Source organism: Apteryx rowi, unplaced genomic scaffold (genome assembly GCF_003343035.1).
Source record: "Apteryx rowi isolate R43461 unplaced genomic scaffold, aptRow1 scaffold_522, whole genome shotgun sequence".
In the NCBI taxonomy this organism is placed as follows: Eukaryota; Metazoa; Chordata; class Aves; order Apterygiformes; family Apterygidae; genus Apteryx; species Apteryx rowi.
Genome location: NW_020450786.1, coordinates 229,735 through 373,913, shown reverse-complemented (window position 1 = coordinate 373,913; position 144,179 = coordinate 229,735). Strand labels below are relative to the sequence as shown.

General features: G+C 39.2%; 2 protein-coding genes across 7 annotated transcripts in view; one reads left to right on the top strand and one right to left on the bottom strand.

Annotated features, from left to right (window-relative positions):
* LOC112973082 (transmembrane protein 68-like) overlaps nt 1-7,559 on the top strand; it is a 23,806-nt gene extending 16,247 nt beyond the window's left edge. For all 6 annotated transcript variants that reach the window (XM_026080465.1, XM_026080464.1, XM_026080463.1 and 3 more), the window contains 3 exons: nt 1,331-1,391; nt 3,233-3,372; nt 5,225-7,559. In XM_026080465.1, coding sequence (XP_025936250.1) covers nt 1,331-1,391; nt 3,233-3,372; nt 5,225-5,329 — 306 coding nt within the window. In that variant the 3' untranslated portion in view covers nt 5,330-7,559. The remainder of the gene's footprint in view (nt 1-1,330; nt 1,392-3,232; nt 3,373-5,224) is intronic.
* Nucleotides 7,560-35,510: 27,951 nt separating this feature from the next.
* Nucleotides 35,511-111,498, bottom strand: XKR4 (XK related 4). Its single transcript, XM_026080493.1, has 2 exons — nt 111,303-111,498; nt 35,511-36,457 (listed from the first exon to the last, which is right to left on the bottom strand). The coding sequence occupies exons 1-2, from the start codon at nt 111,424-111,426 to the stop codon at nt 35,511-35,513; spliced, it is 1,071 nt and encodes a 356-aa protein (XP_025936278.1). The 5' UTR covers nt 111,427-111,498.
* Between the last annotated feature and the right edge of the window lie 32,681 nt (nt 111,499-144,179).

Genomic DNA, 144,179 nt, shown 5'->3' with positions numbered 1-144,179 from the left:
TTAAGATCCAAATTTACATGTGTGACACTTTGCTTAGGAGGAAAATAATGCAGTTTAAACAGGATATTTTCAACAAATTTAGATTTTATTAGGATATTGTAATAGCATGTGAAAGGCCGTACTTGGGATTCAGCTATGGTTGTTTTAGTTATTTCATTTGAATGTATGTTCAGTTCCCATTGCGCTGTTTTCCATAATTGAGGGATGCAGTAAAGTAGGAACAGTGTTGGAGGCAGGCTGAAAGCAAGGAAAATAACTTTGTGTAGGATAAAGATGAACTTTAAATCACTTTTAACCATAACCCTTCCAGGAAAGGAAAACGTGCCTAAAATATCAGTATTGGGACCTTCAGCTTCTTGAGGTTGTTTTTGTTTCAGCATTTTGTTTGCCAGAATTTTTCAATGTGTTTTGTCATATAGACAAGCTTGGTATATGCAAAAATCTCTACCTGTACCTGTATATCAAAAGTAAGATGTTCCAAAGAAGATGGTCCAGAATATAGAAATATGTTGCCATTCAGTGTAGGCAACTGCACTTCTCTTTATTCTTTATAGTTGCATTGGATTATTTGCAGACTCTTTTTTTTTAACAAATTTCTTACTACCTGTATAAAAATTTTAATTTGCTAACTCATCTCCATGCCTTTATAAAAAGTTTGAAAGAATCTGGATGTTTGAAAATCCTGTAGAGTTGTGTATTTCTGATGCTGCTGTGTAAAATGAGCATCCATTATAATTTGATATTAAGAAACCTTATATAATAGAGCCCCCACCAGGTCTTGTAAATCTTGAAAGATCTTTGTAGCTTCCAATAAAAGCTTGAACTAATCACAGTCTTCCAAATATTCTTCTGCAGAAATTAGATTCATTTGCAATGACACATTATGTGTGAAGTAATAAAATCAGCAGAGCAGAGACAAATCAGACAAGTCTAGGGTTTCAATCATGTGACTGCTTTCCTTTGAGCATAACTGCAAATTAGTCAAAAGGCTTAAGCCCTTCAGTCACAAAAGTGCAAATGCTGCTAGATGAGGGGAAGCCTAAATGCTCCATAAGTGTTAAAAATCCTGCACTGCTTGAAGTAAATAGACTTTCTGGAACAGTAACTTGCTGTCAGCTGATGTTATTCTCCAGCCTGAAACCTCATTGCTTTGGCTTTAGAACTTATGAAGCCTTGTTTTGCTCTCTGTATGTCCTTGTCTGACAAACGCTTCTGAAATTAATTTGCCCTTTGGGTTTAAGTGAGATAGATTTTTTTTTTTTTTTAAGATAGTACTATCTTCATTAAATTCTTACCTTTTTTTTTTTTCTTTTTTTTTTTTCCCTCCTAGCCCATCATTCCTATGTTTACACAAAATGTTCGAGAAGGCATTAGGACATTAGGAGGAATAAGTAAGATATTTTATTTTTTTTTGTAGTTTATTTTTTCCATGTGTGTTTAGCCTATTTCTGTAGAAGTAATCTCTGTATAAACTTGAGATTTGACACAGTCTTGTTTCTTGAGGTTTACTCTCTAGTAGAGTTAAATGAGATGGATACATGTTATTATATTTATTTATATATTGTATTTAATACCAGCAGTAGATGAAGTATTTGCTCATGTAAGTTATTCTCTGCATAGCAAAGGGTCTTCACATATGGAGTAGAAGAGCGGAGGGAAAAATGAACCAGAACAAAGGCAAATACATTTAGACTGCTGTTTGTTTTCTGCTTATATCTGCTAGGCCAACTCTAGGCTTTCTGCAGCCTGTTAAGAAGCAAGGCAAACATAAGGGTTTGCAACTGATGACTAATTTCTTTAAATGTCCTCTTAAAGCTCTGTGCTTACACCTCTACCTGTACTTAAACTTTAGGTGGTCTGAAGTACATATAATACATAGTTAGTTTACTATTTGGCACAAAACCTTGCATTTGCCTGCTGTCTTTCTCTTTCCTCACCTCTTTGGGGATTCCAGTGAGCACACTAATAGATGGGTATAAGCCTGAAAGATCCACCTCTGGGACAATTAGATGCCCACATCTCTGCTGATCTGCTAGTGTCAAACTCCTCTTTTTTTCATTCTCCAACTTGCTGTCTGGCAGAGAGGGCCAAAACAGTCTCTTCCACGCAGTGTGTTCTGCCTCAAGTGTGGCATCATCATCTTCATCAGAGGACTCTAGGGCAAAACAGTTCCCTAACTTTCTACCCTCTAATTAGGAGCTTTCTCCACTGTGTGGAGAAAGGCCAGGCATCAATGTAGACAGGCAGAAAGATTCGCATTCTTCAGGTTCTAGAAAAATAAACAGCAATTAACAGTTGCTGTGTTCAGGAGAAGTACTAGGGTTTGCAGGGCCTCAGACTAATCTGAATCTTCCCAAACTAGAAGAAATTTAAGCCAAAAATGTTTATGCTACTTGTATTCTACAGCAGAGGTACTAGAGGGATTTAACTAACATGCTATTGATCGCTGGAGGTATTACTCCAGTTTCAGTAGTTTTGGAATATTCTTTGTTCTTACAAGTTGTATACAGAAGAAATCACATCCCAGTCAGTAAGGATTTTCTTATACCAACACTCAGTTGAAGGAATTTCTTGTTTAAAATTGAGAGAGATGATATTAGCACCCATTCTGTGAGAAATGTGTTCTGGTGATGTTTGGGACAGATGCTTAGGAAGTGGCATGAGAGAGAAAGATTAGAGCGGATTGAAATAACCTGTTTTTTTTTACCTCTGTGTGTAGTGTTTCACTGCAACCAGTGTGTGGTCAGAAAGAGCAAGTTCAGCATTTTAATATGACTGTCTTTGAGGTAGATATGACTGTTCCTGATCCTTTAGACCTCAGTGGGATTGAACAGAACAGTCTTCCAGCAATGGTAGTTTCTTAAACTAACCTGTAAGATTAGTTGAACTGTAACCTGTATTGTGTAGCCTTCCATTCCAGAGAGGCAGCTACTGGATTTTTCTCCTGCTCTTTTCTTTGCAGTTACTGTTTGGAGGACAGATTTCATTCTAAAGTGAAACAAGTCTTACATTAGCATTAATACATTTTTTATTAAATGAAAGTCAAGGGTAGAATAGCACTTGAGATGACATTGCTTGAGAAGCTGGGGCAGGGGCTGGATTACCTGACAAACCAGTTTCTATTTTAAAACATACTGGTGAAAAAAAACCTTTACGGAATAATCTTATTCTCTCTCCTTCTTTCTTGTTCTCGCTCCTTCTCACTCCTTCCCTCTAAATTCTTTCATGTTAGAAATATTTAGGTCGCTATATGAGCATCTTAGATTGCCAGTAGTTCCTATGTATGGTGGATTTCCAGTCAAACTTCGTACATTTCTTGGAGAACCCATTCCATATGAACCAAATGTAACTACGGAGGAACTAACTGCAAAGGTAAGATTGTGTGTGTGTATGTTTAAATTAACATATTGACTGTTTTAATACAAAACACTGGAATATACTTGTCAGGATAGTGACTTTTGCCTTGGAGCTTGTTATAAAAGTTGATGGAATCATGATAAATTTTGGATTACTGAATTCTGAATGCTCCTCCTAAATGCTGTCTTTTATAACTGGACTTGCAGAAGTTGTAGGCCTTTTAATGTCAATGTACCCTGTATTTGCTCCAAGAAGCATCTCGCTTTAGAGCCTGAAGAAGTTCGGTCAGATAAAAATATGTCCAGTTACCTGCTCTAGGTTGGTAAAGAAAGTCAATGAGCACTTCACCCAGGGAAAGCATTCTGGTTTTTTAACCTTTTCAGAAAGATACTAATGAAGCCTTCCAAATTTAGCCAACCTGTGGTTGCAAATTGTGGAAATTCCATACAATAAAACAACTAAAGCCAAATCATTTCACAGCTTTGCACAGTCTATTCCCATTTCTATTTCCTCCAGCTTCCCACACAACAAATTTACTTGTGGATGCTCCCCTTTTTCAAGCCGAGGTGGTTTATAGAGAGGATTGTCAGGTTTTTGTGTTGCTTTAGTTTATGAATAGCTTTCACAGTGCAGAAACGCAAAGCCTGTAAGTCATGAAGCAGTCAGCAGTTGAAATATCTGTTTTTGAAAGCTTCACAAATGGTCATTTTTAGCATTGTGAAAACGTCACATGAGGGGAAAGAAATTTTTATTTTTGACCATACAGGTATCAGTTCAGTTGTCTCTCATTACCTGTTTACCCTCTGATAAGATCTATGCAAAATGACATCTTAAAATGTTTATCTGCATTATCCAATGACCTGTTTGTGGAAAAGTGAGTGTTTCTGTTGGGGTTTGCACATGGCTTCAGTCTGATAGAGCTTCTGAACTGTTGGCTTTTGGGAGAGAGTGTCTGTTTAAATGACATCCAGCCATGCTTGGAGTCTTACATTAATGCCCACTCTCACTTGCTTCTGTCTTTTTCATATAAACAGTGAGAGCTTGTACCAAAACTCACTTTTACCACCTCTCAAATGAGCATGCTGATCCCTGGTTTACAAAAAGCAAACAGGTCTCTGTTCTGTCTCTGGCCTTAAGAATTGACTTGTCTTTGCTTCTCTAGGCACGATAGGAAGGTTACTGCGTGTCCTTCCCATAGCTTTGCATATTGCCCTGGATTTGAATGTTCCCCATAGAGCTATTATATATTAAGAATGGCTGCTATTAACTTCTTGGCCTTCTATGTTTTTGAGTGAAAGTGACTGTTGCTGTCATATGCAGTATTTTAAGTGTGATCTAAGCGTGCTTTACTGGACCTGCCCCTTTAGGGGACTTGGACGCAGGGATTATTACTTTGTAAAAGCCGGATGGACTTAAGCAAGAGACGGCTGTGTTTCCAGTGCTGCTTCTGAGTGTGTGTAGAAGTCCTTGCACACTGAAGAAGTGTTACTGCTGCAAACCTGGGCATTGACAGAAATTTCTGAGTTATGCTACAGTACACAGGCACTGACATGCTTTGTGGATCTAGGTCTCTTCATTAGTTTACTGCATCTTCATTTTACTATTGCATGTCACTACTAGAGCTTGTAAACACATTGAACACAGCTGCCAGGGAGCTTGGAGGTAAAACATATAAGTTTGTTGGTTTGTTTCTTGACAGTGATCCCACAAACACATCCTGTGGGCATAAATATGAAAAATAGTATTTTAGTCCTGCAGTAGTTCTGCAGTATTTGAAAGGATGAAAAACAGCCCAGAAGTTGTTTCCATGTTCCAGCAATATAAAGATGATATTTATTTTGTCCAAAACTTCTCTTTTTCCTTACAGGCAAAAGCTGCAGTCCAGTCTCTAATAGACAAACATCAGAAAATACCTGGAAATGTATTTAGGGCTTTAATGGAACGATTTCAGACACGACAGAAAGAAGATTAAGGTGCTCTGAATAAACTACTATCTAGTTATAATGTTCTTAAAGTCATATTTGTAACTTATTAACTCTTCTAATAACAGGTTTAAAATACTGCCCTAGTGATACTGCTGTATAATTTGTGATATAAGACACTTTCCTTTGCTCTTCCCCTTGTCCAATATCAAACTCAGGAGCCCAAACTTTAAATCATTCATAATGGGGCAAAACTTAGTTCTTGACAAGTACGTTCCTACCTTGAAAGTGTTTTTGTAAAAATGACGCAGCAAGTCTTAATGTTCATGATCTCTTGTCTTATTATTAAAAAAAAAAAAAAAAAACCCAAAACTGTGGTTGCTGTTTAACCTGAATGTTAGACCCTCTGACTGGAGTCCTGCTGTCTGGAGCATCATGACTAGAACATACAGCTCTTAGGAAAACTTCCTATAGGTTGTTACTGTTGAGCTTTTGAAAAATAGACTGCTGACAGAAGCAGTGAGCCTTCAGTGCAGAACCTCCAGCTCTACCTGTAAAACCTGGAAAATACTTTCCAGTAACCTGGGAAGTTTTACTGGGTATGCTCAGAAAGAGTTTGTAGCAGTGGAAATCGATTAGAGCAAAAACCTGTAGTGAAGCAAGCAAGCTTGTTTCAGAAACCACTCCCAAGCAGTGAATCGGAACCTGATTCAGTAGTCGCTCTCCTAAGTAGAACCACGTTGAATATTTACTCCCGAGTAGAGAGTGTTGTCCCATATATGTCTTACTGAATCTGCAAATTCTCCTTTGACAGAATGAACCAAGCATTTGAACTTTTTAAAATAGAAATGAGTCCCTTTTAGTAACATGAGTTCAGAATGCTTTATTTTGAAGGAAAGAAATGAAAAATTAGTACAACTTGTAGCACTTTTTTTTTTTTTAAACAGTGGTTCTTTTGAAAAACAGGGTAGATATTCCCAAATACCCTTTAAATCTAGTGTGTATATATATAATCTGCTAAACATCCATATTCTTCAAACATAGTTTTTATGTAAGTTACTAAATTGGGTTGAGAGGAAAAGCTTATACACTTTCCTTAAATAAAAGCCATTGAATGAACAGAAGGAGTTGCAGGATTGGGCTTTTATGCACACATAGTATATTACATTTTTTTCTGAACTAAAGCCTATGCTTTTATTATCTAAATAGGAAATATCTGAAATATTTCCTCTGATTGCCAGCAAGTTTAATCTACAGTTCCTAAATTAACATCTGGGAACTCTTTAGTTGTGGGATGAGATCAAAATCCTTAAGGAAAGGCAAAAGAGATTTTTGCTTTATTATGTGGTCTTTTTTCAATAATGTTGGATTTTTTTTTTACCTTTTCTTAACAAAAAAATAAAAACCCCAAACAAATTTTTTTTTGAAAGAGCAGTTGTATTCAAGTTGTTACTCATTCCTCCAAATATTTAAGCACATGCTTTGCCTTATACTCCTTCAATTGTAAATCAATGGAGTTACATAAGTGCATGTGGATGATGCCCTATGTTAGAATAAAATCACTGTATGGGAAAGATTCTATAAAATATGACCTGCAAACCCCCCAAAGCTCACCTGTTTTATGTGGGGTGTTTTTGTTTTTTGTTTTTTAAATATCAAAAGCATTTTATGTGGTGTTGAACTAAATGTTTTAAAGCTTGGGGAAAAATTGTGTTTGGTAAAAACAAATACCCATTTCAAAGTTTTTTGTTTGTTTGTTTGTTTGTTTTAATGATTTGGGTTTTACTTGAAGACAAGATTGTGTCCTTTTAAGTTATTGGAATGTATTTCAAAAATATTGCATTAACACAGTGTATCATTAAAACTGAGAATGCCAAAATACTACATCTGAGTACAACTTAAGTATGACTTTATTTTTACTGTCCAGCTTGAGGAAAGTGTTAAATCAGTCTATATTGTGAAATTCTCAAAGGCGACTAAACCATACTTTAGTGTTGTGGTTGCATATATGTAGAAGAAAACTCAATTTAAAAGGTTCCACTAGATGTGAACAGACCTTTGTGATGTTAGATTTTGTAAAATTTATTTTACTAAATTTGAGGGCTGTGTTTGATGCAACTTTTTCCCCTTTAAGTATCAAAGACAAGTATCAAAAATCAAGTGCAGTATTGGTACTCCTTAGAGGCTCATATTAATATTTGTATAGACCTTTCATATTTATTTCTATATTTTAAAATGTATAGAAGATACTTTCCAAATAAAATTGACAACTGGAACAGGCTTCTGGGATTGTGTTGTGTTTTTGAACTAAATGAAAATATAAATGCTCTCCCCTCCTGAACTATTAGTGCTTCTGAGCAGTATGTAATTCCCTTGAGAAGCTTTTCTTGCCTAGAAGAAGCCCCAGAAGGAATGAATTAAAGGAAAAATAATTTGGACAATAGTGGAATAATGGACAGAAGTCACATAAATGGTAGGTCTGAGTTTTAACAGTTCTAGTGAGTGTCAAAGGAGGCCTTAATAGGCACTGCAATACCACTAAAGTTATATTTAAGATTCCACACAGAAAGTAAGTAGCAAAAGTGAAAAACTAAAATGTATTTATACAGATTTGGTGGGTGAATGATTATCTACCTTTGTTTCATTGAAAAAGGGGAAAGATCTGGAGAGAGACTCTTACAACTTATGGACCAGGCTTTCTTTTAGCTGATTTGGTTTATTCTTTGTTAGACAGAAATACTTAAAGGAAATTTTAGCATCATTAGACTAGATAGTGAATTATATCATTAGCCTTTGGATATGCTGAAGACGTTCCAGGCTTCTCCTTCTCTTATTTTGCCTTCTTTCATGCAAACAGCATAACCAGGACATGCATTTTTAGCTTGTTTGGAAATAGAAGTAGGCTACTGTACCAACAGGTATTTAGCTTTATCTCTCAGCAAGACCCAAACCTCCTACTGGCCAGTTTACTGTCTTGTTGTGCAATAGCAGAGCACAGTCTGAACATCTAATATTAGGATGCTTTTGCATGAAATTAACCACTGCACATGCAAGCTAGAGCAGGTAATCAGCACTGTCAACACAGTTGTGCCGTTCATTTGGTATTGGGTTTGCTGTGCAAGTGTCCCATTATGTTGCTTCATCCTATTACTCTGAAGAGAAAGATGCAGCTACAGTGACTTTTAACTCTTACTAGCCCTGCAGTGCTTAATCCCTGTTAAGCCTGTCATAGATGTTGAATACTTTTTGGATGATATTTTTGCACCAAAAAAGAAATATACCAAAGATAAATGTAGGGATGTATGGAACTGCTGCACGAGTGTAATAGCACAGAAAATACATAGTAAGCAAAATAATCCTCCAAAACATTTCTGCTGAAACTTGATCAGACAATCTGATATCACTTTTCTTAGTTCTATGCACTTCACTTTCTGTCTACTAAGGTCCTTGCCAGCAACAAAGATAAGGTGTTTCTATGGTGTAGATCAATAATGCTAATGCCTTTTCTTTTTCTCTAGTTCAGAGCTAGCCAAAATGAATCGTGGTCTCAAAGCAAATTACTTTTCTCATTGTGGGTTATTTGCAGTGTTTGCTTGTTTGCTTTTTGAATAAATCTGTTTTGTACTGGCACTGTTTGCAAAATCACCACTTACTATCTTGAGTTTTTGTCACAATATACATTGAGCACATGCCATATCTTGCTTCCTGAAGTATATTTTTAATTGTTATAATGATTTCTCCATGTCAGAAAATTGGCCAGAAATGTAATAAACTTTTGAACTGTAGGGAGATTTTTTTCTTAAACAAAAGCATATGCTTACACTTCTGCTTGCTCTGTGTGTGTGTGTGTGTGTATGCGTAGAACATTAGAAGAGGATAAGATGCAATTTAGAATTAACATCAGGCTATTTATAAGGCAGGCTCAGCTTTTTTCTCCTCACTATGGAGCTGAGTCAGTTGTTGGAGAGCAGGTCTATTCTACCAGCCCATGTGTCACAGCCATCACATGAGAGTAAGACCATCAGTCCCTAGCTTCCCTATTAGTAGCTATAACTGGAGAGAGTGTAAGTATGGATTCTTCAGATCGCCTGTGGCTCCTGTTTTCTAGCTAAAACCACTGCATACTCTGGAAAAAAGAGATGCCAAACTTCTACATAAAACACTAAAGAGTTTGTATTATGCAGAGAAGATGTTAAAAGTTAACAAAAAACTTTTAAAAAGTTAAAAGGCAAGAAAACTGAACTGTTTTTCACTTAGTTCCTGTTCATGGGAAACAAAATGTACCAAATGTTGGGGAGGGTAAAATTTTGCAGTTTCTTGTCATCTTTACAGAGAGTCTGTGGCAGATGAAATAGGATGAATCCTGTTGCAGATATGCCTGAGCTTCGTGTATTCCAGACTGAGTTTTGCTTTTCTGGTTTCCTAACCGTGTTTTCCTATGGTCAGGTCTATGCTCTCTGCCCCCTTGGACTTTTCTGCAATACCAGAGCAGCTTCAATCCTTCTTCAATTAACTCTCATCAGGGAATGGGAAGGTAGAACCCAATGAACATGTAGCAGTTCTCATTTTGATTTTTTTAAAGTCTATTGAAGATATGTAAAAACATTTCTGAGCTCCTGTTTCAACTGCTGTGATGAAGCTGCCAGCACGCCAGATGCTTCTTGAATGGTCACACTTCTCCTTACTGTGTAAAAACTACTCTCCTGGCAGATCCACTAGGGCTTTTAAAATGTCTTCCCCATCCTGAAATGGATGAATTTTCTCCTGTCCATACTGCAATGGATTAATTTTCCTAACTAGCTGGCAGTTACAGGCTTGCTTAGCTATGTTTTTTTGCCTGTACAGTTGCATATTCCAAATGGACTTTTTGGTATCTTTATTTTGTTTTATGAGAACAAGCTTGACAGAAAAGGCTGATTGCAATTTGGTTCAGTCCCTGAAGGCTTTCATAAAAATAGAAAACAAGTCCCATAAATGAAACACAGGCACACACACACACAATCTCCAAACTAGTTCTGGAGTCCTAATTCTGGACAATCTTGGGTCACATTTACAAGATTAAAGCTTCCTGACTCTTTTTTTCTCTCTGTGTACACCCAGAACCAGCAGAGAAGCAAAGCGGATATGATGGTGTTGCCGGTACCAAACATGCCATCCATGTTGTGCAATGAGGGTATGTGCGAGGGGGTGCAGTCCTCTTTGGAAAGAGCTGCAGCGCAGCCTTGTGAGCAGGTCTCAGCAGGACTGAGGGCCTCTTGGGAGCAAACAATAAGCCAGTAGACTCTAGCATAAGATGTCTAGTAGCCAGCTCCATAGTAGACTTGTTCATCAGATAGCACCTCAAGGGTTGCTATTTCCCCTCTAAAGCAAGCTAGCAGTCATGCTTCCTCCTAATTTCCTCTCTCCATCACTGATCTCACACATGTCTCCACATCCTAGGGAATTGTGGCAACCCTGTACTGAAGAGCTGGTGCTCCGTGAGCACCTGCAGACACAGTGTAACAAGGCTGCTAAGGTTGGCCTGGCAGTGCAGGCAGTGCATGAGGCTGCGCTAGGCTGGAGCAGTCTTTGCAACATGGGCAGCAGAAGAGGCAGCAGCCAGGCTGGTTCAGTCATCCTGTTTTTAGTGCATCAAGTACCCTGATAAACCTTGCGCAGCCTAGAGCTGGTGCAGCTGTGGCTCAGCAGACACAGCCTGTCCCTGGCTGCACAAGAAGTTAGGGCTGAGGAGCTAAACTGGTTAACTTCTGGTCTTCATGTGCACCCCACTACCATCTTTAGGGTCTCCGTGTGCACAGATCACACCTTGCAGGGGAAGACTACAGTTCTAACAAGGTATGAAAGCTTTATAAAAAGAGCTTCTGGTATTTTTCTGTCATACATACAGTATCTGCAACTACTGCTTCTGGGAGGAAATAAGCTTTCTGCGTAGCAGCTTGAATAGAGGAACTGATGGACATTACAGAATCACAGAATGGTTGAGGTTGGAAGGGACCTCTGCAGATCATCTAGTCCAACCCCCCCCCCCCTCCATTCTTACACTGTATAATTTATTCCACCCTTCTGGTGCAGCTTCTGGGTCAAATGTGGATCTGAAGTTCTTCTGACCACAACACCTTCAAGTTGCTTTGGCTACTCCATGCCCAGCGCTTCATTATTTAGCTGTGCAAAGCACTCCTCATCCTTGATAAGTATGTACGGTTTGACAGGCATTTAAAGTTGGAAGACTGCTTTTGCTGCTGTCTGCGGAAAGGTGATTAAGGAGAATTTAGCATGTGGGTGGTTAGGCACTCACAAGTGCCCCAAAACACACTTATAGGAGCAATGGGAATACAGAATTGACCTAAAAAGGCAAACAGAAAATCTCAGTCAATGGAGTGCATTAATCAATCTTTTCTAGTTTCTTAACTCTTAACATTTTCTGACCATTAATGGTTGCAGGAGCAGATACTGTCTAGTCTTATTATTTACACAGCACTATGTATATGTGTGTGTGTGTGTGTGTGTGTGTGTGTATGTGAGATGCCCTGTTTCTTCTGTATAAATAGGAACACGGAACCTACTTTAGCTCCTGTTGCAAGTCAAATAGCAGACCAGTATTATTCAATCTGCCTTTGGCTTTGAGAATGTCAAGATGATAGCTTTCATGCTTGCTTTGTCATTATACTTAATCATTTCTCATTAACTGGTTTCTGTGGATGTGCTGATTTCTAACTGATTGGCTCTTCAAACCATGCAACAAAACATGGGCAATACTGCGATAGCAAGGAAATAATGATTTCCGGAGCCTTAGCTCCTGATTTTAATGCAAATGCTCTCTGTAAATGTGGGAACTAAGGCTATAGGAACATTTTCATCAACTAGGAAGTTGCATACCTTTATGAATTTGCGCACCAGGTCCCACCTCTACAATGGAAAACAGCATCCATATTAGCAGTGTGCTCACATCAGTGCAATTAAGATTGAAACACTTCTTAGGTTTCAGAATAGTGACCCTGCCTCAATAGATGTTGGCAATACTGATCTTCCTGAGCTCCAGAGTAAAACACATAGAAAAAGCAGGTTTGACGAGGAAGTAAACAGATACATTCAAATATAAAGGAGCATGGCCACAGATGCAATTTTACCTGTAGAGTGGGGACTGCTTGAAAAAAGACTGAAATCATTGTACCAGGGTTGTCCTTTGAGAGAAGTTTCATTTCTTTGGCAAGCAGTCCTGTTTCGACAGTGACTGCACCTCCCTGGGCAGCGTGCCAGGCAGGAGATGGCAGAGGAGACATGCAGCTGAAGGAAAACAGAAGAGCCTATGGTATAGGCTCTTTAGGGGCAGATCTGCTTCCATCTAAGCCTGAATCAGATTTAATACTAAACTGCTGGAAACAGCCACTGATGTGCATCTGGGGAGATCAAAGTAGGCTTGGCTGAACATAGGCAGGTTGCCTGTGGGAGGAAGGCAGTGGTGATTCATCCCGGAATAAATGTGCCGCTGCTGGGGTGGGGCAAACTCAATTTTAAGAGGTGCAGCGGGTGTTGGCAGCTGCTTGAAATAAATAAATAAATAAGATCAAGAAAATGTGGCTGGTTCCAGGTAATTCACATACCGACGGCCCAGGTTTCCCTTCCTGGGATCCCGTACTGTTGTCTGGGTATGCTGGATTTACCATATGCTTCAGGAGAAAAAAATGAAGGTTTCTTTCTCCCAAGGATTCACAGTCTTACAAAAATCCATCAGATATGGAAACGTGGATTCTGCACAAGATTTTGGACTTTTTTTTCCTGTCCATTTTGCCCCTTTGTTTAGAGAGCTGTGCTGCCCCATTATAACCGTAATCATAGGAAACACTTAGCTGCCCCCGGTCAGCGCCAAGCCTGTGACACAAAAAGAGGTTAACATTTAGCAAGGCAGGCTGTCTTAAGTTTGAAAAGCTATCAAAATGCAAGATGGCTCAGTGTGGCTCAGATAGTGCGGTTACGCTCCTTTTTAAGATGAAAGGACAACTTTTCTTATATGTCTGATCCCCAGAAATCAGGCCCTAGCTAGTCAGAAATCAGCCTTGTCTGGCTGCCGCTTGGTCCCAGGCCTGCTTGTTTCACACTTAAAATACATAAGCCTGTTTCCATAACTGCCTTGGTAAGGTTTGCCTTGATTTGCATGGGCACCACCTCTCCATTCGCTTGTCTAGGGCAGGGCAATCCATGCCATGAAAAAACCTGAACATTGCATCTCCTCTGTAGGCACCTGAGGGCAAACTCAAGGATATTTGCACAGGGGAGCTTACAGTGAGAAGACAGATGATTTGCTAACATTTTGGCTCACTTCTTTTTCTTTTTTCCCCAGGCATATTGGCTGGAAGTTTGCAGCCAGTGTTTCTGATATCAGAAACATTATCGGCACGAGAATTTAGAAGCACTGCTGTCTTGGCACAAGTGGAAAACCATATCACTGAAGCAGAGGCTATTCCTCTGAATACTTCAGCTGGGCTTCTCTGAGCATTAATGTCAAATTCTGCATTCATGTCCTGACAGCTGCAGCAAGAGAAATGCTCAGGTCAGTGCCTTGCTGTTTAGTACAGCAGCAATGCAAGCTGGCACATAGGGAGCAATTTATTCATGCAGCCTGATGTGTTCTGAAAAAAACAGTATGGGAAAGTCTTCTTTGCAGCCTCTGTTTAAAACTCGGATGTGCGGGACCCGGAGAGAGCAGAGCACAGATCGTGACTCCAGCCAGTGCAGCAGCTAGTGGCATCCAGCTCCAGCACTCACCCTCCGCCTGGCTTCTGACAGGCGGCATCTCCTCCCTGGCTCTGCCCTCTCCTTCGGCACGCGCCGAGCTACGCATTTACACCTTGTTCTCTAGGCACAGATTCTTTGTGTATTTGCCCCATGACTTTAGGCAGATATAACATAAATAACAGCGAGACTCTGAGCCCAAAAGCTTGCTTGCTTTCTTCCAAATACACCAGCTAACTTAATAAGAGGTACAGCATCTCCCTAGAAATCTGTCTTACTGTATGAATTCAAATGCCATCTCTTCAGTACTTCTCTGTGCGGCCAGCAAGTAACATGAATCCAGCCTGGGCAGCAATGCCTGTGTGCTGAACGATGCCATGATGACCTTTTAAATGTGCGCTACTGTGGCAGATGAGACCATTTAAGTGGCTGGATGGCTGTATCAGGCAAATCAGAGACTGTCCTTTTGGTTCCCTGCTCCCCAACCCACATTTTAAAGTCTTACCAGGATGAGGAAAAACAAACAGTAGTTTGTCAGAGGCCTTAACTGAGCACTGAAAAAGAACCTAAGGGGCAACATTATTTGGATCCCAAAGTTTCCAAGAACATTCCTAGCTCAATTGCATATTTTATTAAAATGCCTGATTCTAGCAATTCATATGGAGGAAATCAAAGACAGAATTTTGAATAGAATAGAGTTGCAGAGCTGTAACTTTAAACATCAGACAGATCAAATATAAAAGCAAAAGCCCATCTAAAGGCTAAACTTGATTAATTACTAGCTACAGGTCATACGTAGGAGTTCATTTCACCTTAAAGAACGATATAACTGTAAGGCATGTTTATTCTTAATTACCAATAGTGTCCTGCCTACTGTCAGCTGGGAGGAAGTGGGGAGGACTGTAACCCCTGTGTATGAGTACCAGTACTTCTCACAGAAGACAAGACAACCCCTTTCCTCCTATATACAGTAACACAGAACTTAAACTACAGCCTCATTTTTCCATTACATACACAGTACACTGTATTGTGTATACTGCTCACACAGGTATGATATTTGGTGTTCATTAAGGGTTATCATTAAGATATACTATATGCTTTATGCTGTAACAGAGTTTAAGTATATGGCAATTCTTTGCATTGCTTTGGAGGCTTAAAATACTTGCTTAAAAATGGCAAGTGCTCTTAGACACTACGGCCCAGCTAAGGCAGGATCCCTTCATTTTGGCTTTTCTTGATTTGAAAATATGGGCTAGGTGGAATCACATATAAAAGCCAAGGAAATTCCAAGGCAGCACTTACGATTCTGTAATAAACCTGTAGGCAAAAAATGACACAGGATGCAGATGAAATGATAATGAACACAATGAAATGCTCAGACCAATCAAACAAGTTTATATGTGGCTTAACGTCCCTGCTTTCATCAGGCTGTTGTTAGGACGTTCCTCAGGACAACAGACCTCTGACGAAATACCACACAGGTATAATGTAACCAGAAAGCTCCTCTCCCACCACTGCACTGTCGCAGCCAGCTGGAATCAAAGTTGGCAAAAGAAGGTGACAGCATTTGAAATGCAGACTCAGACATAACAGATGGTAAAATACAGCTGAAAGCAAAACCAAATCCCCAAAGGAAAGCACAGAAACAAATATCAGAGACAAACAGGCATTTAAAATAAACAAACAGACAAAAACAAAAGCAGAAAAAGCCTTAAAGGGAGAATCTTGAAAGAGTTATAAAATCATCAGACAAGCAAAAAAAGATCATTAGGAACAAACAAATGCAGTAAGGAATGGGTGAATTGCATTATGCTGCTCGCTCAATCTGAAGGAGTCTCCAGATGTTCCTTGTTATTCTGATATGTAACTAAAAGTTATGAAATAGCTAGTTTGCTTTTGAGTTTGAAAAGGAGAAAATTAAAGCTGTCTGTATTCGAGGAGACCATGATGAAGCTAGAACAGAGCACTGATTTAAGGGGAACAGCACAATTACTTATTTGATAGAATTGTCTTCAGAGCAGATTTCAAAGTCAGCTCATTATTCAGGACAACCTCTTCTCATACAGGGAGATGCGAGTTGTGTCCCAAAGAGAAAGGGCATTGTGGATGCAGGAGTCAAAGCTGATGGGTCCAAAAGCCCCCTCTGATTACACCAGGCACCGAGGTGCTTTGGCTATTCAGTGTGAAAAAGAAGGGCCACGTCTTTCAGAGCCACTGAGCATTCCCAGCTCCTATTTGAGACAAGAAGTGCTGCAGGCCATGAGCGCTCTCCAAAATAAAGCCAATACGATCTCCAGCTAAATAACTCATGGGTTGTTTTCCCCTGTCTGCCCTTCTTGATGGTCTAAGAGAGACCAACAATCTAAGAAGAAAGAGCAGGAGCCTGGCTAAGGGATAGAAAGGCTATGAGATTTGGGTCTGCCCTTTGTTGCACAAATTCTCGGTCCTGCTTGGGGTGTCATTGCACATTGTAAAGTTGCAAGAAAATCCAGGAGGGCTATTAAAGCCATTAGAGATGCTGCCAAAGACATCAACAACTTGTGCAATAGCCTAGTGATTAAAGTACTTGCCAATAAGGCAGGACTAGAAGAAACTAAACCTCCTTGAGTCAAGGGGGTTTGAATGGACTAAATTCGAGGAAGCTGCCTCTGGCCAGGAAGTTGTTCTTGAATCATACTCAAGACAAGGCTGGGATGAGGCCAATCTTCCTTCTCCAGCTTCTTGACCTGGCTCACTGCACTGCAAATAGTAATGCTTTCAGGAGTCTGAAGGGAGAATAAAAGCAACAGAGCACCTTCTTCTGTCCCTCAGTGAGCAGAGGACTTCTTAGGTGACAGAAGAGTCCCAGGTTTCTACAGCTTCTCATTCATTTTGTATTAGCTGTGGCTAAAATGCTGAACTAGCCCTGACAGCAGAGGCCAGAAATCTCCCCTTTCCAAAGGAGCATCCTCATCACCAAGGCTCCCTCTTGCTTTTCCCCTCTTTGGTGCTGTGGGCTTCTCGCAGGGGCAGGTGGCTCCATGCCAGATAGCTGGGGCAAGGGGTGAGCCAGCTTCCCACAGAGGAGGCAGATTCGGCTCTGATGGACCAAGGAGCCTTCCCACTCCCTGGGCAAAAGGCAGCTTTTCTGGAGTCCTGCCTTGGAAACAGTGCTCAGTTCACCACCAACCAACCACAGTGGCCGGAGCACCCTACTTGTATTGGCCGAGGTGCCTGTTGGGGCAGTTTCCTGGGGCAGTCTGCTGGGCTTGTAGGGTTGTCCAGGTCCCACATGGAGACACTGAGTTTCCTCTAGGTCTCTGAGGTAGCCTGGGAGCTGCCTGCACTGCCTCTGCGCTCAGGGACCTCTGCCTTATGTGGAGGTTTCTATTGACTGTGTGTGGGACTCCATAGGATCCTGGCAGGGAAATGCCTGCTATTCAGGTGCTTGCTGAAGAAACGAGCACTGGAATAATTCTGTGGCTTGAGCATTGCATGTTATGTGGTTTCACCCATTAAGATTTCTCAAAGGTTCTAGTATATGCGTATAAAAGCCAAAATAAATTATTAAAGGACAATCCTTGTTGAAGAAAACTGAGTTCTGCTATGTTACTTGCTGTAATTTCAGACCGGCTCTATAAAACTTGTAAACTACAAATTATTATGAATTTACACAGATACAACAGAGCTGAATTGTGTTGTATGATAATACTGCCTAGAATCCTAGAATAATTAATGTTGGAAAGGACCCCTGGAAGTCATCTGGTTCAATCCCTTGCTCAAAGCAGGTCAACTTTGGTCTTGTTCAGTAATAATTTCAGAGGCATGCTTTTGCTGATTCACCAGGGCAAAAGAGTTTTAAAAAAGACTCTAGAGATATGGTAAAATGACCACAGTGTACTTTATTTAATGATTTTGGTACCTTGTGTTGCAATAAAATAAAAAAAATCTACAAAATCCAAATATATAAAATTTTCAAGTTTTCCTTTTAAGTTTTACAAGAAAAATCAAGTTGTAACCAAGGAAATTTGTTAGTATGAAGCACTACTTTCAACTTCATTTCATCACAAATTGCAACTTACTTAACAGACCAAAAGAACTATGGTACTGCAGTACATCAAATACTTCACACACTGTGTTCTTTACTATAGCACATGTAACCACTGCCATGGGAGACAGTAGTCTCTAGCCAATAAAGACACTCTTCACAATCTGAACTCTAAAGGAATGTTTGTATACATGGAATCTGAATATATATATTTACAGGAAGATTTTTTAATAACTATTTTGATTCTTCATTTCAAATAAAATACCAAATACATTTTTACAATGTTTACAAGTCAAAGCACAAGTTCTGCAGTGATTATCATTCACCTCAAGTTACTGTGCTTGTACTTGGGGGATATCTACACTGTTCCATAAACACGAATGTGATCTTCCATAACTTTATTTCTGCAATGGTGACTAAGGAGTATAAGCACAGTAACAATTATTTTAGCACAATCAGTGTATAATGCAACAGTTTACAAGAGAGAACTGAGAAACTATTGGTCCATTCTGTTCAATTTGCTATTTATCTGCCAACTGTTACTTTAGTTTTTGTCACATAAATTGTGTACAAGATAAGAGTTAAATAACACAACTTGAATAGGAAAGAGCACACATTTTTTAAGGCAAATTAATAAGCAGCTTATGGTGTTTTTTTTCTTTTTCTGGATAGTTAAACTATACCCCAACAGAAGCTAAAAATAAAATGTATGTTCTGCAACTGTTAATAATTACGTCTCGTTAAATTGATCTCCTCTATAAATTGATCAACATGGCTTTGAACCTGGTTATTCAAAATGGAAAGAACCTCCCCCCCTCCCCAAATATAGAAAGTGCATGACTTTGTATGTGCCAAAACAAAACAAAAGGCAGCTGAGGTAGTTAGATGTAAAATGTGTTTACGAAAAATAACCAAGAAACTAAACCCAGGACATATATAGTAAAAATTCACTCATCTGAAATTGATTTTATATCATGTAACAATTTAATGCCAAGCATGAATCTTTATGATTTCTAAAAAAAAAAAAAAAAAAGTTTCAGTAATAGTAACAAAGAATGGACACAGAATATACTATTGGAATTTGAATTTCAAGTATTTGAGTCTATTTGCATGTGCACTTTTTTACAGGCTTTTTATAGTGTCAGGAAGTCATTTACCTTTTATCACATTCCAGCTCCTGAAAGGCAGAAATGCAACAGGAGTGCTTGAAGTTGTGCCACTGTGTGTGCCCAGAGGCACCACCATCTCAGCTCAGGTGAACTTCTAGGCACTCCTCTTCAACAGCGGCCACCTGGGAGTCACAAAACCAGGTGTCCCATGCCTACGTCTCCTGGGGGACTATTGGATACATGGCCTCTGAGCAGGTCTGGGGTGTAGCCATGTGTTTGGATACAGGTGTGATGTACCCACGTTTGGGATCCCTCACCAAATATTCCTACAGATTCTGTATAAGCAAACCCAGAGTGATGGTGCTGCCCACTGATGGAGCTGGCTGCTGGGAAGGGTGGGCTGGGCCTGCTCAGGGGCCAAGGCAGGTGGGGAGCAGGCGTGGGCTCTAGCCCTTGATCATGGGAGCGTTTTTGTGATCTATCCAATCATGGTCTTAAATCGAATTTTAAACTCTCCTTTGGTAGGAACCAAAACCAAAGAGAGGATCAGCTTCCACCTTGGACTACAGAGTCATAACTCCTCTTGGGCTTTCCCATCTGCACCCAGCACTTTTTGCATTTCAGGCTGCATGGTAGGCTTTTCTCAACTGGAGAGATGGACCGGGTCCCCCATCCTGCAGACAGGACACTCTCCAAGAAAGTGTTGGCTTGAATCCTCTCAGGATGAGCAGGGACTTGAGCCCACACCTTTGGCCCAAAGCTCTGGCCAGGAGACTCCTGGCACAATGGCAGCCCCAGCTTTCTATTCTGAGTCCTGCTTCAAAAGAAGAGCGATGCAGTTTTCTGTACCTAAATGCACAACATATGTGTGCGAGTGCAAAAGGAGACTTCAGGATATGAATTTCACAGAGAAGCCTACTTCTAGGAGACAGACAAAATTGGAAAAGTGTTCCTCTCTTCAACAGTGACTATCTATCATACATGCCATTACTGAATGCTCTGGCTTTTCTGAATTCTGTTCTCAGATCCTACTGCTGATCCTTTAACAACATGGGTGCGTGTAACAGGGTATCGAGAATTCTGCGCCTGACATCAGGCACCCGACTCTAAGAAATCACAGCAGGGAACACCACAAATGTAAATATATTTTTTTAATGGGCCTGTGAAAACACAGCCTTTATACTTCTGAAATGCGTGTATGGTTTACATATAACCTATGAAAGAGAAAAATGTGTCTGTGTTATTTTGGGCGAGGGGGTTTCTATCAAGCAAGGAAATCCTGGAACTCATTTGTATCTGCTTAGCTGTACCTTTTTAAACACCCTGTATTTTGATCATGATTTTCAAAAGTGACATGGTTTTGAACAACTTCACTTCTGGCAACTCTGCATGAGGAGTCACTAATGTTCACAGTGTGTTGAACCTATCCACTACAGTGGCAGAGCAGAGCCACTGGTAATTGCTAATTACACTTGCACATTTTTGCCTTTAAATTTTCCTGCTCTTGACACAGAATGGAGTGAAAAGCTAGAAAACTGGGACGAGAGATTTCTCAGGGCACTGTGGTATTGCAGCTTCCCCCCTAGATTTTGTCAAGAGTTCCTGTTCAGTCGCTCAGATTTTTTGAGGGTGGTGCTGTGAGAATTTCAGTAATCACCCAGTTTCTCACAGACATCCAGGCTATACAGGTTTACGTAAACCCAAGCAAAAGGAGATATTTTAATTTTGGAGGGGAGAAAACTATTTGCCAGGTCTTCATAAAACACGAAGATGCTAAAAGGCACACCTTTTAAACTGATGCAAAAAAACGTGTTCTTCACATGGAACAACAGTAGAGGTGATCCTTTGTTTTTCCCTGACAATTTGCAAAATTGGGAACTGGATCTCTGAGGACTGCATTGTACCAGTTAATAAACTTGTTTTTGTTCTTAGCGCTAACCTCTATAGGCCTGGCATCCAGCTCAATGTTTTACCGTTCTGGCATTGCGGGTATTTAACATACGTAGGCATCCTCTTACCTCAGTGCATCATAACTTTTATTCTCCGCCTTTCCTTTTCGCAGAGGCGCACTAAAAATAATAGCTTGATAAACTCCTCAAGTCTCAGTACTCAAAAGGCAGCATCTGCCACAAGAAAAAGCAGACCCCTTCCCCGTCACCAGCTCAGCTGTGTCAGGGCAGCCACTGGAGACACTATAACGAAACAAGAGCTGTACCTGCCTGATCCTACCCTCGTGTCGGTGTCTCTCTCCCTGCCCCGTGTGACACAGCGCTAAAGACTGAGATGTGGTTTGTCAGGACTGAAATCCTAGGTCCCTTTTCATGGGCTTCAGTGGCTACAGGATGACAAATAAGTGTGGTGGAGGGCTGGGGCTGCAGGCTGAAGGTCAGCTGGTGGGGAAAGCAGGGGCACCCTTGCCCGAGCTTAAGATAAAATGCACCTCCCCAACTTGTCCACGTTCTCTCCTGCTGCCCTACAGCCCAGGGACTTAGGCTTTATTCAGGAGATATGGTTTTCCCTTGAAATAGAAATGTATAGTTTGCAGGGTACTTTTTCACAGAAAATATTACTTTTAATAAGCTGTCTGAAAATGTAAAGAGCTATTTTAATTTATTCTGGAACCCAGCCAGATATCTTGGACTCATCCAGTGACTAACAGAATTGGAAGGCCTAGAAATGCTTTAATATTGCTTCCAGTCTCGTATTCCTTCCCCAGACGTTTCCATTAACTCAGCCTAATCAGCACTGGGTGCACAATGACTGACTGCTTCACTTGACAGTAAAATTCAAGTGAGCTGTAAAACAGTTACTAAAGAGATTCCTTAAAAATAAATTTCATTTGGAGAGGCATTGTGAAATTTAAAGGCAAAACACCCAAGTGCTTACTCCTGGGGCTTATCCGAGTTAACTCAACAGAAATTCATCCATTTACTATAGTGGACATTCAGGCACGCCCTTTATGATTATAAACTGTCAATAATCAAGGCAAATCCCGGGATAACAAATGATACTGTCCAGAGGGCTGGTATAAGTACGACTTACTGAAGTCTTCACTGGACAGAATTTCTCTATCAGTCTTATGAGAATTTCTTTTTTTTTTTTCACTGTAGACTGTTCGAAAAAGCTGTGTGTGAACAGCCATTATTAAGTCTGAGTCCTACAAGATCATTTGCCTCACATGAAATTGCTTTGGAAGGTTCACCCATTTTAGTAATAGTCTAGAAACACTTTTGTACACATCCTCTCAAAGGAGAGCAAACTCAGCAGTCAATCTGAAAAACAAACTTTGAGCTCTGTGTCTCAGGAGATGAAGGGGGCAAACATGCACAAGTTAGTTAAGCTACTGCCTTATCTGAGTGTACATTTTGCGATAATGACTGGAGAATATGTTCTTTTAAATTACTACTGGGCTTATTAATAGCTTTTATAGGAAACTATTTGGAATGTCTACAGAGGAAGGACTGTTCCAATATGAATTAACTGACATGCTCCTTACAAATAGTAAATTTCATGAGAACAATATATAATAAGGAAGAACAGGTAAAGGGATTTTTTTTTTAAATAAAATAAGATTTCAGAGAGCTTCACAAACTTTTAAAGCACAGCTGTGCCCTGACAAATGGCAATCAAATCAGCGTGGGGAAGAACCATATTTACTGTGTCTCAGTGGATTCTGTTTCCAATGCACTTGCCCTACACCGAGAAGATGACTCTCCCATTTGCTAGTGCCATGAGTCAAATCCAGAATCCAAAAGACAGACTGTGTTGTTCATGTCTCAGCAGCACAAACAAAAATATTTTTAAAGTTAGTGTTTGATTAAAGGTACAGGTAAGCAAGCATGGGCAAAAGAACGGAGTCAGCTTCCCCTTTTCAGACAGCCTTACACATGGAATGGCACCCATGGGAAAATACAGTGATGCTTATTTGTTAGGATAAATTTTAGCTTGTTAAAAATACACAACTCAAAGAAGATACAGTAAAATATCTATCCCACCATATGGAACATACTATGCAGGGGACAGTTTCAGCTCTTGGGAATCAATGGGACTTGATTCAAGGGAACTGTGGTCTGGCTAAAGAACTGTAGTGCCATAGGGGGTCAGGGCTTGCTAATCCAAGATGATCTCAAGTTATTGCCTGTTCTGTGAATCTCTAAAACAAAAGATGTTTATTTATAGGTTGTTACAGACGTATAGCAAGGCTTTTGGAATTATGAAGTAAGATCAGCTGAACAGCAAAATATGATGGTTATCTTTAAAAATGTTTCTGCTTTGCAGTCAATATAATTACTTCACTGTTTCATCATTAACTTGCTTTTTCTTCTCTTACTGTGGAGATTATCTCAATAGCTAGGTATTACATAAGGGGATTGTTGAATTTTGTACTGTTACATGAGAAAAAAAAAAAAAGATATATAACCTGAGTGCCTTCTCCTTTTCTCTTCAGTGGGGATTGCATATAAAATTCATAAGCACAAGAGGAAAATGAAGCAAGAAAAAAATAAGAACAATATCTAGTAAATTTTGCAAACTTGTTTGAGTGAATCTGTGAAGAAACCAGAACTGCGATGATATGCTACACTTACAGATCATGTGTGAGGCTGTGTTTGCCTCCATAGGGATTTCTGTTGCAGTCAGGTTGCTTCTAAACAAGCACAAATTGATAGCTTATAATACGCTTGGAAGTCCATCAGCAGTTATTCCTATGATGAGCTGAGTGACAGCATACCTGAGCCTGAGCAGAAGAAATATCACAAGGGTTCACATACCCAGTAAGATTCAGAGCTGTTCCCTAAATATAATAAGACTTTTGCCACATCATCCACTGACCTCCATCCTCCTTTTTTTTTCTCCTCTGTACCTTTACAAGTGCACACACACACACCATGCATGTGGTCTTGAGCTGTTCCTGACAAAGCTGACGTGAGGACTATTTGCACTGAAGGAACATGCACATGCAAATCCACTGTTTGCCAAAGGTAACATAGAAATTGAGAGCATGAGAAAACACACAAGCACTTAACAACACCAAGCCTATAATATTCCATATACAGAAAAGCCCATTTTAAGAGTCTATTTTAAAAACTATGTTCTCGTAGAAGCCATCTGAGATTTATCCTCTGTAAAGAAAATAAAATAATCTGTTGACCTATAAGTTATTATAAAGATCTAGGATTTCTAATCTTAACAATCACTGACATAACAGCCATACAAAATCCTTGTCACCCTGGCCTTAGTTTGAGATATCTTTGTATCTTATTGCAAATGAACTACTCCTGTCAATAACAAAGAAGTTCTATTTAAGAAGTATCTTTCACTGTCTACCTGCATGTTCCAGCAGGCTTGTAACACATCTAGAATTTTCTCAGCCAACATCTTAACTAGAGAAGAGAGTAACTGCACCATAAATAGTATTTTGGCATTGAGGTTTGGGTTGTTTTTTTGCTGTTAAAAGACTCTACTCTTTCCTTTAGTCACTGAAAAAACAGGACCAGCTTTTCCACAATGTTTCACAAATGCCCCTAAATCCTGACCGAAGGAATCGCTTGTTAACCTTCACACATTTTTGATCTTTGGCTTCCTGGCTAAGGTTCCCAGTGGATATGTTTTCATTATAAAAAGTATGGACACAGTAGCCATCCTGTGTACATTTGTGTGTGTCCTGTGCAGACAGACCCGACCTGCCTGGGCTTGGCTGTGCAGCTGTGACAGCGGAGTGCTCAGCGCAGGCTGCAAAATCTGGGCGAGGAGTGGGCACAGCCAAGCCGCGAGCTCTCGCTGAGTCCCTTCTTGCTGTAGCTATGCTCCTCTGAGTACTGGAGTTAGGTTAAAGGTTACACCACCCACTAGTTCCTGCTCATTTTTATAAACTGAAAGAGTGTTAACTTATGACTTCCCTTCTTGCGAAAGGACTTAAAATAAATGTTCTGCTGACCAAAACTCTTTCTTTGTTTAGAGATCAGGTTTGGTGTGGGCACCATTAGATTTTCCCATTCTGCTTCACTTCAAATTACCTGAGATCCAGCTGTATGTTGAAAGCAATGCATAAAAAAGATTCTCCATTCATTCTTCCAGTTCTTAGTGTGGTTGCTAAATGTGGTTAAGTATTTTGTTACTTGGTCATTTCTCCAGGAGAAACTGTTCTACAGCCAGCACGCTCATCTCATAAATGAAAATAAACTGCTGTTGGGTAGAATGACTTTTTGGTTGACGTGGAAACAGCTGACCAGAAAGTTGGCCGGTTTCCCGTTGCCAATTACTAGAGCTATGCCAACCACACCAATCCACTTTTGAATGCAACTCCTTGCTCGTAAAACGAGCTCAAATGGATGAATGATTCATAAGATGAATGACGAGAGCTTAGCTAGGATGAATTTACTCATGCTGCATTTCTTGTAGATCTCTCCCTCCAGGGTGGGCACCATGCTGTACTCAGCTAAGAGAGGTTTTCCTTTTTTCCCTAACTGATTAATGTTTGCTCACAGGAGCTTGATTACTGTATTACAAGTCACAGATTTGCAGGATTAAAAATGTCTGTTGAATTAATTAGCTGCAAATCAATCTGAGTGAAGCTTGACAGGTTCCAAGCTGTTCCAATAAAATAAAAAAGGAGGAAACTACAGCAGCCACAAATACATGTCAGTATGCTGGCGCTACGTTATAAATAGTGACAGCTTCCCTCTCAGCTGATGTAGGATGATTTTTCATTGTCTTAATAGAGCTGTCTAAAGACTAGATCCTCCCCAGAGTTGTGTGGCAGTTGAGTGGATGGCTAAAGTATTCTCAGGGAAATATCTCCCATTGGCCAGGGCAGTAACCCAGAGGGGAAACTAGAGTCCCAAATAGGCTACATGCTTTGTCTTCCCTTTCAGCACAAGCGGACGTTGCAGCGCCAGCTCCATGACCGACCAGAGCGCACTCACTGCCTAGTGGAAGTGCGTGTCCCAAAATGGGAATCCGAGGAAAACGGCGGGAGTGACTGGTGGCTACTTTTGAAGTGATTTTTTTTTTCTCACACACGTGTGAAAGAAAGGAAAAATGGGGTTCTCCTTTAACTCTGGCCCTTGTCTGACCCAGTCACTGTGATTATAGATTTTAGATCTATATAACTATGAATCAGAGCCTGTTGGAAAGTTATTATATTTTTTAAATACTATCCGTAATACCACCACTCAGGTCAGGAACTCAGACACACATTTAAGCCTCAATTCAGCAAGTGTCTTCAAGAAGACTGTTAAACTGTTTGTGTGTTTATCAAATGATTTGCAGAACTGGGGCTTTAAATCTTTTGACTGCTTAAAATAATTTTTTTTAAAGTATATCTTACAATTGAAGACACAAGCCTTCGGTTAACTGGTCAGTAATCTCCTCCTCAGCTTTATAAAATTTAAAATTAATTCTTGTCAAACATCAGCTAAGATACAATTTGGGATACACTGATAATAATGCAGAAAAAGCTAAATGGATGGATTTTTAAAAAACCATTGGGATATGAATGACTAAAATGCTATATAAAATGCAACAGTAATAAAAATTTCAGAAATAGCTTCTGTGTATTCATGGTACAGCATCTAATATTTATCTTCAGTACATAGTCCATGAACTAGTAAATCTTTCCTTCTGAAAACATGTCAGGTAATTGCATGTGTTTTGGATAACAAGCACTTTTTTAGTGTGTTTCAATCAAAATTAAAGTAAGCCATGCTAATTTATCAAAGGTTGCTCCATTTATACTGCTACTGATGTTGATAACATTGATATTCAGTGAAACAAATATAACTGACATTAAATGAAACAAAGGGCTAATTGATCCCTTTGCCATTTGCATATATTTGTTTTCTTTTCCTTGACAAACCAAATGTGGTATCGTTAGATCTCAACTTGACAGGCCTTCTCAAGTATTTGCACGTAAAGAAAACTTGTTGGAACAAATCCTTACTTAGTCTGTACAAATCTTTATTTTGTCACTCTACTCTTTTACTGTAATATTTTAGATAATTAACTATAACTTCAGACATATTTCCTTCACAACTCTTCATTAAAGTACTGGCATAATATAAAGCAAAGCTGTCTCCAATAATAACTGGAATGCGTTTTCCGATAATGTGCTTTTCCTTTTGCAATTATCACTTGATTGCCCTTGATGTTGATGCTCCTGATGATACTTTTTTTAGGATTAGAATCTAAATGACCTATCAGGTTAAATCCTAGCAGAATCTCAGGACTCATTCTGGAGTACAGGAGTACATTTACTCCTGTAAATGTATACATACATATATATCTATATATATGTGTGTGTATAAAGGCATTTGATGCAACAAATCTGCTCCCAGCTGTAAGCCATGATCCTATTATTTTTGTTAGGGGGGAAAACACATATTTTCACAAAATACTCTTTATAACATGTTTCAAGCTGTGGACACTGTCCTTACTTCTTGTGTACCACATGAACTGGGCAATTTGTACACAGCTCCTGTTTGCACACACATTCTCCAGAGAAGCCATACCCGCTCCACATGCTTCACGGGACTGCATACAGACTGTTTGCCCTTTACTCAGCTGAAACATCTTTTTTCAGCAAAAGAATTGTAATTGCAAAGGGAGCGCACCACAAGCTCAGGTAACTTTGGCTATGGCTATATGATATAATTGTGGTGCACGCACACACAAAGTCTGTCTAAGCTCCAACAAGAAACCAGGTGAACGTGGCTAGAGCAGCACAGAGTGCCTTAATAAACCTTATTCAAGGCAAGGTATCGTGATTCAGGCTTTGTCACAGTGCTAACCATGTTCACACAGCTTTTGGTCAGGCTGGAAGGCTAGAAGAGTGATTCTGCAGCTGCCCAAAGTATTTAGTGTAGACATTACTCCGGCTGGAAACACGCAATGACAAGGGACATGCACGACAACTTCCAAGGCCTCAACACAAAAGGGACTGGATCCATCAAAATACTAGGAGTATGTCTATGCTGCCCAGGATAACCTTAAGTTTTAAACAAAGAGGAAGAACAACCTCAAAATAAGAGGGAGAGAGTGTGCCCTCCTCCTCAGTAGCCTGAAGCCCTGTAGCCTTCTCCTGAGAGATAGTAGCTAGTGGTCTGAACCACTGCGAGCTTAGACACAGCAGAGCCTGGCTCTCCCCTTGGTCTCTGCTTACCATAAATCTACTGTGTAAAACCCATCTGACAGCACTTGTGGGTCCAAGTCCTTCAGGCAAGACGGCATAAGGATACCTGCTTGGGGGACCCTGGCAGGTTGTGGTGGGAAATAGGTGTTGAGCTACTCTGTGCTGTGAAGACTGAGGGATTTCTGACCAAGTCCAGGAGTCAAATTTTAGGTGCTTGAACCTTTCCCATAAAAAATTCAGGAGCTCCAGGTCAGTGCAGTTGGGAGGATCACAGTATTGGGTGAGGTCCCTGACGTGTCCCAGGTGCTGTGCTTTCATCCGGCCTGGGCATGCGGTCTTCCTCCCTGTGGGCTCTTTGGTGCAGGAGGTGGGGGAGGCAGCACTGGGCTGTGACCTGGCCTTGCCCCAGTGTGGCTCTTAGCACCCAAACACAGCCTAGCTCGTGCCTTAATACCACATTAGGTATGTGGATGCTTTCCTAGATGTTCAACTAGCAGTTTCTTTATGCTGAGGAAATCACTTACTAGTGAATGCCTATTTTGCAATAGCTAATATATACTAGGTTGCTGAGTGGACACACTTATTTCACACCAGAAATGCTTTTGTGAGGTTCTGTTCAGTGCAAAAAAAAAAGGCAATTTAAGCACAGAATAAAAGTACCCACGTGGACATCTGCTACAGGGTAACTGTGTGTCCTAAAAGGATGTGGCCTTTTCTGTAGCAGAACAACTTCCACGTGTAGAAAAGCTGCTAGCATGCCTAGGGCTCCTGCATACCGTAAAGTAAGATCCAGAAGCCATTGCTTCCAATAACGTCTGAAATAAGAGGGTGAAGTGCCTGGATACAGAGGTTTGTATCTATAGTAGTCAGATTTTTGTTTCTGTGAATGTAGTATCTAGTTAAATTGACAAATCCATTATATTTTAAGCTTATCCAAGCAATTTCTGGAGACCAGACTTTTGGCTAGGCTTTAAAGCTTTTTGGTTGTTTTTAATTTACAGACTGTGCCTTACATATAGAGGTTTATTTATGATCTTTCTATTAGTTGGACACTTATCTCACAATTTCTGTAAATATCTGAATACTCGTGCAAGTCTGCTATAATTAAACAAGAACTTGTCTCTTACCTCTCTAACTGGTGCAAATCACCCCATAAATGTGCTGAAGAGGGCTTTTCCCCTGCATGTTGCATATCTGTCCTCTTTGCTCCAGGGTTCAGAGTAGGCACATGGCTTACTAATGAGTAAAAGATTCCCTGCATAACAATTAGATACTCAGCACTCAGAACAAACATAAGTACAGGGTCCAAACATATGAGTTTACAATAAATTCCTTTTAATGAATGTGCTGGTCAGCAATTGGTGTTTATAATGACCACTGGAAATGACTGTGGTCTCACAGATGTTTTTCAAAGTCTCCTTAATAGGATCAGAAAACAGCAACTCAACCAAAATGGGTATATCCATAAATGTCTGAACTTTAAAATAAATAAATAAATAAAAAGAATTGTTTCGATTCATTTGTGGTAGCACAAAACTTGCAGTATGTATTTCTGTTCGAGCCAAGTGACATTCAGGCTTTTTAATATAAAGCAGAACTCCAGCTGGTTCAGTTAGGAGCTAACAAAGTAGAGTGAAGACCTGATGCTTACAGTCTGAAGTCATGCAATTATTCACTGAAGGCTAGGAGCCTGATTTTTCTTATGTCCTTACCAGTGTATATGTGAAGAAATCCCACCAAACACCTGCAGTGAGGTCACTACTGTAAAACAAGTTTAGAAATGGGCCCAGTGGACCGCTCACGTGTTAAAAAAGCTTTGCAAGTTACTGGTAAATCATTCATACCAGTGACACTATTCCTCTAACCTTGCCTGAGCAAGGCTTTACGAGGTTATCCCCATCTCTCCTGTAATGAAATCTGCTCATATCAGATGTGAGAAATCATCCTGGAAGCAGATCACTCAGCAATTTGTTTCCAAGTGAAAATGATGACAGAATTTGTTTCAAAAAATCGCTACATATGAATTGTGGTAATGTTGTGCATTTTTTATTCCCAGATTTAAACGGATCTGTTCTCATTTTGAACTTTATCATCTGTTTTATCAGAATAAAGAGAAATGGCTTCAATGATGTAATGAAAAGACATAGTTCTATAAACAATCAAGGGAGGGTTTTGTAACATGATGTCTCTGGTGTATAAATGGCTGTTTGCCGCTTATTCCATTTGGCTTTCTGCTGAGAGCACAGGCTTCATGTGAGCCAGTCTAATTGCTACAATTAACAAAATTAAATGGCTTATTGTGTATTTAGACAATTCTTCCCATATTCTGCATTGTTATACTACAGAATAAGTAATTACAGTGTTGGGCTTGTAAATTCATGGACACGTGCTGTGATTATTTTCATCATGCACCTTTTGTAGAGACACGGCCTAAAAAAGCTCGTTCAGATGGATGCACAAATGCAATTTACTCTGCTTCCCACTCCGCACGGGAGCAGAGAGGCAGCAGTAGGACCCCAGCAATCTGCTGAAGTCTTTTCCTTGGCAATGTGAAGACAGTGCAGGAGGTGCAGAGCTGCAGAGTAAATCACAGCATCACATTTGCCCTGGATTGCATGACTTCAGGGGCTGAGCAGGAAAAGGGCAGTGGCCTTGGGAGCTGACTCTCTGGCAGAGATGAATCAAACTCAGCACAGCGCCATCTGTAAGGTCCCGAAGGAATTGTATGATCAAATCACAAAGATTTCAAAATTTGTTTTTTAGGGTTTTTAATAAACAATAGGCTAGTCGTGAATATTTGTTGGCCAACAGAAAGTAAATGAATATATTGTTTTTTATAGTGATTGGGAATACCCTTCCAAAAAAAGCAGCATTTGGACTTGGTACCACTCATGAATTACCCTTTTGGGGAGATAATAATATATTGATTAGACATATTTTAAGCAAATTTGGGGTTAATAACTATTCATCACATAACAAAAATTACAGCTCCAGTAAAATTTTAATTTTCCTCCTCTGCTTAAAGATTTACAAAGTCAGGCAGCATGAGGCCTAGCATTTAACTTCAGAAGGAATTTTTTTATCTAATCCCAATGTTATAGAAATGAATTAATAGAAAATCTGTTGTTTTGCCGATGAAAATAGTATTTAAATGTAATCAAGTCCACATAAGCCAAGCACAGAAACATTGTTCTAGCGCAAGAAGCAGATTTCAGGTGACAAGCAAAAGTAGAAATGAGTTTTTTCATTATTAAAATGCATGAAAAAAAGTATTGCACATATTTTCAAACAATTCATTTTTAAAAAAGATTATCTTATTGTAGGACAAATAACATTTCTTTGAAAATAAGACAAAAGTTTTATCTTACATTTTCTTATATATTTTCTGAATGAACATGGGTATACAGTACCTTTCCTTTACCTAATCAATCAGAGTAGTGAATATTACTTAAATTGTCTTTTCTGTAACATACAAATCCACAACCCTTAAAGTTTTAGGACTAAGTCTTTAACCAGATAAGTCATCTTTAGGTCTGCTGGCAAATTTGCTTGGTTCATTAATACAATGCTTACATGACATTTATTTCTAACAGACAAAGAGATATGATTGCTTTTCCTTACAAGATTATAATTATGAACTTCTTTTATTTTCCTGTTATTCAGGAACGGAGTCTTAAAGACCTGATTTTTTCATTATTTCAAAAGCAGAAGTTAATTTTTTTACAATTCTTTTTTTGCTATTGCTGTCTTAATTGAACTTTATTGATAGATCTTAAAACTGTCTGCAGTAAAAAGAATAGTGCATATTGATTATTAACTGTCCATAAGGCCATCATGGAATTTCAACATGGACTATGTTTAATCTTGATAAATTCTATAAAAAATTCTTACAGCTCTGTAATGTGACCGTTCATGGCAAAGCATGAGAAACTGTCCATGCAGTCATCTGAGTGTTATATTTCAATGGGCATCCTATTCTCAGTGAAAGTGTCACTGACGTTAAGAACCGAAGGTTTTGGAGAACAAATTTTGACTCAGTATAAAATGACTTCTCCCCCTTCCTCAAACACCTGGATGGATTTCTAATGTCATGCTGTGCATACATGTTACCATTTATGGCTCTGTGCACTCAGAGGTTGTATATATATTGGAACCTGCGGTAGTCCATTTAAATCTATAAACATTATTAAAAAATGTTAAAAATGATGGGAGAGTACAGAAAGTAAATGCTAGAAATTAAAACCCAAATGACAAACAACCCCTCTGCACCCTTCCTTCCAAAACCAAACAAGAGCAAATCAATAAAAATCCACTCCAAACCTTCTTCAGAAACCTTGCAATGCAAGCGCTATTTGTGGGCTGGACCACCCTTGAAATTCTGTGTTAAGCAATGTTTCACCCTCAAAATTCTGTATTAAGCTCCCTCTGACCAAGGGACTTCCAGCTGCGAGCAGCAGCAGGACGGGCTGTGAGGGACGTCGCAGAGGAGCAGCCTCACTGGTGGCAGCGATGCCACTGTCCCCACCGCCTCCCCAGGCGAAGAGGACCCAGCCGGCGGTGGGGACCCACTACAAGGCCCCCGGAGCGCTGCAGGGATCTCAATGTTCTTCCCGGTGGCATTTCCCATGGGCTACCCTGTCTTAGGTATTAAAGAAGCAGCAAATCTCTAGAGCTGTTTCCAAGATCAGCCCTTACGTCTTGGATAACCAAGGCTTCCCCTTTGCCTGGTTCGTAAAGGAAAACTGTGATTTCCTTGCGTGGCCGAGCGATCAGTGCTGGAGTGAAGGTTCTGCTGAATTTGACTGGGCAAAGGACTTGCTCCCCAAATCTGTTTTTGGCAGTTAGTACAATGGTGCATTTTTCTGACAAAATATGAGTGCTTTTTTCTGAATAATCAGCTACATCTCCATGGAACAGGGGCAAACGCTTTGTACAAAGCTTCAGGTTTGGACTATCAAAGGATTATTTTATTTAAAAAAGATTATACTGGCAGCTGGCTGCTGCTTAATTTGAAAATATCTAAGAAATCCTTCAAGGATGGGTGTTTTCTGATCTGTGTAAAGTTCTTTCTGGCTTGCAGATTCCTGTACTTTCACAGGTGTTTTGTTTTGAGGAACTCGCCCCAGCAAATAACAGATATCGAACATTTCACGAATAAAAAAGTCAACATTAAAAATGGTTAATTGAATGCATACAAATAAACATAGGCTGTGTAACCTCTGCTATTTCATAGTACAAATATTAATAACAGGAAAGACTGAAATTTACCCAGCAGCATATACAGCAGTGACTACACTGAATATACCTGACAGTGAAGATAAAAATACCAATCATCAGGTCTTCTCCATCCTGACAATGCCGTTTAAAACAGTAAGTCTTCAGTTCTGCTTCACTCTCCTAAAATGGATGGAAATTGTTATAGCAAATTGTTTCTTATGGAATCACTTGGTGTCTTTACAAGCCACTTACAATTGAAGCAGGATCCACAGTTTATGGAATATTCTAAAAGTACCCATGTAGGCTTTCATATGGCATTACACTGCAAAACAAATCCATAATGTGTGAAAATCATGTTTATATCAACCTGCAGAAGCTAGTTGATAAAATTCAAGGACCAATTCTTAAATTCTAAGCTATAAAGAGAATGAAATGTATTAAAAGATTTGAGGTTTATAAAAAGTAACCTTTTTATACCATATTTTTACTTTACAAAAATATTGAAATAATTCATGAGTTATTCACTCTGCACCAGCTTTAAAAAAAATACTATCAAATTTTGACTTGCACCTTTAATGCATCTGAAAGCACCATCAGGGGATACTTTTAACGTAAAGAAGGATACCATTGACTAGACTTAGGGAGGTATTTGAAACCCAAAAGCTTGCAGCAAAAGCACTCTATTACGAGAGATTCAACATAACTCTTAGGCGTATCTGGAAACAAGTCCTGAACAGGCTCAAGAGGATCTTCCACATAACTTGGTTATATGGTTACTTTACTGAATATACTTACTAAGAGGTGGCCGAAAGCCTTTAAAAGACATCACTTTCACCTTGGATGGGAAAAATCAGAGCTGTCCGTACACGCTGAGAACTCTACTGGTCTTTCCTGCTTCTGGTTCTTGAAGGGCTCACACCGCTCCTTTTCTGTCCCTCAGGCAACGATAGCGATCTTGCTTTTATACAATGTTTGGCACTAGAAGGGTATGGCATGTCACGGTCTCTTATCACCCCTGCATACATTCACACACTGAATCATGCATTCTGAGTCCTGAAACAGAGAGAAGTTTCAGTGTGTTCATCTCCGCATAGGTTCCTCCCAAATATATGGATGGGGTCCTCCAAAAAGTTTAGAATATGAAAACTATTCTTCCCTGTTCTTTTACATATGTATTTATTTTTTGCAAATTGAACACTGAATCATGATTATCATTTAATTTGCATCACTACATGCTAGAGCTCCTTTTTTCTTCTGAAAACCAGAAGTGAGCTGCATAGGATTTCTGTTGAAAGTAACATAAAGAACTTAAACTTCAATTTAAAAGACTCTGAAATTCCACTGAAAACAAACAGTTTCTGTTGGTACTAATGCTTATGACCTAATTAATCAGAATTTAGTTTATTTTTCATTGATAGCCTTAAAAACATGATGATGTATCTTTTTAATTAAGAACTATTCTGCAAACCTATTCTAAACTGAATGGTTTATCTGTGGGCGTGCTGAGGACTACTATGCTCCTATTTTTTCCCCCCAGAAACCAGTTTTAATAACAGCAACATTGCATGGTACAGTTTTGTTATTTTTGACAAGTTTTTTTTTTTGCCATTGAATATGCAAATATCAATCCTTCATTTCTAAAATAAAATGCACTACTGGCTAAAGTTGAAAGCTCTGATCAGAACCTTCCTAATGCTTTGATTGTGAGTACTGTGCAGTCAGAGTCTCATAGCAGCAAGGAGTCATGGGTGAGTTTCTCCAGCTGAAGTAACTGATGTGTGTGTGTGTGTGTGTGTGTGGTTATTTTTTCGAGGCTTTCAGGTGATGCTGCTGTATCAGGGTCCTGCAGACAGACTGCACACAGTGGATCAAATGATAATCATGATGATAGCCAGACTAAGAACACTACAGCTTGTTGCTCTATTTGCAGTACACAGTTTAGTTATTCTTACAGCCCTACCGTCAACCCTTAATTTGGACTGTAACGTTGGAGCTTCTTCAAGCTGTGGGTATTTTTTTGTTTATAATGTGGTTTCATATTCCAAGCGCTCCTGGATAAGGGCATCATCTTTATACTGTAGCCGTGGAGGAGCAGGGGAACATTCAAAAGCTAGGATTGCCTTCCTCAGGCTCCTGTCCAACACGTGTCTCTCCCAGGCTGGGTACCTGTTCCTGAACAGATCAATTTTAATGACAGACTCCTCAATCCTTGGTGGCCGGGAGGAAGGTGTGGAAGGTGCGGTGGGTCTCACCTGAAACACAGGCACGCACCCGTCCCTCTCTGCGAATTTTTGATCCCGCTCGCTCGTGACACTCCGATTGTTAGAGATGGACCTTAGCGTGTTCGTTGCCACTTCTGGGGGGAGAGCGAAGGCAGCGGCAGGGTCCTCACAAGCACAGCTTGGCGACTGCCCGAACCGCGGTCCGTTGGGGTGAAAGAAGGCATAGTACATCAGCATAAAAACAATGCCTGTTAAAAAGCTGCTGAACACTACACACAGTGCTGGTATGGCAAATGCATCAGAGATTGGTGGGGCCTTGTACAGATACCACAGAGCACTCAAAGCGGTATTTTCCAAAAGGATCACAAAATAATAAATGAAAAGCCTACAGCGTGTCCTTCCTTCCTTGACATTGAACCAGCTAAAGATATAGATTATCCCCACAACCATGTCGAAAACTATCTCCTCCCATTTAGTGATGCAAAACTCTGTCTCGCAGTGGACGATCCAGAAGGTCATGATGCACCAGTGGAGCACGATGAAGATCCCAAAGTACAGCTGGAAAACCGAGGCAAACAGGGCAAAAGTAATGACCCTTGCTGCAATTGTGAAGAAATGCCAGCAAAACTGGATTATAACAGCCATATAACTGATGGGTTTCTTGTCATCACGGGAGTCACGGAGGGCCTTTTGGTAGGAAGCCAAAGCCCAAGCCAGGGATACGAGAGATGCTGCAGCAGTAAGACCTAGGAGAAAACAGAAGATGCACTTAAGATATAATTAGGACACCAGCATGTGGTTGAAACTGGTGAGATCCTCGTTGCTTTAAATGCACTCTTCACAACTCGCATAAGAAAATCTATTCATTCTCCTTTAGTTCAGCCAACACTGAGGACCAGACCCCCTATTGCTGAGACTTCATTGCTCTTACAAACACGTTAGCATTTGTTAGTTACACATGAACAAGAGTGCGCAACAAACTACATTCTGAAACACTTCTCTAGCAAATTTATATTTGAAATGAATTCATTAATTCACAACACCGAGCAAGTCAGGAGTAGGTCTCTTTGCCAACTGTGTGATTTAACAGGATCTACTGCAGTTATTATTTTAAAGAATATAAATTTTCAGCTTTTGATAAGTCTTTAAAAAGCTTGATATAAAGCAATTAAGTCTAATTAGAATGTCAGCATCTTTTACACATACAGTACATTAAATCAATTTAAATGTGAGAGTATATCTACATCTTAAAATACAACCCTATGAATATGTGTTATGGCTAGTGAAGTTAATAGTCTGACAGATTTGACACAGAACAGAGTTAACTGAAAGTTTCGAGGTGGAGGAATTTTCTGTTGGAAGCCACAGCTTCTGTGAGCCCAAATGCTTCATAGATATTTTGTCAAAATTAACAAAACAAATGCAGAAAGATTTTAATTTTTATTATATTAATGTAACTCTTGATATTTCAAAGGTTAAACTGCAACACTCATACTGAAGGAGAAATGTTGCCCATTTCAATAATTTCACCATTTTTAAGAGAATATTTAGTATGTAGAAATTGTCAAAACTGTATTTTCTTCCAGCTGGGGATTAAATTAATTTTAGTAATGTTGGAATTTTCTACAGAATTAAAATTCTGAGTTTAGATGTTCCTAAAGTAAGGCATAACAAATTAATATTCATATAACCATTGTCTCTCCATTTATCCCAGAATTGCTCATTTGTAAGGCACTGAACTATAGTATTTCTGGAAAACCTGTCAAATATTTTCTACAAAAAATTCAATATAACTTCACTTTCAGGGTATTTTCAAACATTGTAAAAATAGTCGTAAAAATTGTTCACATTCACCTGAAAATACAAAAACAGTAAAAATACTTTTTACAAAAGCTTTTTTTTATACTAATTCTGGGCGTGTATTTTTCTTTTTCTCAAAGAGATTTTGATTGTTATGGGTAGATAAACTTAAAAAAAAAGCTGATTTGCAGTTAAATGTAATTTTTAAACTAATATATTACTTCCTTTTCCTAACCAAAAAAATACCTTACATTCCCATTTAAGCAGTGATACAGCTGAACATAGTTATTCACATGCTTAGCACTTACACATCATTTTCTTGGAAATGAATTATATTTCTTATTTATTAGATGATTAATTTTTACTTGTGATTTGTATCAAGCTTCTCTGGATAGAAATGGGAATTCAACTGAATTGGAGAAAACCAGCATTTTAAATGCATTTATTATTTAAATAAAATTTCAATGAATATGATGGATGCAAAGGAAAAATGTATCAAACTTATTTTCTATTTAAAAGTTATTTATTAACCAAAGCAAATATTGCATACAGTTAATGAATGAATTCATAACTTTCAGCATGCCATACTGTGAATTTATTCACAGGTCATAAAAAGATAATGACATTTCAGCTTATTCAGTTTCTAAACATTTCCTTAACCTTGAATTTACTGGTTATTGAACCAAATTAAACTGATATGAAGAAATATTTCTTTTGTCTGCTGTTTAAAGCTGTTTAATCATTTCAGCAAACTTTGATTCTGGATTCACAGACAGTAGTTTTCTTCCCAGTCCAATGGTTTTCTTTAGAATCTAACCATCAAGAGTATATTAGTTAAATATTATGAATATTTAAGTTTAATGCAAACTGTATCAATACACAGTAGTTAGTTCAAGCCTAAATATATGTTGTCGAACATTCACTTTTGAAAGAATAAAGAATATATACCTTAAAACAGGCAAGTGCAGGGTATGGAAATAATACTTGATTCTGAAAGAAACAATCTATTTAAACAATCCACCTGGCTTAACACATTAAGATTTTGCTCAGTAAGTACAGAAGGGTTCACCGTTCTCGGAAGGGACTGATTGTGTTTGCCAGCACCTCTCCCGCAGTCACTGGCAGGGTGTTAATTATGTTGTGAGCTCCTGCGAATTTGACGAGTCTTTTTTTTTAGAGAAAAATACCAGAAAAGCAATTGGCAGAAATATGGGACAGGCTTATAATTCCAGAGGGAATTTCTGAATAAAACATCACCACTTTTCTTTCCATTCAGCTGCCTGGATGCCAAAACACTAACATTACTGCTGGAATCCTCCTTTGCGGAGAGACCAAACAACCAGCAAGGCAGACAGGAAGGAGGCACGGTATAAATTTGTGTTTTCATTTCTGACAAGCATATTTGCTTTTCACTCTGGGCTGCCTTTCAGTGACCATTATCTCTAGAGATGACACTACCAGCTGAAAATGTAAGTTCTTGTGTTCTTGCAGGAATGGTTTAAGTGTTTCTGACAAAACAGAGTTCATTTCCCTTTTTGGAAAGCTAGATGAATAGGATACTGGATAAGAGAACCTTCCAATATAAATGAGCATGCTGAACAAGAGCTCAAAAATAGCATTATTAGCATGGGAAAGAATAATGTGAGAGAAAAGCCCATATGTTTCTCTGCAAATGTAACTTTAATGACCTCACAAACTCCCCGGAGGTATGGGTAGATATCATCAGTTTTACATTAAGAACTGTAAAATCTTTCATTAATGCACACAGAATGTACCAAATAAAATGTTAAAATTCATAGGAATTTCCAATGTGCTAATATGAATTCCTTCATAGTCATTTTCTGTGACAGAAGGGAGCAGGTACAATAGCAAGTTAATTCTGTTATTTAAATAGTCATTAACAGGGAAGCATCCCTTGCTCTTATGGAACAAACTGCGGGGTACAGGAATACAGGAGGGGAAAGGAGGCAAAGGAGTGTACAAACGGAAAGAACTACTACCACTACTACTACTATTAGGTACCTGTTCTTGTGCTATTAGCAGTGATGTTAGAGATACAGAATTAAGATGAAACTAAATGCTTCATGGGGACCATCCATTTTTCTTTATTGATGAGGCCAAGCACTAAACAATTATTAAAAGGATAATTAATAATAAGAACAATAATGTACAATTCATGCAAATGGCAGCTTGCTGATAAAGAAATGTCGTAGTATAAATAATTCACAGGGAAAGGTTAGACACAAACAGAATTATTGGAGAACCAAATGGATAATTCATTAATTAGAACATACTGACACATTTGCTGAGTAGAAGTCTCTTTATATTTCAAAAGAAGAGCTAAAATAGATTTCTATCAAAACAAAACTTTAAAGACATGAAAATGGTATCAGGAAAAAAGGATAAGATTTTCTTTAGTGTTAATGAAAAACAAAAAATTTGTAGCATTGCAGTGGGTTTAAGTTCAGCAGAAGGAAGGCTTATTTGCCCTTCAGAAGTGAACAGACAACCTGCAAGCCCATCTAGGAAACCACCATGCTTAAAGAGCAAGCACTAGGTTTTTCTGCCCTCGCTGCTTCAGCCTCCTGACTGTCCAGGGGCTACAGCAGCTTTCTGGAGTCTTGTTTTCTCGTTTCTCTTTATATAAGAGAGATTCTTGCATTTTATACAGCATGACATATTTGTACTGGTACTGAAAATCTAATAAAGATTAAACTGGAATGAGCTACAGCTCGTTAAAGACAAGAAAAAGCTAATAATGTCTTTTACAGGAAAAAGCAAGCAACATATATAAGGGAAAAGAGGATGTATATAGGGATGGATCAATTTACAAATGTAACATTATTTCAGAAAAGCAAGCTCAAATAGCTACAGGAATGCTAATGAAGTTCTCCAAAACAGTATTTGTGAGAAATCAGCCTGAAATGTTTCACCCGTGAGTAATCCAAATAAAGTTGTTCACAGCAGATACAGGTTTTCCATATTACATCCCGGCTTGACAATTCGCAACTTAATTGTATCCTGCTGACACCTCTGCCTTTGCATTTTGATTCCCGCCCGCATGCCCAATTTATTTAACTTTGGGAAAAGCAATTCAACTTCTAAGCAGCATATGTGACTCCATAGTCTGTATTTTTCCTCTGCTCGCACAATATAATCTTTAGACTTGGGTATAACCAAAAAAATCTGGGTCTCATTCTCACACCAGTCTGATCTTACTCCTTTGTATTTAAGTGAGTAAAGACATATTCAGGTCTATAAGCTACTCTTTTGTAATCACATCAGTCCATAAAGCCTTTATGGAACAAGTTCAAAACACCTCAGGCCAACTGAAAACCCTGCAAATGGGTGAAATGATAGGAGAAAATCCTCCTCGACATTCAACCTATTTAAAAAATCAAACTCTTGCCAAGGCTTCTCCCCCTGCTTCATCTTCCTGTTTCAAACTCATACTCATCTCACCATTTCCAGGAGTAAATTCATGCTAGAAACAGGAATATCAAAGTCAACAGGACATCTGGGTACAACCATTTTGGCTGGGATCTGGAACTATGAAACAAGTCTGAAGGCAGCCTATTTTTATGAGCTTTTTACCCAGCTAGAGAAGTGAAAATGTATGCATCCAAGCTTTAAGATGCTTCTCTGAACCAAAGTCAAGCAAAGAATCTATAATATTCATCAGTCCTCTTAAGGCCCTAATCCTGCAGAAAATATGCCATTTTCTCCTCTTCTCTGCTCCCCTTCAGTTTCCCAAAATGAATTTGCTACATTTACAGAGCCTTTGCCATGCTACTGTGAGAGCAGCCATGAGCTTGAGGCCCACATGGAGGCCTTGAAGGCAGACTGAGAACAGCCTATGGGTGCTACACCACCCTTTTTACTCCCATATACTAGTATGGCAATGGTGTACTAGAGGGTATGTTGTGCTACCACATGTGGTTTAGCACACAGGTGCTCTGCATGCTCCAGGGCCCTTCCTGGCCATACCTGGACCATGCCCCAGGTTCTCGGTGCCTATTTTGTGCTCACAGGTCTTGTTCCCTGCCCAAGACTGGAAGACAAAACCCGTGTCCTATTGTTTGAAGGGTTAAAATACAAACTCTTGTCCTCACCTGGGTTATTTTTCCCCTGGTCACTGATGATGTAGCCTGCCAGGATAAGCTGTAGCACTGTATTGAACTATCCATATTGGAATCCCTCCTTACAGCCTTAAGAGTTGGTGCTGCAGTCCTACTTGAGAAGATTGCTATAAATTAGCACTTCCAATCTCCAGCCAGCATTTCTATAGCAGATCCTTTCCCTCTCAGGGCTTCATAGTTAGGGATATTTCTTGTACAAGGATCCTTCCTGATACTTTGCTGGCACTTTTTTTCAGCAGAAGGAAACACCACTATCTTAACATCTGCAGCCAGGCCCAACCCCTAAAATATGCTGGACACATATCTTAATATATCATTTTGTACTCCAGAGCTTGTCTCGTTATCACAAAGAGGTTCCAGGGCCATAAGCATGTTGGCAAGCCACCACATGTTCTTCAAGTCTCCAGTGAACAATAATGCTTATTCTACCGGTGTATGTGAGTCCATACTCACTGCTATCCCCCCTGTGAACACATAGTCAAAGGCGTTCTGTGTCACTGAAACAAGCTGCTTGCTATTCAAAGGGGACTTGTTTCTTCTTTCTTAGGTGCCACTGGATTTGATTGCACCAAGATAAAAAAGGCAACTTACTGAAATATTTCGTTTCTGCAGTTTTGCTTAGACTGTTGGCTACTCATAAACATGGGAATGAAAATCTCTGAGCATGAGTCTCTAGCTGTCCACATTTCCAGTGTTTGTCTCAGTTTTTTTGGCATTCACAGCTGGGGGTATTCAAGGTAATACAGACTGTTTCATCAGCTCATCCTCCAATATATGGTTTAGCTTTCTCCCACCACATACTGGGGTGGAGTAATGTGGTGTGGGGGATGACAGGAACACTTCCTCATTGAAATGTAAATTAGATTATGCCTCATATTGCCTCTCCTAAATGCTACATAATGCTTAGAGAACATGCTAGCATACATAAGAACAGCTTTTCCCATGATTCCTTTTAGCTGCTTTCTACAGATTTTTCTGGCCAGAGAACTTCCAGCTCTTTCATTAATTTGGCTCTCTACAACGACTTACCTTTGCCCTGGAAGTTTAGAAACATCATATATCCATTAAACCAGTTGCTTTCAACCTTACTTGTTTTATAGACTCACAAATTATATTCCAGAGGTGGTTTGGACTCTGTATAGAGGGTCTAAGTCAACTGACAGCAGATTCGCTTATCGCAGCTACCTTTAGCAGATTCTTAGGATCTGAACCAGATACTTACCTAATGATTTGGCTCTCACTGCACTCAAGGTCATGCCTGACTTACCAAATCTAACTGTTAGACATATATTGAAACACTTCTGCTGAGCAGCAATCCTGACCATAACTTTAAACAGGCCCAAAGGTACTGCTGAATGATGGTGATAATTTTATTTCAAGCTAACATAAAGAATAGTTTGTCTCTATCTCGCCCCCAAAGCCCTCACTACTTTATACAAATTTAGTCTTTTACCCAAATTTTGTTGCTGGTATCTCAGGAGTTCTCTTAGAAACTTTGGATAAAATCTACTCCCAATAAATCAGTGCAAGACATATTGGTCACAAGTCAACTTAGCATCCAGGGATCATGAGGACCATGAAAGCTGGACCTCTTCTGTCGTTCAAGAGACCATAGTCAATAATTCAGGCCTCTCTTTCTTCATAGGCAGCTATTGATAAGAGGAGTTTGGCCAGAACAACCAAAAACTCTGCTATCTTCTCATCAGTCTGTAAAAGTAATTGATTCTTTAAGACATTTGAGCAGGAAAGTTGCATTGCCAGAATATGCTAGCAAAAGTCAGTTACTAGTTGACCAAGCAACTTGAGTGATCCCTTTTCCTCTCTCAAGAGTACGTTTTCCTAATATTTGTTAGTTTCTAGTTTTACTAAAGATTTATTATATTTATAAGTTATGATTCAGGAGCTGTTATTAGCCACTAATGAAGTTCAGTCCTTCCCAGGCACTGACAGCTGTCAGGTACTGATGCGATTTAGTGCAGTCTGTACATTGCCAGGCTTGGCAAGGTAGCATGAGGTAAAATGGCCTGCTAGGAAGCTAAACTTAGACTTCTTACTTCCACATCTAGACTCCTTCTTGCCTGTTAGTTAATCTGCTGTCTTTGTATTCCACTGAAGTATGTACAACATAAACATACCTACTGACTCCAGGATTATTTCTATGATTAGCATATTTCTTCTTAGGTAAAAAGTGCTTTTGACATCTTAAGGTTGCTGCAGCTAGTTTATAGGAATTAAGGGATTATCCAGAGTCTGCAGAAACCCCAAGCAGAACAAAACCCCTGCCATTACCACTTGAGGAGAGACAACATCATGATAACACAGCACTAAGCTAAAGGCATGGCACCATCTATGGGAGAAGGCTCCACCTGCACGGCTCAGTACGATATACTGCACAGCTAGACATTTTCCATGAAGTCAGTGGCAGAAGCCATAACACTTCTCCTGGCTATCAAACATATGAAAGAGAAAACAATCTGGTCTACTAACAAAATAAAAATTCTTGTTAAAGCATAACTTTTGAAGGAATGTCTTTTTTGTAGATCAGCATTTCTGTTTGCCTTTATTTTTCTCTTCAGCTTTTATATCTTTTTGGTTAGGTAAGTTCTGGATGAAGTTGCTTATGGGGTGTTCCACTGATTAGAAGGAATTAACCACATAGATTTTTGCTCTATGGTTGCTAACAAAATCAACTGGAACTTTTTTCTTGGAAACATTTTGGAAAAATATTCTTCAAGTGAGAAAAAAAAAAAAAAGATTTACACAGTCAGTGTCATTTAGATGTTACCAGTATTTTATGAAAAACAAAAGGTTTTTTTCTTCAGGAATATAAAAATATTTTAAAAACCAAAATGACATTATATGTAGTCTACTTCACTGTATGTCCATGATCGGAAAGAAAATTAGTATTAGCTTTTAATGCTTGTTTTCTTTGCAAAGTCACTGTAGTTATCTTTGTCAAGGCCTATATGCATTTTTCTTCTAGTTTGTAGAACAGGGGCCTGCCAGATCCTGCACGCTGGCTCATGGGTCATTGTAGGCATGGACTGACCCCTTGGATCAAGAGATGTCAGGAAAGTAAAACTTCAAAACAATAATTCTCAAAGCAGCAATAAAAAATATAGAACAAAAATCAGTTAAAGTGAAAATATGGTGATGCTAGAAACAGCATTGACTTTCCAATCAATTCTACATAAAACTGTTATCTTGCTGCAATATATTTTTGCATGCACAAAACATACATGCAGTCATAAAAAGTGACATTCAGGCTTCAGGGGCCAGACTGTACCTGTTCCTTGCAGGACTATTCAAGGAAAAAATTTTTTTGCTTGCACAGGAATATGAGGAAACATACCCTGAACTTTTGTGAACCCTCCATCCTCTGCACCATCTCCTGGTATCTGCCAAAACCCTAACAGAACATTCCCTATGTTACCATGTCATTTCCAAGAAGTTAGTTAGATGAGTTGCTGATGTGGGGGCAGAATGCACCCAGGAGGACTGGAAAGTTACTATGATAACATTTTTTCTATGTCTGTAGAGAAAGGTATAAATTCTGGAAAAAGAAAGTATTCACCAACATGTTTTTTGTTTTAATTTACATAGTTACAACAGACTTGCTATCTTCTCACATATTTCTTCTCAGTGAAATGTGCAAAATTTGACATTTCAGCAACCTGTGTTTCATAGAAATATACACTTTTAAGTCAGGTAGAATGATTATAATCAGTTAGCGTACAACATAGGCCACTGAGTTTTGCCTTGTGAACACTGAGTGAATCCCATACTTGTGTTAAACCAGGTGCATAATCATTCAAGATTTTCAAATAATGAAAAAAACATCCTATCCTTCCAAGGGATATTTACTCTCACTTTAAAAACTCACTTTTTTTTCAGTCTGACTTTGACTACTTTTGATTTTCAGACATTAATTTGGCTGAAGTTCTGTAGAGTTCAAATAACTTCAGTGTAACATTTCAAGGACCTTCAGGGTTTTAAAAGCTGTGGTTTCCAGGACATCTATTTGTTCACTTAGAAGTTCTCATTTCCTTTGAAATAGGCAGAATAGTTTCAGAGCAGCCTTAGAGATATGTTTTTCTTTTTTTTGGAGGATATCTCCTCCCCTCCTCAAGATACAACGATAGTATCTAGATCAATGTCTAATGGACAAAACCGACTGCTGTCAGTAGAACTCAATGACTAGTGGCATTTCCAAGTAATTGTTTTTTAATGAATAGAACATTTTTGTGTCCAGTTATGAAAGGACTATAGACTGCAAGAGGAGGAGAAATGGACTCTGAAAGTCCCTTCAAACACACATATGTGTACATATGAACATATTTTTAAAATGAAGTCCTAAAGTATTATTCCTGTCAGCTCTAAGAGTCCTAATCATCTGTCTGGCTAAATGAATATACATAGAAATGTCAAGAGCATGGAAAAAGCAAGTTTAAAACAGATTTTGAGTACTGGAAGATAAATGTCATAATCCTGAAATGAGTTAGTAAAAGATATATGTTCTTTCTATTAACCAAACTTTCTGCTGTTTTTTCAACCAGCCTCCCAGAAGCAAAACAGCTTGAAATGACCTTACTGGCTGCAATATGATGGAGCAGCCAGAAATAGCTTCCTGCTGATCCAAATTGTCTGTCTCTTCTAAGTACTTTTTTCAAGAGATAGTGAATATCAATAAAATACATCTAACACTATCACACTGGCACTAGGAACATCTATTGAGGTTTTGGGAAAGGAAGGGCTAAATCAATATTTCAAATATAGCGGAGATTTTTTCTTCAGATATTATACTAGCTATGGCCAATACCCAACACAGAGAGGACAAGAAGCCAAGACATGCTCTGGAGTGAAAAATACACCAAATACCTCACACTAAGTCTTATTACAAATCAGCAGCATGGGACCAGGTCACTGGCAATGAAACACTGGCTCCATGCAGAAAAATAGCACAAAACCATTACCCCCCCTTAAATCTCCTTAAGCCATAAATTTAGGATTGGCTTTCAGTGGTTCATAGGCTTGTATTGGCTTTCTGAAAGGGGATAAATTTCACCCTCATTAAGTAACTGATGTTTCTCCCACTTGCACATTAAAGTCAGTCTGAACTTAGACCCTTATCTGACACAATTTGTCTAAGAAATACTACATCTATATCATTTTTCTGTGTTTGCTTTTTTAAGTTTCTTTAAGCTTTTCAGCTCTGAAGAGATGCTAAGGATAATGTCTGATATGGTGCTTTGGGACAAAAGGCAGTTAGTATCCCTCAGAAAAGGAAATTGATTTAGCATTTGTGCAATTCCTCTTAGCAGAGGGAAAACTGAAACCGCTGGCATTGTCTGGTACATGATGCTATTTAAGTTTCCCCTGTATCAAACTGAAACATTGCAGTTCTAAATCTTCTTCCTGTTTATTTCACTTCGAAAGATTTCAAATACATTTTCTCAATAATTCATTAAATAGCCTTATTTTTTTGTTAGCGGAAAACCGGTCACTAACCTCTCCTCCTCCCTCTCAAAACAGAATCTGTGTTTTCACCTACTGTGCTGTTGATATAGATTGAAGCAACATCCTACTGATTTGAAGATTATTCAGTGTATTATGGGAAGCCTGGAGATTAATTCTGGTTCTAGCTTACTCCCACCTTGGGATTACTTTAGGTGTCACATTTATACCTTTGTCTTCTATATTAGTTATAAAGCTATTAATTATGAAGCTCTACAACTCTATTTGTACCTATTTCTAATCTAGAATATCTAGTATACGTCCACATAATATACATTGGGAAATATTATGTATTGGTGTACATTTTATATGTACATTACATTTAGATTTATATACTATATATAGACAGATAAGCAGGCACATTTTGAAGACTGCAAGCAAAATCATGACTCAACATCTCCACTGATAAGCTTTTTCAATATTTATCTATGCTTTGTTCCAAAAAATGGCGCTTCATTTCAAGCTTAAATTAATCTAGTTTCAATTTCTGTCTCTTGTCTGGAAAATTAAAAGTTTCCCAGGTCCCTGCTATCAAACATATTTTTCATGTGCAAGTACACATAGATAGTGACTGAGGGTTTTTTTTTAACCTTTTTTCCAATAGTCGGAGTTGACCAGTCCCTTAAAGCCTTATATCCAAATGCTTGCTCTGCGGCCTCTGGGACCATTTTGTTCCCCTCCTTTGAATTTCTTTCAGTAGCTCCATCCTCCAGGAGGTGTGAGCCACTGAACTGGGCACAGGCTTTTAACAGAGTCTTATTGGTGTTCACAGAGGTATGCTCACTTCAATATGTCTACTGGGTATGTTCCTTCTCTTACCTCCATGGATCAAAATAAGGCTGGAAGCCACAAACTGACACTAAAAACTCACGAAAAAGCTGTTATCTCTGCTGACTGCTTTGCCATCTTCTGATTTGCTGCTTTTAAAGACAGTAATTCTCCCATCCTCTTTGTAGAGTCTGTTTCTGATTTCCAAATACATTTTTCTGTATTAAAACATACTTAGGTGGATGGCATAATTCTGATCAAATGATTCAGATCAATGTGTGGTGAGGTAATCACCTCCCTTGACCTGCTGGCAACACTCTTCTTGATGCAACCCAGGATACCATTGGCCTTCTTAGCCACAAGGGCACATTGCTGCCTCATGCTTAACTTGGTGTCCAACAGGGTGGATGTCAAGAGGATGGAGCCAGACTCTTTTCAGTTGTGCCCAGTAACAGGACGCGAGGCAACGGGCACAAACTGAAACACAGACAGTTCCATCTGAACATAAGGAAAAACTTCTTCACTGTGAGGGTGACAGAGCACTGGAACAGGTTGCCCAGAGAGGTTGTAGAGTCTCCTTCTCTGGAGATATTCAAAACCCGCCTGGACGCAATCCTGTGCAACGTGTTCTAGGTGACCCTGCTTGAGCAGGGGAGTTGGACTAGATGATCTCCAGAGGTCCCTTCCAACCTCAACCATTCTGTGATTCTGTGAATTAGCAAGTGAATATGTGTCTGTGAACTGGCAAATCCACATGGATATAACTTTGAATGAATCACAGCTGATACTGCTTCTTACCCAACTGAAGTCATGATAGAGAACTGGGAACATGGCCAGGAGCAAACAAGACAGAGTGGTGATCTCAGGGATATAAGGAGAAACTAGAAATGTTGTGAGGGCAGTGGTTAAGAACATAGTAAGAGTAGGAGATACTGTGTGAGACAGCTATGAAGGATATGATCTGTAGTTATTCATAAAATAGGGGTGGAGGGAGGGAGAAAGAAAGAACCAGTAGGAATGAAGCTTTATTATTTTTGCTGCTTGGAGAAACTAAGAAATTAAGTAGGCACTCTTCTGTTCTGGAATTCATCTGTTTTGCCAACATTTTGCTAAAGATGAATGTTTCAGTAACTATATACAGCTGCAGAAGGGCCCTACAAGCTGGAGAAGGTATAGTTCAGGCTGGAAATAGGAAACAAAGAAGGCTCTGTAACTTGATCTCAAAGACTCTTGGATTAGGATTTAGAGATTAGTCACCATCAACCTCAAAGAGCAAAGAAATAGGCATCTGTTGTACAGCAATGTGACTTTAAATCAAGTTTTCAGTGGGTATAGTGAGGAGAAAGTGGCAGTCAGCTGCATGCCTAATATTTATTTGATGTATTGGTTTGTTGATCTGGTATGACAGCAGATTAGCAAGTCTTTTTTCCTGGACACTGAAGGTAACAAAGGCATTACCAATTCCTATCACTGGCACATTTTTACAAACAAAACAACAATAAAGCAATCAATCTATACTAGTAACCGAACATCTGCTAAACAATATGATGCATAAATCCAAGCTTTTCCTCTACAACAGTGGTGGTAGCAATAACTGATAAAAGTAAATGATGTTGCAACCACAGAGCTCCAAGTTCAGAAGCAGTAACTCTAAACCAGCTGGTGAATACACTAGACCAACAAAATGCCTCAACTCTGGTTCACCTTGATCATCCTGATTTGCAGAAGAAATAGCACTCAGTTCTTTTCGCCTTGCTGGACAGAGTGTGTGCCCAGGATATTTGGGGGAGGGAGATGGGGAGAAAGAATACTGCTACCTTAATTATTGATAGTTGTGAGGATGTCCAACAGGGAATGACTCTTCATTTACCCTGCAGAAAAAGAGGTTCTCCCTGCTACTCCTACATATAGAAAATTAATCTCTCTGTCAGACAAAAACATAGCTATTCCTTAGAAAACAAGGGATGGTAGAAAGCCCTCCTAGCTATCCCACAAATACTCTGCCAGACAAAGAATCACAACCAATACCATGACAATCAAAATTTGAAAGGTAATACATTCCACAGAGTTCTCATTCCTACTTATAGCAAAAAAGTTTATGTAGAATTTCATGTATTTTTTTAAAAATGTAGTATGGTTGCTCCAATTTTATGAATTTGAAAACAGGAAATATAAGTGAAAAAAGTTTTTTTTTTTCTACATATACTTTGCCCTTCATAAATGTAAAAAATTTCCTGTGGTTTCCTGGACTTCTATCACTTGGGAACACATTGTATGAAAATATAACTCACAGTTACAGCTGTCATTATCTCCTGCTTTGTTGAGCTAATGTGTTTCATATTAACATGACTAGGCTTAAGTGACCACAAAACTGGATGACTATTATTACCCCCCTCCTGAAATAACAGAGGTGCTACAGTGTGTGGTTGGCCTCTTACACTACTTACAACAGTCCTCAGTATTAAGTTGTAGTGGAATAAACATGCAGATGACACCTATATTTTGGGTTTTTATAAGAAACCTAAATGGTGGAACTGAAATGTCATGTAGTGTCTCATGATCTATTTGAGTAAGTGATCTTCCACAAAGAGACGGTGAACATAAGCAAAAGCTTTTTTTTAGAATTAAAGTTCTTATTAGAGCAAATGCAAAGTAACTTCCCCAAAATGCTGGCACGGTGGGAACCAATAGTTCTAATTAATCAGAAATCTGTTCTGTATGTCTATATCAGTTGTATCTAAAAGTTTCAACTCATAATGCTGAGATATCAAAATAAGCTATATTTTTTGATATTACCTCAATATTATCATTTTGAAATGTTACATATGTTCTGGGTTTTAGTAATGATGTCTGGACTGTACCTTTCCCTGCCTTTAAATATTTTAATTCTTAAGCATTTAATTTCAGCTCTTAGTACTTCATGGCCTGATTGCACCCCAGTGAAATTAACATCTTTCTGTAACTATTACTGACCTTTCTGGAACAACATATTATAGACATTGATATCAGCTTAGGAATAAATGCAACATTCTTGCAATAACCTTGTACACTCAAATTATTATTGTGATATACTTTCAATCTTAACCTGATTTGGGAGGCGGGAGACTGAAAGAGTTTGCTTTATTTAGGATTAGGACAATACATGAATACAAACATATTTAGAGATTTTTCCTTATTCTGGTTCTAATAAATAAGGTCTAATGAGGTGCAAGATTGTGAGCCATTTTTTGCTTTCCCAGATATTCAATGCACCCTTCTCCTCCCTCAAAGTAACCCCAATTGTTCCTTGAACATCTTATTCTCTTTGGTTCTGCATCTTTTCCTTCAAGTGTTCCTGCCCCCCAAAGTTTTCAGTATCACCTGCCTCCCACCATAAAATCTGGAGACCTATCATCTCATCCTCACTTCTTTCAACAGCAGACTGTCCCAGGAACTCACCGCTCTGGTTTCCAACCTGCGTGTAGTCACAGACCAGTTGTACCTATCTGTTGTTCTTCAGACCTGCCCCTCAAGTCAGCTCTTCTGCTTTCCTAGTCATCCAGTTCTTTTAAATTCCTGTTATACAACTGGTTTTAAAGAAAAAAAAACCTCCTACAGCAATGAATTCCCTAGGCAACTAGTATTCTTGTTAATTTTAAAGAAAGTGTTAGTTTTATTGACGGCTTCATATTTTAAAATAACAGAATGTCATATTGAAGACAAAGGATCTGCTTGTGTGAGTAAATACCAAGCGACTAAGGGTATTCACTACTTCCTTCTTTTTCCAAAGTAAGCCCTTATGTTTCAACTCAATTTCTTCTTTTTTCGACTAAAACTTGCTGAATTATGTCATCATAATAACCCATGCTCTATGCATCTATGCATTTTTATTACTTGTCTTTTTCATAATGAGGTGAGAAAAACCAGAATACAATAGTCAAGTAATCAAGGTAAAGTTCTGTAGAATGCAGGAATATATTTGTAATTATCTTCTGTCACATTGTATCTCTATCTGCATTAAGATCATTTATGCTATTCACAGAGTATCTAGATCCATAAATTCAAAATTTACCATTAAAATGGATGGAGTTATAGGCATGATCTTAGTACACCCTATTCCCAGTACAATTGTAAGAGTTCATAAACTGTGTGTCTCAGAGGCTTATAGGAAATGTAAGTCATGTTTGTGCAAAAACGAGTCTGCCAATAATCAGTTAGTTAAACACATTTCTGTTCTCAGTATAAAATACCATCTCTCTGTGCTGAAAAGGTGATAAAATTTTCCCTTATAGCTCCATTATATTCCTTAAACTTCCTCAAGCCAAGGAACTTATTAGCTCCCAGAATGTGTGCATTCCTGCAAATAGGACATTTTAACAATGCTTTGCAGATCTGACACCTTTTCTTGAAATATTTTAGTATTCTCTGCAGTCATTACATTATTCTCAAAATAGCTTATGAAGCATGTCAGTATGACACCTGTTCTTCTGACAAATGAATCAAGCAAAGAGGGACTGAATGATTTGCCTGAAATATCAACATACAAAGCCTAATCCAGAGGAGGAACCCAGGAGTTTTATTAAAGCAGAGTCTACTGCCCTAACTACAAGGATCATGCCTTCCAGTGGCACCTCAGTACAATTTTGCAGTAGACCCCTTGGCCAAACTTTCAAATAATTTCAACACAAACAAATTAACTGCCTGCGTTGGTAGTGTGCTTGTCAGGAGACTCGAACACTATTGTCCATGAACCAGCATTACAATCTGTCTGCATTGCAAAAGCTAGCTTTTCAGCCTAGATTTGGATCTTTGGAAACTTATTTACTGAGAGATCAGGTTACTCATCAGATAAATAACCCACATATTTAGGAAGCTACTGCCAGTTGAGTCCCACTCAATTTACAGAAAGCAATTGGACTCTGAAAACGGGTCAAAGCAGCAAGGAGAAAATGTTTTCATATTAACCTTCAGCAGTGTTGGTGAATAACATGGACTTAATTCCTTCAAGCACAATTCCCCTGGCCGGAACAGTTACAACTCAGAATGACCATAACTAGCTATTCTTAAGAGCAAATAAAACTGTTTTATCAGCCTATTGGCTTTCTATATCCTTGATCAGGAAATAACTAGTTCTATCTCCTTACAACTGCAGGTGAAGTTTTGTGCCTGTGCTCACCTCAGATAGTGTTCAACCACTATTTTCTGAACATGACAAGAAGGATAACCACAAATCTTGGCAACACTTCCAGGTGAATGTGAGAGGAATTTTCCTGGAGCTTTGTCAATCTTAGATGCTATTCACAAGATTATTGCAGAGGTGCTAGATTTGTTCAAGACTTCACATTTGTGCAAACAAACTTCTAATGGTTTTCACGCTAATTCACTGGTAATAATTATTAGAGGAATTAATTCTTCTGCCCATCAAACCTGGAAGCTCTGTGTTCCTCACTAGTCTAGCCCAGACTCAAGAGTTCATCCAGGAATATGGCATTAACGTTTTTTTATTTAGAGCTTTTCAGAATTAAAAAAGGGATGTGAAGACAAGAGGTCTGTTTCTTAGATCAGTAGTACAGTGTAAAATTTCAGTAGTTTTCCTGGTCTGAAAGAGACTTGAGCACTTCAGGTATTTAGGAGTATAAATTCTATGGACCATTAGTGGAATTTGGGTTGCTAAATCCTTATGGGTCTTTGAAAACATCTTCTCTGATATACTTAGTACAATTACATAATCAAACGGTATGACCTGAATTTATTATTTCTGGCCAATGGCACATTCTGGGAGAGACACACATGGTACTTGTGTACTTGTTGCCATAAGGTATATACTCTGCCTGTATAATAACCATGCAGTTTAAATAGCAATTTAATAGCAGCACTGGCTAAATAAGGAGGTTGCCTTAAGTGCACATTTTTTAAAACATTCAAGATGAACGGAGCCAAAGATTTGTTACCTGTCTTTAAAAAAATTATTTTGCATTTTTCAGAACAGAATTCAAGCTGCTATTTTATTGGCATATTTATAGGTTGATTATTAACAAATCTCCCTAACTCCATAAAAGCTATTGTACTCTAGGTATCACCAACCTGAACAGAATTATTACTGCATGGTAATAATGTCCTCAAAATAGAAGGCTATAATGTGAGCACTTAAGCTCACATAATGAATGCCAGACTATCATACAATTATTACTCTGCAGTGTATAATTACAGAAACTGGAGAACATTCTAGGCTTGCAGTTTCTCTATTGTTGGACTGTTTAGTAAACTTGACTGGCAGTTTCTCTGTTAAATTTTTTTAACCAGCAGGGAATCAAGTCGTGCAGTCAGTTTGAGTGACAGCTAAAGAAAATTGACTAATAGGCTAACACCCCACACTGCATTGTAAAGATACAAAAACTATCCAGAAAAAAGGGATTGAAGTACCCAAGTTATATAATAAATGACTTAATAAGGCATGCATGATAACAGAACTGAGGAAAAACAGAATTCCAACCCAGGTGAGTTGTGTTTAATGGGCATCAACAGCACAGCACACAAACAAGCTTTCACACCCAGAAAGACAAATACTGCATACTTTGGCTAAAATGTCAATTATTTAATTGATTAAATTATTAATGTAATTAGTTTGCACATTTTCTCTTTTCTGAGATGAACTTAATCAAAGCAGCATTTGCACCTTTGGAGGCAAATGCTTAAATAATGACGCATACTTTTCATAGGTCCTTGGCCCACAGAGTAGCTGGAGAGGGGCTTTGCCAATATATTAACCTGATATAAATTAAAGCATCTTGAAGGTAGTTGTTATTTGCCCTGGATGCTGACAGATTTAAGGGACTATTGAATCAACTGATGAGTGCTGGAGGAGTGCAGCCACATTGCTTTTCCCGTGGCTGTGCCCTTTGCACAGGAGGAAGAGCTACCCACCTTCCCCAGCATCAGGGGATCTTTATGTGTTGGAAAGCTCTGCCGTAGCCCCCTGCTTTGAATTAAGGGCTTCTCTGTGGTGGGAGTGATTGCATGGGTTTGTGATATAGGTCAGCCTGCCAAGCAATCCAAAGCTCTTCCCTCAGTTATGAAGCATCAAAGTCACAGAAAACAGCTAATGCTAAATGTTTGGGGCAGAAGATGAGGACAGGGAGGAAAGAAAGGGGAGCAAAGATTTAATGGGTTGCAAGAAACTAGAAAACACTGGCAATTGTTTCTATAGAAAAATAAGGTTTGCCAGAACAGCTTTCAGCACAGGTGCACAGTCACAAGGAATGAAAGGGATACTGCAAAGGAACGTAAAGAGCTGTTTCTTAATATGATTTTCTTCCTTGCCTTGACTGGGCTTGTGAATATTTCACCTTAGCAGCTAAAAACTGTTACTCTTGTTTGCTGAGCAATGCCTCGTGGTGCAACAAGGTGCAAAGAGACCACAGAACACAGCTGGATTTGAGTAATGTTAAATCTGTCAGAAGAAAGATTTTGGATGAAATTTATGAAAAGTCCTTGTTCCATTTTCAAAAGTAATTTAAACTTGGATCTTTGGCAGTACTTAAGTACTTAAGTCCCCCTGATGTCAGTGGCAACATAAAAGCACTTTAAATCCTGTGGCCAAGATATCCACATTTATAGATAATATTGACCTTAAGCTTGCCATAAGACCCTTACTGCAGACCAGCTCAAAATAAACCCTTCTGTTGAATCCTCAGTTCCAGTTCAAGCTGGGAAGCTTGTTTGAACTTTGGGGTATAACATTAATCACCACCAGTAGGTCTTCCCTCCTCCCTCCCCTTCCTCCTGCAGCACAGTTAGGAATTGCACGGTTATAAAGATCTTGGGCTCAGGATGCCCCAAACCACCAACCCCACAGCTCTTTCCTGTTTTCCAAGTCTTTATACTTTCTGCATAGAAGGGCTCCACATTGGAAATAAGTAGCACTGGGGCAGCCCACAAGGTATGGAGTAGATGGAAAAGGGTACTTTACACTGGGCTGATTAAGGGGGGGTCTCATGGTTGCCTCTAATATTAGGGTAGATATTTTCTAGCTTCTTAAGTCTGGCATATCCTAAGTGCCTAATTTAATTCTGCAAACAGGAGGATTTAGAGGCTTTTCATTTTTTAATTATTTTTACCATAAATCTCATAACAAGGTCTGATTTAATGCTAGCTAGCAGCAGTGTCCTAAAGTTATACTAATTTCTATCTCTGCTTTACACCACTTTATAAATTGTATCAGCAACTGGCAGTTCTTTAGAACCAGATCCTGCTGTGGCTCGTGCAAAGAGGCAAACAGATTCACTATCCCAAGGAGACCGACTACAGTTTTTGACCTGGGAAAGCTTAACAGATTTGGAAATGTAACCTGAGGACACACTGACCTTGTCCCTTGCTGAGGGCATATTCACTGCCTATCTGGGAACATGACACATTCACTGGGACTTAAACGATGTTCTCAAAGGCTAGTTTTCTCCTACTAACTTTTAAATGTTCAGCCCTGCTCTGATGTTTCCAGGGGGCACACAAAATGCTCTGTATCTAGATAAGGGGCTTGTCCATACCTGTATACTTTTTTCTGTCTTTGGCCAGTCATGCATACATGAACTTGCTTTTCCTCAGTGCTGAAGCTTCTGTTTGATCAGCAATAGAAATAAATGAGAAATTCAAGATAAGGTAAAAGCACCATTAGAACAACCTTCCAGGAGGGAGAACCTGTTGTCATTCAGAGCCCAATATATTTCTAGAGCAAAATTCCTTAGACAAATTGCTAATTCCTTGTAAGAGCCCATATTTTTCACTATACTGTGCAAAGCGAGTGTGAATGGATGTGAGGACCCTTTACAACTACTGAAGACCTGAGCATCGTCAAACAAGGATTTTGATCTGCACATGCACAAGGGCTACACACTAACTAGCTGTAGGTGTAGGTAGGTAGAGCTACCGGCTGGGAAAACCAGCCCACGGCAAGTAGGGTGTCATTCGCCATGTGTTCAAAGTACAGTGCAGCTCTCATTTGGACTTATGCTCCCAGGGTCTTTCTGCCCAAATCACAGCACAGTCCCCTATCTGGCCAGATATATTACTGGCACAGACATCAGATAGAGAAAAAACAAGTAGACAGGACAGATTTTTCTTCTGAATTAACTGAATGCATAGGAACGGAAGAAAAAGTGATGGTATCAGACTGTTTTTCTAATGCTGAAAACATCAAAATGGCAAACCCAGAAACATTTTAGAATCCTACCGATGATTAAACAGAGGTAAAATTAGCATTTCTCATTTACTGCTGTGGATAACATAGTGATTATCTTCTGCAGTCCAAAGGAACACTGTACCATGGATTTCTGATTTTATTACTTTTTGGTTTTACTCAGAAAATTCTCAAAAGATGTAGACTATACCTCAGGAATTTTCAAGGTTAATTGTCAAATCCTGTATGACACTACGTCAACCTCTCCATGGTAAATATAGGCTTCTGATCAGCAGGCTGTCAGCTGTATTTATTTATAAATCAGTGTTCCTAAAAACACACCTAAAGGCTCTACTTAGAGGTTGTGCCACAATACTGCAGTGCTGCAAATATTGATCACATATGGAGATAAACATTTCTGAAAGGTTAACCTTCCTCAGCCATGATGTGCTCTGACATCCTGTGGATGCCAACTGGCTGCAGACAATGCCAGTGAGGAAGAGCCGTGGGTATGTCAAAAAGGAGACAGCTGTTTATCTGGATGAATATTTACAACTTAAAATGCTAGGATGGAAAAACTTCAGGGTGTGGTAGGAAGGTCAATTATATGGATGTTGAGACCTGGAAAAAGCTCATAGCTGATTTACCCTGAGTGAGTTTTATGCCTCAAATCATTTCATGAATATTTATTCTAAGTAATCAATTATTTAATAGTCTGTGAATACCTTTATTTTAAATGTATTTTAAATTTAATATTAGTTAGAAAAGTATAAAGAATCTAACACAATGATCCAGCATGGAGGAATTCTCCCAAAGATTTTCAAGGTAAAATTTTGTGCAGACTTAAACTAAATATGTTTCACAACCATCCTTCCTGAGAGAACATCCTAAGCAAAAATTCCAGCTAACAGAGCCCACACTCAGAAACAATCCTCTCAGTGAAAGTCTCCTAAATATTTATGGTTTGAATCTCAAGCACCCTTGTAAAGTGTTAATATATCTTTATTCTCATGTTATAAATTAAAAACTGAGACATGGGTAGACTCTGTTAATAGATGTAGCTTATCTAAGCAGTATCTTTGATACTGCAGAAACTGATGAACCATCAGTCCATCCTATTCTCTCCATGTAGCCTAAGTTAGATATTTTTAGAAATGACATGCAATCTGAATGAAGTCTTGTGCTTGACATAAGGCATCTAGATAAAACTTAACGGATAGTGATAAACATGTAGCTGGACCTTAATTTCTATGCAACTGTAATTGTCCAAATCCATAGAATGGTTTTCAGGAAAAAGTTACAAATTGAATCTATTTTCCCATGCCTTAGGTCCGCCCTTTACTGCAAAGCTCTATTTTCCGTTTCTAAGAAGAACAGATAACTCCAGGGTCAAGAATATTTTACAGAAAACATCACACTTTGTCCCTTAACTCATCAAGAAATCCTCAAAGGTACACATTGCACTGAAATACCACTGGCATTTCAGAAAAAGGATTCCACGGAGACAAAAAGGTAAGAATAAAATGAATCAACAACACCAAACAGCACATCCTGATATAACTGGTACTATCATTTACATATAGTCCAAGGCAAAAATATATAGCTCTGTTAATCATCTCACGTGCATGAAATAGAAAATGTTGTAGAGCAGTGTTTGTATATCCTTATTCATGCTAGATAGCACCATCCCGTTCTCACAGTAGCAGCACCACTCGGGGAGTAATGTCCTATGCATTGTAAGGATACCAGAAACTGTCCTTAATGACAATTAACATGCATGAAAATATGCATTATTCTTTTTCACAGAAATTCATTGTGATGGTTGCACACAGTTAACAGGGTTCTCAGTTCAATAAACCGACGCCACCTTGACACAAAGAAGATATTTCACAGTGCTCAGTATCATTTGTTCAGACTTTCTGCAAACTCAGGCACACGTCACTTTCTTGATCTACAGTTTTTTAGGTTTACTTCACAATCAAAGGGATTAGGAATTGAAGAAATAACTAAACTGAGATTCTGGAGAACAAAATGTCAGCCTCAAAGAAGAGCAAGTTGCCTTCCAACTCATCTGAATTCAGGTTCTGGCAGGCACAGCAGAAGCCTGAATGTGAGAGTTTTCTTATTTTATTCTCAGTTTCTGAGTCTGTACAATTCTCACAGCCTACAATAATAAATAAGATGCATCCTGTGGATGAGGGAAGATAATGAAATAGAATCAACTCTATTTAAGTGAGTAGACCCTCAGATATTTCTTACAGACACAAGAAATCAGATGTTAAAAAGGAAGCCTGCAACATAGCATTTGCTCAGTATAGCTCAGTATCGCTGTTTATAAGGCAGTGAAATTTTGGGCATCAGGCCTGCAGATGTCTTGTATAGGAATAAACAACGAAATGAAGAAAACAGTTAAAAAGAAACATTGAATTTGAACATGTACCTTTGCAACTGCTTTGAACAGAAGACAAAATGAAGCTATTAAGCCTTCTTACCTGAACTTCTTTTATTACTAGAGTATCTTTTCATACTCCCTCCAGAAAATAATAGGAAAGGAGAAATTAAGTCTGCTTGCAAGAAAAGTGATTATGTTGAATAGGCTGAAGAACATGGTGAAGTCAACAGAATGTGTACAGCACCTGCTACCCTCAAAGTTTCTAAATGCTGCTTACCTGAACAATTGTCCTAGAATCATTTTTGGCAATTAGGCAATTTTTTAAAGTGGAGGCCCTACAAGCTGTTATGCTGTTATGTTTTGAACCCGCAGCTTCAAATGGCTTTGGAAAGTATTAGTGACACATACTTTATCATTATGGCCTGTGCAACCAGTTTTTATTTTTCTGTAGCAGTTCTATGCACATATTTCTATGAGTTGTATTGGAAATTTCCCCACTGGTTTGCAGAACAACTCTCTCTGTCTATATATATGTATATGCATATTTCCTAGGGACTGAAGTAGTCACTGTTTTCTTGGCATTGATTGCTGCAGCCAGCTTGTGACTTTCTTGCATTGTTTTGCAGAACTTCATCACAAGTGACATTGTGCACTAAGAGCAGTGTACACAATCACTCACTGTAGTATATCTTCCCTATTAGAAATATGTGTGGAGAATATATAAAGTCAATGCATAGTACTGTTACAACACATACTAATGAATATGAAAAAAACCCTTTATCTCTTTGAGTCTTGTCTGTAACTCAGAAAAAAATGCTCAGCCCCCAAGAATCTCTGTAATTAATTTCCATTGTTTGGAGTCTGAATGGTTTGCTGTTTGAATGGAATACAGTGTTCACCCTTAGTAATGGCAGCCACTTGCTCAACACATCAGCTTTATTCTTATAAAGAAATAAAAGTCTTAAACAGAGGAAATGACATTTTTCTGATCTAGCCCTGCTGACTGAATGACACACTAGACATAGTAGAGGTTTTCTCTTCATGGTGAAAAAGGTGTTAAACCAAGTGAGGCAATCAGTGCCTTTGTACTTAAGGCAGGCTTAGCTTCTTAATCAGACAAGTCTTGACACTTTCCAATATGTTTTTTCTTCAAGTATCTTGTAGAAAGGTTATTTTTGCTCTGCTTCCTCATTCGCCCATAGCTGAAGGCCAGGCCAACTCTAATTCATGGATCATAAACATATCTTTCAGTCAGTTGATAGGTCATATTTATATCAAAGATATATGTAGTACTCATTGTTTTATTATGAAGTATTAATTATTGCATTATTTAGAGTCATGCACAAACAATTTACCACTCCTTGCTCTGGGAATTTCCATGTCATTTAATTTCACAATTAGTCTAATTCTCCTCCAATAACATATGCTCTGACAAAGCAAATCCTAGATATTAGACCTAGCTCCCTATGTAAATGCCTTGGACTAAAGATGAGCTTTTCAGAGAGTCTGTAAGATAACTAATACAGGTCTTAATGGATCATGCAGGTGACACAGTCCAGAGCTCAGAAGTGCATCATGAAGGGTATTTGACTGACTTTGCCCACTCATGTCAATGAAGGTGGTGTGCTTCAGCAGTACCAGCTGCAACAGTAAGAATGGGGTTGCTCATATAACTAGGCACCAAATTACTCAGTTAAGATGTGATAACAGCTGCTGTTCTGGCATGTTACTGAGAGGAGGGAACATGGAAGAGTCTTTTTTCCTGAGTTATTTTGATATTTGAGCCTGCATTCCAGCAATCTGCTGTGGGTGCACAAGGGGTGAGAGTCTGAATGCTGCAGTGACAGCAAGAGTTTACACTTTCCTGGCCACTCAAAAACACAGGAAACTGAATTTGGTTATAGGCAGCCAGATCAGGAGGAGGTCAGTGTATTCCCCTGTGATACAAATCATATTATCCTTCCTTGTTTGTTAATATTCGTATCTGTATGATCCCTTGCCATCTCCACCATTTTTTCCCAACATTATCTCCATTCAATCTGGATTGATTCATACATCCCTCCTACAAAACACCATGTAGCTGGGAGCGAATCACATCTAGTAGTGCTCCATATTAAACGGACCTCATGACAGGAAAGCAATTACCCACAGCTACTCATTAGGTCCTGCCAGAGAACAAAAACAGAAGAGTGTAATGACCAGATCATCCACCCTGTTTGGACCTGCAATGACTCTTTTCATAATAACAGTTCACAGCTTCTCAAGGACCTAGAAGAATCAGAGCTGGTAACTTGTTCCCTCTGCTGCCAGGAACAGGTGAACAGGTCATGCAGCTCCTCTTCCACGCTCAGATTCTGGTCAGAGAAGCTGACAAAAACCAAAAGCCAAAATTACCTTGGCAACTCCTCTTAAAAAACCTCTATAAAATGAAGCATTGGAGGATGAGTAATTTAGAGAAGAGAGAAGATTTTCACCATGAAGAGTCAAGAGTGTTTTGTGCAAAGGTGAACAGCTCAATTCACTCTCTTTCAGGAAAAACACTGGTGTTCTCCAGCAGCCATGGGTATGTGGACTTCATCAGTCTGGTAATTCAAAGAGTTTCTAGAACACAAATTAAGATATTCACTAATTGACTTGGTGTCTGGTGTCTTTTCAGTGCTTTTTTCAGAACAGCCTAGATCTGAGATATGTAATCTACAAAATAATAAAATGAGGAAAACCCAACTAAAGACCTTCTAAGTCAGAGTTTGTCTGTGAGCAGCAAAAGAAACTATTCTTGCTATTGTGAACACCTAATGCACATGGTCATTTTCCCTGACTATTTATCTGCAATTCTGTGAGGAAGAATAAAATACAGTAATGAAGTGTAGGAATGCTGAAGATAACATGTACTGTCTACCACTGAAGCAATATTGATGAGGAACAACTGTTCCATTTCACTGTTTAATCATTTGCCAAGAATATGACTTTGATAAACAGATGAACCTTGCAGCAGTATTCCATGGCCAATTAATTTGGGATTTCCTGTATTAACTGAATTACAGAAAAAGAGCTTCGTCTCTTAGAAAACTCTGTCTTTGGTTGCCCAAAATACAATGTAGGGTTTGCTAGCAGAAGCATTTTCATGTATCATAATGTCAACAATATTCATTGGGAGTACTAAATAGAAATAGTAGCTAATATTCATCCTGGGTTGTTCCATATAAAAGTATCAAAGACATATTGGTGAAGAAGAATATTGTAGTAGAAGCTTGTATTATTGTTCTCTGTTTTGGATTAATATAGGCTTGTAGCCCTGATAAAAGATAAGAGGAGTTAAATGTAAAGAGTAATAAACATTCAATAATTTTAAGACTCCTCATGAACAGCTGCTGAATTTCTAATTCCAATTATTTTTTTATTTACAAACTCTCAAGTGTTCTTTGGCCACTAGGTAAGTATTTAAAAGAAGTAATACAGCATTTAAATGACATGGATGATCTCTGTTAATTAAGCAGTAAGGTTTATACTGACACAGCTCAAGGCACAAAGCTTTGTTTGATTTCAAATCCAGCTATCAGACAGCCATCAGAATTTCAAAAAAGTATGCTTGAACTAACAGCTCCTTTTCATTAGTTTGCAGGTGGTAAGGTAAATTCAGTAAGAGGTCCTGGAGTCCGAAATCTCATTTTCTCTTTTTGTTGAGGAGAACTAAAAGAATTCACCTTAGGGTTTTCTGCTGGGTTTGTGCATGGATCCTGTTTACATTTTTATGTTGGGTATAGTTTCCCAAGGAAGTGTAAGCTGTACATTTTAGAACATAAAAGTTTTATCTAGTATTTATCACTGAAGCTGACAGCTAACTAAAGTCTTTTGATACTGCCATATGGATGGCCATGTTGGCCAAAACTTGAACAATTAAACTGGGGACCTCCATAACTAAAAAAATGTAACCTACTACAACCCGAGCTAAAAATGCAGATTTTCTAGGGAGTACTGCAGGAAACTAGGCAGAGGTGCAAGAAGAGACCTGTAACATACTCCTAATGGGTTACACAATGCCTAATTGATTTGACTCTTAAACAAAACCAGTTAATACCTTAGGTTGACATATTTCCATCTCAAAGGCTTTGAAGATCTTGGATCGTTATGTAAGAATACTTATGTTTGCCAATTAAATAGGAAATATAAGTATTAATAATATTACAAATACTTATATTTGCCAGTGTAAGCTGACATAATAACTACAAAGAAATTTTATTGGAGAAGATTCATTCATAGGGTACTTAGGGTTTAGATCTTTCTCTTACTTGCCTCTGAAGATTTATAAGCTATAGAGGGTCAACCTAGGTTAGATCAAGAAGCAATGTAAAGGTTCTGTGAAAAGTAAGATATTCTACTTAAATACCTCAATGTTAAAGTTTTGTTCTCACTTTTATCCAAGTATTTCAATTAAGCTGAAATATGAGTCTATAAAGAGACTTCAAAAGGTTTTTTTCTAACTCATGAAAGTTTAGTAGAAAAATTATTTGAAAAGTAACCATGACTTTCTCCATATGTGTTAAATGTCTCTGTTCACATTATTTACAATATTACTTAGTGTAACTTCAAACAAGTGTCTTTAGGCTTCCCTAGAAAGCCCACCTATAACTACAACTGACTTACAGAAGAAGTAGTGATGCAGTGGACACAACTCATGATTTTGGCTCATAAACTTGATTGATACTTGATTAGTAACTGTGGCAATTAACCACTTTCCCCTTGCCAGGAATAGAAGACAGCACAATGTTGCCTTCCCTCGTCTTGCCCACACAACTGTCCAGTTTTCTATAGGCCACTGCAATATTGGGCAATGCACTGAGTGGCTGCAATGAGCCTTTAGGCATCAGAAAGCCCTTTTAATAGCAAATCCTCACATCAAGGTCATGTCAGATATTAAACTGATAAGAATAGATAGTACGCTTGAGCTTACTCAAAAGGTCATGAATTCTGGCCCCTTTACCATATTTATGTGGGTGTACTTACTAGTCCTCCATCCTCCCTTATTGCTGTACATTGCCTGCTGTGAGTTAATGAGGCTGTTTCACACGAAAGCCTGTTCTCTGGCTCTGGAAAGACAACATGAGGAGCTGCCTTGATTTTCTCAGACCTCAGTGATGTGAACATAGTTAAGGAGTGCACTAGGTACAGATGTGAAACACTTCAACCACATTTGTTGAGAGCAGATCAGATAAATATGTCATGAATTGATCCATCACTGTATTTGCAGCTGTTAAGAGGAATTATACAACTAGGTGGAATGCTCGGAATTGCTAAACAATAGTTACATCATTTAAAGGTTGCATTAGATCTCTCTAATGCATTTTTAAAAGGAATGTCAGACTCATTTCTAAGAGCTTCTTTGATAGTGCTGATAACACTGTGATTAACCAGGCTCTTTATAGACAGACTCAACAGTTTGCAGTCATATAAGGGTCACCACAGATATTAGGAGTTTTTGATTAAACCTGAAATGAAGGGGTTCATTTATGTCAACTAGTTACTCATCTAAGGCTATGTCACTTACTTTTGGTTTAGGCTAACAGTCATCTGCCCATCTAAATACATTTGAAATGTTGATTTCTCATTACTTTGCATGGCCTCAGAAATCCTTATTTTATGATTAATTTTATCAGGCTACAGCATTAGAAAGGCTACTGATTGCCTCTTCATGTCAAGGAGGCCTTGCCTTGCCTTGCCTTGCCTTTCCTGTCTTGCACTCCTCTTACAAATGCCATCTTTTAGAATTAATAAGGAGCTTATTAATAATCCCAAGTACTCAAGGGTACAATAACCTTTTAAAGAAAAGATAAGGATCTCCAAATGACAAAAGCATGCTGACATTTAGCAGAAGATGAAAAAGAAGGGTGGATGGAAAGAAGGACAGTTAACGAGATCTAAATTTGAAACCCAGTGAGCATGGATTTTCATTGCTGGTAATACAGGAACAGAGTGAGAGAGTTATATAAGGAAATAAATTCACTATACATACAACCCACGCAACCATCAGCTCTATTATTCTCCCAGTTAAATTCTTACCATTTAAAAAATATATTAAGCATTCATGAAAAAAAACAGAGGGAAAGGCTGGTGATCATTTTAGCCTTATGACTAAATTTTGCTTAAACAGACTAGCCTTATTAGTACCTGCTTTCTCTGAAGACACCTTTTAAACAAAGTACCTCCAGATCTGCAGCTCCAGGAATCTCAGTAGGACTATATAAGACCACACTTCACTGATTCAGTAAATTTGGGTCTGAGGTACTTTTTACTGGACTAGATGGCCCAAAGTGCTGAGGCATCTTTCATACATATCTGTTTAATTCTTCCAAAGTTCCTCTCATCTTTCTTTAGGACCAGGGCTACTTAAGTAACAGAGTAGTCCAGCTCTGGACCATTTTCAGGTTTTTCTGCATCTCATTAGGATCCCAGCTAATGATATTTGAGTGAAATAAAATATAAAATTTAAGACCTGAGACACATTCTGAGTAAAGTAGACTGTGCTGGACCAGGAATAAGGGACCTTGGATTTTAGTCTTATTTCTTGCTGTGTGAAAATGGGATAGTCACTTCATTTAGCAGAAATCATCTTCCCTGAAGGTAAAACTGAGATAATAAGAAGCATCTATGAATATGTACTGTGGATGAAAAGCCTACATAGAAAAAGTTAATTCCTGAAATGATGTAGATGAAGATATTATCATGGATAAGGAATATAGGTGTCTGGGGGACCTCCATGACTTAGTCCAGAGCTTAAAAGTCTTAAAAAGCTAGAGAGACTCCTAAAAAGCTGGAGTGGGTAGGTTTTGCAATAGCAGCAACACTATCTTCTCCGAGAGACAGACAGAGAGGCAGAGAGGAACAGCATGTGGCAGCATTTTCTTCTCCAAGCACAGAGAAGGTTGTGACTTGACTCAATGAACAAGCTTGTAACGTTCACAGTTTAAATACAGTGAAAGGTCTGTACTCCCTCTGTTTGCTCTAAACCTGCAACCATAAATAACATTTCTATTTGAAGGAGCTGCTGGGGAATCATTTCAATTGGCTGCTACCTCAGCTGGCAGACAACAACGACTGAACAGCTCACACTGTTGCCTAATGTGCTGGGGAATGCTGTGTAAATCTTTGGAGATGAAGGGTAGTTAGATTGGGAAGGGCACCACCCTTCCAAAGAAGGAAATTAAGTCTGTCCCCTGCAGCATGCCCTCAAAATGGGCTCAACTGGTTAGAAAATATAGTTCACACTGTATTGATAACTTAACCTGCTGTCATTAAGGCCTCTGTGATGCTGGGTGTTGCAGTGCAATTCCCAGTGCCGAGATGGGTGCCCCTCTCTCTGTTCAGGTGTGGAACAAAGTGAGGTGAGGTAGATGCTTAAGGAGGGATCCCTCGCAGCCTGCTGGCTGGCTGTTCCAGTATGAAATGTTGAGGAAAGAGCTGAATTTCAAACCCTCCTGGGCTCAGGTACTTTGAAGAAACTGGCATTTGCAACCAGTGAGTGTGTGATGGGCCCATGCAGTTGACACAGCAAGCACCAGGGGTTTAGAGACCAACAAAGGCAGCACTGTTGGCTTGGCGAGTTATTTGGTTTTATATTGGTGAATTGACCTTTCAGGGTGAGATGCCTACACTGTGCCTTACTACTTAGCTAATTATTTTAATCTTCAGAGTGCTGTACAAAATAATTAATCCTTGCAGTGCTTCTGTGAAGTATGTACAGTTGCACAGTCACTACTGAGATGAGTGTGCTATGCAAGTTTTGATAAGGCAAATTACTGTCTTAATTTTATCTGAGGAGCAAACAAGGTAGGGAGGAAGTTAGGAAACTAACACGAGGTCTTGAAGTGAGTCAGTGGCTGAGAGGACACTGGAAATTAAACATTTCAGAGCTGTTGTGCTTAACACTCTGTACTATTCTACTCCCTAGCTGGTTCAGGTCACTGAAAGTGGGAACAAAGTGAAAGGAGAATACAGTAAAACATTTGGATTTAAACATTAAACTCAGTGAAGATAAATCATTAATCCTTAAGCCTAATCTAAAGATAAAATCCTGTTCAGACCAGACTTAGGTTTAGTCTTCAAACAACATCAAAAGGTATACATTTAGCTCAATTCCTAAGAGATTTTACCAGTAAAATCTTGCTTTTCATTAATGAATAGCCCTCACTATAAATTATGAATACGGGTTTTCCACTGAGAAACCATTTTTTTGTGTGAAAAGAGCAGGGAAAAAAGTGTGATACAAGCAGTGATTTGATTTTAACTCAGCATGTCCTCTACTCAGTCTAGATATCAGAAGAATAAAACAAGTTCTTGTCCTGACATTGTCAAGAGCTGTTGCTGAAGACTTAATATCTTTTTCATTCTTCATAATGACAATAAAATTGGGTGAACCATTTCTCAGACATAAGCATTTGGTTTCACTCATTTAGGCACATTCAAATATCCTCACTCCACTTTCATGTTTGACCTTTTCTAAGTGAACCTCCAATTTAACCAACAGCTTTCTGATTAAACAAGGCTTTCAGGATGGATAGTGGGTGTTTCACCTCCAGAAAAACGGGTGAACTTTCTCAGCCCACCTCTCCTCTGCAGGGCTCCTTCTTGGCTCACTCCTGGGCATCCCTTGTGCCAACCCTAGTGCTTGTGCAGCTCTGAAGCTTGTTGCTTGGCAAGGTGATCTGGTTGAAAGCTAATACATTTTCTGTTTCAGGGGGATTTCCACGGCCCTGAAAGCCCTACTGAATGCTCAGTGGAAAGGTGGGAACAGTCTGCTGGAAAGGGGGAAGTGAGGACTGACCACTTCATCAGCTGCATGACTTTAAATTGGCATAAATGCCTTTTAATACAGGCCCTAGAAATGAATTTTAGGTAACAATGCCTTTCACTTTCCCGCTCTGAAGAAATGCTCAATAGAAAGATGCTTTGAAAAGAATTAATGTATTGCTGTTTCTGGATCTCAGTGTGAAGCAATTTCTGGGGTTTCAGCTATTTCATTTCAATGATCAGAGGCCAGCATTATCTGAGAGATGTACTCACTCATTCTATGCTGGTAAGGCTAATGCTTCTGAATAGCTATTGCAAAAAAAAAAAAATGTATAAGAAGAAACAAGATCTTTCCTCCACAAGATGTGTTTAAAGACATTTATCAACTATATATTCCTTAGCAGGAGCTTTATAACGATTGAGGGGGCCCTGATTCAGCTAAACATTTAGGTGCATTCTTATCTTGAAACATTCAGAAAAATACACCTGAATTTATGGAAACACTTAAGGTTGAGATGAATTTTATTTATAAAGAGTGTTGATAAGAGTATTCAGATTCTTGGAGCTAAGTACATGGTTAAGGATTTTGCTGACGTAGAGTCTAAAGGAGAAATTTAGATTTGAAGGATCAACACATCACAAAGAAATGACCAATAACACATGGAGTGCCAGGGATGAGATTTTTTTTAAATCAATTTATATTTTCCAAACCTGTCCTTTTTGAGGCTGAAGTTGTGGTCCCATATACTTTTTTCACAGTAACAGTATTGGCTTTAAAAGTTCTTATCCTCTTCCTCCTTTCCCCCACCCCATATGCCTTAAACTTCACCCCCAGCTCTTCATTCCTTCTTTATTCTCACAGCTGTGTTGACAAGTCTATTTATCGTACCTTCTGTAAATTGGATCATCAGAAACATCTGTATCATTAGCAAAGCCTTTGAAAAAACCAGAAGTTTTAAAACTTTGATCACTTCAGTGATCCAGTTTACAAGGTAATCCCATAAGCAGTTGCACCAACACAAGTAAGATGGTGATCAACTTCAGGAAGGGAGAGGCACAAACAGCCTGCTTTGAAATGTATCTTGTGATTATAGGTTGAATTTGAAAGATAAGACCTAATTTGTGAACACAGAAGCTATCAGCACCATTTAATAGATGTAAAAAGTTGTGGGTGCACTCATACTGCTTAGCAGTGCAAATGATGAGTTTATGTGCTAATTAAAGGCTGGCCATGGGTTCCTTTAAAAATTATGCCTTAAGTGTGGTCTTGTACTGAAAAGTTACTGTAAGAACAATAGTGGAAGAAAAGTATGGGGTGGGGTTTTGTATTTACTATCTTTGTCAATGCCTTCCAAATCCAATCTGCTTAATGTACAATTGTGCTTCTTTTGCTGCAAATAATGCAAATTCAGGTTGCTCTTAAAAGTGATGCTAGTATCTTACTTCAACAACCATGAGAATTGTGCATCTGGAATTTAGGGCTAAATCCTGGTTCATGGGAAGGTCTCTTGGTGCCTCTTTGTTTAAGTGAGTAGCTAAAACTGCCCTAGGACTGACACATTGCTGACTTGCAAAGACTGCTGTACTCCAATGGTCAGTGAGTTTAAGAGGCAAAACAAGCTGTTTCTCCCAGCTGATTTGAGGGTAGAATAGGAAGAAAAAGTAACCTGTCCTTCCCCAGCAGTGTCAGCTGCTGTTCGGAGGTGCTTGAAGACTGAGAACAAAGTAATCAATTATTTTGATGATGCACAAGTCAAAGCAGAAGTACATTTTGCAGGTTTGTTAGAACCGCAAGGACCATTTGGGTAAATGCTGTATGGTGCATGCATGCTCTGTTTCATGTTGCGTGGCTTAAACTGACTGGTCACAAATGACACTTGTGTGAAACTGTAATAAAGGAACAGAACCATACTAAGGACTTTTTGTATTTAAAATCAGACTCTGTCACCCTGGCTCCTCTGAAAGAAGTTTTTGCAGAAGCGAATGGACTGCCTGCAGAGTACGGTGACACAACTTCACAGTGTAACTTAAAGCAACAAATCTTGCAAAAGTTGACATAAAAAGTGGAAAATATGAGTTGTTTCTAAGAATACCCAGAAAACCTAAAACAATTAAAAAATCAGAATAGGTATACTTGGTTACTCTATGCTCCAAAATATGCATGTGATCTTGGACTGGAATACACTAGGGGGAAAAAGAAGATACTTAAACCATGTGATGACCAGAAAGGATAAATTGGCTGCAGTTTTGGTGGGGATTGCTATTTTCTTCCTTTTGGGGAAGGACTGAGATCAGCTGTGAGTGGTATCATTATCTACAATTCTTTTAACAGCAGCATGGAGAAAAGCTGCCAAAGCATTTAAAATTAATTCAAACAGGCTAAGAGGAATATGTCAAATTGACTTCTTTGCCTGCAAATTACAAAATTATCTGTAGTTAAAATTAGTGTCTAACCATCGTGGGGAGGGAAAAGATGAGATCCTAAAGCTACTGTATGCTGTGACCAGGCTGTGATACAAGCTAGGCCCATCAGCAGCACTTAGAAAGTCAATAACTGTTGGTACAGTTGCTGAGATGCATGTGTGAAAACTGCCACAAGACATGGAAATGATAACAATGACTCTAAACTATAAATAGCAGGTTATTATCACAAGGAAGGAAAACAATCTAGTTACTGAATTATGTTCCCTTTACCTTTATTTCTCTTAAAAATCAGCATAGCATACTTTTGCATACAATAAAATTAAATTTTAGGCTTATTAGTACTAACTAGAAATGCCAATAAAATTTCCCTCAGCAAATTTGGTTTCAGACACATTTATTACTGTCCTTCAGCACAGAGACCATTGCAGTCAATTACATTGTTATCTGACTCAAACATGTGGACAGGTCAGCCAGTGACTTTAATTACTTCCTCATCAAAGCCATGCTGGACAGTCTCTGAAATTTCTTCTTTGCCTCCTAGGACATCTTAAAGGAGAAATGATCTTTGCATCCTGTTCATCAAACATGACAGAAAATCATTTAGTTTAGTCAAGTCAGGTTCTACAAAAACGATATGTATGCCTGGATTGGCAATGGGCTAATATCCTTTGAGATTTGACAGGCATTGTACACCCTTAGCTTCTTGTATTATTTTTCAGAAACAATAAGCAAAAAATGTGCATCTTCATTCACTCAGTCTGAAAACAATATATTAACAAAATTGTGTCGTTAAATTGATCCCTTCACTGTGCAAAAATATTTTTAAACTGTCTCCACTGGAATGGAGATTCACAAGATCCTGTACTTAAATATTAATTAATTGTGCTCTGCTTTAGCCATGCCAGAACTAATGGATGGGGCACATTTGATTTTTCAGACTGACTAGGGCTTTTGGTCCTAACTGTAACTGCCAAGGCACCAGTCTGCTAGGTTAATTTCTAGTTTGCGCTAGAAATGGGATGCAACACACCAAAAAAAAAAAAAAAAAAAAAAAAAAAGCTTTGACTATTTGTAGACTATTTTGAACATCTAATGAAGAGTGTAAATTCTTATTATTACTTAAGTGATTCTTATTGTTATTAAAGTCCACAAACAAGTGTATAAGGAGATAAACAGGATGCAATTATTGGTTCATATCATAAACACAGGCGTGTTGCATTATTATTGTAGAAAGAAGGGCAGATCCTATAGCAGATGCATCTCTCATAAAATGCATCTCAGAAACACTCAAAAGAATTGCTCCATGGGGCCATAATTAAAAATTTTATATCAAGAATACTTCTTTCCACAAAAGAAGCTGTACTGCAGATGTCACTGATTGCCATACTCTTTCTGATAGATGCAGCTATCAGTCCATCCATTGAAAGGGGGCATTTGAGCCAAAGCTTGAATAAATATAATCATGGCCTCAGATAGAATAAAATTCTATAATATTATAATTTAAATTCTTTAATATTATAATCTAAATGTTGTTTTTAAATGGATAAAACTGCAGCTGTTCCTTTCATGAAGAACAGATTTAGACACATGCAGTCAGATGTAACACTGCTCAGAGATGCAACAGCTATCTGATTGCAAAATAGTCAATTGCTCCTGTAGGATTTCTAGAGTCACTGAATCATTCAGGTTGGAAGGACCTGGGTCAACTAGTCCAATCTCCTGCTCAAAGCAGGGTCAACACTGAATACAGACCAGGTTGCTCTGGGCTTTTTTCCAGTTGGGTCTTGAAAACTTCCAAAGATGGACAGTCATCATCCTCTCTGGACAGTCTGTTCTATGATTAATTACCCTCTTGGTAAATTTTTTTTCTGTACATATAGCCAGAACACCTCTTGTTTCAATTTATGACCAGTGTTTCTCATATTCCTGCTGCGAAGCACAGCAAAGGACCTGACAAGAGGAAGGAGCACTACATCCTGAACATTTTCCCTAAGTATCTATCCTACTGGCCACTGACAGAAATAAACAGTTGAGCTAGCAGGACCTTTAGCTTGATCAAGTGCAGTTCCTCATATTCCCATGAACTTCCACTACTTTTCTAGATAGTCTGCTGAATAATAATTACAATTTCTAGTGTTTTTTTAACATTTCTTCTGATCAGCAATGACTGATATATAGAAACGTTCAGCAGAAGAAGGGTCTCATCTGTACAGAGAACAGAGAAATTACAGAAGTTGCTTAAGGCATCTCCCTGTTGTAATTTAGGAAGTTGAATCTAATTTGCTTGATAAAACAATATATGAAAAATATCAGGTATCAACATAAGCTGGAGAATTAGGGATCAGGGATCAGGAATAGAAAATGACATTGAGAAAGAGCATGCAAAAAAAGTGCAGGTGCCAAATACATATATTTGTTACCAAATGTGTCACTGTTACTCTGAACTGGAAAGTATTGTCCCGCACTGCTCTAGCACTCTTGCACCTCTGCACTTATGTAAATGTGTAAGAAGGAGAAAAAACTGAAAGCAATATGATGGAGGTGGGGATGCATGATCCCAATGCCCGGGATTCTCCCACCCTCACTCTGGAAGGAGCCCAGGCATTGCTGAAAAAACAACAGGTTCAGACCTGTAGGAGTACAGCTTGGAGGTGATGCCAAAGGTGTTGAAACTAGTAACTTAACTGGTTTGTTAATAGCTGAGCTGCAAACATGTAACATAAGAGCATATGTAGTGCAATAGAGCACTATCAAGCAAAAAGACTGGTTCAGTGGGACTTACTGAAACAGAAGGATTACTACAGATTAAAATGGGTTGGTACTGTTCAGTGTATGATCTGAGCACACTGTCTTGGTTTCTTCACACAGAGTTCACATAGACTAGCTAAGTCAACTCAAATGTACCATTTAACCATGTCAGATTCATTTTGGAGTTTATGTTTCATGCGAAGGAAAATGGGGCACTGGGATTTCTCTAGTAAGGCTTAAAGAGAAAGTGTTGCACAGCCTTTAGTCCATCCTTCTTTTTTTACTTCTGTCTTCATCTCCTTTATACTTATGATCCTACCAAAAATGCTATAAAACCTGCTACTTCTCTAATGGAAACAACTTAGTTTAGGACTAGTTTACAGGGAGAAACAATGTCTTTTATTAGAACAACTGATATAGTTGACTTCATTTATATGTTTCACTTATATCCTTAGAGCATCATGGCTACATTATTATGTGCAGTTTACTTAGAAAAGGGAAAAGTGGATTAGATGGCATTCTTGGAACAGAGATTTGACTCTCCTGATAGCAATTAACAGCAGTGATTGCACTATACTCTACAGTGCAGAAGGAGGAATAGCTGGAATGCTAAAAGTCAACCCATACACTCAGACTCTGCAGTTTTCACTTGGCACTTTCAAAAGAAAGAGATTTGTAGTAAATGTTATGCAAAAAAAGTTGCTGGAATATCTGTTAAAATGAAATGAACACCCAAAAGCAGTCCTAAATGATTCTCATAAACATAAAGTAAGTAGTAAAAACACTTTAGGAGCATAAAATAAGCATGGCAGATCTTTTGCTGGTTTTGATTTTCATTTGCTTTTAAATTTTCATTTGGTTTATAGCACAAACAGTATGGAAGAACATGTTTTTGCAATTATTAAAAAAGCGTAATCATTTGAACTAGTAAGTTTACTACTTACTTTGACTTTCTACTACTTACTTTCACTTACACTTCAAAAATTTTGATTCACTGGAACTAGGATATGGGAAATTTATTTCACAGTTTTGCTGTGGGCTTCCTTTGTGACTCTGGACAAGTAGTTAAAAAGCCCTAACGCCCTTTTTCTCCAAACTTTGTCTACTTACATTCTATGTTCTCTTGGAAAGAAACTACATCCTACCGTATGAATGTAGAATACACCATGGACTAACAGATTTACAAAATGCAAATGCTACTTTTTTACTGTAACTGCATATACTAAATAGACAAAGGCCAAATTCTTTGCTGCAAATATGCCATCTTCCTATTGAATACTACTATTTTGTGTAGCAAGCTGTAGTAAGTTTTTATAAAGACACAGACAAGCAAGCTTCGTATGCATTTGCATGAGGTGTAAGGCATTACAAGATTTAACATTTAGTATATTCAGCAGCAGTGCCACTTAAACTGGTTTAAGCAACCACCACTCTCCTTGCCCTGAACTGGTTCCCAACTCCACACCTCCCCCACTGTTGTCCTGGCACATGTGAAAGTATGGCTCTGCAGTAACTTGGATCACAGAGGTCATCTAACTGAAAAACAAACTATTTCTGTTGAGGTTAGAATCAGTTCTGCACAAAAACAGTTTTTTACGTAAAATCATGGAACAAGCCTGCTTGGAGCACATTTGTGGGCACACGGAATAAAAGGTGACTGGGAACAGTCAGCATTGATTGACACTTGACTCACCAGATTGCCTTCTGTGGTGAAGGCTTGTGAATAAGGGGAGAGCAAAGCATGACATTTACCTTGACTCTAGCAAGGTGTTCAACTCTGTCTCCCACAGTATTCTTGTATCCAATTTGGGACATTATGGTCTGGATGTGTGGACAACTGGGTGGGTAGGAAACTGGTTGTATGGTTGGGCTCAGAGGGTGATGATTAATACCTGGAGGCCAGGAGGAAGCAAAGCACCATAGGGGTCTATCCCGGGAGCTCTCCTGGCTTACATCTTTATCAATGACCTGGAGGAAGCGGCAGTGTGCACTTATCAAGTCTGCAGATCTTAACAATCTGGGGAGGGACCAGTCCATACATTCAAAGGCAGGGCTGCCTCCAAGTTCACTTTTTCAAGTTCACTTTTTCCCCATGAGGACAGTCAATCAGCAGCAGATTGCCCTGGGATGTTGTGCAGTCTCCATCCTTAGAGATTTTCAAGACCTGGCTTGATAAAGGCCTGAGGAACTGGGTGTGACCATGATGCTGATCCTGCTTCAAGCAGGAGACGCCCCTTCCAACCTGAAGGATTCTGTGATTCAGGACAGAGTCAGGGAAGGCTTAAACTGCCTCTGCTACTGACCGGCTGCATATGTCAGCCTGTACTATTCATCCTTAAGGTCAAGCATTTTGAACACGTTATGTCAGCAAATGAAACACAGCACTTTCAGACCTTAAACACACATGGAAAAGGAGTACTGTGTTATCACGCACTGTACAGTAACAACTACTGGATAAGCAAAGCAAAGACTTCACTGCCAGAGCTGAAGTTTATCTTTCTGTCTCCACATAGTCTATATTTCTGTGCATTTGTGTCTCTATGCAATGATATGAATGCTTCAGAGGTTTATCCCGTGCAAGAATTCTTCTGTACAGAATGTTTATTTCTGTATTGCATAAATTTCTTAACTATCTCAAGAGTATGGGGAGTGAAATACTTAAGAAGCTCTTCGAGGGCTGGTTGTTAGGGTGTGGAGAGGCTCAAATTATGCAGCACTGATAATCAGAAATCACACACCTAATGAAACTGATCCCTACAGACACACCGGTGCTGAGTGGATGCAATGCAAAACATGCACAAGACTACCCTGGATGTATTAGGAAACAATTGCTCTGTCATGTACTTGTGCGCATATTTATTTAAGAGATGGAGAAAGCACTGGATTTAGGAGAAGAAATAAACAGCAGTACTTCACCAGTTCTCATCCACCCTCTTCTAACACCTGAGACATGGATTAACAATATTCCTTTCATGGTGTTTTATAAGGCAGGCATACATGATCCTCACCTTTTCAGATGAAGAAACAGACTCACTGAGAGTAAATAGCTTGCTCATCATCATATGTTAAATCTGTGATGGAATCACAAAGAAAACCCACATATTAAGGACAGCATGTCCTGTGCCTTTCTAAGCTCATATTTCATCATCTTCTACTGTTAAATTAGGCGACTGGATAAGAGAACTTGTTTTCTTATCTGTCTGAGAACAACCAATTACAATCTATTCTTCTACTTGTGTTTAGCATAGTATCTGTGTACAAATGTATGTTAGGGGAAAAGAATATCAATGTTCACCCTCCTAGGCAGTACTTCACCACTGTGAAACATGCTGAAATCCCCCAGACTCGCTCCCCTCTAGCACATTGGCCTTGTGTAAGAAGAAAAGGGGAAAGAGAACTTGTGAGAGGGAGAGTAAAAGAGACGGCTGGGAAAGAAAAGGAAAATAGTGGAAGGAAACTAAAGAACAAAGAGAGGAGATGGAAAGAAAAAAACTATGAAGGACTGGATAGGAAGGAAGAAAGAGGAGACGCATAAAAAGCACAAACTATAGCCAGAGAAGAAGGAAAAGTCAGGGAAGAAAGCAGAAAAATTAAATAATAAAAAAAAAGCATATAAGAGGAGAGAAGAGGGGAAGGGGAAAGAGATCACACAGAAGTGGCAGAACGTGGTATCTGATGGTGTTTGTTAACTAAATAAAACTGTTTAGGGTTGCCAAATGCCTTTGTTTCAATGTCTTATTCCATGGATTCCAGTGGAATATAAAAGGCTTTAAAAATATGGTCCTAATTTCTCAGCTGCATTAGAAAAATGAAAATATAAAGAGCAAAGATTAATATCAGTCATTGTAGCACCTTCGCAGTCTAGCCTGATCTGCATAGTATACTTTCCAGAAACAAAGCTGTGTTTGGCCAGTCCTATAACAAACTGTGGAAAGTTTATCATACTGTTCACTGCATCTCAAAAGATGAATTCTTAACACAATGTACTCAAAATACTGTATCATATAAAAGGATAGAAAGTGTGTCATAAGGCAATTTTATAATACTGTTTAGCTAAGCTCTTGCAAAATGCTTTTGAACTTCCTTCCAGATTAGATGCAATGATTTTTATCTTGTGCACCGTCATAGGAAAAATTATTGCTATTAATTTTTATTTAATTCACTTAAACTGCTATAACTTATTTTTAAAATGCCATAACTCATTGAGAGTTTAAAACATATATAACTAGACTGTCTTTCAACTTAATAGAGTGACTGGAACATTAATAACAATAAAGAAATCTGAGATTTGCTCTTCTAGATTCTCTCCAAGCCCCAGCAGATCAATCTATAGAATGTAATGTCAAGTGAAACAAAGCATCATGTACCATTCATGAACATTCATGAACAGATACCATTACACTATGGTGTTAAAAAATACCAGCTCAAAACCTGGCAAATTGCAGAGATGAGTTAATCAAGAAAAAAATGTTTAAGCTGAAGTTAATGGGAAAAGATAACCTAATGTAAATAGCTCTTTCTTGCTTTTACTTTCTGCTGCAAATATACTTTGTTTATTCTCACTCTGTCATTTTTGTATTGGAATGCTAGTTCAGCCTGCCTTCCCATAAAAGTCTCCTACATCCTTCAAAGTAACTGGGGTCAAAAATCACACATCTTTATCCATCTTCAGGCAGTGGGTGGGCACTGTGTGCCCTCACCTTAGGTTTAGTATTTCATATATACATACTCCATCTCTAACTTTTTCCATTTAGAAGTATTGATTACTTTCATACATCTGGGTGAAGTATTGTCTTTCTTCTTGCAAAGGTGAGGACACTGACATTGACTCTCATGAGCCTTTAATTTAAAGAGGACAATATAACGGAAACATTATGTGCACACTTGGCTGCTCTCAACTCCATGATTCATCGTTATCACAGAACTTTTAATACAAGTTTTCAACTGAGAATGCCTCTTCTGGGCCAGATGATAACTTTTCTTTTTTGAGGTTTGCCTTATGGGACACTGTAGGCAATAGAACTGAGAATAAGCAGGGTTAAGGAAAATTCCTAAAGAACATCAGTCTGCTAATACTACTTTTCAAAGGTGACCCAACATGAGCCTGCAATATGGGTCAGATGCTACCAAAAGATATCAATTTCATCCAGTTGGTCCTCATAGCTTCTGTGTGAGGGGGAAGGTGGGGGATGTGGACTACTTGTCATCCCTGGACAGCAAAAACCATAACGAAGTCATAGAAACCCTGGCAAATCCAAACAGCAAGACATTTGTTGCAGGCTGATATTTCACCTAATGCTACACATTTTTCCTCAGCTTAAGGTACATAGAGGAAAAGAAAGAGAATTTACCATTCATGGCCAGGCACAAACGCTTCTGCAACCTGAACTGACCTCACTTGGCTCCCATGAAGGCCAGGAGGATCCCAAGCCCAGCTCTGTGCATCCAGCCTGTGGTTAATTGTTACTTTTTGTGGTTTGGAAGGGATGGGCGTGTCTGAAAGGTGAATTCCTTCTTCCTGTGCTTAGATCCTGATTTTCCAGTATTTATGGAAAAAATTTAATTTTGATTAGGGGAGTTCAGTGAGAGGAAATATGAAACTTAGTATTAAATATCATACATATGTTAGCCCGCCCCCCAAAATAAAATTATGTAATTTTATATCTTATAGAACTACAGAAATATTCTGACTGGGTTTAAACCAGCTCCTTCCAGTCCAATCAGCAGTGCTGTTAAGGCAGCAGAGGCCGGTCCAAGAAGAGGAGCCAGTCCCGGGACAGGTATCCTGTGCTGAGCTCCGCCACAGTTGCACGGCCTCGGCCTCGCAAGAGAGGCCACACAGGTGAACAACAACCCAGCATCAGTGTCACAACAGCGACTGACGTGAGGTCACACTCTTATTGGTGCTTGTCGTTGTTATGAAAGTTGTTACAAAATGCATGTGGCACTTAAGTGATGGTTGTCTCGTGAGGGATCTGTGACAGACTAGATGAAGATGACTAAAAATCTGTCACAGTTATTTCTCAGATTGGTTCTAGACTGTTTTTGCTTTGTTTTAACCCTCTTCTACCTTCACCCAGGCAGCAGTACCAATGATTTTTTATCCTCTTGTAGTTTCAAAGGGGCTTAGGTGTTGACATCAGGAAAAAAGAGAGGGCACTTTGCAGGTATTATCTTTGAGGGTTCAAGAAGGAAAATGGTAAGAGGAGTAAAGAAGAAAATATGCTTTCAGCAGTCAGTTTGTGAACATTTCAAAGGGTGAAGTCTGAAAAAAGTATGCTATCTATTTTGAGAAACAAATTTGAATTTTGAAGGTAAGACCTTGGCCTCAGCTTACTTTAAACACTTAAAAATATACCCAACAAGGCAAGTTCTGCTTAATACAAAAACAAAATGAATGAACAAATCGCTATTGCTTGGGGCCTGATTGGATTAGTTGGTATGCTTTTTCAAAAGTTAGCATATCATGTATATTATGTTAAAGTCAATAAGTGTTTAAGCATTATTTCATATCTGGAGTACACAGAAGTAAAGAAATATGATTTAAAAATTATATACATCCATGGCTTGTACCATTGTGGAAACAATGGATAACATTTTGATTACTGCTATGTATGTCAACAGAAAACAGAGGGTGCATGTTTGATAAATCACAAAGCTGGATAAAAATAGATTTGTTTACAATTTTGCATGCATACACACAAACACATACAAGCATACTTGATGTTCACAGAACAGGTCACAGAAGGTCATAATAATTAATAGCCTAAGCATAAAATCCACTTACTATTGCCTAGCTGATGATACCACTGAAAGCCAGGTAACATTTTGCTCACTTATCAAAGATTTCACATTTTAGCACTCTACATTCTAGGTGGCAATTTCCCAAGCTGATCTGATAGATAAGGATGTAACATCATATACATACAGGCTCTCTCCGCGTGTGAATTATTTTGGTTAGGTGATACTACTGGCAAAATCAGTCCTTATAGTCCCTGGAGGACAGCAATGCACTGTTAATCTGGCACGGGGTTTGCTTTCTCCCTCCTCCCTGTGACACTGCCGTGACTCCTGGTGTATATTCATTAATTCCACCATGAATTAAGCAGGTGAGGAGGATCTTTCCCTGCTCCCTCTCCTTCTTTTGGGATCAGACTCCCTTTCCTGGCTTCTGGCACCACTGCACCCTTGTCCCCTCTCCCATGTTGCCCAGTCCCAGGGAGTAAATGATGCTTCAGTGTCACTGCTGTCCCCCGCAGGGAGCACAAAACACTGGGAGCAGCTAAGTAGCAACATCTACTTGCCTTCCTTAGAGAGAAACTTGGGGATCAGCTTTCCTGGGCCTGTGCAGGCTCCATTACAGCACTTATTTGTCTCAATATGGGCCTGCCTGTTGCCATTTTCCTGTATTTTCTCTCTAGCTGACATCAGCTGCACATAGCTATCCAATGCAGGTGCCACCAGGGCAAGCTGACCATTGCAGCATAGGGATTTGAAGGGATGGCACATCCCACACTTGCCTCTTCTGAACCGCCTCTGTGTGTATAGGAGGGACCTAGGCAAGCTGCTACCTTACACAGAGGCACTGCCAGCAGTGGTGCCAGCTCCTCTGATTTTATCATGATATATCTTTTAACTGCCCATTCTTAGTTTAAAACAATATCCCTATTTCAGTCTTGCAAAATTTCCCTTTTCCAGAATAGTCACCTTGGAGAGGAGGTGCATTACGGCATTATTGACTGTTCACATTGCTGCCCTATTAAAATTAGTATCAGTTCCCACTGTTTCCAGGGATTCAAAAGGCCTCCTGCCCTTAGCAAAGACTTATTTGGGAGTTACCCAATACAACAGTGAGCAGACGGGATTGTGTGATGCAGAGGAGCAAGAAAGTGGACAGCGAGAAAAAGACTCTGGTGGATGTGAGGCAACAAGATAGAAGTTTTGTGTACTTGGATAGGTATAGATACAGGCATAGGTATGGGGAACATGACAACTGGCAAAAGAGGAGGGACATCATAGAGAACAAAAATGGATGTGAGGGAAAACAGAAGCTGGGACCAGCAGAGAAGCATGAAAAAGCATTATTTGGGCAGCTTTCTCTACAGGTTGATTGGGGTGAGAGATGGACCAAGGTACCAAGACAACTCCCCGCATAAGCAAAGGAAAGTAAAGCAGCCTTAAAGCAACAAACAGGGAAGCCACTCACATACACAGGGGTCTATTTATGGTTGAATTTGGAACCTGAGATGATCATAGACAAATCTGAAGTTGTCAGCTTCACTTCAAAAGTGAAATTATAAGGATAAACAAAATAAAAGCCATTAAAAAACCCTCATGATCTGAAAGCTGGTCTCATGATTTTTTGGATATAACACACTATTCCTTAACACCTGTCTTTGGCACTAGTGAAAGCAGCAAAGAACGATCTAATTGCTCATCTCACTAGCCTGCCAGCATTAGTGAGCAGTTTGTGTGATTGTGGCAAGATATAAAAACATCATTCATTAATGAGTGACAATTATCAGATCACTAAAACAGAACTTATCTGCTACAAAGCATTTAAAGATTATGAAAGGTTTCTAAGTAACCTGTGGCCCTGCATACCTCAGCTGGTCTCCCCCTTATCACAGAGGTCACGCACTAAGTCAGAAGTCAAGGTTAACTAACTTTTCCATCCTAGATTGTAAGGCCAGAGACTCAGTGTCAATTACAGGCACAGATAATTATGGAAAAGACAGAAACGATCTTTTCCACTTTTAGATCAATAAAAGTAGGATTTTATCTCAGTTTTGTAAAACTTTTTACCAAAGTGGAAGGGAATTTACTGTGTACATTTTAATGTCATGCATAGAAACATATTGAATATCTATTTAAAATAGTCTTGTATTAATAGAAAGGAAAAATAAATAGAAATATGATTTAATGACCAACTTGGTTACAGTTATTCATAACTTAATATAACTTTACCCAAAGTTGCCTTCAGTTGTATTCTAAAATTTAAAATAAACATACACCTCAAGAATTCTACATTTCCTAACCAACCTATTTTCACGAGTATAGTAATACTACTCAGGATAGCCAAGTTATTTCAATGACCCCTTAGAAAAGTCTTGCAATGAAACATCTGAAATAAATTTTCTTTCACAAGAGATTAAAACTCTTAGATCTCTAAAGGCAAAGATAAATTTTTGCTCTGGTTGCTAATTTTCATAAAGGCTCAGGCATGAAACACAGAAAATGAATGTCCTCCCTTATTGGAAAATTTTACTTCTCAGAATGAGTGTATTTGTGGGATTGGAGTTAGAGTCTTTATCTTTTAGTAATCTTTGTGAAATTAAGTTTGTACATACTATTCCTTTTGCTCAATTACATCGTTAATCTACAGTGACTCTATTAACATTATTTGCTGCTTCTGAAGTAGTGGTTTCTGGAGTCAGAATGGATTGTTGCCCCGATCCAGGACTCTGTATTTGCCCATGTTGTGGTGGAGCAAACAGGCATAACCTGCAAGCAAAGCCCAAGCCAGTGGATTATGAAAACTAAAAACAAACTCTAGATAAGGAAACTCTAGATAAGGAAACTAGTTTCTCTATTACTGTAATGTAACATAGTAATGACCTATGATTTTTTAAAAATAAACTGTACTGGCATGGGAACCCATCATGCATTTTTCACTTCAGGAAAAATTGCATGTAGAAATTGTATAGAAATGCTACGTTGCAGGAATTCCCACACATTGCTGGATAGTCACTATTAGAGTTACTAATCTGCTTAATATTTTTCTTTTAATAACAAAATTAATTATGAAATTAATTCATAATGGTCACATGCACATAAGTCCTTTTAATGCAACACTTTTGTTTTTGGAAGGGATCACCTGTGCCCTTCCACAGAAGAACTCCCCTTCCTTAACATAGGGAGAGAGAGAGAGAGAGGTTGTGACTTTCCTTTGGTTGGTTCCAGCCCCTTTTCTCTTCTCCTGGCTGATGCACCGTAACATAATACTGCAACGTCTCATAGAAAAGCTCACCAGAGCTGGCAAAATCTCCCTCTGAGCCTGACTTGTGTTCAGCCATTTCTTTCCACTTCTCAGGAGGTATTTTGACTCTACCTGCATGACAGGTGTCAGAAGAGATCCTCTACCACCTCTTAGGTTTAGAGTAGCTAACTTGTGCCCAGATACAAGGAAAGAAATGAAGCTCTTTGGCCAGCAATGCTCCAACTTCCTGTCCACATCCAGATGCATTTTCTGTTGTCTTTTTATGATGGTGTCTGGTCCCAAGTGAGCTGGGTCAGCTGCAGCTGAACAGCTGTAGCACTTATCTCATACTAAATAGCATGTTTTTATGTGTAGAGTCTGTCTTCCTCTGAGCAGCCCCCAGCTTTTCAGACCTTTCATTTTGGATTGCATTACTTGAACTAGCAAAGCCTTCAAAAATTGCCTTAGGGCTTTCTTCATCCCAGATCCTCTTCTGTCATTTGCTTCACAGTCACCATGACAGCTTAAAACTAGTCTTTCATGTTTCTGTCCCATACATCTCCTTCTTCCCAGCTATGTATAAGTCTTCCTATTGCTTTCTGTTGGTAGGTGCCTGTCAGACCCTGCCTGGCTCTCAAAAATGAAATAACTTGGTGAAGTTTTAGCCATCTCTTGCTGCAGTGATCATATCTTCTGACTTTCTCTATAGATGAATGGATGATTCCAGTCCATCCATACTCCTGTTTCAGACTCTTTTTTTTATCATCCATGAGCATGACCTGCAGCTTCTCAGTGCTTTGCATATGACATTAAAACACGGTCACACTGCTCAGTCCTTCTTCCCTAACCTTCTTCCCTCTTGTCTTGCATTTCGCTCTGCACACCACCAGGATGCACACCTTTGTGTGTCACTCCTGTTCTGCCCATCTTTAGTGCACAGAAATAACTCCCAACTTTTCTTCCCCATGGCCCCAGCACCTTCTTGTACCACTTTCAGTGGGCAGCCTAGTGAAAGGGAATGAAGGGCACCGGGCTGCATATTGGTTGTGAAGATACCATAGTGGCCTATTCCAGCCCACTCTTGTAGGTAGATGGCAGGTCATGGAGCCTTTCCTGGTCCTTCTGCCCCCTGAGTGCAGGGCATGACAGATGTGCAGAGGAGGGCATCTTGAGAGTCTCACAGCTGCCTTAAGCCATGATGTATGCACAAGCAAAGCAAAGGGAAAATTAGGAAGGCAAAGAGAAGGATGGACACTTTCAGCTATACAGCCATGCTGCTAGTTATGTGCACAGTGCAGAACTAGCTTCATGTTTGTAGCCCAGCTGTAATGTAGCAAAAAACAGCTTCTTGTTCACAGGCATCTGGATGGGGCTTTTGCTTCATAAATATTCAGCTTTTGCTTACAAAGAGGTGAGTTTGTGCTACCAGCTACGATCACAGGAAGTCTAAGGTCATTGGGGCTGAATAGATATGAGTAAATCTAGGAGAGCTGCCAGTACTCATGCCCTAGAGGGAGGCACTCCAGGGTACTTGATCTTGTACTAAACTCTTCAGTACTTTCAGTGTTGACTCTCTAAGTGGCTCTTCATCTTTGTTCCCTTATCCAGATCCTACTAAACTGTGGCCAAGGGATTTGCAGTGCTAGCCAGACCCAGCCACTGGACAAGAGAGCAGAGAGAAAATGGCTTAGAGCTATTTTCAGGAATGCCAATGTAATTATTGTTTGTATTAACATGGGGTCAGAAGCAGATAAAGTACAAAACCAAAATACTCTCCTCCCTACCTGAAAAAACTTACAATCTAGTTAAGGACAAGACCTGTCACATTCCTCCTCATAACTGTCATCATAATTAGCTTATCTACTATCTACCATTCCTCCCTCTGCCTCTGCTTTGCCAAAAATACAGCTCTTCATTGTCCATCAGCCCACATCTTCTTGACTCTCTTTTGTAGTTTCTCTTTCACTGGTCTTGTTCACTGACAAGAACTCCAGTAAAATAGCTGAACTCAGAACAAAATACTTTATTTTTCATTCTTCCTCAAAACTCATCTCCTTGAGATGGGCAAGGCAGCAGATGAACTATGGTGCTGTTTATAATACTCAGTTGAAGCAATCAGACTATTTATTTGCCCTTTCCTTTCTACATTTGTCCTCCACACAGAGTATAACTAACTATGAGTATATGCAAGGTATATGCAAGGACAGCACATAGCACAGTTTGCCAAGCTTGACAAGTCCTTATAAATACTCCTTCAATATAAAATGCTAATTAAATAGAATAAAGAAATTCTTACAATAATTTCTATATATTCCTATATGTACCTTGACAGAACCCTACTTTCTTAAATACAGTTCTGTAGAGTTTTTCTATAAAGACCTTGTTATGATACATCCTCCGATTCTGATTGCACAGCTTCATGTTCTCAAAGTTACACTTCAAATTTCAGCTTCAAAAGACTAAATACCATGAAAAAGACACTTTTGAAATTGTAGCTGTTATAGAACATTTGTGAGTAGAAAACAGGTTACTTTCATATGTTAGCTTATTTGGCACAAATGTTCTGTTCTGTTCTGAATTCATACAGTTTACATCAAACCAGGAAATTAGAGTTTTGATTTGACAACATAAACTGCTCCAAATTTCCTGGAAAAGTCTGAACAAGAGTGATCCTTTAGCTGAACAGTCTGGAAGGCAAACAGCATTTGAGTTTGAGTTTGTTATGCAACCAGGAGCAAGAGAGTTTCAGGCAGCTTGAATTTTAAAGTGAACAATTTGCATTGTACTGTAACCACTTTGTCTCTGAATAGCACAGTGCTCCTGCACACCGCTGCTCTCTTCCTCACTGGGAGCTTGATTCCTCATTGCTTTGTACCTCTTGAAGTCATTTACGGCTGTGTATAGATATTAAAAAAATACCATTTTGCTTTAATCATGTTTCATATGTACTTTGCACAGGGTGCAGAGAACAGGTGCTGTATGTCATTCCAGCTGTCCCTTACAGTAGACATTATTTGCCTGACTCTTGCCCCCCAAACTCCTTTTGTCACATTAGCATTATAAAAGGAATATAAAGAGGATTAAATAGGCCAGATGGTACCTCTGGGGGCAAGGGGATGCCCTGCCAGTGTGCTCTTAGACTGCTTATGCTCAGCTTGTGACATGGGAGCTGGAGATTCCTAAGCTCCAAAATGTGTAAATAGGGCTGATACCAGCTGGGTACTGAGTCAGTTATTAGGGAAGGCAGAAAATACAGGAGCTATTGAGTCTCAGTCCACAAAACCATTAACCCAATGAATGCATTTTCATTTCTGCAGTACCTGGACCATTAGATGACAGGGAAAGATCAAAAAAAAAAAAAAAGAAAAAAAAAGAGAGATTGAGAGACTTTAATCAGAGTTTTGTGAAGTGTGTTAATTATCTACAGGGAACGAGATGCTACAATGAAAAGCTCTAGTTTCAACTCCCTTTTCTGAAACTCTGGCGCTTGTGTTTGTTCCGAGTGAGCAGCACGCTGGGTAAGGACTCTGGAGTAAACCTAGACTGAATGTGTTTGGTGATCAGTGGACTGTGTAATGAAATACTCATGCAATACATTTCCCATTTTTCTGCAGGGGAGTCCCTCTGGGTTTGGATGTAGCTATATTTGATATTATGAAGAAGTTAAAATTGGTAATAAATTTGTGCATATCATTTCCTATAAAACAGGTATGAATTTTGATGCACTGGATATTTATTATATGTGGAACAGTTTTTCCAAGCAATAGAACAAATCTGCCTTGCTATGTTTTCTTTTAGCAATTGGAGATGTATTAGCACATGTACACCATGTATTAACAGCTACAGCAAGGAAGCTAGGGCAGTTTTCAGGGATCGGTGAATCTAGCCAGCCTGACCCTTGCAAGCCTAGATGACTGCTCCTTTGCCATCGCTTTCTGCGTATTTGTCCCTACATTCAATTACTTTCAGCTTCCCTTTCACCAGTCTGTAGTACTGCCTTCAATGTGGGCTTCTGGCAGTACAGTAACAGTTATAGCAGATATGAAGGACAGAGTTGGACCTGAATTCTCATTTGCTTTTTTAGCTTTTTAATCTCTAGCTTATATGAGCAGCAGCATCTTTTCAACCCCCAGCCATTCTGAAGACAGCTGCCAGGACGCTTCTCTTCTTGCAAGAGCAAGCTTAACTTTCTCAGACATCTCTCTCAAGCAAGTGTTTAAAATACMATGGTCATACACTTTGAACTACTGGAGTTATCCACACCTCTTCGCCCTCTTTCAGACTTTACGGGGAAAACAGCTAAAGCTGCACTCAGCAGCTGTATAGCTCCACTATAACTCCTCTACTTCTCATGGGGGCAGCTGTCCGCTGGGTGAGGATCCCACAAGAAGTTTGGCCAGAGCATGGTCACCTCCACGGGCAAAGCTTTGGAAACGTATCTGCAGGATGCAGACAGCTGTATAACCTGGAGCTGTGATGGTAGAAGCAAAGCAGGGCCAGGCCTGGTCAATGATTATACACAATTATCGTTTAATAGTACCTTTACCCAGGTTGTTGACCAAATTATGATTCGTGTTTCTAAGCCGGGCTCTCGCTAGATGGCAGTGCAATGCAGCTGCGGGAACGCCGCTTTTGGGAGGCTCCCAGGATTTGTGTTAGAGCAGCCCAAAATGGGTACGTTGCTGGTGCTTGTTCACTCTTCACATTTGTCTGACTGAAGCCTAAGCAATCTGTGAAGGATTTCCTGTACATTTTGACAGCGAAAGAAAGATAGGATTCACCAGCTGAATAGTCTTTTTCCCTGTTTCAAAGCATCTAGAAGGATTTTTCTGGACTGTTTCTTCTAAGAGGCATGTGAACGGCAGTTGTTTTTCCTCACATTAAAATAATGTCTATAGGACCCTATAATGCTTCATAGTCACTTGCTTTAACTTGGAATTGTACAGCAGAATTATACCAATGTATTAGGAGATCCTTATGATTTAACTAAGTTGGAGCTAGATAGTGAACTTTCTATTCTCAGTCGGTGCTTTAAAACTTACACTCTTTTGAAACTCCTCAAAATAGAGCTTAAATATTATGGAGACCTTGTTCTAGCCTCTGTAGAAATTCCCCCCTCCCCAACTGAATATACATAAGGTAATACATGTTGCAGCTGACTAATAGCATCCTGGATATAATGGGGAGCAAGTGGAATTTCTTGACTAAGCCAGTTGGACACAAACTGCTCATTACAGATTGTGTTGGAGAAACTGAATGAAAGGCAGAGGCTGGAAATATGTGGAATTCCACTTTAATTGCAGAGGAATCACCTTTGGCTAAAGCAGGGCACAGGGATGCTAAATAAACAACTGTGCTAGAGGAAATACCAGCTCTTTTTCACATTCCACTGCTCAAAAGTGAAGAAAGAAAAATGCCGTATTAGCCAGGCTTAGAGTCTGGATATCTGAAGGTAGCATTAGACCCTCAGAAGAATTCTTCTTATAAGAATTCCTCTTTGTATAATTATAAATTAATCCAGAGTTCAAGCATTAGAAAATATATATGGGATTAATTGTAAATGTGACCTAGGATCTTTAGTCTAAAAACAAGCCTGAGCTTAATGAAACCCTCTGAAAAGCCTTTTTTGTGATACCTAAGAAACACTCTCCGTGCATGTTGAGTAAACAGTTCAATATTAGAGGTGGATCATATTTTGCCTGAACAGGATTTCACTTCTACTGACCTACTTGGCAAACACCCTGAGATAATGTTTTTAAATCTATGCTGTACAGGAAATTTGAATTGCCCTTTTGGTAATTTTTGAGGATGTTCCATCTCATTTTGGGTCTTTTTTTAGGAAGGAATAACTATAATAAGTGACCTACTGTGAAAATCAAAATTGCTTAATGTGGGTGGATTTTTCACACATTAGACAAGCTTAGAACTAGGAAGTTCATGGTATGGCAAAAGTCAAGATCTAAAAATTTATTTGAATGTAGTGCATAATTAGACATTCTCCAGGACAGAATGCAAAGGAGAACTATAAAGCATCACTCCCAAGAAAGCTTCTAATTTTAGGAGGATGACTTAATATTTATACACAGACGTACACATGCAGATGCATATTTCTTTGTGGGTCTCGGTTTGTGGTATGTTCTTGTTTAATATCTGACTTAGCAGGGTGTTTAGTCAGAGTAGAAACATACCTCAAGGGAGGTGATCCTCCCCCTCTACTCAGCCCTGGTGAGGCCACATCTGGAGTGCTGTGTCCAGTTCTGGGCTCCCCAGTACAAGAGAGATATGACGGAGCTACTGGAGCAAGTCCAGTGGAGGGCTATGAAGATGATTAAGGGATGGGAGCATCTTTCCTATGAGGAAAGGCTGAGAGAGCTGGGACTGTTCAGCCTGGAGAAGAGAAGACTGAGGGGGGATCTTATCAATGCGTATAAGTATCTGAAAGGAGTGATAAAGAGGATGGGGCCAGACTCTTCTCAGTGGAGCCCAGCTATAGGACAAGAGGCAACAGGCACAAACTGAAACACAGGAAGCTCCATCTGAACATGAGGAAAAACTTCTTTACTGTGAGGCTGACTGATCACTGGAACAGGTTGCCCAGAGAGGTTGTGACATCTCCTTCCTTGGGGATATTCAAAAGCTGTCTGGACATAATCCTGTGCAATGTGCTCTAGGTGATCCTGCCTGAGTAGGGGGGGTTGGACTAGCTGATCTCCAGAGATCCTTTCCAACCTCAGCCATTCTGTGATTCTGTGATTTTGTGATATTCTGAGCTAATGTAAGACAGCAAAAAGATCTTTGGAAGGAGTATGGTCATTTCTAGCAGGCTGTCAGCTGGCAGGGGGTTTCTGGAAGGAGTAGTCCTGGTTCTGGTGATGGGGAAACAATACTGTGTTTCGTCACCACAAGACAGCTTTTTAGCCAGTCCTAGAAAAGTCTCACTATTTTCAGAACTCTACTTATTTATCTGAGTTGGCACATCTGATAAGAATAAATTTTTAAATAAGCTCTCATTAGGTAGGCACCTCAACAAATGGCTAAAGAAAGCAATCTTGGGCAACCTTTACGAATGTGTTCCCCACTACAGCTTTTGTATAATTGTCATCCTAATCAGTACCTGAGTAATTGAAATCCTCCAAGATCAAAGTTGTGACCTTCTGCCTACCCTCTCTCCTGATCTACTTTCTCTGACTCCAGCAGAGGATAGCAACATCCAGAGACAGATGATTGCCTTTGTTGTCCTAAATGCTGACCAGGCAGCCTCTGCTCTGTCCAGCAAAATATATCCCCTCCTTACAAGCTCAATATCATCCTCCCATTTTCTCCTTCTGAAATCCCTGTATCATGTTGCTCATAAAAAAAAAAAAAAATCTACTGGTGTTTCTGCACACAAGATGTAATTGCAATTTTTATCATAATTTAAACATACTTTTTAGGATCAATAGCCATTTTAATTATTTTGAGAAAAATAAAAGCATATTTCTACACATCCATCATCATTTCTGATCTGGTTTTGCTTCTCTAAGGGGAGATATCCTGACCACAATACGAGAAATGGTGAATTTAATGGATTTTTTTCCCTTCATGCTTTTTTATACTATTTCCAGCATATTTAGATGCAATTATATTATTTTGAAAGATTGATACTAAAAGGCATGGTATTTATATTTGATTTTTAACATAACATGATAGAAAGTGTTTAACTTGATGTAGCTCATTAACAAATCGTCAGAAAGTACTATAAAATAAAGGTTTTCTGCAAGCATATTTTCTTCAAATGTTCTAGACTTTGTAGTTTACAGGAGAAAATTTTTCTCAGCCCCCAAGAACTTAAGACTGCAAGCTTCAGTCTTGTAATGGGATTGCAGCAACCAGATCCCTGACTCCACCTCAAACCTTGGTGAAATCAGCAGGTTCTGCATGGTGCAGGAATCTACACAGATCCTATTTCAAGACTAGGTATATCATCATGATGAAACAGTAAAAAGTAGTATTAAAGATTAGCAGCTTGGATGGGGTAAAGGAATATATCAATAATTAACATTTTGGCATATATTTTTAGAATTCTGCTTTTTTTACCAAAAATTAAGTAGTTGTTTATTTTTTTTAACTAATGTGTTTTTTATAATGGATTTCAGTGGATTTTTATAACGGATTTCTCACAGATTTCAGTGGCTACTGCCTTGGGAATGATTTTCATACATTAGGAAAATAAAGCATGTTGCTACTAAAAAAAAATAATGAGGTATCACATCTAGTGCTACAGAAGCATGTGGGACTATGACAGGCTTAGTATATTAAACATTTTCATGAATTTCTGTCTAGAAATAGGACAGCTCCAGAGGTATCATAACATAGAACTGACTCATATTCAACAATCTGCTCTTTCAGATAAGAAACATTTCATTTTGATTTTTTGAAAAGTTAGATTAATTAGTTTTGTACAAATTTTATCGTAGAATTTTGTAGTTTGCAATTGATGATTAGTTATTTTTTCTAAGCTATTCATAAATCTTAAATGTTGAAAAATTTCCACTATTTTGGGGAATTAAGCTGATTTCTAGCCATCAGGGCTTCTTTTTCCAAAACCAATCTTCAGTGTGCCTTTTTTCCCGCTTTTACTTTAATTGATTCTGGGTAGTTGAAAAATCAGATCTTTCATCTAATCAGCTTGAAACTGCTGAAGCAAGAGGAAGTTAAGCCTATCCTTTCAGAAACACAGTAATTAATGAAAAATTTTTCCATTATTTGTATCACTTGCATAATGTCTCACAGTAACAACAATATCTGTCAGAAACGTGAGAGATTCAGCAAGCAAAAACAGATTTAAAACTAGTCTATACATAATCCAAGTTTCTGGGCACTGTGGTCCTTCAGTTTCCTGGTTATTTCTAGCCAATATATTTCAGAAAGCTTCACAGCTCAGATCTCCTTGCCCCTATTAGCCTCCTTTTTATTTGATTTGAAATCAGTCTAAAGGTAAGAAATCACACTTGCTGCTAGATACTATCTGTATCTGCAGGTAACAAACACCCTAAGGAGCAAAAAAGGTTACAAGGTCTATAGAGACAGGTCAGAATGCATAATTTATGCTTCTTTCAACAGCTAACATAGTAATGTTTCTGTGTGCAGGGTCTATCTTTTGCAGTTCAGCCTCCAACTTTTCAGATATTTCATTTTGGAAGGTTCACCATTAAACAAACTAGTAAAATCCCCCAAAATCTCCTTAGGGCTTTTTCCTCCTAAATCTTCTGTCATGTGCCTCACCTATCCAATGGTGAAGGAATTCCCATTCCCCTGCTCTTTGTTCCTCTCCTCGCTTCCCAGCTTGCAGTCCAAAATAAGTGCCAAGCGGTGAAAAGTGTTCAAAATGATAAAATTGGCATCTTGCACTGCTTGATTGCAATGCAGAAATTATTAGTACAAATGAGCAGTGACTGCAGGACCTTTGATATAATTGTTGTTTTGTTTATGTTGACAGAGCATAATGTCTGTGTTGACATAAAGTTGTTACTCAGTGGTTATTAACGATCTTTGAGACAGTGAAGATAACTCTGCATTATACAACAGGTATTTATAATTATTAGAGGAACGTCTGTAAAACAGTGCAAGATCTGAACACCTTGTATCTATCTGAGTGAACTAGTTAAAGCAGGCGCTAGGAATGGGCCAGATAGTTCATAGTTCATACCTAGAAGACCAGTTTCCTTATGCATCCCCTTCCAAACAAAAAAGATGCAGTATTTGTAATACAAATGCTTGTAATCAAGAGTACTTAATCAGCCTCTGAACTTTTCTCCCTTGCCCTACCAGTCCTCTGAAACAACTCACAGATTTTAGTGGTGCCTGTATTGTTCTATTCAAACAATCTTACTGATGAAATCTCATTTATCTTCTGATTCACTGAAATCAGATTGTGTCTGCTGGAATGAATAAGACAAACCAGTTGTACAAGAACACTCCCAAGGTATCATATTACACCATTTTCCCTACAGGGTGATCTTGTTGCAGGCGGAACAAGCCATTCCCTGACACTGAAAACAGCCTTCTGTCACTGAGCTATCATATCTGCCTAGACATTATAACTCATTGTACACCCCGCGTCAGCATTAAGTCACAATCATTTTGCAAAGTCTCTGTCATTACTGTAGGTCCAGTGCACAACTGCCATTTGTTCAACAATGAGTTTTTTATGTGCAACATCCACCTTTAATATTCATGTTAATCTAACTTTTAGCACAAAGCAAGAAAACTTTTCATGGGAGAGGAAACCCAGATTCCTCAGAGTCTAACACAGTGCAAACTTCCTGCATGCGTACTGGACTGTATAAGCACACTCTGTCTGCAAATTTTGCAAGCACCTACTTTGCAATGAAAGATGCAGAAAAGAGTAAGTGTCCATCTCCCTTGATTTTAGCCATCTTAAAGTCAGATATTGAAATGAAACTGATTAGCTGGGCACCATCTCTAGTCTGTAGAAAGAAGCAAGGAAAGAAAAGTCATCTCATCTATCTCAGATGCTTCACAAGAAAGAAAGAAACTCCTTCAGATGACTCTTTCTCTTAACTGGCTATAAAAGTAGCTTAGACTGGACACCTAACTTTTAGCAGAACTAAAGTTTGGCAAGATTAATTCCACTCTTCATATAGTTTCCTCAAAATCATCTTCACAGTTCAGCAAGGATTTAAATATATGCCCGGCTTTTCACATGTGAATGCAAATCTCATGGAGGAGGTCAAGTATCTTGTTATGCCAGTGCTCGATGCGTTCTTGAACTGAAACCTTAACTGCCTGTGTGGCTGCCTCTGTTACAGTCCAGGCTGTTTGTTTATGACACTAATTCTCTTTCGCTTTCTTGAGCAGTAGCTTCAGTGTTTTAGAGAGCAAATGGAAAAAGCTGTTCTAATCTCTTGGTATTTTCAAAAGATGCATTGCTTCATTTATTGTCATGCTCTGTGCTGCATGTCTGACTAGCGGTTTGAATTATTTCTGCTTTCCTTTGCCTAAACCTTTTAAATTTATTTATTCTCTGCTGTTATTTACTGAGACTGTTTTATCTAACTCTGTAAAGTGTCTGGGACACAGATGGTATGAAATGCTCCACACGTAATAACGACTCATTGTTCAGGCAGCTCCCAAGACAGTTGCTGGTAGGGATTACAGTACTGCACCATAAATTGTATCAGTATTGTGTAAGGAGGATATTGTTGACATTTGATGTTCCCAATTAAAAAAAAAATACAAAAAAAACTTGCCACTTTTTTGAGCAGCTTCCAGTGTTTTCTTCACATGGGAGCCTAGAGGGAATATCCAGACTGTTGACACCTTTCCCTTATTGCAGTGCTAATTTCAGGCAAAATTTTTCTCTACAAATGGCTGAGCAATATCTAGTTTAAGACAAAGTTTTCCTCTTTCGTTGACCTAACTATACATGCTCTTTGCGTAAAACTCCCACTGAAGATAAAAAGAGCAGTATATGTAAGAAGGCATGGATCAAAAGCCCACTGAAATCAATGGAATAAGACCAAGCCCCCCCCCCCCCAAATAAAAAATAAAAAAATCAGACAGCAGAAAGGAGAACATTGCTAAAATAAGCTCACTGAAGATAGCTTGAATTCAGGCAGGAAACAAAACAAGCCAAAATAAACATCACTTCATTTAACATACAAATCATAAGGGGCACCTGAGCCAGACGATCAATGACGTTTGAAAGAATTGGCATATTCCACTAGAATTCACTTAAAATAAACATCCACAGTAGCCACATGACAGTGGATGATTTCTGAGAAGCATAATTTAAACTCAGCGAGCAGAACCGAACATGAGCATGAGCCAAAAGTAGTGCAAATCATCATTTATCAAGAACCAAAGCTGAACCTGAATCTGAAATCTTTGTACAGCTCCAGTCAGAACCGAACTAGTGTTTTTTCCCAGTTACCAGTTCAAAATAACACATCAGCTAAAAACCAGCCTGGGAGGGCGAGACTGGGTGTCCCTGCCTTTTCCAGCTGATGCCCGGTGGCAGCAGGGACAGCCAGCCCATCTCTCTGCAGGTCGCCTCTCCCAGGGCAGCAGCAGACACTGGCACTGGCCTGTTGCTTCCCCAAGCGTCACAGCAGCAACCTCGGGGGCCCAAGAGGCCACGTAACGCGGGGCAGAGAGGGCAGCAGTCGTTCCCTAAGGACCATCCACCTTTCTTCAGCATGACGCTACAGATGGAATCGGTCCCATCGTGTATCAGAATGGCTTTGAGTGAAGCTTGTGCAGGGTGAGAATTAAAATACTAACTTAGGGTTTAGTGGATCAGTTATATATTTGCACTCTGATAGCCAGTACTGGTGCCTGTCTATCTCTTTCCTCCTCTCTCAGAACAGTGAATTTCTGTTCTGTTATTTTAGAACTGGCTTTTCAGTATTGTTGGGTTGTAGCACTTCCTGGCAACAAGAAGGTATAATTTTAGCATATTTTAGCTTTTGTGCCATGCTCTCTTGATATTCCTCCTTACCTCCTTTTGTTCTTTTTCTCTTAAGCAAAAATGCAACAGAAACCAGGCACTGAAGAAAATGAATGCTGCTCCCTGACAACAAAATCTAGAGCCAGCTTTTGGAGTCAGTTTTAATTTGAATTCCCTGGTGAAACCCTGAAGCTTACTGGGATATGGCAACACATTGGCTAGAGCAATGCAGAAAAACAATTTATGATCATACATCTATCTACTGCTTTTTTTACTTCTTTCTCCTTTTAATTGTTTAAAGGAAGTGTTAGCAGAGGTGCAGACTGCTGCCAACCCTAAACAGCTTTTAAGACATCTTTCTGTGACCTGGCAAGGTCAATGCGTAAAGACATCACAGAAGGGGATTTCTTGCCCCCCATAAAGTCCGTGGATGTTTTATCACTGACTGCAATTTGATCAGGATTGTGCTCAGAATGTAACAATCCTGGCTGGGAGAACCAAGAAAAATTAAAATAAATCGCTGTTTTCAGAACTTGGCCAGTTCCAGCAACGCTGCCCCCACCGGCGCTGCCAAGCACCCATGACGGTGGGCTTGTTGGGGCTGCAGGCAGAGCTGTGGCTGTAACGCACCTGCGGCACAGCAGTGAAAGCATGGGGGAACTGCTTGTCAGCACCCCAAATACTTGTTTGGCAATTGTAAAAGGCCTGTGCTTCGCTGCTCTCTGCGCTAACCAAACTAAAATGGAGCAGGCATTCTCTCTTAATAACACTTCGGTCACATGTTCATTCATGGGGCATTCACACCTGTGAAATCCTCATTGACTCATGTTCCCGCAACCTGCGACCATGTGCAGGATAAACTCTCCGTCCTGGGAAAGGAGAAGTGGACACAATTCTCATGCCTTAGCTGGAGAACAGCACAGATTTAATTTCTGTTTAGCTAGAAACCTCTAATCCCAATCCTGAATCCCTCCACAGAAAAATACATGTACTACTCTGGGCATCTGGCTTATTCTTCCCTCACTTTGGCCACAATTAGATGGGATATCTTTTATTTTTGTTGATTTTTTTCCATTTTTGTTGCATACTATTGTTTCATCTGTTTGTTTGTGTTTCACTGCAGGAAAGATTCAAATAGTTTCCTTCTAGCCTGATATACTATATGTTCCTTTTAGTATTGGATAGATCATGATAAAAATACACTGTGAATAGCCTTATAGCCTATGTAATGACTTTAGGGGGCTCGATATATTTTAATGGTTATATACAAAGATACTCAGCAGCTAAAGCATCTGTTTTTGACAACAGAAATACTGGTTACAAAGTCATCTCCCTTTTCTTTGAAATTTATGACATTGTCTTTAAAACAAGCAAAAGGCAGGGAAGGATAAACTGTGTTTGGGAGGGGGAATGGTGGGGAGGACAGGAATGAGGAGAAAATAGGATTTATCACTGTAGATTAATAAACCAGAGAATGGATGTTTGGGCAGCAGTGCTTAACTGGAACCACCATCAAATATTCACTGTGAAAAACTAATAAAAATTTTGGCACTCACTGGTGAGGCGCTAATGAATTTGTATATATGTTTTTATGTCCATATGAGGGAAGCAATCAAAAACTACATATTAGTTAGTTAATTAATACTACCCTTAAGGAAAGACTTTGCCCCTCATAGCTGTCTATCAGGCAGTGAAAATATAGAACTACTTATATATAAGTTAACAATCTGAGGGGAATGACATACCAGTTACTTCAATAAAAAAAAACTAAAAATGAAAGAAAATCTAACTGTGTTCCAAACAACTCTATTTTTAAAAGATATATATATATATATATATATATATATACATACACACACAAAACCCGGTAATGATTTTATGGCACTTAAGTCAAGGCAGCATTATAAGTCACCAGAAACCTTGTGACTGACTGGTTAACGGTCACAAGATTACAAGATATTCATGATTTCACAGGATATTATAGAAAAACTTATAAATATTTTCATGGCTTTCAAGGTTATATAATTTCAGTTCTCTGATGGGATAACTTGTAAGTTGAGTTAACAAGGATTTAGACAATTCCTGTGTGGTCATAAAATATTAACAAATCACAGAAGTGTAAACTTTTTTTAAAGTAACAAGTGCTCATCCATTTACAAACCAGATTGCCTATTTACATGCTTAGCTCTGGATTCCTTTTCCTAACTTTAAGTATGCAATTTTAAATGTGTTTGTCAAAATAATGGGTAGAGAGTTACTGGTATGTTACTGGAAGAGGCAGAAATAGCATCCCGGAGACTGCATGTAAAAAACTTGTGCTCTCATCATTAAATTCCAGCTTCCCCCAGACTTCAAATCTTTCTTTCCTTCTAAACTGTGCATTTGGCAAAGTGTCTGTTCCTGGGACAATGAGTTTTGTATCATCTGAGAGCCATCTTCCCATAATCTTGCCAAGAGGGGTATTTTATTTAATGTTAGCAACAACTTAAATGTAGAAAAATGTGCGAAAGTCTCTAACTATCTCTCTAAACTGAGGAGTTTGTTCTACAAAATGCTGAAGTAAGATATTTGTCTAACCATGTTCTACACTATCTTGCAATTCTGCTCTTAACCTCTCTATACGCAGTAATCTGCCTCATCTGTTTTAAGGCTGCATAACAAACTTGCAGAAAAGTTCCCCAAATGTAGGAGCAAATGAATATAAGACAAGTCTGTGTCACTGGACTTGCAGGCCAGCTATTTAGTTTCTGTTACTGATAATAACCACGTTGTAAGACACTTCAGTGAAAGGTATAAGAAATTCTACAATAAACAGTTCAGGAATAACCTGCCATGAAGAAAAGGTCTTCTCCTTACACAGGAAAGTTGGACCTCTGAAACATGTAACAATGTAAATGCCTCCAGAATTGCTGTATTTTAAGCATTTACTGTCATGATTCTGAATATTATTATTACTAATAAGGTCCTCCAGTCCTTGTTCACTCTTACTGATTGATTGGCCTCAGTGGTTCTTTGTGACAAGGTGACCTTACACAGGCTAATTGTTTGAGAGCACTTCTTACTCAATTCACAGTTTTGACTTTGCCACTTTTCAATTTATCTGTAGTCCTGTAGCTTTCATGCTAGATGAAGTAGAGCCAATGTGCTTTTCTGGAGATCATTTGCTGCTCCGTACATTTCCTCCAGCTGATCTCTCCCGGAAAGCTTTCTCAGAGCTCTGCTCATTCGCATTGCTTCTCTTGTGTCTCAGCTTTAGGAACAAATAGGAACAAATAGCAGGACCCTGTCTGTGAGGAAGAAGATTTTACTACCCTCTTATATTTAAGCTTTTTTCACACTGGGAGGCCTTTCACACAGAGGTGAAATGGGATCTCTCTTTAAAATGCTCTGGGTCTTTGCCCATGTGCTTGTTCAAGCTTCAGCTAAAAGTGAATTTTTACAGCTGTTTGAAGTCATTGAGAATTGAAATTTAGAACTGAAATGCTGACACCATCTTCCCCATTACAGCATTTAGCTGTTTCTGCCATACTGCAATCAGCTCTGCATTGTAAGTGTCTGTGTTGTGAGCCTCTCTGATCTAAACATTTGTTAGCTTAAAATATCATTTCAATTGCATCCATTATGCTCTGCTCAGAACTCCCATCTGGCTCCAAAAGCCGTGCTGCACGCTGTGCTGCTGAGAAGCCAAAGGCCTGATCCACCCCTTGATAACACCATTGGAAATCTGAAGTAATGGCTTTAAAGTAGATGAAATTACACCACCCCAAACCAGGTGTGGGAAAGAAATCAGCCAGAAGTATTGCTACATAATGTCATGCTTTCCCAGTTTTGCTGCTATCCACATTTTCAGGGAAGTAAATTTCAAAGTCTGACAAAATGTTAAAAAGTAGAAAACACCTTTTGCTTGAGGAGATGACCGTATCTCCACTTCATTCCTGTTGAATCATCATTCAAGACACTTTCAGGCATTTCTGAGACAGCTCTTAAAAACAAAGCTGGCTCCACATGAATGGAAAGTAAAATGATGCTTTCTGAAGGAAATGCCAAGAAAAAGATATAAAATATTAATCACTTAGAAAAAGCACTTTTTACTGAAAACGGTTTAAGTGTCTATTGTGGTTGAAGGTGAAAATACCTGATTAAAAACCCTTAGCTGAGAATACTGGTCTCCTGGTGTGCCTTTGGGATCTGCTGGAACTACAGAGGGTCTGAAAAAAAGATTATGGGAAGCCATTATCAGGTTACTGTTGCCTTGGACTCACGCTGCATGTTTTCTGCCTTCTGCTGAGCAAACCCAGAAAAGAGCAGTTACTTGGGAAAGTAAAGTTTTGCACTATAAGTAATAATGATGACAAGCCCACTACGAGCACCTAGAGACTAAATGCTAGTATGCCCCTAGGGTCAGGATCACGAAGGTCACTAGCACTCAGGTTTTTATGGCTTTGGGGCATCTTACCTATTAAGCTTCATTACCAAGAGTGACTAACCTGGCAGTTCAAAATGAGCTCTGAAAGCCTTTTTGTGGCACAAGAGACCTGAGAAAGTTGAAACTCAACTAGCCGGTGCATGAACAGCCCTTTCCTATCTATCGTGTCCCACCATTCCAGTCACCATGAACCACTCAATGCATTTTTCTACATAACAGGAAAGAGATTATGAGAGCACTGAAGGCGCTTGCTAAAATCTGAAAACAGCCTGAAGTTGCATAAGCTTTCGGAGGGCTTTGGTACAGGGGTGGGAGCAGATGGCTGAAGGAGGGGGTACACCCCGTTGCCTGCTTGCCCCTGCACCGGGAATGACAGCACAGCTCACGAAGCAGCTCCTGAGCTATCACAGATTGTAGCACAGCATATTACGGCAAGCTCAGATTGGGGTTAGTGTATTTAGTTTTGCAGACTGAAAACTGAAGTGAATTGGGAAGTTTTTCATGAGCCATTCAGTTGTCCCCTCTGCAGGGGATGCGACAGCAGCCTTCCTCAGTGGATTTATTTCACGCTTTTGACTCAGTAATGTGAGAATGAAAGGATTCCTCTGCACCTTGAAATGTCCGCAGGGTGGTAAAGAGCATGCAGATGCAATGTCTATTAAACATAATGGACTGAGATCAACAGTGATGCACTAGCCTTCTATCATGAGATTCTTCCTGCTCGGGCTATTTAATTCACTAGAGCATGCTGGCCACTCATGCACAAACGATATGTTAAATGCCTCAATCAAAACTGAAACTACAAATTCTCCCTTCCGCTGTAGTAAAAATATAAGGTTAATGATATGTTTTTCAATTGTATTCATTATAGAGAAAGAACAGAATATGGTTTACCACTTTATTAATTTACACGTTACATAAAAATTACATCCACAGAAAAAAAAACAAACGGGATTTGAAACTTATTGTCATTATAATTTAGTTAGGGAAACCAAAAACTAATGAAATGTTTAATAAGTTTTCATCCCCATTGGGTTAGGTGGAATTGTAAGCCTAATCCAAAAGACAACTATTGAATATCCTCTGTAAAACACTGGTTTTGTAAAACCCCAGTCCAGTGAGCGGTCCTTATTCATGGGAGTAGTTCCACTGACTCCTATGAGAGGGCTCCCAGAGGGGCTAACTCCTGTGCCAGACTGGACCCTTAGTTTGAGCCTCACCTTTACACAGGGTATTCATAGATACTTGCTGACCTCTGAACCCAAAACGGGAATGCAATGGGTCTTGTTTATATTCACCACTCAATATTCACCTAGTGAATGCGCAGGAGAAAACCACTAATGCCTATAAAATAATTTATAGATACTAATTTCCATAGGTGACTTCACCACTTCTATTATATATGTTATATAACTAAGCCTGAACTTCATACAAAGTATATTTTAATACATGCAGTCCCATTTTGACCTGGAATTTGCAGCTAAAATCATACTCAACAAAATGGAGTACTCTTTTAGTAAATTTGGGCAATAAGAACAATTTTGCAAAAAGGCCAAAAGGTACAAGATGAATAAAGGGGAGGAATAACTTGGAACAACACAGAAAATGGCTGACAAAATCTCAGATCTATGTATTCTGAGTATAGCTGGATGCATATATTAGCTCCCTGACTGAATCTTTAAGGGCTGGTACACGACGAATAATTCAAATTAACTCTGATCTTTGCAGCATTGTGCAGTCTTTGGGTAAGAAACAATCACGACTGAAAATTCTCACTGCTATATTAGACACAAACAAGCTTTTTGTGTGCCAAGCATACATCACAAAGATGATTAGGGGATTGGAGCATCTCTCTTATGAGGAAAGGCTGAGAGAGCTGGGCCTGTTTAGCTTGGAGAAGAGAAGGCTGAGAGGAGATCTTATCAACGTGTACAAGTATCTGAAGGGAGGGTGTCGAGAGGATGGGACCAGACTCTTTTCAGTTGTGCCCAGTGACAGGACGCAAGGCAATGGGCACAAACTGAAACACAGACACTTCCATCTGAACATGAGGAAAAACTTTTTCACTGTGAGGGTGACAGAGCACTGGAACAGGTTGCCCAGAGAGGTTGTGGAGTCTCCTTCTCTGGACACATTCAAAACCCGCCTGGACGTGATCCTGTGCAATGTGCTCTAGGTGACCCTGCTTGAGCAGGGGGGTTGGACTAGATGATCTCCAGAGGTCCCTTCCAACCTCAACCATTCTGTGATTCTGTGACTGTGATCACTTTTTTCTCACCCGTGAACAAAAGTACAAGTTATAGAAAAAATAGTAATCCAAAGTACAAAACTAGGAATTGTTCCATGGCAAATGTCCTTTTAGCATACATAAAAAGAGCAGAAGTATGTGCCGCTAACTTTCTGACATTCCCAAATAGATTAAACTCAGTGTGCAGGCAATATATCGCGCTCACAGAAACTAAACACACTGTTTAGTCTCTGGGACTGTCTCTACTATTACATATATCTTAGAAGCTTTGTGGAGCCACCATTAATATAAAAAACCTGTAGATGATCTGAAAGTAATTTTTTTTGCTAAACTCTTACTAAATTATTCTATGATTCTGTGACAAGTTAAGAAATGATATTTCTCAATCTATAAAAGTTGGAAATAGGAGAGTTTTACCATTCATAGGTGAGATTATCAGCTTTGCACTAGGACAAATTGCATGAAAAAGCTATGAGAAGCCAACCTTGAAATGATATTAATATGTACAAAAAAAGTTTATAAAAACATTTTCAATTCTTTCTTTCCTTTCAGACTTGCATAATATTTTTAAGGTATTGAAAAATATGTGCCTAAAGTTGGGTTCATACTTTTAAATATGTGAGAAGATTTTTCAAGATTTAGTGAGGAAAGCACCCAACTAAATCTTTGGAAATCAGTTGATTTATTGAAGTCTTTCAATAAAGTATTTTGAAGCTTAACTGGAGACATCTATTCCTGCAAATTTAGCTTGGATATCTAACCAGGCCAGAAGGAAGGGCATGAAAAGAGTAGCAGTAAAGTGTATACTAAATCTTCCTAATACTGTTTTTAATGATTTCTTTTTTCTATTAAAATGACATGTGCAGATTTCATGGTGGAGTTATGAAGCCTCATTGCCTTTCATTCGGAATGACCAGCACAGTATATTCACTATTTTTCATATGATGTAATGAGTGGCAAAAAATGAGTAAGGTGTGACAAAGCTCCACAATAAGCATTTTCTCTCTTACATAAAGTTGTATTGATATATTATATCTATAGATATGTGCACAGACAGGAATAGGACATTTGGAAAACATAATTCAACAGTTGGGTTGGGGACATCAATTACATCAAGGTATAGAGGAAGAATAAAAGTGAAAAAAAGTTATAATTGATGAGAGCTGTGGTCTGGTAGGTGATGAAGCTAGTGAAAGGACAGGGCCTAATGCATGGAAAGCTGAACTTGTTAATGCAAGAACTGAGAACTGTTGTTGCAATTTGTTGTAGGCAAAAAACAGAGGAAATAAAGTCATGGGTGCAGGACATAGAACAGAGTACTATAGAGTTACAGAGACATCATGGACTCATAATCACTGCCAGGATATAGGTACCAGGCTGGTATTCAGAAAAGATGGAAATAATGGCAAAAGTGGTGTGTGTTAATGGAATGATGGACTGAAGATTCAGGAAAGGAACCCTGATGAAGCAGATTCTGTTTGCATACAAAATTACTTTGGGGAAAGATAGTGGGTAGTTGTTAGAGTCTGCTATAGACTTCCAGAGCTAAATTTGGATATGGATAGAGTTGTTCAAATCATTACGGGGAGAAATTATGTCAAGAACCGTCTCATTATGGCAGACTTCAATTTCTCAGATGTAGACTGGAGAACAAATGCTACTGATAATAAGACAGACTAGATATTCTGGAGTGCGACTACTGGCAGATTTTCTGATAGAAAGCAGAGATGCTTCTTTCAGAACTTACTTACAGTAAGTACTGAGGATGTTTTAGAACAGCTAATTGTAAAAAATAGCTTTGGATCACATGCACGTTGGTTCAATTTAAAAAAATGGAAAGATAAACAAAAGTAGATCTGTAAGTAAAGATTGTCTATAAGAAATTTAAGGATATTAGTGAAGGCAGCAGAACTTAATTGTTCAGGGACTTCACTGTGGAGGTTGCTTGGATTTTCTTTAAGCCAAACCACGCAAGAACTTTTGGAACTTTTAAACCATGCAAACAGACAAACTCCTAGAACAGGCCTCCAAGGCTGGCTATATGCAAGCCCACCTCAAAAATGATGCCTAGATGGAAGAAATGGAAAAAGGATGATGAGCAATAAAAACTGTGCCTCATAGGTTAAGAAGTATGTAAAAACTGAGTATTGCTGAAAGTCAGGAGAAATTAGACCTTTTCAAATAAATGCAGGTGAATAGTAAGTTGTTGTTTAGGCATGTAAATAAGAACAAGAAAAGAATTGGTTAGGCTTCTATGCAGTGGGAACAGAGGAGTAAGGTGAAGATTGAAGATAATCAAGATATGGCTTCAAAATAAATAGATGCTTTGTTTTAATCTTCAGTAAGTGTAGTTGAAACAGTGGGTCAAAGACAGAACCAGCTAATAGGAAATGAAAACAGCCAACAAATCTACCTTATCATAGGAAGCAAAACTCCGATAATAATGTTTTCACTTCGTGGAACTAGAAAATCTCTGTTCCAGGATTCCAAAAGAGTGGCACAGGAAATTTGGCTTCTGACAACAAGCACCTTAAATAACTCTGTCCACTCAAAGCTGATATCACATGACTGGAAAATAGGAAACGTGGTGAATTATACAAGTACTTGCTAAAACAGGCCTATGATGTGGGTCTTAATAGAATACAAGGCTTTAGACCAACTTTTAAAGGAAAAAATAATTGCAGATGAAGGTAGAATGCAGGTAGAATGAATTGCAGATGAACAGAGGACAGGATGAAAAGTAACATGTGTTTGCAACAAGCAGATCACAAGAGAAACATATAGTATAGACTAACTTGATATCTTTTTTCTGTAACTACTTTCCTCGATAAATAAAATGTGGTAAATCTAATCTGTGAAAACTTTTGCAGAACAGTGATTACTACGCTAATGGTACTGGTAAAGCTTGAGAAGATGAGGATTAGTAAAAGACAACTAAGGCAGGTAAAGAAATTAGTTAAAGAAAGATGCTACAAGATTGTGTTGAAATGCTCTTGGACTGGAGCAGGATTACTAGTAAATTCATTCAGTACCAATTGCTCCTGGAACCAATTTTGTTTAGTGACTTTGGTTTAAAAAGTAATATAGAAATAAGGTTTTGGGAGACATTATCAATGTAGAAAAGGACAGTGATATCTGGAAAAGACAGGGGTACTTTGGAGCCTGGAAAAATAGGAATGAGATGAAATTTCATTTCACATATTTAGTTGCTAATAAAAATTTTTAATGTATTTGAGACCTCATCAGAGTGACATGACACCAGAAAACCCTGAGTGTTTTAAAACACCATGAAGTAACCAGGATTAACTAATGAGATGTTTGAGTCCAAAGGAAATTACAATGCTAGGCAATACCTACTGAGATATTGCCTCTAGAAATATGAGACCACTGCTGAAATGTAATCTGGAACACTCTGTACAGTCTGGGTAATCCCTATTCAACAAAGATGAATTCAGACTGGAACTGATGATGAGAAAGTCTATGAAGATAATCAAGAGAACACAGAACCTCTCATGAGATGAGAATGAGCAGCAAGGACAAATGACTCTTACTTCTTTATTGATTGTGTCCTTTATCCCCTAATTCCCTCTGTCCATCACAGTAGTCCTACTGGGCAGGGGAGAACAGTGCGATGGCTTGTCTGGAGCGATGCGTGTGTGAATTGGCTGGTGGCTGGTGCCTAACGGCTGCAGTCTGTCTGCTTTTCCCTTAGTGGAGGCTCTCATTTGTCTTTTTTTCCCCCCTTTAACTTGGCTACTTTTTTTCCACAACACTTAAAGAAACGTAATCATCTTTGAGATGTCTGTTTTTCTTTTATATTTGATTGGAAGAGTCCAGTGGTTCAGAAGTTGTTAAAAGTGAGGACTGAAGAACACAAATGGACTATACAATCACATAAACCTCATTTCCTTAGGGAATAAGTGTAAAAACAAGGATAGTGCAAGATAAAATAGGAACAGACTGCTGATGAAATTAAAAAGGCAGGACAACAGAAGAAGGTTTCTATCAATCAGAGAATTACTCTTCCAACTGGTAAACTGGGACAAAGAATATAACTAGTTTTAAGATTCTAATCAGGTTATGGAATGGGTAATATAACATGATTGCCTTCAGAAAGTCCTCTCCTACCCTGTCAGAAACAAGGATGTGCTAATATGATGGTTTTATCCTAATAAGTGCAAGATAACATTTTAAGATTTGCAAAGGGGTCATGTAGATCAGTTTAAGCCCTTTGCAGATGACATTTATTCCACAGTATACCATATTTGTTAATTTTTGTTACTGAAAATCTATTTTACCAAGTTGCAGGGAGATTCAGGGAATACTGCTTGTTCTGCTTTTCTTTCTCTCTGGAAAGGCTGGGTGCTTGATTGCAATGGTGCAGAACCTTGACAGCACAGAGAAAAGCAATGGCAGCTTGCCCAGTGCTCAAGTGCTGCACCTTATTTCCATACAAATATACACTGAATTCTATAGGATTTTAAATCAGAATACTTTCTTATTTAAAGAGTACTGCAAATATACACAACATTTTACAAACAATCTAAAATTGCTGTGAAGGTCACAAAAAAAGGAACAGCCATGTAAAGCATAGCACTATTCTTGCAAAAAGCAGTAAAGACTTAAATGGCTTTCGTTTGTTATGTTGATATGAAAGAGTTTTAATTCCTGATGCATGAGGGTGGGTTTTGCCAGAGGAATTTATAATGAACTAGCTAACACATAATTTCCTTCTGCCAGGTAAAGTTAGGACCTATCAGCCATGTCTTAAACCACTAGCAAGTCTTTGAAATACTTGTTCAGCTCAGGCATGAGCAATATGTTTGGAGGGGAAGAACTGGAGAGCAATCCTTTGTGGCATTGTGAATTTCTGCTCACTGGCTGCAGTGTTGGAGTTTCCAACAGAGCTGGTAGAAAATGGGAGAAGGGTTGGCCAACGAAATTCCATGAAAATGCAGTTTCAACAGACTCAAGGGGTCCTACTGAAATGTGGCAACTTCAGTGAAAATTGATGAATTTATAAATTGTTCTGGATTTCTCATTTTGCTTCTGCACTACTGCCAGTCTATATTAAGAACTATATTTTTATAAGATATAAAATTCGATTAGACTTTGATTAAACTTTGATAGAGACTTTGATTAAAAGCACTGTATGGAGAAGACAGAACTCCCCTTCTCCAGGGACTGACGGGGAAAAAAACTTCAAGTGCTGACTAGCCAGCATAATATGCAGTAAACAGTAATGAGAAGCTAATTTATAATTTAAACAATGTGTTAATTACTACAGTATAAATAATGAAATCTGTGGGAAATCCAGGGAGTAATCCTGTCTATCTGCTCATCTAGGAACAGCTAGAGCACCATGCCCTTGAGTAAGATAATGGTGGCTGTATGCAAACATATAGGACTCTCCTCCCAGTCAGATCATCAGCAGGCTTCTTTGTTTGCTTGCTTTTACTAATTTTAAGACAGGATGACTTTCTGAAATCAAATTGCATGATGGAAAACCCAAGGAAATAAAAGGAAAGGTCTGAGGGATGTTTGTCAATCTGAGGGAGTGAGTCCAAAAGGAGTGGCCACGGGAAGGGACCGCCCTGGCCTTCACTACCCACTTGAGGCTGTGTCCCCACTCTCTCTCCAGTGTTGGCATCACCACGCGTGTGACTGAATCCCGCTGGGACTCAGCCAAGCTAGCAAAGGGGGAAAAAGAAGTGTCCAGGTAGCTCAATGTGCAGTCACATGAATGCCAGTGCTGGCCTGAGGGAAGCGATGGGAACATGCAGCCTGGGTGAGGTGCTGGCCAGGACTTTCAGTGATTCACTCAGAGATTTTCAGCAGCAGCCTGCAGTTTCGTTGGCTTAAAGTGATTGTAGAAGCACCCCCGAGCCAATGTGCCCTTCCAAGTGTGTCTATCACTTTGTCAGTCCTAAGGCATGTCAAGTCAGTAGAGAAAAAACAGTGAGAGGTGGTCCTTATATTGGATGTCCAGAGACCTAACCAAGGAAGAGTCTGAAAGCCTTTAACCTGATCTTGCCATGTCAGCAAACCTACATCATATTTAGTCTATGACAGTTTATTGTGGAAGTGTTAGCGTACAGCAAAAACTGAAAAACTAATGCTTATTTACTGAGTGGCTTGAAGGGTGAAGGCATTTTTAAGGGAATTATTGTGTAGCCTTCTGAATTCATTGAATAATCCAAACGTGAACACTTTCAACTTTTGTATTCCAGTTCTCTTTGACTTGGAGATAGATCCACTAAAGGACTTAGGTGCCCAGCTCTTGGAGCTGAATTGTGTTATAAATACAATATTTAACAGTTTTTCTTGTGGTCATCAATGACATGATAGTAGAAATACTCTGCTAATAGACCAAGAAATTTCCAGTATCATTCACTTCCCATGCCAAATGGTGGTTCGAGATAGAAGTGTACTTTTAAGAACCTGGACCAGAAATGTTGGCACTCAGTTGTCATGATAATTCTGTCCTGTACAGACAGAGAACTAAGAGAACAAAAGCCAGACAAAGAAAATTAATTAAAACCTGTGTTTATTGATCCATGTTAGAAATCTATAACAGGCTCAGTGAGTGGACAGCTAGCTGAAGCTTACAGCTAGGCCTTTTTAGACACCCAACTGTAGCATGATACCACGGAGAGAAATTATGCAGCCTTGCAATAAATCTGTCATCCTATAGTGCAATGTATTGTCTTTAACCTTTTTATTTTAAAAGTACAGAGAACAGAGAAAGCTATTTTCACTGTTGGCAAGATACTAACACATACCAATTTCCATCAGGAGAATATAATTTTACCGCCATTTAAGAAAATGCTACATCATTATTTAATTTTCCTAGTTTTTAAAATGGGGCCTGTTCTCCTGGGAGGATGGAGGAAAATGGGGGAACAGAGGATCACTTACTGTTTTCAGCCTTCTCTGCTGAAATGCATAATTATAGTTTTATCCCTTTCTGGTTTCCAATACACAGATTTCACACAGTTGATTGCAGGCTTCAGGAACCATCCTTACCTTCTAAACTGAAACATTTCAGGTTTTTTTCTAATTAACAATCATTTGCAGAGTACATCACAGGCTTAGTGCCTACTCACCAGCCACATTTCTCATAGGCAGATCTATTACTGCACAAAAATGAGGGTGAGAGTCCTTCTGTATTAATAGTTTATGAAGGCAGCAAAATTACAGCTGCCCATACAGTATTCTGGCTATGTTCTTCTCTTAAGCCTCTCTCTGGAGTCCCTTTTTCTGGAGGGCCTTCTTGAATGATAATACCTTCTTCTGAATGATAATAGTTTGGACGGCTTAGTGTGGGGCAACATTACTTTGAGAAATAGCTGTAGGAAGTGCTTAGGCAACCTTCTGTGTACAGAGCATTAAAACAGAAACTTTGGCTTTCTTTTCCCCTCAAGGTGACAGAGTTTTTGATTGAAGGAAACAAAACCAAAACACACAGGAAGCAGGACAGATCTTATTACACTTCAGTTCTAAGGGCAGGTAAATGAAATGTCCCTGATTTATCCACAGGAAACTGCTCAGGATCAAGGTCTTCACACATTTATCCACCTTGTGCCCAGTTCTTTTCCACCTAATCAGTCTCACTGCATGTTACACCTAATAAGCTAACTAGACTGAGAGCAACCCTTGGAGCAAGGTTTTGTCACACATTTTATCCTGTACAGCAGCAAGCTCATGAACTGTTTCTTAAAAACAAAGAACAAAAATGCTGCTTTCCCTCCCTCTCTTCCTCCTTCCTTCCTCTCTTCTTCCTGCCTTCCTTCTTCCCTTCCTTCCTTCTTTCCATCCCTCCCTCCTTCCTTTCTTTCTTCCTTCCTTCCTTCCCTCCCTCCTTGTCTCCTTTCCTCCTTCTCTCGCTTCCTCTTTCCCTCTCTTCCTCCTCTCCTCATGGCATATCTGTCACCTTCTGGACTCCAAGTTCTCACTCACCTGTCAATAATTCCTGCCCACATGCAGCCATAACACCATCTCATTGCACTAAAAAAACCTGGTGCAATAAGAAAGGAAAACTATGAGCTAGGCAAAAGTAACATCAAAAAACAGTAGAGAAGGTGATATTCTCATAGATAACAGGCCTGTATCACTGACTGAGAAACCCTATGGAAGGACATATGCATGCATTTACCATTTCAAACAAGCTTGCTGATATTGCTATCAATCATCAACCTAAGAAGGAAACTGAGCGCTTGAAGGAGTAAGTGTCTTGCAGCACTCAGCAGCTGATATGTATTATTTTAGATAGCCATGGCTGAGAACTGATGGACATGCATTCATGCATTCCATAGACACTGATATTTCCTTCACAGAATAGCTGTTTTCTGCTGTGTCACCTTCTGTTTTACATAATGCCACATGAACCTTGTTGCTGGCGTTTGGAGGGTTTTGAACATTCACAGAAAGAAGCATAGAGAAAAGAGCAGTAGTTTGATTGGTGCAGTTTTCACATTGGCTCAGTGGATAATCAGAAAAGCTCTTCTATCACAATGACATGCAGAAAGCAACATGTTATAAATCCTACCCACAACATAGGGCCAATAAGAAATACTAAAAAAAAAGCCCAACAACACACACGTTCTTGACAGAGTCATTGCTAACAGCTTAATAGCAGCTAGGAGGCAAGATCTGTTCTTATACAAGGAGTACAATGTGCACAGCAGTTTGAAAGGATAAATATGTATGTATAGAAATTACATCTTCCTAAAATGATAAAAAACAAATAGACTAAATGAACCCCTACCTTGGAGAGCCTGGAGTGTACGAGTCTGTACAACAATACAGAGCTGCAGGACCAGCTGTGGTGCACTTTCCAGAAACGTGGCTAGCAAATGCAGCATACTCACATCTGCATACTCATAGACCATTTTCCAATAAAACCGCCATCTGTCATTCTCTCCACTCCGTCGGCTCCGGATACCCAAGTATATAGTATGGAAATACCTAGAAATAAAAGAGAGAGGTTATAAAAATGCAGAAAGATTTTTTATAGGCAATACTGCTGCTCAAAAGTAACTCACATTTTCTTAACATGCTTCAATATAATGAACATTTATTTACAGGGAGTATCATACTGCAATTTTTAATAGTTGATGTGGTGGGAGTAAACTGAAGATGCACTTGCTTAAAACTGTTTTGAAAAGCTTAGCATTGTCTTACTTGTTAAATATTATTCCTCTCAAAAACAGAGTTTTGTAAATTGACATATAAGGTAGATGAGTTGATCATATGGCCCCATCTCAGAGTCTGTTCAAGCAATGGGGAAAAATAACTGATTCTCTAGTGGCTTCTGCTCAGAACTTGCAAAGAACAAAGCTCATTTCTGTGTGCTCCGGGTGGACTTGGAAGATGACCTGCACTGCAAGCCTGGGGCTCTGGTATGGCATTGTCCTGCTTATCCAGAAGTCTGATGAATTTATTAACATGTTTCAGATACTGCCAAATATAAAGTGCTCTTTCTCATAGACTGATTATTTTAGGAGGGGAGAAGATCTAGCTGTGAGTTCCTATTTTAGGAGGGGAGAAGATCTAGCTGCGAGTTCCCTTGGTGATTAGAAATGACTCACTAAGATAGTTCCCCTGCAAGAGCAGCAGTGCGTAGAGGTGGGAGCCACGAGTCCAACATGCTGCTGCTATTGACAGTCGTAGCCAGAAGACGATGGAAGTAATGGGCAAAAACCACATCTACTCTGGTGCCCTGTGCATCCTACCAGAGTGCTCTCTGGGGCTACTAACTGACTTGGATCTCTCTGTTTCTCTCTCTGCATCACTCACATCCTCATCCTGAAAGCATTTCCTTACAATTTTTAAAATATATTTTCACAGCACTTTTTCTTAAGTGAGATTATATTTTCTAACTAGGAGAAGCTGTACTAGTTTTTAACCACTTCCAATATTAACTGTTTTTATTGGTTAAGATAAAACATTTCAGTATTTTATCCTCCTTCTCACAAGTCTTTGTCTTAAAACCCTTTTCATAACTAGCACAGCACACTGAATTGATGGACCTTTGTACATAGGCTGCATTCAGCCTCTCATCCTTCTCCAGTTCAGCTGTAACTCCAGCTGTAATTTCTGCCAGTAAGAAGATTTTTGGACTGTGGCAGGCAGAAGTTACCCCAGTGAAGAATCACTGCTATCCCTGTATCCAAAGTGATGATGCACACATTATTGGAGAGCAACATCTTTTCCCAGGAATATGCACCAAACAAAAACAGGGGGGAACACAGAGAAATAGCTGAGAGGCCAGATCTGAGTCTGCAGCATTTCTCTTGACAATGCACATTGTAGCAATATAAAAGAAAAACATAAATTAAAATCGCATCAGGTGGCTTTGAACTTTATCAAAGTCCCATGCTGGAATGAAACAGCAATAAACCACTCATAGAGTGAGACCACAGAGAAAGAGTGATCAAGAAACTAACCTTACTTCTCATGCAAAACACTGAGAAGGTCTAGATGGTGAGATGACAGGGCACCTCTGGTGTCCTCACAGTTAGGTAAAGTGAGATTATCCAGGAAATGGCCTGATGTATGGGTCTAGATGAAGCCACAGAGGTGGAAAGGCATTTTTTTTCTGTGCAGTTCTGATAACTGAGTTCACTGGACCTTCAGGTTCCTAAACACAATCAGTTTAATTGCTCTTCAAACTGTCTCTAATGTCCTGAAGCACAACAGAGACAGGTATCCTGCTTTTTTTTTTTTTTTTTTTTGCCCTCTCTCATGCATCCTTCCGAGGAGCATGCCTATGAATATTGTACATAGTGGGGCAGACATCTTCAGCATTCTTTTCGTGATCTATCAACCCTTGCTATAAATACCTAAAGTAGCTTTGGCTGCAGACAGTTGTGCCAGGAGGCTCTAGCCCTGCCAATAAAGCCATCTGCAACATCAATTCTACAGCATTTGTGCAAAAAAACCCCTTTTGCGATTATGAAAATGACATGCTGTGCCAGGCAATGTCCCCTAGGGTTCTTTACCTGCTCTGTGGAGTGGTTGTGCATGGCAAGTGCATCGTGATTAATGAACTCTTATGGAAATATTTCCTCTCTCACTGCACTTCATTGTGAAACACTGGCAGTGAGTTATTGGGGACTGGGGAGTCATTGCTCTTTGCCTAGTTAGTGTTCTACCAATCTAGACAAAAGAGGCAGAGGAGGAAGACTCTTTCTCTTTTTACACACTGGGGCCAAATTTCTGCCTCATGTGTTTTTTCTGTCCTACCAATTTTGGCCAAATTAATTGTAGGCTGAAATGAACATTTACACACATAATTACTATCTCTGATTTATAGGTACAATCAGGTGATTAGACAGCTAAACATTCTCATTCACATCCACAATTAATTGCACGAGCAATTGATGTTAGGTGTGCAAATTAGCAGTTAATACGATAAAAAGATGGTTTCATAAAATGCTTCATATATCAAAGACACTTTTCCTATAATGAAATAAAAAAAAAAGGGAAGAAAGAGCTTTTCTTGTTATGATTTCCAGATATAGCTTCACACTGCAGTAATGACACATCCCATTTTATATATATGAGTTATATAATTGCATCTTAGACACCCTCATTGGAGCCCTATTGTCAGCAAATGCTATACCAACAGACGTATACCACTTAGTGGTAGTTCCTCCCTCAAAGAGCTTTTACTATTCTGGTCTTTTGGTATCAGTCTGGTGGAAATTCACATTTTGTGAATTTCACAGGTTGTGGTCTGTATATATGGTTATTCCAATAAGATATAGAAAGAATTCACGATGACTCTGCACTGGAAAATACCTTAGTTCATTGTAGTGTAAAATTGTGCCAATGAACCAGAAAGTGCAGATGGAGATTTCATTATTTCAGTTGCCATTGTATGTAGAAACCTCACATAGACTCTTGTGCAGGTGCTGTACGAATATGCAAAAACTAGATCCTTTTCCCCAAAGAGCTTTTGATTGACAAGAAAGAAAAATAAGGAGTGAGGAGGTGAGAGTTTGAGCACCAGAGGGAGAAGCGAAGAAAGTGGGAATGGAAAGTAGGGTAAAAATACTACCATCTAATAAAGTCGCTACTCCATCTAATAAATCAAGATTCTCTTTTAAAATTTCTGGTTTCATTAGAGAAGTTAAAAACAAATAAAAAACTACTAACTCTCTAAAATACCACAATTTTATAGCTCTCATGTTTGTGGATAAAAGCTTAGGTAAAAGCTTTTCCTAAAACTCAAAGTTAGAAGACTATAAAATGTTCTATTAAAAAGCAATACCAAATCTTATTTTTAAATTAGTCATTTTTTGAAGCCTGAGCACTGCTTGGGTTTTCAACACTGATATAAACAAACTTATTCAGAATGGAGAGAAAGGAGCAGGAAGCAATACATCCCATCTTGCTGGTAATCAGATGGCAACATATATATTGTTATCTGAGGCTTAATGTCTTCTTTACACTCTAGAGGAAACATAGACTGCTTCAGCCTTTAATTGCTTTAATTTATTTCACTACATCACACAGCACACAGAGTGTACAAACCATTGATAAAGCATAACCCTGAAGGATGTAAATCTGAGACAAGATTATGAGTGACATTCTTGTTCCATTGTATTAATGAGAGAAGGCAGTAAAGTCGAAAACAAACAAAAAGCAGGCTAGCCCTTGCACTGCCCACAAGAAGTGCTCAAAATGCAAGACAAACAGAAGAAAAAAGCATAAATGTTTGTAGTTGTGGAGAAAATATATTTCTGTACTGAGGATGGAGACATTCATTCTGATCAGAAAGTGACTCTCCAGTATTTCAAGAGTCCTCATTTTCCTTCAGGTTTGCATGCTAAACCTGAGGAGGGTCAGCATGGATTGGGATACGTACATTTGAAATACTTCTGGTGACACTTTAATTACATGATTAAAGCATGCCTAATTGTGCATTTAATTGAGATGTGGTTGTATAATTATATGATAATACCAAATATTTATAGCAGGGCTTTCCAAGTTTAAAGTGCTTTACAAACATAATTGATTAACTGGACTGCATGTAAATAATCTCACAGGGTTCACTCTCCAGTAACTGGCAGCTGACCAACCTCTTCTTGCAGGAGCAAGGCATAACATTTATTTAGCAAACTCAAACCCATGTGAAATTTCACCAGCCCATCATGGGGATTACTTTTTCTGTTCTTGTGTACAGAAAAATCCCACTCCTTTCTCCCTTATTCTTAGAGGAATGCGATATCTTGCCCTGAATTCATAGATCAAAAACCTTCACTGCCCAGGTGTGGCTCCAGTACAGGGCAGGCAAAGAGGCCCCCCAGATACTTTCAAATGGGATTCAATTCCTCAAATTCAGATATTTTGGAAGAGAGAATTGAGATGCCACTGGCATCTTGGCTAAAGGCTTCCAACACGACTACGGTTCATATGCTCTTTTACAAAAGGTCCTTAGGTGAATAGCCTGGTGTCACTAAAATTGAAGAGATTTTTGGCAGTGATTTAACAGAGATAGGGTTTTTGACCAGTATGCTTCATAGTACCTGGCTAGCATTTATGCCCACTACTTGCTAAGAGACGATTTCAGAAGCTGCTCCACTGTGCTTCACAGACACTATACTTTTTAATACAGACAGCTAAAGCTCATTATGAGCGGAAAAGAGAAACCAAACCCTGATTGCTGATGGACATGTTGATCCTATGCCCATGGGACTGACCTGTTCTTGCTGCATGTGATTTGGCTCAACCACCATCTTTCAGTCTTTTGAAGTTGGATTCCCACCCCAAAGTTAGCCATTTGCCCTTGCCTTCTCTCTTCCAGCCCTGCAATGTATTGCAAATCTTTAGCTGGAAATCAAGATTTTGGAGATTAGAAGGAGTTACATTCAGTTGCTTTTCATTTAGACTGTGTGCACAAATGAGTGCATGTATAAACAGAGCCATATGCAAGCTCAATCTGACTATGGTTCTGAGCACTTTTTGCTACAGATTTTCACCCTAAAGAAACCATCCATCTGATGGTAATTTATACAGCTCTGGAAAGAAGTCTTCAGTTTAGAAGTGCCAAAGACTATATTGCTACCATGTGTTTAATCTAAAAAGTCCTAGGATGATACACATGAATGAGACACCATTTGCATTCTCTGGAAAAATGAAAATGTTCTGATTTCATGCCTCATGGAGTCCATATTTATTACAATTGCCTAAGTCAGTAGAGGACATTTGCTTATGTTACATAGTTTACTGAAATATTTGCGAGATCAAAAATCATTAGTGGCTAGTTGTAGCAATCTTATATATTTATTCTGATGTCTAATCTGCCCCTGTATCAAACAGTACATTAGACAATTTAGCCGTACTGTAAACAGTTGCTCTTTTTACATATGAGGTGTGGAGAATAAAAATCTCTACTGCAAAGCTAAAAAACAGTAGAATAAACAGCAATTCAGCTAAGTGGTATTTTCTTCTGTTGCCTAGTTACCAGAAAAAACTTAACTGTATTTGTATCTCAACAGTATTTGCTGTGTTAAATAACAACAGATTGTTCTATTTTGCTTCTTATGTGTCTTTTTATTAGGTGTGCCTGAATACTTAAAAAGAAAAGTTTCTTTAGCAAGAACACTTACTTCCTTATCAGAACATGTTAACATTTATTCTTTTTGTTTTGAAGAAAAGGACAAATCCCTTCTGTTTTAATTCTTTTTTCTAGGAAGGGACAAGCTGTAATAGCCATTTTTAAATTTTCCAACCAAATCATTTTTTGATGGGAGCATTAAGGTTTAATGTGGAAAAGGAAAGTGAAATAGATTCTGTAGCACAGCAGTGACCAAAGCTTGTCCAACCAAGCACAGTGCTGGCAATTTACTGGCAGTCAAAAGTCTGGGCTTAATTTACTTTAAATTATGAGTGCAGCATCCTCATCTGTGTTGCCAAGAGGAGATCCATGTGAATACAGATCCCACTGGGGAATATTTCACCATAAAAGACTATTTATGTCCAAAAAAGGACTATTTCCAGAATATACCTCTCTCATAAGAACAAAACAAAACAAAACAAAACCCAACCTCTTGTGTTTAATTTTCTTTGTAGTATTTAAAATACCATAGAAATACCTGCTTTATTTTAATACCAAACAAGATGCTTTATGAACATAAACAGAATGAATATATCTGTTTCAGTATGACGTCTAGAGCATTCCCCAGCATCTTCCATGACCTTCCCAAATGGTCATGAGTGATGGCAATATTTTATGCCCTGTGTGTGGACTCGAGCTGCCATCTGAATTCCCCAAATGTGAACAGTCAACACCAGCATTTTCCTTCTTTTCTTGACAAGGCCAAACCGTGGACCTACAGGATTTGAACTGATGGTAAAGAGACGGTAGACTCAGCTAGGACTAGACACAGATTTAACGAGGAAGAAGTAGGATGGCCTAAAGAAATCTTAGTGCGCCCTACTTCCCTACTAACCTCACTTGCTTACAGGATACAGCTCCCAGCCCCTTTACTTAGGGTATAACTGGAATAAGAGTGATGTGAGGTAAAGGCCCCTTCAAGGGAATAAGTCTTCTTGTACCACAAGGCGGCATCGAATGTCACAGACACCTGGCTCTCCTGTGCTAGTACCTTCTGGCTTTACAGCGTTTGGTCTTCCCTTCCTTTTCCTTTGCACACAGCACATTTTGGTGGGACAAGTGGCAAATCTACTATGGATGTCTACATCTCTGTGATACCCCCAAACCATGCCCACCACGTGCTGCCGCACTGTCCAGAATTACCCCTGCAAGTCTGCCATTTGGTTTAATCATTTCTGTATTTCTTTTCTCAAAATCTGGCTATTCTAAGTATGCGCTTGTCTCCCAGGGCTCCCTGTCAGCCCCACGCCTCCACGGCATCCCCACTTGTCCGTGGCTGCCCGCAGCGCCAGGCTGTCCCTGCCGTTGCCACGACACCCATCCTCACACCTGTGTTTTTCTCCATAGCACTGAGGCCTGGGGTTGCCGGAGCTCGGTGGCAGCGAACCCATCATGCAGGCAGCTGCACCGCTGGTGACAAGGAGGGTTTAACCTTGTCATGGGATGTGATACAGCCATCGTCCATAGCTCCTGAAGACACTGCCTTCCTACTTCTCAGGAATAAACATTGGCACGATTTCTGTGCTACCCGCTGTGGGCTAGAATTAAAAAGGAATATAAAAAACTGGAAAAAAAAAATCTGTAGTGTGCTGCAGCTTTCTATAGCTATGTATCTTACAGCATTTCTTTAGCTGGTGTTTGCTCCTGATGCTGCATAACAGCTGCCTTTCCCACTCTAATCAGGGGACAAGGCCATTTAGACATGTTCAGCAGCACAACTAACAAGTTTGGTTATGCTGTCATTTCCTGCATTAACCTGCACACCTGCATGCTCTTTAACCACAGCCACCATTTCATCAAAAGCTAATGAAATCGATTTTGGTCTCAGAGGCCCCTTAGTTCCCACCTATGGGAAACACAGGAGTTTCCTATGTGTCACTAGGACTGCAGCCCTGGAGGCAATGCCCTTGGGGAGCAGACCGCTGAAGGAGAACGGCTTCCCAAAAGAAAGCAAATGCAGAGCAGGGAGAGCAAAAATCTTCTGAGAAGCCAAGGGATCTGGAAAGGTCCGTATGGGATTCCTAGACCAACTGTACTTAACTGTAAATTGTAAACTATTAGGGAAACATGGCTTTATTGATTAACACCAGGACACTCCAAAGAGCTAAATTCAATTCCTGATTCTTCTATAGTCTTCTGTGTGACTGTCTCCTTTTCCTTCCCACATCCTTACAGCTTTTCTGGGGTGCGCAGTGGAAGGCTGTTTCCTTTTTTTGATCAACAGCTTAGATCCCCTTATCCGTACAGGTTTATATCATATTTCTTTTTCTTCTTCTCCAGCCTTCCCCCTCATGTCATATTTTCATTTGCTTTTAAGCCTGCTGGCATCTTAGCCATCTCAGAGCACCATGGGAACTGAATCCTGGTTAGCCTCTGTGTCCCAGGCTGGAGGTACCAAGAAGAATCAAGAAGCAGAAAATTGCAGATTCCCCCAGGGAGCTTCAGGCATTCCCTAGAAAGGCAATTAGTCATGCTAAGAATCCATACCATGCAGCTGTCACAGGAATATAACCATTATTATGGGCATTCTCAATTCACTTGACCCTGGGGCTGCAGCAGGAGCTGAATTGTTTTCCTGTTCCTTCCCAGCGATAATAGAATTATGATGATAGCCCTTGCAAATGGTCCCAAGACCCTCCTCATGAAACCGGCAGGGAAGATGCACCTGTCTCATGACCACCTATTTGACTGCACTTGAAGAAATAACCACTTGCTGAGTTAAGAAGTGGGATCTGCTGGGAAGCAGCACCTCCGGCTCCTTCTGAGCTTTGGGCACCAGGATATGCAGCTGAGAAGTGCTTCGTTTCCACATTAGAATAAGACCAGGATAAGGCATCAGAGAACCCTTCACCTTCCTTACCTCTGTCTTAGTTTCCATGGGAGCAAAGGGTATGTGTACAAGTGGATGAGAAACAATGGTGAGCTCTGAAAACCAGGGGACCAGGGCTGGAGGCTCTGCAGTCTGGAGGCAGCCTCCCCTCTGGGATACCAGGGTGTCTGATTCCCACTATGCACAGGGAGATGATCAGGTCCCTCCAGGGGAGCTGAGGCTCTGCTGGCACCCATCTCTCTGACCATTTGCACAGGGATAGGGGCTATTTATCTGTTTGAACATCCCACAAAGGGTGAAACATGGAGGAGGAGCGCTAGGGCAGCTAACAGTGTAAATACACTTGGGTGTTCCTACGGCTGTTCATGGCCAGCTTCGTTAGGCACCCTTCAGTGGCGACCTTGTAAACTTCTGATCAAACTCAGATTTCAGAGAGCTACGCCACCAGGAAGAGGGGAAAATGTTGCTCCGTTATTCACAGGAACCCATGTTGTTTGTTACTTTCCCTGCTGGCTTTGATAAATTAAATAGATGAAGTTGCCTGGAGGGTAGGAGGCTTTCTGGTGTCAGCTTGAATAGAAAAAGAGCAGGCAATTGTGATTTGGGCCAGGAAAGAAAAAACTCTGCATTTTTAAAGCAGAGGAGAAGTCTGTAATATCTTTTGCAGAAGTCAAAAGAAGCAGTAGCAGTACAAATACAGAATGGGTGGAGTGGAGACTATACACTGTCCCCACAGACAAAATATGAGTGTTTCCTTCCATGTACACATCTTTCTTTCATGACTACCAGTGTGGGCCAGGATGAATCTGGGTTGTGTCACTCTTGGGGCCTAGCATGTAATCAAACACTGTGAAACAGCAGGAGCTAGCTGCTTCCACTAACCAGTAAAAATGAACTATTGCCAACCTTTCTCTTCCGTCCTCCAAAAAAACCTTCCAAATTGCTTATAAGAGCTTTGATAGGACCTGACTGCTCTTTCTAGCTCCAAGAAAACACACAACTGAGAATTCTGTTTGGAAATATCTATGCTGTAAATAACTATTTTTCATCCTATTTATACAGCAGTCTGTGCTTCAGCTTTTTCTTTAGAAGTGCTCAGGAAAAGCTATTAGCTAATGCTCTGATATAAAACATCTAATAAGCAGAATTCCTGTTGTTTGGAGGGAACAATCTATAAGCGCTCAGGAAGCAATGTGGGATTAGTCACTCATTAAGATACGGATAGTACTTGTGTGATCTTTATGTGATATTCAAATAGCTGTCAGCATTATTTAACAGGAGTTCTGGCTAACTTCCTGCTGGTGCTTATAAGCAGTTCTGACTAATGGAGAATGTGCTTTAAATGTTGCCTGCTTGAAGAATTTCATATAAGATTCAATTCAAAAATAAATTTGCTAGCTAATAGTATTAGCTGGGCTGAACAAGATCTCACAAAGAAATGGTCTTGAATACTAAGTTGAACACTGAACCATGCACTATATCTGTGTGCTTTGCAAATGTAGTGTTCAGAAGTCTTTGGATTAAGGTTTCTGGCTTGGGGTTTTGTCTAGGGGAAGGTCTAGGGCAAAAGGCAGCATTTTCATTTCAGGCTTTCATCAGTTCCCTTAGGCCAAATCCAAAAGGCATCAGTGAGAAAAAGACCCTAAGGAATCTATTGGGAATTCTGCTAACCTACAGACCTCCCAGTTTGTCCCCTAATAAATATTACAATGTGCAAGAGGGCATTATATTAAAAGATGAAGGAATGCAAAAGGTGACATGCTGGCAGTGACACACAAGCCAAAAGAGAAAATAACATGAGCTGTCAAGACAGCAGTTATACTTGCCACTTAAAAACAAACTGCAGTCATTAGAGATCTACAATTTCTAGTCTAACTGGAACTTTCAACTTCAATATTAGTCCCATTTTAACATATAACTGGAAATACAAAAAGCTCTGAAGGATAGTAAAACGCCTACGAGAGCAAATGCTTCAAGGGAATAGCTGGTATCAAAGGGCATGAATTTGTAATAAACTCTGAGATTCATTGTGAGTTCAACAGCCATTTTATCTGTAAAGTTATTCAGAAAAGAAGGCAGAGCTAACACAGACATGTGACAAGGATGAAGCAAGAATTTTTGCTGTGGTAGGAATCCCCTGGAAAACCAGAAGAAAAGAGGCCTGACCACTCCAATCTTTTTTACGCTATATTTGGACAAGGACAACCTAAGGGGCATATAAACACAATAGTTATTGACAAGGCAGTACAAAATAGGCAGGGATGTCAGAGCTGTATACATATTTCAGGCATTACCTATTAGCTCAGAAAAGATTCATTCATGAACAGCAGGAGAGACTCCAATTCCAATTAAAGACAGAAAAAACAAATCAGAAAAATCTGGATTATCAGTATGTGTTGGTCTTCATGGGCAGTTACATCCATTTAACTGAAAATATGAATTTAAAATGGTTGGCTTAAGCACTTAAACTCTTGAGTAGCTTTTTTCTTTACAAGTGGCATGCTTTAGGTTAGGATTAATTAAGAGTTGGTTTAAGGTAAATTGAAATAAGCCAGTAACACAGAATTAGTCTCCACCTGAAGGTCTGAAAAAGTTTAGCTAAGGTTTGGTCTACAAACATTTTTTTATACTATTTTTAGTTGGGGATGACATCAGTTAAGTTTTGTGACACAATCACAATCATATTTGCATAGAGATTCATATGTATAAGCTTGTCATTCCCCTACAGCATAGGAATGTTCATTCAGGTAAGGAAAGACATTACATCTGATGTAAAGTTGGTACAACTTGGGAGACCATACAGTTGAAATGATACAAATACAGCTAAACAAATTCAAAATCAATGAACAGGTAAGTCCCAAACTGTTATATGTCTAAACAAAGAGCAGCATTTTCAGTATTAAGCCTGAATCCCTTGGCACCTAAGTTTCCCTGAAAATCAGTGTAATTAAGAGCCTGATGCGTCAATGCTACCTTCAGACTGTGTGGCACAGGAGTGCTTTCAGTAGGGCAAAGCTGAATGGGGGTTTGCTAGGAGCCACAGGGACATCTGCTCCTCACCAGGCTGAGGACGAAACACTGAAGCTGGAAGGCTTGTTTTGGGACATGGCAAGGCAACAAGTGCTCTTGGCTTGGTGTCAGGCACTAGCCCTCTGCACCTGGGCAGGGAATGGTCCACAGTGCAGGTCCCCTAAACACCTTGCAGGTTACCAGGGCTCTGGAGGGGGGTCTCCACACCCTGCTGTGGCTGTGATATGTCCATTGCGACCGGCATGCTTAAGGTGATCTGCTTTACCCCGACTGCCCTTCCTTGCATTACAAACTTAATACTGAAACCAAGAAAAGATCTGTGTGGTAGGACTTAAGGTCAGATTTACAGGTATAGCACCGGTGAAAAAAGAAAGCTTACAAGTAAATTCAATATAAAAAATGTAATCCTAGCATCTGTATAGCAAGCACCCTCTTTAACTACCCATGCCTGCCGCCTAAAATCCCTTAGACATATGCCAGATGCTGGAGTTGAAATTCCTTGTTCAAACTAACACCCTGTCTCCAGTACGCTGCCTGTTACAAGACTGATTCTTGGCCTAGACTTTACAGATTATGAGTTCTACAGGAAAGGTATGATATATGTCTTCCTAGCTGTTTGCACAGTGAATAAAAATGCTCTCTGGATTCTAAGCGAAACTTAAGTTTTACATAATGCTAATAACACTATTAGTAATAATAATAATAATAATAATAATAATAATAAGGCTGTTTGGCATTATTTGCTTAATTGAAAACCATTTATATTAATCCAGGAAGCAAATTGCATGAACTTCCTTTAACCTCTGGAAACCCTTTAGAAATTCAGTATTTTTGGTGAATCATAATTGCAGTTTAGGGGATCTGCATCCCTTCCATGTTAGCTAGGTAAATACTAGTGTCCCCATGGCATTTCCTTCCTGTATGGATCCCAATCAGCCACATACAGAATTGGGTTTGCTGGAGCACTGAATGTGAGGAGTACTTGAGGTCAAGGTGGAACGGGATGGAAGCGTGCCTGATTAAAATGGTAGCAGCAAGTATGAACTGTTTTTCGAGAGCATAACCAGGGACTTACTGTCCCTGCTGTGCTAAATAGGGTCTTAGGAGAGATGGCTGGCTTTGCTGACAGAAGTTAAAGGAGCATGAGGAAAGCAGAAGAAAGTAATTTTCACAGTTATTTTTCTATGGAGAATATTATAAAGAGAAGCTTTCCTTTTTTAGACCCACCAGTTTCCTTTCTAACAGCAATGTGTCTGGTTGCTATTGGCTCCCAGGTCACAGATGCCTTGCATTGCCGGAGGAAATTTAGAAAGAGGGAAAATAGCTTGGAAAACAATTTCTCTTTCTATATGCAGAAATGTTAACATATAGGAGGGGTAATGTGAACATACAGAGATAAACTGAGGAGCTCCTCCTGAGTTCTCTGATGAAAACAAGGGACTCCTGAGAGGCAAGAGGGAGGAAAACCATGCACACGCCTCCCCCACAAGCACAGCCACTTTTGCTCCCTATGGGCCCCTTGACACATGCACCATATTCCTGGAATTTTCAACCCTCCACACTCTACTGGGAAATAAATTATTTAGGTCTAGGAGGGATTACTAGAGCTAGCTCTACTGAAGACCTATGTATTAGTGTTCAAAGATGCATATCATTTCCTACAGCTAGAGGCAGCCATTTAGATCTGGCAGATGTTATTTTAGTTGTTCAGGCTGAAAGGTCACTATAATTCTGCCAGGTTTATTTTCTGTATTTAAAATGTCACCCAAACAGGTAGCTAAGGTAACAAATTTGCTTTCTACATGTCTTCTACCATCTTCTATGTCAGATAAGGTCTTTTATGTCTTAGGAATGCTAATTAAGTTTGAGAACTGGTCTTTGAAAAACCACTTTAAGAAAGTGAAGCACCCTTTTAAGATGATTGTCTCAGTTCCAAGGGTGTTTGATTCTATTGTTTTTCTAAGGGCTTTGACATGTTTGCTTCTGGCAGCATTTCTTTGCTCTCTCAAAGCATCTCTTCATGCAAGAAGACAATTTTAATGATCTGCAAGGTTTCCTGCTACTGTCCTCCATTTCTGTGCTCACATTTACTTATGTCTGCAGTTTGCACCTACAGAGATACAAGACAAATTTGACCCTGTGCTTTGAAGGCCATTTCACAAAAGCAATTAAAACCATTGCTATATGAAAGCCAACATCGATCTATCTGTTGACTCTCACCTTCCACTTTTCCCAGCTGCACAGCCCCACTCCCTCCTTTGTGCCAGCTCCGGCGCACAGCTGAATCTGTGCTGCACTATTTCAGCATGCTGTGCTGCTTGAGAACTATTCCTGTTCTTTTCATTTCATTTCAATTAGTTTTCCATCATCTTAGCATGCTGAAATGACTGAGTGAGGACCACAGAGCACCAGAACTGCAAGAAGAGGTGAGGGAATAGGAAGACATGACGAGACGAAGGCAGGAGGAAAGTGGGACCACACTGCCCAGGGCTTGGAGGGAGTCAGACTGCCATGAAAGTGCAGACTCATTTATTGGAAAGAGATCCATGGCTCTAAGGAAGCAGTTTTGCCATGCCATATTTCCCTGGGGAATGCTTCAATTCTTTTTCTAATTAGACACCCCCTGTCTTTTACTGACATTTGAGATGCAGGTATCTAAATGCATTTCAACTGGCATGCTGGTCAAATATGGCTAACTCTACTCCAGAGAATCCTGTCTGCTTATTGACTAACTTATACCACACACATAATAACAATAAAAATCTCTCTGTGCATTGTTTGATTCAACACATTGCAGCTCTTTTCACTGAAGAGTTAAAGCTCTTGCTTTATATTATGAACTATTTGAGAAGGAGAGCAAAATACACTGGTATCGAGGTGTATTTCCAAATGGTTTTCTTGGTACATTCTGTTTTTCAGTCTTGTTCCTGTCAAGACAGACATGAAAGCAAAAGGACCAAAAAGATTTCTATGAAAGAATACTTATTTTCTTTGTAAAACAGGTTAATGATCAATGTTGTCTCTAAGGACCTGTGATTCTTTCTTTCTTACTGTTGTGCATGTTCTAAACCAAACTGCAGACTGGCACGATATATTTGTGAAGTGCTGAAACCCTAGGTCAAGAGAGAGACCATCATTCACTCTTAATTTGCTTTTGAAATTAAGTTTGAAAAAGTCTGCAGAAAAAACTGTTCCCATGCCAAAGGTTCTCTTTTGTACTGACTATTTAAGTATTTTCACAAATGTGTTTTTATCTTTCTTTCCTTCCTGACCGCGTGGTTTGAACATACAGGTCAATGCGACCTTACAGCTTCCTAGGGGACAATTAGCTGCAGAGAGATGGCATGCAAAGAAAGAGACACTGACAAAAAATCAGTGGGTGTTCTGCAAAATACATTTACTGTTTCTTGGCAGTCTCTACCCTCAACTCCCACCTTTGCTTTAGTAGCATCTGCTGTGATTTTCTTATCTTGCACCGAGTGGTCCAACTGAAATTTCATTATTGGAAAAGTGCATTCCATTCACTAATGTGTATCTGATTAAACTTGGCTCCAGATTAGCTTATGTTAGAAACACATTATAGCTACATCTTCACAGAGCATTGAAACATCCTGCTTCTCAGAAAGGATTGGCAGAGGCCCAACTCTTATTGAAATCGATGGGACTGAGCCCTGTAGCTTCCTTTAAATACTGGGTCTGACTGATAAAATGTGAAAAGCTGAGTTTTTTAATATACGTGCATATACACACATGCATGTGCACACTTTACATTTATATTTACTCACATGCTATATCATACTATTATACCTTTGTCTGCCGCTCTAAAGGGGTCTGTATGCTTGTGGCTTAACTTTTTTTCTCAGAAAACCTAGATTCAACAAAACTGTCCTGGGGAAATGAAGGCAAAGAACTGAGGCAACACTGATAGGATTTCTCCCAAATAAATCTAATAAGTTCAGCCACAAGCTTTTTCTCCCTGGCCAGTGCAGAACACCTGGAGGGACCTGTATGGTTCGCAGGCTCATGTGCTACTTCAGTGGACTGAATGGAGGCCAGGGGACCTTTCCATTGTTATAATTCGATGTCCAGCAGTAAAAGTATCCACTTGAGCTTATCCTCCTGGAGGATCGAATCTAGTGTTTAGGATTAAATAGCCATTGCTAGGCTAAAACCAGTTTGGATAAAACCAGAACAAAAATAACTGAACCTCATTTTTGCCATTCAAAATGAAAACCAAACAAATAAACAAACAAAAAAAATCCCCCAAACAAACCAGTCCAATTCCCTTCATTTAGCTGTTTTTCAGTGTTAACATTGTTGGGTTTTTTTCACACTCTTGAACGTCAGTGTATCAAGCAGGCCTGGAAGCTGATGAAACAAATGTCAGCACTCTGGGAATCCGTGCTATGTTTGCCACGGGTAGACCTTAGCTAGGAACAGGGAGTGCCAGAAGTCTCAAAGACGATGGCTCTTGAGACCTCCAAATTAATCGTAATGAGCTAAGGAATTTGACTAAGCTTCTGTTAAGCTTTTCACATTTGAAACTGCTGTTCAAGGCAAACTTCTGGGGTTTCAGCCATCTCTATCTTCTTGACTTGATTTGGACCATATCCTGGTGATCAGAAAAAACACTTCAAGCAGAAGGGAGGAAACATTCTAAACGATTAGCACTAGGAGTGAGGAAAATTCAGTTTCCTCGCTCAGCATAACCTATAAAAGCTTGTTGAGACACTTAAAAGGTGAAAGATAGGCTAACAACATACATGATATAAAAGACAAGACCCAGATCCACAAAAAAATATGTACACATAGAGCTGGATGCAATTGAATCTAAGCCCCTACATCTGAGAGTGTGACGAATCAGGTGGTGCCTTCATTTTCATCCATTTCGCCAGAACTATGCTCTTGGTCATGCTCAGAGCTGCCACCATGCTGGCCCAGCTGATGACTCAGTATCTCTTTCCTGCTCTGGTCCATATGCGATGTACACACTTAACCTCTACATGACTACCACTCCCTTATGGGCCCAATCCAGGCTGTAACCTCAGTTGTCTTTACTTACAAAGTGCCCCTAACCACCTCCTCTCCCCCCATTCTCTCTGTCTGGCCCAGGCACCTTTTGGTCATTAAGAGCAGAGTATGCTCTTATCTACAAAACTTTTCCGTGGCTTTCTGGTTGAGTAACTCCCAAGAGATTAGAGATCAGAGTTGGACAGCCCACACAGGCTGGGGAGGACATGTAGGAAATTAATCCACTAGACTGTAGGCTGGCACTGTTGTGACTCCCATTATAATTATAAAGAGCCAAGAACTAATTTTCAGCACCCAACAGGCAATCAAAAGCAGATGAGATTTCAGATATCTGCCTATGGTACCTCCTAAGTGCTCTCCTGTGTTGAAGGTAAGATGAAACAAACCATTAATTCTCATACAGGATACTAGTTTTTACATTTTTTATCACCCTGCACATCTCTTATCACCTCTATATGGGAATGCTATTATTCAGTAACTTTGTAGGTATATTTTGTGGCTAATTAAATTTAGATCTGCAAAATGCTAGCTCCCTGGGATGGCAGGTGCTATATAAGTGAAAGAAATTATATTTAAAATGTCAGGTTAAGGGGAATTTTTTTCTTCAGAAGATTATTTCACAGAAATCCTTAATGCGTTTTAATGCTGAAATTTCATTAACAAGTTGTCAACACCAACCCCTCCCCCAGAGGCCTCTCTTTCCCCTCCTACTCTTTCCCCAAAACACCAGCCATCTAGAAGCATCTAGAACGGCAAAGGAAAAGCTGGCAATTTTAAAAGAGGAAAAGAATGAAAGTAAGCAACAAAGTTGTATTTATTTTTAGCGTTAGAGTTGCTTCTCTGTCTCTCACATATATTGTTACCTTATATGCACACAGGCGCACACATACACACACTTGCAGAATGTGTGTGCATGTGTCTGATAGCTAACTTCATACATGCAAGTGTATTTATCTGTTAAATGAGATAATATACTGTTCTAGCAGCAAAGAAGAAATCTTTGCAGTCTTTTACCCACCTTGTTCCTCTATTTTAAAATCATTTTAAGTTTTATTTTCTACTCTATTAAATCAATAAGTTAGCACAGCACTTATTCCAGTTCTTCTAAAACGGCTAGATGCAAGTAAGGACCATATCAATTCAGTTTTTGTCCAGGAAAATAATGTTTCGTAGAAGATACTGGCTATAAATCAAAATTGCATGGTTCCTCTCACATTTCAGGAAATAATAATACTGTGTGCATTCCATAAAAGTCACAGCAATCACATGTCCTTCCTAATGAAGACTGCCACCTTCAATTTGCATTACATCAGGCACTATTTTCTCCCCAGCCTCCTCTTTTATATCACAGTTTCCAATGGTTATTAAATGCATCCTGGCCAGACATTCTTTTAAATTAGCATCACCCATAAGATGCAATATCCTCCTGAATTCCCCCAAGAACCATTCCAGCTGCAATCTGCACTTAATATTGAATTTGCACCAGAGAAATTAATTAGCTATGAACAGTATAAGACTTCCTTTATGCATGCATTCATTTAATTCATCCAAAACCACCATAGCCCTTGGCTGAAGCAAACAAATTTGGCCTCTTTCCAATAAAATCAATTGTTAACACACACACACACACACACACACACACACACACACACACGTCCTATGTATTCAAAAAGGATTAGTTACACCTTGGATCCAAATCAGATTCAGAGATTTTGTACACTATCCTGCTGAATATCTTTTCAGGCTTTGGTACTTAATTTTACAATAGCGTATAGGTTAAGAAACAAATATTTGTAACAAACATATCACAATACACATTCCACTTCTTTCCACAGAAAAATATGGGAATATTACACAGAACTGACATAATAGTTTTAGAGAGAATTATAAGCTACAATTCTAAAATCAGTTATGTAGATATTAGCCAGATTGTAAATATTTAAATATTCCTTCCTCCAACAATAATATGAATATTGAAGTAGTGGTAGCAGGCCTCCTGTGGTACATATACACAATATATAAAATAATATTCTCTCTATATATATACACATGCATACACATACACACACACACGTGCGCGCACACACACATGTTCTCTGTTTTTTTGCAATTTTGTGTTAATACTTGATGTCATGACATGGTATCCAGAAAGGAAGCAAAACTAATATACACTCTCTTTAAAGAAAGATCTTGAAAATTGTAATCAATTATATCTTCCATGAAATCCCAACAAATAAGAGAGAATTTGAAAAATTAATTTTACAAAGCTTGAACTGAGAAAAAAACAAGGGTGGACTGACTGGAGCACTGTAGCATGCATGAACTAAATCAGTTGTCTAAGAATGTCATAAATGTAATGAAATCTTGAAAAATGTATTTTCCTTTAAAAACTTTTTGCCATAAAGAATATAACTACATGCAGAATAACTGTAGTAGCGCAAAGAAATTCTCCAGCCCTCCATTTTAAAGGATACAAAAAATCCTTTAATTGTATGTTTCAACAATGACTGTGCATTAACAGAACCACTGAAAGCAATATGATGGTAGTCAAGGGCTCCTGATATTTAAATTACCACATCTGACACAGAAGGGGATAGGACACTTAAATATCGGTTACTGTGCATTTTGGAGTGAATGGATTTGGAAGATGTATAGTTCTTTCTGTATATTAAAAGACTCATTTAAAAATCATTCCTTAATTTGAATAGCCTCCTCCTCACACTTTTCTCTGAAAGTAGTATTTTTCTAGCTCATTAATTGTTTTTTATTAATTTTTTTCTCAAGATCATACCCAAAGAAGGTACAGAAACAAGGACAGCAAGGTTTTTCTAAAACAGAATCACTCAGAAAAATTCAGAGAATTCAGGTACATACATGGAGTATTGAGTAGATTTATCAGCGGTTTGAAGCAGCTACAGCCCTATACTCTTGCCTTCTTCTCCTCAGCATGGGTTTCTAGGACATAAAAGCTAAGTGCAAATTGGGACTGTAGCTTAAAGTTAAGATGTATATGGCTACTACCCTATATGGCTACAGTCTTTCAGAGGTAAAGTAGCCTTAAATTGCTGCATGAATCACAGAATCACAGAATCGCTGAGGTTGGAAGGGACCTCTGGAGATCATCTAGTCCAACTCCCCTGCTCAGGCAGGGTCACCTAGAGCACGTTGCACAGGATTGCATCCAGGCAGGTTTTGAATATCTCCAGAGAAGGAGACTCCACCACCTCTCTGGGCAACCTGTTCCAGTGCTCTGTCACCCTCACAGTGAAGAAGTTTTTCCTCATGTTCAGATGGAGCTTCCTGTGTTTCAGTTTGTGCCCGTTGCCTCTTGTACTATAGCTGGGTACCACTGAAAAGAGTCTGGCCCCATCCTCTTGACACCCTCCCTTCAGATACTTATACACATTGATAGGATCTCCTCTCAGTCTTTTCTCCAGGCTGAACAGTCCCAGCTCTCTCAGTCTTTCCTCATAAGAGAGATGCTCCAGTCCCTTAATCATCTTTGTAGCCCTTCGCTGGGCTTGCTCCAGTAGTGCCACATCCCTCTTGCACTGGGGAGCCCAGAACTGGACACAGTACTCCAGATGTGGCCTCACCAGGGCTGAGTAGAGGGGGAGAATCACCTCCCTCGACCTGCTGGCAACACTCTTCCTGATGCACCCCAGGATACCATTGGCCTTCTTGGCCACAAGGCCACATTGCTGCCTCATGCTTAACTTGGTGTCCACCAGCACTCCCAGGTCCTTCTCAGCAGAGCTGCTTTCCAGCAGGTCAACCCCCAACCTGTACTGGTGCATGGGGTTATTCCTCCCCAGGTGCAGGACCCTGCACTTGCCTTTGTTGAACTTCATGAGGTTCCTCTCTGCCCACCTCTCCAGCCTGTCCAGGTCTCTCTGAATGGCAGCACAGCCCTCTGGTGTATCGACCACTCCTCCCAGTTTTGTATCGTCAGCAAACTTGCTGAGGGTGCACTCTGTGCCTTCATCCAGGTCATTGATGAAGAAGTTGAACAAGACTGGACCCAGTACTGACCCCCGGGGGACACCGCTAGCTACAGGCCTCCAACTAGACTCTGCGCCGCTGATCACAACCCTCTGAGCTCTGCCACTGAGCCAGTTCATATTATTCAGGGTCAAAAATGCAAAACTGAAATCATAAAGAGCTGTAGAAGCTCATTTGAATCATTTTTGCTCCAGTGCTTCTATTTGAAAAATATGGACACAGATCACACACACACATACACACACACACACACACACACACACACACACACACAAAGTCATAGATAAAAGGCCAAAATCTCACTGTCCTACTTCACTATATGAAGATAAATCAGGAGCAATTCCACCCATATCAATGCAATTCCACCACACGACCTCCACTTGCATAAAGCAGAGTGAAAGTAGAATTACATCACAAATCTCCAAACTTCTCTCTATTTTATACTTACTTTTATATTCCTGAATTATTTCTCATGACTTCAAGCTTGTCTTCATCTCTTCTTCACACTTTCTGTACCCCAAGGATCTAAGATGACATTACTAAGCCAAGTCTAAACTAAAGTTCTATTTTGAAACTATTAGCATTCATCCAGGATCTTTTTATTTCAACGGGGAATCAATTTGTGACCTTTTAATGCATGTATTTCTAGTTTGTAACCACTATTAATGCCCTGAATTTTCGTTTGGATAGGATTACAGTGACGTGATTTCTCCATAGTTTATCTGATTAGTCTTTCAGTCCACACAGAAGCCAAATAGTTTAGATGGATATAAAGAATCTAGAATGGAGAGTTCAAAGGAATGACTTAAATATTATTTTTCAGTTTATAACTGAAATATTTCAGTCATAAAGGCAGTGGATTAATGGCATTACTGGAGTAGTGTTCCCTTGCACTTCTCACCCTCCTCCAAGCAATATGCAGTCAGACTGAAAATTCAGGTAGCAGTGATAAAATTACTGTTAGAATTTGCATATCTCTCTTTTGTCTTGTTATAACCCTGAAGATTAGACACTTCACCTGCAAGTAAGGGTGTATAGCAAAGGCAGCTGCCTTGTCTATTTAAAATGTCAGGTTCATATTTTCAAGAGTCATTATTCTAAGGTTCAACTATTTCAGCTCCTGGGGTGGACAAACATTTATTTGGGTCAATTTTCCATGTTTGATTTATCGGAAGAGTATGAGAAATCATGCTACTTTTTGCATGTGTCCATTTCACATATGCTCTTTTGTGCGTTTATGTTATAGTGGTGCCAGCACTTGGTTTTACATTTCAGATTGCTTCCATAATTCACCAATTTCTTAAATTCTTTTTTGACTATAATTCTAGGTGCCTTTTCTCAGGAAAAAATATTTTGAAAGAGTTTCAGTTAATTTTACTAGTTTGTTAGTGTTTATTTTTTGTCACACATTTCATTTGCCCTGCATGTTCCAGAAAGAAAACTTATGTGGAAATAATTATAACTGAACCAATTTTATTAAAACATTGTTTGTTCTGGAATTATAAGCATGGGTATTTCATTTCACTGATGTGCATTTTGGTTTCTTGTTTCATTTCTTTGTATGAAACTAATATTTAAACTGCTGGAGTTCCCAGATGTCCCCAGCATACAAAGCATACACCAAGAACTGTCATGCTGGTTAGACTGTCTAATTTGTCTGCCTTGACCAGAATCCGGTAATAAACTCTTCATACTTTAGAGTAAAATCCACATACGCAGACAGGTCAGTTTTCTTGACTTCTGTTAAATCTTGAAGATTTAAGTACTTTGTCAATGAACTGCAGAAGCTTCTGTGGCAGCTAATGAGGACATCATCTGCTAAAAAATGAAGAACCCACACATTTGACCAAGCAGGTACAACTCCATCCTCCAAAACATGTTATTTTGTATAAGACTGTGATGAATTTCACCTGCCACAATTCTTCCAATTAAGCACCTCATTTACCCAGCTAACTGAACCTCATTACTGCCTGGTGTCTTAGAGCGTGCCCTGCCTTTGGTTTCAGTCTTCATGTCATCATGCCCTTATCCAAAATCAACATACTCTCAGGCAAAGACTCAGGCAGCAGCTTCTGCTGATCAACTGTGATCATCCTGACACATCCTTGACTCTGCAATAGACTCAGCATTTTGTATTCTTGCTCCCTCTGGGACAGTGAGAGTGGGAGACAAGGACTGAAGATAGTCCCTTTCATGAAGTTATGCCTTTAGAAAACAAGTTTTTTCAGGAGGGGAAAATCAAAACCATAGTGTGCACATATTTAATTCTTCACATTTTGGGAACAAGAAGCCCCAGTTCTGGAGGGCTTTCTATGCCAGCTTGTCTCTACAGACAGCTGCTCACACATGCTGACCTCTTACAGCTTTTTAGCTTTCAACTCTAACTCTGCATTGGTAAAACCAGATTTTTGACTTCTTGAAGATGAGACACAGGGTCTTTGAAGGTGACAGCTGCTTCCATTCCATCATCCATGAGATGATCTCATTTGAGAAGCCGCTGCAGATTTAAGTTAAAGTAATATATTCATACTGGGAAAAAATTACAAAAGTCTGCAAACTCTCTCAGTAATTCTCAACACTACATATTAGCTCCATTTTTCTTATATTTTAGGTCTACCTCTGATAAGTTAAAAAAGAAGAGAGAGGGTTTCACTGTCTTTTTAGCTTGTGATCAATCTAAATATACTTAGTCATCCTCAGATCTTATCTCTTCTCATTTCAGTCTTAGGACATTAATGCACGTGTGGAACATCAGTTCTTGTACAAAGCCCTGGAGAAAAAAGTAATTAACCTACTTCCATACTGACCATAGCTCTTTGTTTTCCTCCACCAGTTTATAGTCTAGAACACGCTTTTATTTTGGGCCTGCCCACCTCGAATGCTTAATTTCCTTAATTACTTCTGACAAAGCCATCTCAAGATCACAGAGGCATAGCTGAATTTGTCCTCGTTCTTGGTGCAGTAACACTCAATTCTGTCGTCAGGGCAGAGGGGGTTCCTAAGGAGTCTGAAAAGAATCGGGGTGGGGGGAGGTTTGAAGGTCTGCGGGTGAGGAAGGAAATCAGAAAAAGGTTGATTCAGGTTTCAGGATGTATGAAGGTTCAGGTGACTATGTGAGGGGCTTCCTTTGGTGCATCTTCTGCACACCCCCTCCGAGGGCTCCTTGTTGCTTATTCCTTTGGGAATACTTACCCCCGCCCCACTCAGAGAAACTAGGGACGCTTCTCCACTGACTCTAGCCAGACCCAAAGGCATTCCCACACTTTTCTCCTGTGCAGCAGCCTCCAGCCGTTTTCGAGTGCCTCACACACTGCCAGCAGTTGGAAAGAGGAGCAGGAGTGGAACCGCAAAGGGATGCACCTTTTACTGGAACAGTTAATCTAGCCTGTCTTTTTATCATAGACAAAGTAAATCATCTGCTGCTCCAAATGGCCTCCTGCCCTAGACAGACTCCTACCTTGACAAATGCTAGACTTGGCATCCGGTTAGGGACTTTTGACAAAGGCTTTTTGAAAGTCTAGATAATGAACTGGCTGACAAAATATTATCTGCTGTTTTAATGACAGATTTAAATTCTATGAGATTAGAAAGATTAGATTTTTCCTTCACAGAACCTGGACTAATTTGCGCCTATTGTGTCATGCTTAGTTTAATGTTTTATAGGCTCTATCTTGCTTTTTTCAACTAATGTTCCTGATTCTAATTTAAGGGTGAGTGCTTTATGTTCCTCAGGATCATATCTAATAAATTTTCCAAGGTAAGGATAGTATTTGTTATACTCCAGGGCTGTAGCTGAGTAGTTGATTTTAATACGAGGCTAAATTTTTATTAGCAGCTCATACACTTCCCTCTCGAACTTCCCTGGAACTCCTGAATGAACACTGGCTAGTCCCACTAGCTATTTTCAGTTTATTCTACTGCTCCATCTTTGAACATCTTATCTCCTTTTATGCCTAGTTCTCACTTACAAAATGAAGTGTTGCAGTAGGAATGTATGCATCATCACCTATGACAGGCACTAATGCAAAGTCATAATCAAGCTTCTTTGAAGTTACTTTTCAGGCCTGACTTCCCCTGACTCAGGGCTTTGACTGGTTGCCTGCAAGAATTAAGGGAGAAAGGACTTTACTCTTTTCTCCTCTCCTCTGCATGCATAAAATTATCCTTTGAAAACTAAAATATCAGCCAGGACTGAGCTAGAATGTTGGGGATTTGGGACAGGAAGTGCAAGTTACCTGGAAGATCTGAGAAAACTCTCACTTCGCTGGTTTGTGTGACTTGGCTGTGTGCTCAGGAGCAATCCACATGTAACCAGATTTGAGGAGAAGAAGAAATAAGGGTCAGACTGTGGACCATTATTCTTTGAGGAGCAGTGAGGGTGGAAGAAACTGCCTCCTCCTATAACACAATCACAGCCTACTTCCTGGGAATGGCCCTTTAGCAAAGCCCATAGTGTTGTAGGGATCCGGGAGATCAGCGTTATGCTCTCCTCCTGTGATACCCTGTAATTCTGGGAGATTCTTGCCTTACGTATATGAATGCTGGGAAGAAAAGCATTTGTCATGGCTGGCATAGCAGAGATGAACTGGATTTTCCTGCAGTCTCTTCTGGACTATTACATCTATTACATGGTTGGCTGTGTTCGCAGGAACCAGACTCAGTGATCCATGAGCTGTCATTCACTCCTGTGGGGAATAATTCAGGATAGCAAGAACAAAATCTCTGCTATTTAAGAGAATTTGGGATTCTTGTTTCCCATTTCCCCTGTGTCCTGCAAGAGTGGCTGTTAAGTCTTTAGCTTATTCCAAGCTTTCAGAGGTGTTAAAAGGCTTGCTGGACTTGCAGACCTTCCTGGAACTCAGAGATATTAAAAAATAGTAGCAGAAGGCCTAGATGAAAGAACAAAGGGCTGCAAGCCAAAATCTGTCCTTTGCCAGATGGTCATCTTAATAATAATCTGAATAAATATAGCAGTATGGATTTGTACTTTGGCCTCTGAAGTGGATACATATTATTAAAATTGTTTTAGAAATGGGGAAGCTGAGGATTAAAAAGGCACATTCAATGGCCACGATGCTGCTAAATATATACGTGAGTAATGCTAAGAATTTGTAAGCATAAGTGATGCATAACAGGTCTTAGTAGCCATGTCATATTCATGGAGATGCTTGGAGTAAACTGTGATGTTCCAGAAAAGTGCAATATATCTCAGGAACCAGACTATAAACTGGAGATAAGGGAGATTCCTGACTTATGAAAGACCTGTATGACTGTTTGCTGCAGAATTTGTTTCATGGTGTCAGACAAAGGGTGCTATAATCAAATTGAGTACTATGGCCAAACAGTGCAGTATAGTTCAGAAGGGATGCAGAAACAATGAGATGTACTTCATCAATGGAGCCTCAACAGCTTGGAAGATATTTGTGGACATGTTCAGATGGCATATTATGGACAGAGGTAAGCTTGTTTCTGTCCATACTCCAAGACAGAAAAAAGAGGCCATGATGATATTACCTTCGGCTTGAAATTAAGCTAATCAGCTCAGTTCTTTCCTTAAACTTTATCCAATAGGTCTAAGCAAAACACCGAAATGGATGTATGATTTTCTCCCTGCCTAGTCATGTAGGCAGAGTATTTGCCCCTAAAGCACAGAGTAAGTATATCTTCGATCTCTGTCTCTTCTATAGCAATCTCTCAGTAGACTCTAGAGTTCATGTATTATGAGCTAATGCTTCTCATTCGGTAGTGAATGTAATTTTGCAAACGTGCAGACCTACGCCTCCAAAGCGTTACTCAGTAAGACATCTTGCCAAGAATACTCCAAAATATCTAAATTCAAAATGTTCTTCACTTTTATTCCTTTATGTACGATGTGATTTTTCTCTTGACATTCAAGTACAGTTTGATGCACAGGATACTTTAATAAGGATTTAGGGTCACAAACCCACAAGGACAGTGAAAAGAAACTAGGGCGACATGAAGTACTGTATGTTTTAGTATATTATAAAGGAAAGAGAATGCTGTTTTCCAATTCTACACACATACACTAGCCCTTCAAAGTCACATAATCTGCTAACCTCTCCAAATAGATGCATGAACATAAGTTTATATATGCTTCTTGCTACTATGGATATATTTTTTATTCTTACATTTACAGTAAGTGGAAAGAGGTCATAAAAAATTGATTAAGATATTGCCAGGCTGAAAAGCTTAGGAACACTATTCTGGAAGATGGATAATTTATGTTTCAAAAAGAAAAAAGCCTGAAAATACTTAATGTGCAAACACCTGCTGAAAATGATGAGTTAATAGAAAATATTCTTCTTTTCTTTGAAAAAAAACAGGCTTAATATGTTTTAGAGGAAAGAGTTTAAATAACAATATGCAGAAATAATAAGCACTTTTGTACTTTGAAAAAAAAGTAAGATAAAATAATGGTGTTTTAAGAAATGTAGATAGAAAAACACCAGCAAATACAGTTTAGCTGTGATATGCTGCTATGTAACTCCTATTTACTGTAATTGGTATCTCCTGTACTTTACTCAGTACAATGAGAAAAATATCCCTTCATACATTAAACCCTTAAAAATTATGAAACAAAGTAAGCAGAAATGGTTTTCCCGTGGCCTGAATGTTGATCCCACTCTAGCTCTGCAGTGCTTACACATTCTTAAATGCTGCTTATGCATAGACCTTCAGGGAGCCAACCAAAGATCATAATACTTGCTGAAAAATAATATTTTGTGTGTATCAGCTGTCCTTCCAAAAAGACAGTCATGAGCCAGTTAAGTACTGGGTAAGTATTGATAATTATTTTCATAATCCAAATAAAATGTGAGGCAGAGACAGGAGGTTATTGGGGAAGAGAAAGCACCTGCTGCAGTATCAGAAACAGAGGTACTAATAGCAAAGAGGTGAACTTCCCATCATCTCATCCGTGCCTGTGAATAACTTCCTTTCACTGATGGATCACAGAGGAAATGGCCTGGGCATGTTGTGGCAGAGCTGCTTTGTTTAACACAGACCACTTAAGGGTTATACACAGAAAAATACGGTATCATACAGAGTTTGGCATCTGTTTTTGCAGCTGTCACACTAGCCCTGCAAGGGAACATTTGGAACTGAGAAAGAGACCAAAGGGGACTATATTCCACACAATCATCACCAGGAAAATAGGGTGCCAAGTGGGTATTTGAGTCAAATTTACAAGCCAGATTGCTTTAGAACAGTACTTCTATTTTTAACATGCAGTGATGAGCCAAGAAACACTGGAATTGTGCATTGCAGATTACAGAAAGATACAGTATTAGCCTAAGATTTTCCCTGGTGCTCTTAAAAATTTGAGCTTGGAGCCTATGTTCAGCTCTGGGGTAAGTAAGTGCAACTTCATTTAGAAAAGGAATAAAAAGGAAATTGCTTACAACAATTCAAAATAAGTGCTTTTTAAAAAGGTATCATTCTCTATTTGGATTCTACTTAGTTATTTCTAAATTATTTTGGAAGGCAGTAATGACCTAGGCCTTCACTTAAATAAAATGAATCATGCCTTTTAGTTCAATGTCTCGCCTTTGCATTCTTAAGTTTCAGTGGAGAACAGAAGAATGCGAATGTTGTAAGAGACAACTAAAAAGATGTTCCTCTCTGCCTAAGAAAAGGCAACGCATGACTCAATTTCTCCAGCAGTCTATTGGATTCGTTTCTAGAATTCCAAAGTGCAGAAACCCAAGCACAGTCCTTCCAAGGATTCCTTCATTTAGATGTTTAATATTTTTTTAAATCTCACAATTTTTTTTAGAAAAGCAGGGGAATCTCTAGATTTATACACAGGTCATTTTTTGACTTCCAATTTAGAACTGCTTAACAACATTCACGTAGTAAAATAAAGAGCCATTAATATCAGGAGAAAGACACTGATCTGGATTTTCTTAAAATCTTGGGTTTCTTAAGTTTTAAACTGTTTACTCAAATTCACACTGTGGATTTATATTGTGGTTTTCAATAAAAATAAGATTTGTGTCTGTCAGAGTAAATTAAAAAAACATATAGTGCTACTATACGATAGCAAATAAACACATGCAAATTCCTTGCATTATTTGACACAACCTGAAAAGTTTTGATCAGCCCTAGGTCTCATTTATGAATTTATCCAAAGTCCACTGGAATTTATGTAAGCACTGTGCAAGCTGCAACATCAGCTGAAGATCTTCATATTAAAACCATGCAAAATTAGCTAGCTTCATGGTATCATCAGCCTGTGTCATTGCTTGTCATAGGCCACTGGTTCAGCAAATCATTCTTATAATAGAGAACTTTTTAATAGTGGAACACAGACAATTTTCATCATGGGCACGAACTCTTATGATCTCCTCACACTGGTAACCCATATTCAAAACAGCCATTTGGAAAAATTAGAGATTTACTTTGCTCAATCTGACCCTTGCAGATCACTTTGGCATTTCATGCTGCATGTTATACCTGGTGAGAATCCAGGGTTTGAACACTATCCTCGCTTATGCTTAAGCTGTTAAATTCCCTAGCCTGGATCCTTGCCTCTTAAGTGTACTGCTCTTTCAAGGTCACATCAAAGACTTCCAAGCACATCAGCAAGGCAAGAGAACCCGTTCTGGTCTTCATACTCTTAGAATAAGGTTGTCTACTGCATTTCTATTTCTAGTATTCTCATTCCCAGGTCAGTACAGCCTATTTTTGTTGTGAATTTTCCCTGCAACACATATTTACCCTGGGACAACAGTAGTTCTCAGCCCCACCAGTATTCATCTGCTACTTCACAAGTTGTCAAATGACTACTCAGGCATTAAAAAACCCAAAAGAAGTCTCTCTAGAGTCTTAATTTAAGCATTAGCAGGGAGCTGAAAATTAGCAGTAACATTCCTGCCTGCAGCTATGAAAAAGTAGTGAGAACTGACACTTTAATGATTGCTAAGAAAGGCTGAGTAGCAAGTTTGCTAGTTGCTCTCCATTCCACCTTCACCACCAATGCTGGATGTGTAATTGTTAAACCTACATTCTGCATTTTCTCTCTTGAGAGTAGGAACTTGAACTACAAATGCAACTTTGGACATTAAATGCCTGTGTCAAATAAGTTGGGGTGGCTGAGCAATCTGCTTGGGAAACTCTCTAGAATATTCCCCACTTCTTCATTACACTATGAAATGCTTTAAACTGCTGTTTCTGAATGTACTACTTCACAAAGCTAGTTCTTAGAAATTCCAGCTCAGTTGTCTTAGGGTTGAGTACCTGTACCTGTTTATAACTTTTACTACTGTGATCCACCTGAAACTCTGTTCTATAGGTTTATATAAGCTGATGGTCTCTGCTCAGGCACTAATTTTAGGTCCTTATTCTCAGGTCTTTGGGGACTTATTGCCACTTTGAGTCTGACTTAGCAGTTATATCCCGTACAGCCATAAATGCTGCTTGTTCTGCTATATGCTTTAAAAACAGTTGTGTGAGTTTTTCACTTCCAAATCATCTTCCCACTCAGACTTGGGGGACGGCTGCTCCCCTGTCAGGCCACCAGCTGGTCTGCAAACCACAGACAGTGCATCTTAGCATTAGACTCGGTAAGACTGACTTTCTATGACCACCTGATAAAACTGGCTGCCAAAATCAAGCCCAGAAATGCTTCATCTGTCAAGTTTACTAATCTGCCCAGGAATCTAACACTCACACTCTTCTGATATTTGCCTCGTCTGCTGTTTGACATCAGAATACGAGTCAAGGTCCACTTGTGTTATGCTCAATGAGCAGCTCTATGCAGCCATGCTGCTCAGAGACTTTGTGACCCAAAGCCTAGCACTGTGCTGTCACCACTGAGCAACATCACTCTGCTGCACATTCACCAGGAAGATTTTTCAGCTCTAGGGCCAACACATCACAAAATTCCTACTGTAGCTTTTTTCACCATCTCCCTCCTTCCAGGTCACCCAAATCCCAGAATCCTCAATAACAGGTTTAGCTATGCCATAACTTCTTAGTGGCAGAGTGGCATCTTGCCAGCAGGAAGAATGAGTCCCAATCTGCTTTTGTGTTGAAAGTGTCTCATTCAGATAACAGATTTTTGATCTACTGCAGTACCTCTGGTCCCTCCTGAATTGTTGATGGCTGTGGCCAATATGTCGTCAATATCCACAGCTGGGTTTTCACAGTCATCTGTATCATTTATGTGACCAGGTGCAGGTTATGACTGACTGCACAGAGGACTATCTGCTAGCCAAGGAGGCTCTAAATACCCTGAATTGCACTGCCAAGATTGTCATGGTTTGGTTTGGCCAGTTGTGCACATGCTAAAAATAAAATGACAACAGTAGACACTGGGAAAAGCACTTAACTTCAGACAAAAATCTCTAGTGACAAGTATTAAAATCTCACATCAAAAATGTTAATCTAGGACACAATAGGTCCAGCTGAACTCTGAGCCCAAGAGCACTTTCCAGCCCCTGGCTCTGGCTGTGCACCTTGGCTGTGTGTCAGGCCAAGGCCAAGGCCGGGGCAGGATGAAGACAGTCCCCACACGCAGCAGCAGATCTGGGTGACCAGGAACGAGGCTGCAGGGCACAGCACTGAGCACATCCCTCCTGCAGTCTAGGCACTGTGTGATAAAGTTGCAAACAAAGGACGTGAAAGAGAGCACAGGGAACAAGAAGAGCTGGAGAATCCATTTTTTCTATATAAATAGCTTTTTCCGTATGGAACTTTGACATCTTTTAATTATGGTGTGAAGTTTCCAATAACAGTGAAGTGAAGGGATACTAGGTTTGGTGGAACATGGGCAACTTAAGAGCTGAAATGAGCAACAGCTCTCAAAATATGAGGCATTTGAGAGGTATTGAAGTAAGTGCCTAAGGCAGTTTATGAACAGATTCAGAGACGATGGTTCACAGTTCACCTATAAAACTGTAAACAGTTTGGGGAGAAAGATTAATTTCATAGAACATCTTGGAAATGTACTGTTCAGCTATGAAATTCTCCTAAAAGTTAAATGTATTTGTACTGTCTAATACAAATATATCAAGGAATAAAAATATTTTTCTGGAATGAGTAATCACTATATATTCTTTAGTACTGCAATTCTCCCTTTAACTCTCTGTTCCCTACTGCTGACTGTTTCAGTGATTCAAGAATATATATCAGAGAATAAATAAAGTGGATGCATGAGATTTCATAATACATAATGACTAGGCTTCACTTTATAGATGAAATCTCAGGCAATTCAATAGTTATATAACCAAGAGTCTCATGGCAGTTCTGGAATTGCTTTAAATGAAGGTTGATTTCTCTCTCCTCTGCCTAGTTTCACCCTAGCTTAACCATATTCTGTTTCTGGCTTAAGTTACAGCACCTCACTGGCCACACAATATGCAGTGATAGTATCATCAAGACAAAGAAAACATCCCCTTTGAAGCACTGCAGAACTGAATCATGTATAGTAATGGCCATCTCTGTTCATAAAATAATTAGAATTACTCATTATTTACGCATGCATTTCAAAGAATACATATTTACAGTTTCTAAAGAAAACAAAACCTGCCATTTTTCTCTGCACGCATCTCTCAAGAAGGCAATAGGATTTTAAGTACACACACAACTCAGTCTGCTCTTCCATCCACCCATCTTGTAAAGTCTAAATATATCAAGGGCTATAGATACAGGGGAGCACCAGCAAAGTCATCTGTTCTCACTTTCCCTCTGGGCTTTTTTCTCTTCAACTCTTCCCTCGGGGAGTGTTCAAACTACACCCTTGTTCTCTTTCTCCAAATGAGATAAAGCCTTTGCCTTTGTTGGCTCTTTACCTTTCTTGAGAGTAATCAGAACCAGCTTCTCTTTTTCCCCCAGATACACGGCACACCTGCTAACAAGGTGAAATCTGCAGCAGTCTGCTCACATTCTTGCACACAAACTGAAGGGACGTTTTCTACTTATTATGATGTGCCAGGTACCATTTCTGTCTGCACTTTAATTTATGCATTTAATGGGCCCTACATCCACCACATTTTTAATGTAACTAGTGATATTATAATTTAAAAATAAAGCCTAGGATTTATCAGTCCTTAAAAGACACTGATTACTTGTTAGCCTTGTTATAGACATATACTTTACAACCT

Coding starts and splice junctions, on each gene's coding strand:
- XKR4 (XM_026080493.1), bottom strand. CDS start 111,426: ATGGTCTATGAGTATGCAGATGTGAGTATGCTGCATTTGCTAGCCACG. Junction 36,458..111,302: donor TACACTCCAGGCTCTCCAAG/GTAGGGGTTCAT, acceptor GTTTTCTCCTAG/GTCTTACTGCTGCAGCATCT.